This window comes from Idiotropiscis lumnitzeri, chromosome 8 (genome assembly GCF_059441095.1).
Source record: "Idiotropiscis lumnitzeri isolate Australia: NSW breed Sydney's pygmy pipehorse chromosome 8, RoL_Ilum_1.0, whole genome shotgun sequence".
NCBI classification, from domain to species: Eukaryota; Metazoa; Chordata; class Actinopteri; order Syngnathiformes; family Syngnathidae; genus Idiotropiscis; species Idiotropiscis lumnitzeri.
In genome coordinates, this window is record NC_142398.1 from 19,970,501 (window position 1) to 20,087,678 (window position 117,178).

General features: G+C 41.0%; 10 protein-coding genes and 1 long non-coding RNA gene across 14 annotated transcripts in view; 6 read left to right on the plus strand and 5 right to left on the minus strand.

Moving 5' to 3' along the window:
- slc2a15b (solute carrier family 2 member 15b) overlaps positions 1 to 4,577 on the minus strand; it is a 13,029-nt gene extending 8,452 nt beyond the window's left edge. Inside the window, exons 1-5 of the mRNA XM_088302602.1 lie at positions 4,077 to 4,577; positions 2,794 to 2,892; positions 987 to 1,147; positions 762 to 886; positions 27 to 172 (exon numbers count right to left, since the gene is read on the minus strand). Coding sequence (XP_088158728.1) covers positions 27 to 172; positions 762 to 886; positions 987 to 1,147; positions 2,794 to 2,892; positions 4,077 to 4,121 — 576 coding nt within the window. The 5' untranslated portion in view covers positions 4,122 to 4,577. The remainder of the gene's footprint in view (positions 1 to 26; positions 173 to 761; positions 887 to 986; positions 1,148 to 2,793; positions 2,893 to 4,076) is intronic.
- Positions 4,578 to 21,438: 16,861 nt separating this feature from the next.
- Positions 21,439 to 43,418, plus strand: lbx1b (ladybird homeobox 1b). Of its 3 annotated transcripts, XM_088303292.1 has the most exons (5): positions 21,457 to 21,517; positions 39,556 to 39,646; positions 39,835 to 39,971; positions 41,925 to 42,315; positions 42,931 to 43,418. In XM_088303292.1, the coding sequence occupies exons 4-5, from the start codon at positions 41,991 to 41,993 to the stop codon at positions 43,416 to 43,418; spliced, it is 813 nt and encodes a 270-aa protein (XP_088159418.1). In that variant the 5' UTR covers positions 21,457 to 21,517; positions 39,556 to 39,646; positions 39,835 to 39,971; positions 41,925 to 41,990. The 3 variants fall into 3 exon arrangements, 1 of the variants encoding a protein (XP_088159418.1); XR_015844670.1 differs by lacking the exons at positions 39,556 to 39,646; positions 39,835 to 39,971; positions 41,925 to 42,315; positions 42,931 to 43,418 and adding exons at positions 29,653 to 29,787; positions 35,878 to 36,012; positions 36,102 to 36,976 and having other exon boundaries at positions 21,455 to 21,517; XR_015844671.1 differs by lacking the exons at positions 39,556 to 39,646; positions 39,835 to 39,971; positions 41,925 to 42,315; positions 42,931 to 43,418 and adding exons at positions 35,878 to 36,012; positions 36,102 to 36,976 and having other exon boundaries at positions 21,439 to 21,517.
- Positions 43,419 to 48,196: 4,778 nt separating this feature from the next.
- Positions 48,197 to 51,299, plus strand: cenpk (centromere protein K). Its single transcript, XM_088303151.1, has 10 exons — positions 48,197 to 48,358; positions 48,630 to 48,731; positions 48,825 to 48,881; positions 49,091 to 49,154; positions 49,797 to 49,843; positions 49,928 to 50,010; positions 50,099 to 50,197; positions 50,348 to 50,477; positions 50,584 to 50,637; positions 50,898 to 51,299. Exons 1-10 carry the CDS (start codon positions 48,356 to 48,358, stop codon positions 51,051 to 51,053), a joined length of 795 nt encoding a protein of 264 aa, XP_088159277.1. The 5' UTR covers positions 48,197 to 48,355; the 3' UTR covers positions 51,054 to 51,299.
- A 1,290-nt stretch (positions 51,300 to 52,589) lies between these two features.
- smap1 (small ArfGAP 1) lies at positions 52,590 to 58,716 on the plus strand. Of its 2 annotated transcripts, none has more exons than XM_088303717.1 (10): positions 52,590 to 52,906; positions 53,307 to 53,440; positions 53,762 to 53,847; positions 54,611 to 54,686; positions 54,796 to 54,861; positions 54,947 to 55,025; positions 56,093 to 56,223; positions 56,513 to 56,732; positions 57,077 to 57,414; positions 58,038 to 58,716. In XM_088303717.1, the coding sequence occupies exons 1-10, from the start codon at positions 52,789 to 52,791 to the stop codon at positions 58,173 to 58,175; spliced, it is 1,386 nt and encodes a 461-aa protein (XP_088159843.1). In that variant the 5' UTR covers positions 52,590 to 52,788; the 3' UTR covers positions 58,176 to 58,716. The 2 variants fall into 2 exon arrangements, with proteins under 2 accessions (XP_088159843.1, XP_088159845.1); XM_088303719.1 differs by having other exon boundaries at positions 54,950 to 55,025.
- A 4,708-nt stretch (positions 58,717 to 63,424) lies between these two features.
- On the minus strand, positions 63,425 to 66,033 carry LOC148332655 (keratin, type I cytoskeletal 19-like). The gene is made up of 8 exons (XM_088303755.1): positions 65,559 to 66,033; positions 65,331 to 65,413; positions 65,089 to 65,245; positions 64,838 to 64,999; positions 64,628 to 64,753; positions 63,919 to 64,139; positions 63,814 to 63,827; positions 63,425 to 63,739 (listed from the first exon to the last, which is right to left on the minus strand). Exons 1-8 carry the CDS (start codon positions 65,976 to 65,978, stop codon positions 63,690 to 63,692), a joined length of 1,233 nt encoding a protein of 410 aa, XP_088159881.1. The 5' UTR covers positions 65,979 to 66,033; the 3' UTR covers positions 63,425 to 63,689.
- Positions 66,034 to 71,182: 5,149 nt separating this feature from the next.
- On the plus strand, positions 71,183 to 72,332 carry LOC148332656 (uncharacterized). The gene is made up of 3 exons (XR_015844699.1): positions 71,183 to 71,460; positions 71,563 to 71,605; positions 72,129 to 72,332. It is a non-coding gene; the product is annotated as an uncharacterized LOC148332656 (long non-coding RNA).
- Positions 72,333 to 75,857: 3,525 nt separating this feature from the next.
- krt98 (keratin 98) lies at positions 75,858 to 79,099 on the plus strand. The gene is made up of 8 exons (XM_088303756.1): positions 75,858 to 76,260; positions 77,169 to 77,251; positions 77,339 to 77,495; positions 77,968 to 78,129; positions 78,206 to 78,331; positions 78,413 to 78,633; positions 78,743 to 78,753; positions 78,841 to 79,099. Exons 1-8 carry the CDS (start codon positions 75,880 to 75,882, stop codon positions 78,936 to 78,938), a joined length of 1,239 nt encoding a protein of 412 aa, XP_088159882.1. The 5' UTR covers positions 75,858 to 75,879; the 3' UTR covers positions 78,939 to 79,099.
- Positions 79,100 to 80,003: 904 nt separating this feature from the next.
- Positions 80,004 to 82,012, minus strand: LOC148332658 (keratin, type I cytoskeletal 50 kDa-like). The gene is made up of 7 exons (XM_088303754.1): positions 81,523 to 82,012; positions 81,361 to 81,443; positions 81,116 to 81,272; positions 80,867 to 81,028; positions 80,660 to 80,785; positions 80,328 to 80,545; positions 80,004 to 80,210 (listed from the first exon to the last, which is right to left on the minus strand). The coding sequence occupies exons 1-7, from the start codon at positions 81,940 to 81,942 to the stop codon at positions 80,114 to 80,116; spliced, it is 1,263 nt and encodes a 420-aa protein (XP_088159880.1). The 5' UTR covers positions 81,943 to 82,012; the 3' UTR covers positions 80,004 to 80,113.
- Positions 82,013 to 87,744: 5,732 nt separating this feature from the next.
- On the minus strand, positions 87,745 to 92,125 carry LOC148332659 (keratin, type I cytoskeletal 20-like). Its single transcript, XM_088303752.1, has 9 exons — positions 91,765 to 92,125; positions 90,551 to 90,676; positions 89,644 to 89,726; positions 89,412 to 89,568; positions 89,147 to 89,308; positions 88,756 to 88,881; positions 88,451 to 88,680; positions 88,333 to 88,367; positions 87,745 to 88,238 (listed from the first exon to the last, which is right to left on the minus strand). The coding sequence occupies exons 1-9, from the start codon at positions 92,065 to 92,067 to the stop codon at positions 88,135 to 88,137; spliced, it is 1,326 nt and encodes a 441-aa protein (XP_088159878.1). The 5' UTR covers positions 92,068 to 92,125; the 3' UTR covers positions 87,745 to 88,134.
- A 3,320-nt stretch (positions 92,126 to 95,445) lies between these two features.
- On the plus strand, positions 95,446 to 95,942 carry LOC148332660 (uncharacterized). The gene is made up of 2 exons (XM_088303508.1): positions 95,446 to 95,696; positions 95,832 to 95,942. The coding sequence occupies exons 1-2, from the start codon at positions 95,468 to 95,470 to the stop codon at positions 95,906 to 95,908; spliced, it is 306 nt and encodes a 101-aa protein (XP_088159634.1). The 5' UTR covers positions 95,446 to 95,467; the 3' UTR covers positions 95,909 to 95,942.
- Positions 95,943 to 96,178: 236 nt separating this feature from the next.
- hap1 (huntingtin associated protein 1) lies at positions 96,179 to 110,496 on the minus strand. Its single transcript, XM_088303403.1, has 16 exons — positions 110,460 to 110,496; positions 109,913 to 110,164; positions 109,577 to 109,765; positions 104,062 to 104,138; positions 103,737 to 103,853; positions 103,559 to 103,653; positions 103,216 to 103,324; positions 102,963 to 103,041; positions 102,729 to 102,859; positions 102,519 to 102,593; positions 102,179 to 102,390; positions 101,187 to 101,402; positions 100,775 to 101,109; positions 98,683 to 98,871; positions 98,176 to 98,278; positions 96,179 to 97,212 (listed from the first exon to the last, which is right to left on the minus strand). The coding sequence occupies exons 1-16, from the start codon at positions 110,494 to 110,496 to the stop codon at positions 96,939 to 96,941; spliced, it is 2,490 nt and encodes an 829-aa protein (XP_088159529.1). The 3' UTR covers positions 96,179 to 96,938.
- Between the last annotated feature and the right edge of the window lie 6,682 nt (positions 110,497 to 117,178).

The window sequence follows — 117,178 nt, forward strand, 5'->3', positions numbered from 1 at the left end:
CGGTTGGAAAAACGCAATGGCGATACCTTTCCCATCAGCTCTTGGAGCCCCAGGACTTGAGCAATGAAGACCCCAAGACAAATATGGATGCTTGGAATAAGACCCAAGAAGCCTCGCAGATTCTTGGGTGCGATCTCACCCAGGTACATTGGCACCACACTGAGTGAGATACCTGTTCATTGAAGAGCGAGAACGTAACACAGGCCTTTAAAGGGGAAGTCAACAGCATTTTTTTTTTTTGGTGAGAAAATATTTGATACGCCTTTACAAGTCTAAACACAGCATTCTGATTAATATTGCCTTTGTGGGACATGCGTTAAGGAGCAAAAAACACCCGTTTTTTAGCCATCTCAGGAGGTGGAAATTTTTTTTTACTTTCTGCCGATTGAAAATGACATCACAGTTGCTCAGGTAACAATCAATCACTGCTCACCTGGTCTCCGAATCTTAGCCATGATTGGTTATGATCTGATCCCTGGGGTGTCATTTTTAGTCGACAAATGCAATAATAATCAGAATGCCGTGTTTAGACTAGTGGAGGCACATAGAAGAGATTCTTGTGAAAAAAAATTGGGTGGAGGACTTCCCCTTTAATTGAAATCCTTGTTCTTTTTCAATCAGCGGATTGAAGTTGTTTTCCCCCTAGGCATAAATTAAGCAACCCCGATAACACAGCGCAAGGAACATTTTCAAACCATTTTGGGAATTTTTGCCAATTTTTATTTATTTATTTTTTATATTCAGGTAATAGACAGGCCTACCGGAGTGTACTCCAACAATGAAGCGCCCAATGATGACCATGGATGGCTCCCTCCACGCTCTGCTGAGGCCCATAAGACCTCCTCCAATAAACACAAGCACAGTGGATCTCACCAAGGTCCCCTTCCTGTTGAGACGCACACATTTTAACCCCCAAATCGTAAGCATTTGATACTGCTTGCAGCCATGTTGGCTGAGTATGACACTCATGCAATTAACACACTAACCTTCCATACTTGGTTACAAGTCGTCCCACGAACAGTGCTCCAATCATCCCACCAATTGCAAAGATGGACACAGTGAGGGAATACAAAACTGTGAGGTGGCGCTCATCTGGAGTCCAGTCATAATTTTCTCGAAGCGTCTCATTGTAGAAGTCTTTGATGTACTAATGGAAAAAAAAAAAAAGAATCAGAGTCAATGCTACTGCTGTATTCCGTCCACCAAGCAAGCATCATAGAAAGGCAATATAAATGATGACAAACAAGCTCCCTCACGTGAATTCAGAACATATATGAAGATGGTGCTAAAAAAAAAAAAAAGTGATATTATTGTATTATTATATTATGGTCTCGGTTACCAGGCCAAACGTGTACCAGATTATTACATTATGGTTTCAAGACTTTTATTACGTTATTGGTCAGTTAAAACATGATATGATTATTAATATTATTTGTTTAAAGCGTAGATTTACTGCATGAAGGGTTGTCAATTTACAAGACTGGTATAACTAATGCATAATGACTCCTCCAAGTCACATGTCCTGTGGTTAAAGCTTTGTCTTAACCACATCACAAGCATGTCAATTTGTAATACTGCATGACGTGCAGGTCTCTGGGATCTTTTTCTAGACGTGGTGCGTAAAAATAAGAAGCTACTTCATTGTGTTAAGCTTTGACACCCAAAAAAAAGGCAAGTCATGAGATGTTATAGCAGAGGGTTGCTGTTTTGGGAAATATACAATTCAGGGTCATGACCTCAGAGAGAAAAAAAATCACTTCCAAACTATCCCAATTATGAAGGTGACATTATTTCATGAGCGGTTATTAAGTTTGCTTCACAGTCAAAGCTTCTGGGTTACAATCTCAGCTCTGAACTTTTAGTGTTGAAGTTACATGTTTCCCCCCTCTGCTGGCGTATGTTCTGTCCGGCTACTTGGGTTTCTTTCCACTCCAAACACCTGGATGATAGGTTTCCTGATGACTAGAAATCGATTTATCAATTATCGAGTACTTATACTGCCTCGAAAAGGAAAGAGGAATGAGTCTGTCGATGGAGAAAGCGGTGAAAAAGACATTTGGCAAATCAGTGCGCGTCAGCAAAGGAGGAGGAAGTGATCAAATTTCATTCTGCGAATGATTCAAGATTTACTGCAGCTCAAAAATGTATGATCTCTGTCATTTTGGAATAATCTGACACATTTAAGTGGCAACTATTTCCAAAAACCAATGGAAGATTAGACAGAATTTGAAGATGTTCATTGTTAAATATTACCGTACAATATCATTGAACAATGTTTTGCAGAAGATGTATGAAACAATAGATAATATAAACAAGAGCTACTATTCACAAATGCTGCTTATGCATAAATGTTCTGGGACGCAAATGCAGATTTTTGAATATTTCTTGTTGAATATTGTCCAATTATTGTTAGCAAATTTTGGGGGGAAAAAATAGCTCAAAAATGTTTTTTTAGCTCATATCGTCCGCCCCTATTGCTCCAGCATCTGAGTGACCCTAAACCGGATAATCAGTACATAATGACGATGGTTGTATTGCCCAGACTCAGTCAAATCCTGCATATCATCGTACAATATAACGTGCTTGATTTAGCACCGTACACCAACCATGAAGCACCCATGCCTCAGGATGGGGTGAAACGGGAATTTTTCTAAGATCAGCTCTGTATCAAATTCAGCATTGGTGGCTTGATCAAGACACATGACGGAAGTGCTCTTCAATTTAACACGCAAAGCCACATGACCCCACATGAAAATCCGAAACATCGTCCCGGCACGTATCAGCGATACAAACCTGCGCAGGCGAGTTGACCACAGCCAGGTTAAATCCATAGAGCATGGAGCTGCCGAACGACGCCAGAAAAGCCACTGCCAGCAGTGACTTTGTGAGGTTCTGAGAAGAGGATAGATTACAGACAGACATAGAATGATACTTTATTCCACAATTGCTTGTCGAGGGGAATTCTAAAGTGTGCGTGCCGAAGCTAAATCTTAAAAGCAAGTGGTTCAGTTACCAACTTAATAACTTTGCACCTTATGTGAACATGTGTTGGCATCACAGCTGAGCCAGGGATGTTTGAAAACCAGTATGCGACGAGTATAATGAGTTATCATTAAAAACTATAAATTCGGTGGGCGACTTATGAAAATGTGAGGGTCAGATTTTTTTTTATTTAAGTACAGAAATGGAATCAGAACTACTTCTATTTTTAATCAGCCTTTTTTTTTTGAAAACACAAGTAGCCAAATGCATCTGTACTTCTACATAAGTGCAGCGTGAGAACTTTTTCCACGCCTGGTTTTGTGTATGAATTGTGATTTGGTCCCAAAAGCTAGCAGGAAGAAAAGTGTGTTGTCGCTGTCAAAAACCATGAATGAAAAAAGATGGCTTTCAAATTCGTGGCTGAATGCCGCAATACAATTGGATACTTTTGCCAGTCCGTTCAATCAGACAACACTGGGATTAGTACGATGTAAACCCGATCTCCAGAGGGAACTAATGAAAATATGAAAGCTCAATGAAGAAATCAAAAGCCAAGCCGCTTTCCCATTACATTTTTACTGCCATGCTTAAAGTCCAGCACTAATTGGGGAAGTCACATTTTTTAGCTGTCGGCCTTAGAAAGATACAGTTTGGTGCAGAGACCTTCTCTGTTCATGCATAGACACTTTGAGAAAATTAATTTAGAAATTTAGAAACTGCAACACGTGCTAGCAAATAATGCTGCCCAGTCAGCATTTGATTTTGCCTCATTACCAGCAAGATGAGTACTTTTTATTTTTGGAAGTCGAAATTTGTTTGGAAAAAAAAAAATAATACAATTAAAGTGTGTTGCTTAATATATTGCTGTTTTAATTATGTCTTTTCCTCGAGTCCCTCATTGATGTTTCTTTCTAAACTCAACGGCATTCTTCTATTTTGAATTTTCCAGAGTATGTTCACATTAAGGGTTCGTTGAAACTCACGCAAGTGTTTAGCACACAAAATCACTCGGCTGAAAGTTGCAATGCGAAAGAAAAACACCACAATCGTGTTAAAACATTCAGTGAGAAAAGTGATATAATTCTAGAACTCACCGAGTTGAATTTAGCCTCGTTCAACACCAACAGTTCCTCCACCATTTCGTCAATGAAAAGCAAATCCCTCCGTATGAAATTAGGAGAATGCTCAAGTGAAACTCTTGCTCGACTTTGTTATGGCAAGCTTATTTGTACTTTCCCCGCCGTTGTGACACTGCTGGGGGTGTGTAGAGGGCGGAAGATAGTTCAACTCCAAATGGATGGGCACACGCTCACGTCACGTGACACAACAGTCCGTTTGAGAAGTGTAGAATGACACTCCTCAATGTCAAAATGTTCTAGGCACGATGGGCGACTTGCTTTAATTGAGGCAGCAAAAGACATGATTTGACGTTCGAAATTCTCCCGGCACCATCAAACGCAGCGCTATCTCCTAGTAGTTTTAAGTGGACTCATCGATTTTTCTTTTGGGAGGGCATTAAAATTCCTGGTTTGTAATGATTTTCGGAAGACTAATGAAAACTTATCCGTGTTTTTCCCACCAACTTTTACAGTTGACAGTTGCTGTGTCCAAATTCACAGGCCTCCTTTTTCGGCTATACTACGTCACTTCCGGTGGGGTTCGACCGCACGTTGTGCCGAAATCCATATCAATCTTGGACAAATTTACCACGGTTATGCGGTCTCGGGAGGCTACATGAATGTGTCGAAGAGCACATCTTGCAAATTATCTTTCTAGTAAAAATACCATTACATGTGCAAGTAAAAAAATATGTTCTTAGCATTGGGCGTGCTTTATATCAATACGTTTAAAAATGTAGTTTAAAAGTTCATTAGCAATTTTATGTTTTTGTTTTTATGTCTTCGGTACATGATTTCCATTTGGGATTATGGGGAAAAAATGCTGCGTTATCTTCATTGAGCCTACATTTTATGAATGCATTTGCAGACTTTGTAAATGCGTTCAAACATGTACTTACTGTAACCTGCAACTAACTGAAAGATTGACACACAGGGGGATATGAATTTTATTGGACTACAATGGCTATTTGTGAACTTTTTAATGTTTTTCAACTTGAGTAAATGAATAAATAAATTGCTGCTGGGGGTCGAACGGGACTAGACGGATTTCTAACACTCAAAGTGAATGCAGTTTTCGAATATTTTTGCCTGTTCTTTCCATACTTGTGTATATGTTTTCTCTGGATGATTAAGCTTTGTCTCACATTCCAAAAACATAAATTTTTATTTAATCGAACACTTAAAATTGTCCAGGCTTGAATATTCGTCTCAATAGTTTGTACGTAACCTGCGATTGACTGGGAACAATCCAGTCCGCTGGGACGGGCTCCACTTCACTTGTGACACAGATGAGGCCAACTGCTTTTGAAAATGAGTGGTTGGGCGCGTATCAGAACAAATCACAACTGCCAATTTCATGACTTTCTCCTTGGCAGTAATCATTCAACTAAAACCAATATTTTGTTAGACTAAGTTATGTGAAGTCTTGGATACTAATGAGTGTTAACAGAAGATCCCCCGGTGATCTAGAATTTAAAGCAGAAATCCCATTGTTAAAAAATAGTTAAGTATAGATTTACACTATTCTACATAAATGACGTCAAATTATTCCGCATAATCAAAGCATGGTTGCATCACGCCGTCAGTCATCGGCGATTGTCCAGTTTTATCTGGAGAAACTCACATTTAATTTCTGCACATGACTGTCTTGCGTGATGTGGCATGTGGAGGCCTCCTAATGGCCTCCTTTAGTTCTACTGCTCAGAACATACCATGTGACCCACCATCACCACTGCAGTCACTTCCTGATTATGTTTTACGTATTTCGAGTTAGTCGTATAGCACACATGACCTCTGCAGGAGACAGTATGTTCACACAATTACATTTTTTAGTGGCAATTTTGGAAAGCATGCTGTTTTTTTTTATTTATTCTACAAGGAGAGATATAACATAGTTGGTGGAGGGAATTAATTTTATACATGGCAACAATAGGCCCCAAGTGATGGATCTATAAATCAGAGGTAGTCCGAGGTCTTCACGGAATCGGCGAGCTAATTCCCTAAATCTTCTGAATTTCCTGTCTACTCATCCATCAGATTTTGCTGCTGCAGTCTGCCATCGTGAGCCTTCCAGATAAGTGAAATGCCTCGTGCCTTCTAACGTGTCTCTTCGTGAAATTGGAGTATCATGCTACTTCGGTGCGAAAAATCACATTTTCTGCAAACTCAGACGACAATCAACAAAGAGGATAATTTACACACGTACGATACGCGCATTGACATCAAATGACCTTTGAAAAGTGCAAAAGTCACTTTTTAGATCTGGTGGCTCTGATAGTGGCACATTTTGTCTACTTTTGTCCAGATGCAAGAGAAACAATCAGCACCACTTTGACATGAGAGAAAAAAAATCCATATTTTAGTTCCTAAGAGATACAACGTGAGTCTGTTTTCCTCCCTGACTTTCATCAGGAATGTCCCTGTGTTTTTGTCTTTTAGTTTATTATGACAACCAAAACTCAGATGAGGGTAATCGACAAGATTGCCATCAATGAGAGTAATTGGCGTAGTTGGTGACAATTATCTGAATTCTCTCAAATAATAAAATAAGGTCATATAGGGCTGTGCATCTCTCCCATAAAAGATGATTTGATACAGATCTCAATACACGATTCAAGCACGGTTGATTTTAAATTTGGATTAACTCATATAGTGGAACTGTCTATTTTTTATTTATTTATTTTTTTACAAAAACTTTATTTTTTAAATTTTTGTTTTTAGAGTATATGATGAAAACTATGAATAAACTAGACGGTAGGCTACTATAAAATGTGTCATTTCCTTCAAATAAAGACAATTTGATATGTTTCTTGATAGATTTTAAATCAATATAATGCACTTGAATCATTTAAATCAAAAGCGATTGCCCATTTTTGTTTATCTCATTCATATAGCTAATTGATTTTGCCTCTGTGATTGCATCATAAAAAATTGTTTGTCACTCAAACTGAAATAAATACTTTTAATAAATCTGACCTAAATACATTACGACCTTCTGTGTGTACTAAATAAACTCATATAAGTGATTCATTATTCATATGTATATATTTTTAATTAACTTCACAAAGGTGTTGACTCAAACATAATTCTGTCTGCATCAAGCCGGAGTTTAGGTCTTAAAAGCGTAAACAGAGTTTGAAGACTCCCGACTCAGCTAATGAATATCTCTAAATATCTTTTAATTGTCACCGTGAGATCGGCATTCAGCATTATGACTGTCAGACTATTTAAGGGAACTCTAGCAATAAGAAAATTTGACAGTGAGAACACACACCGAGTCAAAAGGCCATCGCTTATATTAATACGAAACATTTGGGGGGGGGGCTGTGCTGAGGAATGATTTTTTTTTGGGGGGGGGGAGAAATGCTTCATGTTCATAAAACCTACACATTTCTTGCAACCTGAATCCACGCGAGCATTGATGTGTGCGCCGGAGGGTGCAAATTAACAGCCCATTATTTCAATAAACCTCCACTTGAATACCACTGACAGATCATCTGCTCACAAAAGTAGATAGGGAAGCCTTTAATCAGCCAGCCCCCTCCGAACCACTCTTCTCTTGTGCAGTATTTAAATTCCTCATTTGCTCAGATAGGATGGGCCCGTCCCCCATTGTTCACTCGAACAATGTGGGGAGCTGATCATGTTAAGTGCACCCGTGATTGATGACTGCTGATGAAATCTAATATCGTCGCGACATGTCATCGTTTAGCAGAAACAGAATTAGAGACAAAGACTACGACGCTCGCTGATAAAAGTATGCAAATGTCCTTAATGTTGCCGAGTTGGATTTGCTGCATGAGAATTGTAAGGTATGAGCCGTGGCAAGACAGCTGATGCGTGAGTGAGCGTGTGACTTCCTGAGCAGATTTGTTACATTTAAAAAGAAAAAAAAAAGCATGAAATGGAGTGACTCGGCTCCAAAGTTCTCCTTCGGGTGATCGAGAGCTCAAAATGGAAAGGCAGGACTTGAAAGCTAAAGCTTTCCATGGCCAACCTACGATGTTGCACTGATGCTGAGAGAGAAAATAGCTCATTGAGTTGATGAATAATTGAAAGGTCTGCCGAGCTCAAAGCAAATGAGACTATAAAGACTCCATGATTGCTCGACGGCGCTCAACTACAAGGAGGGACTGTCTTTATGCATTTGTGACATGGCAATGTTCCCCTGTATCAACAGAGCAATAACAGGAGTAAACATCTTAAAAGAACCAAACCATTGGTTTTAACCAACAGAGTTTAAGCTTAAAAAAACACAGCAACTTTAAGTTTTCCATGAAAGTATCAAAAACTTAACTAAGTTTGAACTAAATAATTCAGTGGAAGTATGCAGAAGTACTTGACAACCAAACAACAATAACAGACTAAATGGATTGTGTTTATCTACGTCAGTGCTTCTCAATTATTTTCTGTTACGCCCCCCCTAGCAAGAAGAAAACAATAGCATTTAGCATTTTCGTTGCAAAACAAACCTACACCGTAGACTTAATACTCGCTGCGCACAACAGGCAATGACAGCGATACTGCCAGCTAGTGGAGTGGAGGTGCAATTACACTTTATTGTAGTACGACGGAAGAAAAGCATATTCCCCAAGAGTCACACACGCCCCCCTCAGCATCGCACCACGCCCCTCCCCCAGGGGGGCCCGCCCCTTTATTTGAGAAGCACTGCCCAAAACCCACACATGCAAAAAAAAAAAAAAAAAAGTGATTCAAAAGACAAGTTGCGATAACAAGAAGCAAACGCAGTGGGTGTGCATTTACATAAAGCTTCCTTCCAAAATCTCCAACTAACATTGCAAGCGTAACACTGAATAGTTTTTGCATATTCCATTTGAATGGAGAAAAGAGAAACTTCTCCCACCAAAAAACTTTTCTCGTATGTACTAGATTGTTGACGTGTAGATTTTGCGCCTTCTCAAAGCAGTCATAAGTCTCAGCGACATTCTGTCATCCTCTCTCCTCCCTTTCTTCCCCTGCTCGCGGTTTTATCCACTTCACAACTACATTAGCAGTTGATTTGGGTGTAATGGATCTCCCTCCTCCCATTCGAGCCCATTCCCATTGGCTGCGACTGGCCCCCAGCCCAGCCCACCTGCTCCGCGGCGCTCTGCTTAATGTGACTGGCCAAGGATGATGGATCACCTCCTGTCACTTCCACCTCCTCCTCCAATCAACAACCACCCATGGAAATTGATTGTTCTAATTTGCTCTCATTATTATTATGATATTAAGCACAATATACAGACACAGCTCACTGTCAGATCTGGGCAGTGGCGTCATTAGTTACAGAGGCTGGAGAATATGCCTCGGCGGGATTTCTCCTTGCAGACGATGAGATGTAAAGGAATCAGCGAGCACAAGAGAAACACATTGCTTTTCTTAATAAGATTTGCTGTGCAGACCCTCGCTGAGGTGATGTAGCATCTAATTAAGTTCAAACACGAGCATCTGGGAAAGAGACTAAGGAAGATATGATTAAGTTCCTCCATGTTAAGTGTCGCGAGCATGTGCGACTGCTGGATTGGAGGGGTTGGGAGGGGCAGAAAAAAAAAGTGAGAACTCTTGTTTTAACATCAGCAAATGATGCAAATACGATGGGGGATTTATATAAGGGACAAGTGGGGCAGTGCCCTACCAGCTCCAGCAGATGGTGCTTGGTCATTAAATTGGAAAATGATTGCCGTTCAAATAATGTCTCATAAAATTTGTTGTTTTTAATATATATATATATATATATATATATATACACAAGTATTGAAAAATACCACCGATACATTTATTTTTTTGTCATTATATAAAATAACCGTTCTGATAACTTGGCATACTGTAAAAAAAAAAAAAACTTCTCTGCACACCAAACTGTTTTCCTTTTTTATTAACTTGTATCGTGCTCATGCTCAGAAGAAGAGAAAAAAAACAGTTGACACAAATCCTTCCTGTAGCTGAAAACGCCCCAAAATTCTCTTAAATAAAGCCACGAATGGGGAATATCTTGCCTCTCTGTCATCACTGTTAATACGCTCTGGTTCACGTTCCTCCGTGTTGCTGTTGTCCTTGTCCCCCCCTTTTTTTTTTATTAATCAATCAATTTCTCATTTTTGGCCGACTCTACTTCTCTGTGCTTTTGTTTTTTTCCTGATCATCATCTCTTCTCTCGTCAATTCAGGGAGAGGAAAGTGCTGATATCTCTTTCCAAATGTACAGAACTAAAGTGATACGGAAAATAAATACTTTAAAACATGCAAATACCGTAAGTACATTAATAGCAACCAAAGACAAAAAGAGTTATTAATACAATTCGTAGAAAATCTTCACAGTGATTATTTGGTGTTTGTGTGATTTTGTACGATGCTTTTAAAAGAACAACTGAAGTGAAAAAAAAAAAGCAAGTGGAGAGTAGTTTTCCCCGTATGTGGCCTTTTTAAGCGGATGCTGCCCCATTCTCAATATAAAAATGCCACTGTGCAAATATTAAATGCTTAAGTGCAATTAAGCTCCCTCGGTTTACTTCACAGAGGGGGTGATGTTTTAAACATTTCAGATGGCTTGGATTCTGTACAAGAATAACAATCTACATGATGCTCTCCAATCATGTTCGGCCCAACCTGCACAGGTTTGCGCTTTGACTTTGCGCACAACCTGTCTTATTCCTCCTTGAAGATAACATTTGCCTTGGTCATCAGATCTGCAAAGGAACAACCAAGGTCAGCAGTATTATTATTCAGAGTGCTATTCCCCCCACCTTTACCCCCCGCTGAATTCACAAGCCTGGTTTGAGATGGTACAAATGAGACTCCAAAAGGCCAGAGCAAATACCATGGAAATCTGCTGATCCAGATATTACCGCAGCAGCGCCTCCAGCTGTATTCTACTTCGATGTTCCGTGGACCAAAGTGTATCCCCAGCCATGCTGTTACCAGTCCAGGGTATATTGGATGGTGCTTACATTAACACACAGTGTCTAACAAACCGCTTACGCTCCTTTAATTGGATTACAAGGAGAGCTGCATTCCCATTGGTGAGATTAGGAGGGTCCGGGCACCGAGCCGACACCGGCGTCCCCCGCCCTACCCTCGCAAGAGCGAGCCATCTGATTCGTTGTCCTCCTTAACGACCTGCAGATGCCAGATGTTTGATTGGTGGACTGGCGCTGGCCTGGGTGTTTATTGGGCCGTGACGGTGTAATAAGGGGGGGGGATGCCAAGTCAACTGCCAGAGTGTTTAAGTGACTGCTCTGATCGAGAGTTGATTAATGATGCTATCTATTTATTTACTGGTCTTAACTACACTTGCAAAATATGCAGGAGTTGTTTATATTAAATGCAGATGTCAGAAGAACATAAACCCGCTTCGTATATATTTTGGTTTGAAATTAAAACATGTTCATTTACTGGTTTGGCCAGTGAATGTGGTGTCATGTTTTTTTTTGTGTTTGTTTTGCTACTTGGGATTCGGAGCACTTTTGTTTTGTAGATGTAAAATATATGTTGTAAATGAATAAATGAATGTACAAAAAACAAAATTTGGCAATTATTGCAGTGTGTATTTTGTATTTAGGTGACAAAATAAAACACAATTCCAAAAAAGTCTAAATGTATCTTATTTCAACACATCTATGAACTCAACATGCATATTAAATCATGTCCTGTAAATAATCACATACTTTAATATGCCGATCGGATTTAAAATTTTCCTGTGGAAATTATGTTCTATTATATTGTTTTCCATTTTAACCAAACTAGATTCACGAATTGTTTGGGAGGGGGAACAATCCTGAGACAAATTTATAGCTGTTATTTTCCTGATATTCAGGAATAATTGGGTAGGGATGAAAACTCAAAATAGTTTTTATTTATCTGTTAATTTTATGCTATTATTATAGATATTAAAACTGGAGAAAAAAAATAATGAATCAAGTTTCATTTTAAGGCAGTTAAACACTGTGAATAATAATAATAATAATAATAATAATAATAATGCCATTTTAATATGTAAGAAAATACATCAATTTTGTGTAATTGTGTATAATTGTTGCTAAATTAAAACTGAGTAATTTTTAAAAGGTATTACTTTGGGGAGAAAATATTTTGAAAAGTCTAATTAATGATAGATAGATAGACAAAATAAAAAAATTAATGACATGTCAGCAACTGCGCTGGTCATTTTGAAAATGCAGATGTGCGTTTATATGCTTCTATTTTGATAAGTGTCTATAAGTGTGCGAGAGAAGATGCACTTTCTGACCTTGCACGCTTCGACCTCTCACCTTCGGCCTGCATTGTAAATCTTCCTCTTTTTTTTTTCTTTTTCTCCCTCCTTTTCTTTACACATTAGCCAAAGCTCTGACCACTAACTTATGTGATGGCCTCGGCGCAAGCTGCTGAAAAGCTGGCAGCTGCTGGCCTCCTGCAAAGGCAGACCCTCTCCATCACGGCACTGACACCTTAACTGTCGTGCTCTCGCTCAATGAGGAAGGCCCCCCGCCACCACACACCCACACACACACACACACACGCACTCTCTCTGAAATGTAAGTAAAAGGACGAGCACAATGACAAATACGAGATATTATTTTACACACCTGTGTATAATAATATGTTGGTGTTAGCATCCCACTTCACACAAAGAGTTCCTCATTCCTTTTTTTGGCAGTCAAATGTAGACACCCACACCAGCACACACACTGAAACCCGAACATTGTGTCTAAATGTCTCCTGGATGTTCCCTGCAGGTGACGTGACCTTTACTGTTCTGTCTGTGGCAGAGGCGGCCGCCAAGTAAGGCAGATGGCAGCAGAGGCCAAAAGGCTTTAACAACAGGCTGAGTTAATATGTAGCTTCAACAATTGTGTCCTCGTCACGACAATGGTGCGAGTTGGGAGGGAGGAGCACTCGCTTGGACTGCGGCTCAAGATGGACTCGGTGTGCATTCTTGGTGCAGTTCATAAAAATGAAGCTTAAACCCACTTGATTCATCACTGTCTCATTTGGGAGGAAAAAGGAAATGGACACGTAGCAAAGAAAAGAGGGCTGTGCGCAATGTGGTGAAAACAAATAATGATGAGCAGAAGAATAAATCAAATACAGAAAATTACGTTTTGTTTTTTTTTTAATTGTTTTTTGGGGCGGGAATTTTTGCATTTTTGCAGTTTGCGTCACGTTTTATTCAACCATTATCAAAGACACAACATTTTTCTCCTTTCGTGACTATTCAGCAACCGTCCAACCTTATGGCTCCTCTCAATAGGGGTTGATGGACACCATGCAGCAAATGATCAAAGACAAATTCCACATATTTTACATTAGGGCCAATTTGACAAGTTCACACACTCTAAAACAGGGGTGTCAAACTCCAGTCCTCGAGGGCCGGTGTCCTGCATGTTTTCCATCTCTCCCAGCTGCAACCCACCTGATTCAAATGAGCAGGATACTTATCAGGCTTCTTCAGAGCTTGCTGATGAGCTGATCATTTGAATCAGGTGGGTTGCAGCCGGGAGAGATTGAAAGCATGCAGGAAAGCGGCCCTCCAGGACTGGATCTTGACAACCCTGCTCTAAAAGGTTCAATCATGTCATTCACCGTTGTTCCCGCCCAAAACATCAGTTTGCCACCTGATAGACATCCTGGCCTTCTTGCGGCATCGGCAGTTGAGTCATGTGATGATATGGTTGTTACCTGATCCTTGAGTAACTGTGATGTCATTTTCAGTCAACAGCAAGTGCAAAATGGCCGCCCCTTGAAGTGGATAAAAATGGGTGGATTTTGCTGCTTTATCATTTTTCCACAAAAGTAATATTAATCAGAATATTGTGTTTAGACTAATGATACTGCATAGAACAAATTATATTAAGAGTTTTTTTCACCTGATCTCCTCTTTAAGTAAAACAACTTTTCTTTGAGTCAGAAAGTGCACAAAAAAAAGACGGCTTATTGTAAATAGGCCAACGTTGTTTTCAGGTTTGAAGTTAAACAGTGGAATGACCCTACAGTTTCTCTCCATGAGCTTCAATTTCAAAGTCTTTCAGTGAGTTGTCTCTCAACGGTTGTCTATAAATCCTGCGACATCAAATTGTTACACAATTCCAGTAAAACAAGTCGTTCACGTGCACTTGAGGGTAAATATTCAATGATAAATTCCAGTCATATTTTGTGATGACACTCCCACGGTCATCTAAAAGCAGAGATGGAGTCGTCCCTTTCATGAATAATACAACCGACAATATCGCAAACATCTTCATTGTGGGCCTCTAGTCCAAAACACAATCACTTTCCTTGAGATCAGGGTCATTTTCGATGCAAATGGCCCGCCTTCATTGTTCCCGCCTCGTTAATCTGGGCGTGGGCTCCTTTGACAAACCCCTCCGTGATTGATGAGGCCCTGACAGCTCCAATGTGTGCATGCATTTTCACAGATTGACATCATCATTAAGGAGCCGAGCAAGCAGAGCTTGAATCACTGCAGATTTACTCCCCCCGCCGGCTCATGCGCACACGCCACACGGGCAGCATCTCACTTTAACAACGACACACGGGTTCATGCTTGTGTGCATGAGTCTCTCTCTCTCTCTCTCTCTCTCTCTCTCGCTCTCTCTCTCGCCCTCTCTCTCTCTCGCTCTCTCTCTCTCTCTCTGTCTCTCTCTCTCTCTCACTCTCTCTCTCTCTCTCTCTCGCTCTCGCTCTCGCTCTCTCTCTCTCTCTCTCTCTCTCTCTCTCTCTCTCTCTCTCTCTCTCTCTCTCTCTCTCTCTCTCTCTCTCTCTCTCACTGTCACGCGCGCACAAAAGATCGAAGCAGTCCAACAGCTGAGCTCTCCCTTCTGTGCCCACAGTGCGGGGCAGGCGGCAGCACTGGCTGCTTGGATCCGTCATGTTGAAGTTAATTGGTGTAGGCTTTAAGCAAATTTCCAGCAGCACTCCCCATCACTGCGCCACTTGATGGGTGAGCCTCTGTCACATGGCACGTATTGATTCACCCAGGGGTGGAGATGCCTCCCAAGGTGCTCCCTATGTCAGTGTCACCCTGTCAGGGAGCTCCAGATAAGGTTCTCTCTCAAGAAAATGCTGCATCCCTTTTCAATAAGAGTACGAAAGATTGCTAAGGGTATCTGGTTTGCTTAGTACTGTATTTCTAAATCTTCAATCCGTCAGATGTTTGAAGCTTGCCTCATTTATGTTTTGCTTTACCTTATAAATGGTTTTACAGTTTCTCTTTATTAAATTTAGTCTTGGGCTTTATAACGAGGCTGTTTTTTTCAATTATGGTAGTTAAAAGTGAACGCAGACTAAAAATCAGTACGCGGGTAAGTAAAAAGCGGTATGTTGAACTATTCTAAGAGCAAAACCGCTATTGTTGATTTGTTTATAATGCTTGCACTATACCTAATAATAATAATAATAATAATAATAATAAATTAGATTGCTAGTCAAAGTATATTTGAGACAGTAGAACATAAGGATAGTAAAGAAAATATTCCAAATAATAAAAAAAATGTATTTATCTGTTAATACATGAATGTATGTATAGCCATGTAATGCTATCATAGTTATTCGACAAAGTAATTATTTTCAAAAATAACCAAAAGTTAGTTAAAGTTAAAGGCTGACTAAAGGTGATTGTAATGAATGAATGAATATTCCAAATAAATAAAATATGTTGATATGCAGTCGTAAAAGATTAAAATGGGAATGATTCTCATATTTCAATCATATACAAATATTCTAAGTAAATTTATATATATTTATATTAATTCATTTAAAGTATGTTGACCACTCAAGTCTCCTTTTAACGGTTATTTATTTTCAAAGAGTAACAAAATTGAATGACTGGTAGAAGTCACCAGTTCATCGCTAAATGTGCTAATGAGTTACAGATTTGAGCATTTCATTCATCTGAAGTCCAAGATGATTTGGAAAAGTGTCTTTTTTTTTTTTTTTTGCCCCCTAGCTAACACAAGAAACATGGCATGTGCTGGATGAGCAGGAACTGGAAAAGACAAAAACGCCGCCTGCGTGGAGGCAGCTGCAGATGAGCAAATAAAGCATTCAATATTTATGACTGAAATTAAAATCAGATAAAGATGTCGCATATTACTGCGTTGCCGCCCTCCTCTCCTCGCTCCCAGGCCTCTGGTCCTGACTCTCTGGTAGTCACAACTCTCGCCGCTCTCAGTGAAAGAGAAGCATTATTCTTTTGCAGGCCAATGTCTTCAAAGACAGTAATGAATGCAATGCAGTGACCCAGAAAATGGACTTTAGAGAAGGAGAGGGGGGCGGGGGGGAAGCAATCTTGCGTTAGTGGAGGAACATTATCACTTTACTCCCCTCCCCTCCCCTCCTGGGCTGGTGTGTGCGATTGTGCATGTGCGTATGGGTGTTTGTGTGTGTGCACCTGCTATTGTGTGCGCGTCTCAGAGGCCTTATGGGCCTGAGTTTATTCACGTGAGTTTGTATGCACACTTGCTTGTGATTGTGCGTGTGGGGGTCTGTGGGGGTGTGTGTGTGTGTGTGTGTGTGTGCGTGCAAACCAGTGGGTGTGCTGAAGTCTCAATCAAGAGAGAATGGGCGCAGCCTGACAGGCAGGCCCGTTGTGGGGTTAATTAAACACTTCAGGTTTAACACCCCATCCCTGTCGTTAACCCAAACACTGGCTCATCACTCATCCCTGCCACACTTCAGTTAGAGAGCAGCACGGGAGGCGGGCAAAGGAGGGTCACAATGGAGACGTCACTGTGGATGAACGTGTTGGGGTTGCTGGTTGTCACATGGCAAAGGCAGTGATATTTTTTTCTCGATGAGAATTAGGGGAACAAAATGACAGAAGTTTTAAAGTTGTTTTTTTTGGCGTCTATATCCGTCAATGGCAGTGAATGAGTTAAGTGTGTACTCAAGAAATATTAACATAAAGACTTTGGTATAATGAGACAAGACTATTGATCCATCACTTTTCATCATGTTGAGTTGGAACCTATCACTGAAAAAAAAAAAAAACATGGGATGAACTTGAAAATAAGTGACGTAATACAAGACATCTGAAAAAGGTTTTGGGATGATTTTTTTCAGCAAGGGTTTGCACAAAACAAAATCGTCTGGATCCTGATCCATTTTTGACGTATCGGCAGATGTATAGTCTGCTTAAAACATATCTGGAGCCAGATTATTTTATTTCATGCTCCCACTTGACGAAATAAAATTTAGTAAACACGTGCTAACCAGTCACCTACCAATCCAACATATTGTTGATAATATGAAGTAATGACAAATCACAAGTTTCTAATATGAAATTATTTCACTTTGAGTGGTGACAAACGTATTTTATTTTGCAAAAAAAAAATATATATATATTTTGGAGTAAGTGAATGACTAATGGTCAAGTTCTGGTCATTTGTGGGAGTGCACAACTGCAGTGTAATGGATCATTGAACCACTAGATAGCAGTAGTTTACACCACTGACATCTTAAGCAGTCCATTCTTCACTGGGTGGGTGGTTTGCAACAATTTCAGATCTCATTTTGGATCTATGGCTATAGATAGAGATAGAGATACAGCTGGTGCTCCATTCATTATACAACATCCAGTCCTGACGCATTCGACGCATTTCATGACATACGGCAAGTGTATGAAGGAGGTGGGAAAGTAGTAGTACTATTGTGCTCCTGAGCAGTTTTGGGGGTTCACTGCCTTGCTCAAGGGCTCAGGAAGTGAGTCCAAACATCCATGCTTTTTTCACGTGCAACTGTATTGAGCTTTGTATTGCACTGAAATATGACAGCCTCAGTGATGTGTAGATATGAGTGAAATATTCCGTTCCTAGCATTCTTCTATCAGTTTGAAATCAAAGGTTTGCCAGGAATAAAAAAAAATGCTGTTCATATTTAATTGAAGGACTTAAATTTGCTTCAGTATATTTTCAAATCATTATTAGTACACATAATTTCCTTTAGATTTATTTAAAATAGCAATATATCCATTGATGTAATAAAAGTTTATTTGAAAAGTCCCCCCATCCAAATCTTACAATTTAATAATGTCATAAAATTTGGATTTATTTGAGAAAAATGTGAAATTAGGGTTCAACTCAGACCAGTAAATTGATCAAATTTCTATCCTTTTAAAATGATTCATAGACTCAGTCTGAACATGATGAATATAAGTTGATAGCCGTTACACAAGGCATAGCATTTTTTTTTTGTATCTTGGCTTGCAAAATTGCTCTTCTTTTCTATGGAGAACTATTAGATTAGACAAAATAAAATAAACAAATACTAATTGAAATGTTTCACTAAACTTGTAATTAATTAAGTGCTTCATTCATTCATTAAATATGGAATTAAATGAATCAAATAAATAAATAAATAAATAAATAAATGTACCATTAAATAATTAAATAAACGTGTCATTAATTAAATGTTCCACAAATTAAATAAATTAGCAATGATAATAGGTACAAAATAAATAAATAAAAACAACCAAAGAAATGTGTGTATGTATTTAATTATTTAATCAATTATTTCATGGTTGCAGTGTTTATTTATTTATTTATTTAAATATCCCATCTGATTTAATCATCCAAATTTAGTAGGCAGGTCCTAACACCTGATTGGTTACGCTGTCAAGGCAAATCAATAATTAATATGAATACAAATCATGATAATCCATAAACGTATCTCTTCTCCCGCACAGGACGGGTGTTTATACAAGTTGTTCGTCCATCAATAGAGAGTAACAAAATCAGTGAGAGAGTGCCGACAAGAATATGACTGAAGCGTGCAGGATTACATTGCGTTTGAAGGACAAAAATAACTTTGCAGTGGTGAACTAAATTTGTATGTCTGCAGATTAAATGATGACCGCTCAGGTTGTGGTTCTGGGTCGTTGTGTTCCTGTTGTTCTCGCGTGTTATCGGCGAGACGTAGCTACGAAGCCGTCTTTTCATTAGCCATTAGCCCATTAGCCCGTTAGCACTCAGGCTGTTGGAACAGCTTGAACGTGTGATGCTAATGCTTCAGGGATGGAACCCAAAGTGGAGCCTTGGAAAAGGGCCAAATAGGAGCAGCAGTACCACAACGACCCACTTCCACTCCACCCCTCTCGTATTATCACCTCGCTCTCTCATTGTTTTTGCCTTTACTCTTAATTCCAGTAAGATCTTTAAGATACACAAGTAGATCTGTTCCATCCTGGCGCCATATGTTAGCAAGCAAGACTAATGAGCACGTCTTTTCGAATGCAGCTGGGCCATCTTTCTCCTTCAATTCTCTCGCTGTTGCCCACCGCAGTTTATCCCTGCTTTGTTTTCCAAACATTTCTCATAAAAGTGATTTATCAAAAACACTTAATAGCAAACTACCGATGTTTCATCCTGAATGATTCCAAAGCCTGCTGAAGCTGGTGGTTTTTATGGCTCTCGCTGAAAAGGGTACCTCTCGAGGCCATGTTGTGTTGGCTTCTTGTAAAGTACTAACGCACGCACAAACACACCCCCACACACACACACGCACACACGCACACACACACATTAGCCACTCTGGTGTTGACTGGGGATGGGCGGCGAGGAAATGTCAGGAGGGATAGAGGTCGTCGCGTTCCAAAGGGATAAACACACGCTCCACACGGCTCCTGACTGCGTTATCATTTTTCTACCCTATCGGACACGTCTCTGAATGTATTTATATGTATAAACATATTCTTTATTTATATTCTCCGAGGCCACTGCACCGAGGAAATGATATTGATATCTAACATTTGGAGCGCCATCCTGACTGCCAGGATGCAATTTGTGTTCCATCTCTGTGGAAAAAAGGGGGCCGTGATGCCCAGGGGCGGCCATTTCCTTCCCTGCAGTGACATTTTTAACAGGGTGCCTGCAGGACAGCGGGTCGCAGCCAGAGCCGCGCACTCCCCGTCATGGTAGACGGGCCGAGCAGCGCACCGTGGACGTTGTCTTTGCGTGGCTTCGAACGGCTCGCAGTGTGAGCCTGACTCCATTTGGGGTTGTGAATGCAGCCCAGAATTTTGATCATTTTACCGGTCACTTTGGGCAAAAAGTGAAGTGTAGACTTCATGAGCTTGGAAAGGTTGTTTGTTGACTACTTCTGACTATAAGGCACACCCATATAAAAGTCGCAGCAACTCTTTTTGGGGGGAAAAAAAAAAGTCGCTCCAAGCTATAAGCTGCCTTTTTCTATATTGAAACAAAATAATTCTTTACTGCATGTACAGAACGATTTTGGACTGTGAATGCACATAAAGGGACATAAACAGATTCTTAAAAAAGTTCCTTCTAACACGGCAACAACTTTGCTAATTAAAACAGAACAGAACTAAGAGAAAAAAAATCAAGATTTATTTAGCGTATTTTGTGAACTCTAGAGCACCCCTACTGGTGAAAGAGAAATCCACAGAAAAGCAGCATGGTTCAAAATCTAGGAAAAAAGTAAATCGTCAATTTCTACTCTTTCTACTTTTTACTCACATTAATCACCTTGTTTTCTATCCAGAAATTCAGAGGCAGTCTCCTCTAATAGAGCACGAGACTTCCCCTGCAACAGACACTTCTTTTCATTAACCGTAATATATACAGTTTCAGGTGCCTTCCCTCTTCCTGCCTGTATTTATCAAAGAAACATTAGTAGTCTATCAACATCAATTTGCCATCATGAAGCATGGCGCTGCATTCCACTCATGTGTGACCATTATACTAATGAGGTTAATGGTTCAGCTGTGCTTACCATAAGATGGATGCCCCTAGTGGAACCTGTCCCTTTTTTTTTGTAGACGTGTGCTTGGTACTTTTCTTTGCCAGTTCAACAGTATGTAACAATTTTAGCTTGAAATAAATCCTCTTCCATCCATCATTGTGATTGAGATGGTGCGCTCATTTGGAATGATGAGAAAACAATATTCTTGCCTTCTTGACCCTGGGTCACCTTCTATGGTAGTACCACATTTGAAGAGCAGCCAACTTCTCTTTTGTTTTAGTGCAAATGTTAAAACGTGTTTCAATGTTTGAAAGAAGTATACACACCACACACACTGTACATTATTGTTAATTTCATTAACGAAAATTAGATAAGAGTATTTTCGTCATCGCACATTTTTCACGGATGGAAACTAGACTATGTGGCATACATTCATATTCAATATTATTGTATTTGGAATTGTATTGTTTCCACAGATATTTTGTTTGGATTACTACTGCAAGCCATGTTAAGAGGGTGATAGTTTCATGTTATTGCGAGGGAAATTATTGAAAATTAGTTGCAATGACTAACTTTGACCGCTAGAGGACAGCGTTCGCTGCTTTGCGTGTGTGGCAAAATGGGACCCTCGCATTCTCGAGCGAAGAAGAGCTACACGTAAACTGGAAACAGCAGTACAGAGCGAACGTCGTTTATAAATGTTAATATTTTGTGTTTCAGGTAAGACCATCGAGATCGAATACCATATATTGATGTGTAAATGTGTTTAGTGATAGTAAGTGTGATATATTGAAAGTAAGTGTTTACTGACGCTTTTCGTTCGAGACGTAACTTTGTAATTAAAGTAGTCGAACAGGTTGCCGTTGAAATAGCGAGAGTGTCGTGTACAATGCTGTGAAGTTTGTTTGTATTGAATACATGTGTAAGTTTGAGGCGTTGTGTATATGATACATATGTGAAGTATTTTTGCATTGAATGCATGTGTAAGTTTATTGAGGCTTTGTATTGAGTGAAATATTGGTTAAATCATTTCTATTAGCCTGGCATTCTAGAGCGAAGAAGAGCTACACATAAGATATTAACAGCAGTACAAAGCAAACGTTGTTTATAAATGTTAATATTTTGTGTTTCAGCAACCCAAAATAAAAGCCTTCAAAATTTAATGTGTAGCGACAGATTGATAAAGACAAGTCATTCTGCACCAGGCTACAACTACACTAAAATCTTTATTAATAAACCATAACTGGGACATAATCAATGTGCATTTTCGTGGCCTAATGAAGACGAGACGAAAACGTAGTTCATTACGTAAAGACTCGGGTAACAATTAGGGATATTTTAGTTCACGAGCAAACACCAGGCGAAAATAGCTAATAATGTATAAAATATATAATATAATTTATATGGGTTTTTTTGGGCATTGATTACGACTCTATCGATCAAGTTCCTCGCGATTCACGGCAAAATGACCTCACGCCAGAATGTGGCGAGCTGTCGATCTCGGTAAAATGAATAAATAATAAAAGTAATAATGATAAATACTGTGTTAAACTGAAGCAAAAAAAACAACGTTTAATTTTAGTCCAAGGAAATTGTTTTTTGTTTTTTTTAAATATCTCATTGAAAGTAATCAGGTTAGATTACTTTAACCTTATAATAAAAAAATATTATGATACTAGCTGTATTTTTTTAATACAGGTAACTTTGTCACTGTATCAGAATACATTTGTAAATAACCCCCCCAGCACTTGATACAACAAATTAGAGGACACATTCCTGTACAGAAGAACAGAAAAACACACACCTATTAGTCGTTACTGGTAGCGTAATCGAATCTGAAACAAGCCAATCTAATTTATACTTTAGCAACACTTTCGGAAAAAAAAGAAAAGAAAAGAAAACAAGAGCTTGTCATTCAGAGTTATACGTTCCCAGCGTCGCATTGTCCAGAGTTATCTTTGAACTTCCCAAACTAATGTGATGAACTAATGACTTCTTGTAGGCTATTACGAGAGGGCAGATTACTGGTGTCTATTTTTTGCTAATTACAAATGGTAAAACCAGTGAAGCCTTTTATAAGCTAGGATACCGTTTATGCCCTGCCACATGCTATTCCGTCTAAAAGTGAAATAACCCTCAGGAATGAGATCGCACCATTTCTTTAACAGATGGGACACAACAGCCATCTGTATTGTTTTAGATGCATTTAGGTGGAAAAATTGTTTGTCTCTGTACCTGTTCAGCCACTTTAAAACAACACACAGAACGTTAAGAGATACGAGCCCCGCCGTTCGAACAAAGTGAGCGGCGAGCTAATAAACGTTCCTGTTATTGATTTTAACATCTTGACATAAAGCGTTACGAGGCCTCAGATTTGTTTGTTTTCTTCGGTTTTATTTCTAATTTCAATTTCAACATCCGCATTGTTACTGTGTGCCAATGCTTGTTTGCACACAAGCCCAAAACCACAGTATTGCTTCTTAATTAGATTTACAGGATATTAAAAACACAGTAGGTGCTCCTAAACGATGATCATTGGAGACGGTGCTGAAATAGCAGGCTATCATAAGTCTTTTTTATAACACGACTTGAACTGTAACAGTATCTGTTTTTGTTTTTATAAATGTATTCAATTACCCCCACCAATCTCGGAAAACATGACAAATGTCAAATTAGGAGTGCGCATTTGCAAACGCACGGCGGTGACTCTTATCAATTTTACCATCTTCAGAATGGCGCTTTAATGAACAAAACAAAGTTGGGCTCATTTGCGGTTAATGCAGTCAAATGCTTTTTCTCAGTGGGTGCTGCCCAATAATCTGAGGAGAGGAAGGGCACCGGGTCTCTGGAGGGTTACAACTTTAATTGGATGAGCTCAAACTCCTTTTTCCCAATTCCAAATGTAAACAAGGCGTGTCATGGCACATCTAATGACAAATGAACAAAGCTAATAAAAACGCTCTTTTCCCCATTTATTTCCTTTTTTGACTTCATCCCAGAAGGCACATCGTCACATATTGTGCTGCTTTGTCATACAGATGATATTAAGAAAGAGCATTTAACAGACTTGAGTGAAAGGCACAATCCCCCCGAAGGCCCATCTTCAGGAAATGACTAAAACTAAAGATGAATTGTTATTAATAAGAATTCGTTCGGCTCATTTTCACATTAGTCGCAAACAATTAAGTGGTTTTAACAAATGCAAAATATATATCAAAAATACATCCGCTAGTAAAATGTTGTTTGCATTTGCTGATTATGCTTTGTTGTTATTTTTTTTCATTTATTTATTTTTGGTACTAGTTATTCAGGGAATAAATAAGCATTTTATAAGAAATGATTTTATTTTATTTTATTTGATAGAAAATGGAGAGCATAATGTTTTTTTATTTCTGAATAATTTCTCTTTACTGTATGAATGCATGTCGTACAGTAATGTACATTTACGCATTGCAGTTTTCCAGTTGGCCTTGAACGCCTCGCGGTCTCCCAGTCTACATATGGGCGATTATATCGGGCCTTTAAATTTGTTTCCTTGTACCTCAGCGAATGTGTTGAGTAGCTGAGCTAGAGACTGCTGAGCTAGTCAGTTAGCTTAGCCGACCCTTGGGCCTTTAAAGCTGCTGAGCACAGCACAGCACACACGCACAAACACACTCACATGCACGTTGGGCCCTGAAAACACATAAAAAGTTTTCAACCCCCGGACACCCGTGTGTATGAAGGGCTCTATCTCAGCTGAGTAGTTTAACAAGACTTGTATCAACGTCTCAAGGCTGTGAAATACGCAACTGACACACAACCACTTGCTCGGAAATTGAAAAAAAAAACAAAAAAGGTGCTCCATAAAGTTCACGCTGGTGCTGAGTTTATTGGCTCGGGTAGGATCAGAAACGCGTGGCCAATGGGAGCACCAGCTCACAGACGGCATATTAATTCACCGCTCTTCGTTACAACCTCCGCATGCGCTAAAGACGGTAATCCTAAATCATTTCTTCGTGCTGCATCGGCACTTTGACTTTTTCTTAAGATACTTGACAACAATAGTCGCCCCTGGGCCGCTGCGGTCCTGGAAAAAAAAAATAACTAAATTAAAAAAATAAATGAAAAAAAAAAACTGAACATACACGGCTCCAATTTGCAATTCATACACATTTGGGGGAATGTTTAATTCCATGGCTGTTATTCAACTCAGTTCATTAATTAAAGAAAAAACATGAGCATTTTTTTATCTGCATTCCCGCCATCTTTTTGATGAGCTTTCTTCAGGAGTAATTGAGTCCGTTAATTAGACAGAATTAGGCTCTAATTATTCCAAAGGCACAATGCCTGGGGGGTGTAGCAATGGAACCAAATGTGCCATTTTTCACTGTCTTGCCACCCCAACAGCTTTCACTAAATCCCCTCTAACTCTCTTTGATGTCCTCTACACCGCCACTTTCACAGGAAATGGATTGGATATCAGGCCGGCTCATTCTGCCACTCTTTTGACATTTGCGCCGCCTGATTTCCAGACAGTAAATGCATTTCATTACAATGAGGTGTTTTATTTTCTCCTGCCTCGCTCTTTGTGTTATATTCAAGCGGATGGACATCTGTCTTGTTTATGTCCGCTCACTCAGTGGCAGTCCTCGGCTGTATCACGTTTTTATTACTTTAGTTTTAGGTGGTGCTTTGTCACGCTAGGACCTCTCGGATGTAAAAGATACCAGGGTTTTTTCTTTTTTCTTTATTGTAATATTTAAAAGATTACACGTTCATTCAGCAGTTTTAGAAATTGTTTGTAAATCAGTTATTAATGCGAATGTGATTTGTAAATCCCGAACAAGCTGTTGTCAATAAACAATAAGTGGAGGCTCATAAATTGGAAGATTCACTCGCACTTTATAATTCATCTCTCTAATCCTGTGGTCGCTGTGACCAGTTACTGAGCAGATGGGAACATTATTGCAAAATGTAAGAGAGTACAATGGTATATTAAAAAAGATGCCACTGCTACAAATGTACTTTACCGTATTTTCTGGGTTATAAGCCGCTACTTTTTTCCTCGATTTTGAACCATGCGACTAATACACCGGTGTGCCTTTTCTGTAGATTTTTCTCTCACCAGTAGGGGCCGCTCTATAGTTCAGAAAATACGCTAAATAAATCTCGATATTTTTTTTTCTCTCTTGGGTCTGTTCTGTTTTAATGAGCAAAGTTGTTGCCGTGTTAAAAGGCACAGTTTTAACAATCTGTTTATGTACCTTGATGTGCATTCACAGTGCAAAATCGTTCTGTACATGCAGTAAACAACACATTTTCTTCAACATAGAAATTGGATGCATACAAAATCTTTATTCCTTCATTTATGATTTTTTTTTCTGCAACAGTACAAACGACCATGAAGTATGCAATAGGTTTACGTGAGTGTAACTTAAGAAATTGTTTGCCAGTTGGTGCTGGATGTTAACATGATTCTGGAGCGAGCGGCCAGAACTCTTCAAATCCGTACAAGTGTTTGTGCTAATACACTCACACGCACACACGCACAATCAGCTGCTCCAGTCAAAGTCTCGCATGCAGATGTTGAATTGGACAGACCACCCTGAAGCAACGTGGCATTCAGAACCACAAGCCTCAGTGCCGCCAAACACGCCATGATGGATCGGCCCGCGCTCATGCCAGCTAAGACGATTGAGAGACTGATGGCTCCCATTGGTTGAGCTCCAAGTGTTAATGCTTGTTCCCAGATTGTAGCATGAAAAGGCCCTTTAGCTGCTCCTAATACGGTATGACGAGGGAAAACAGAGGACTGATCCCTCTCAAGTCACAAGACGCACGCTCGAAATATACTTACAAAAGTAAAACCAAACGCATCATTCTTTTTTAATTAACTCAAATATTAATATTTTGCAATTTAAAAAGGAAATGAGAGTCAACAAAAGAAGCTTTTTGTCCTCCTTTGGCGTTGTGATTCAAGCGTTCCCTCATGTTCAAGGGTAAAACTGTCGCCCTGTATGAAAAGCGCCATAAACAAAACGTTGTTCAGAGGTGTTTTCCTTTATTTTCCGATGCCAGCATGTTATATGAAATGCCCCCGTCATATTTTTCATGGTGACAGCGTCACGGCTTTCTCTGAGGGGGCACTGCGGTTAGTTTATCCTCAACCGCTGTATTACCCTTTGAATGTCTCTAAGTTAAACTGCGGCTGACAGCTTATCAGTCAATGTAATGCACAATGCCTCGATGTGCGCAAGCCGGGGAGTAATTCAATATCCCAATGATTCAAGGCAAAAAGAGCAAAACAGAGATTTATTCCGCTGAATGGCGGTGAGGAGGGACATTAACGTTGGTGGAGTCGGAGGAAAAATCTATTGCACGCATCAGGCTTCCATTTGGAATTTATACGAATGTTAAATTATGTTTACCAGCAGACAAATGGACAGCTCAAACAAAAAGATGTAAATCTGGAGGATGCCACTGACAGGCAGTAAATATGTCGATATATTTATTGTGTTCACTGCTGGATGCTTTATGGGTTTTGTTTTTTGTTTTTTTTCATACTATACAAAAACGCTTAACATAATACTTCTTAACAGTGTAATATCATTAATTTGTTCCATTTTCAATTGGCAATCGAAAACAAAAAAAAACTAGCAAGTGACTGACTAGGTTGTTACTTTTTTTTTACCCATTACAAAAGAAATGGAAAATATAAAGAATTTCATATTTCATTGGATAAAAAAAAAAAGACCATATTTTCTGGACTATAAGGACGCACCTAAATAAAGCTGCAGTTTTCTATATTGGAAAAAAAAAGAGTTGTTTATTGCATGTACAGAACAATTTTGTACTGTGAATGCACATAAACAGAAAACAGTGCCTTTTAACACGGCAACAATTTTACGAATTAAAACGGAACAGACCCAAGAGAAAAAAAAATTACGATTTATTTAGCGTATTTTCTGAACTATAGAGCGCCCCTAGTGGTGAAAGAAAATTCTACAGAAAAGCTGCATCGTTGTATTCGCCGCATGGTTCAAAATCTAGGGGGGAAAAGTAGCGGCTTATAGTCTGGAAAATACGGTAATTAATAAAACGGCCACAGGTCTGAATTGAAATCTGAATTTTATTTGGTGTACATTTGGTCAGAAAGAACAAAAAAGACATGTTAGCATGTTAGCTGCCACCAGCATTGAGAGGAAAACAAATGTGTGACTCTTAAACAGAGAGATATGACTTCTGTCCAATCACATTATTTTACAGCTGGGTTTGGGCCAAATTTACTTGAAGAAAATCATTTTCAATCTTCTTTCAACCATTGTGCAAGCAATTTTGTGAACAGGAATTAATGGTGGCAGCTAACAAGCTAACAAAGCTTTACTGATTCGCTTCACCAAACTGCCTGCTTACGTAAACATGACCAATTCAATAAGAAAATCCGTCTAAGTCGCTTTTTCATGAGAGATCTGTTTTTCTTTTTAAAATTTAAAAAATAATGAGTCACTTTTTGATTTAGATTTCCAAATTGCACATTGAAAAAGAACAAATGACATGGATTTTTTTTTTCCTTTCTCCATGTTGTGTTATTTGTTTGTCCAGTGTGAGGTTGCGTTTGGTTTGCACCTCTCCGAGGGCACGCTCTCTCACAAGTGGGCCGCTCTTTGAGGTAGCCATGAAATCCCAGTGCCGTAACCTCTGACCTGCGACTAAGCCCGCTCCCAAACAGGTCTGCATAATAAACAGAGAGTATCAGGAAGCATTATCGGTGTGGAGTTATGTTCATGAGACTGCACGCTTGCACCGCTTCACATTCCTCATCTTTTTCCTATCCGCTGCTGCAGCGTGTAATCCAATTCAAAACATTGCCTGCGCCATCGTTCCATGGTCAACCACTAAAAAGTGACAGTGGACCGAAATAGCACACAGAAGTCAATGACACCACATTCCAGACTTCTCCATCACTTCCACACGTGAATTTCTTACATTTTCCTTTTATCTGCGGCACCTTGGAGTTTACGAGCGGGATCAACATTTTCGTCCCGTTGGAACGACCTTGTCCCCTGTCACGATTTTGGACTCAGAGGGAGAATATATCAGAATCGGTTGCTCTCGCACCTGTTCTACCAGATGTATTCACTTCAAGGCCGAGTTATCTATTTTTACTTTTGTTTGACTTCCGAATGAGAGGACTGTCTGTTGGAAACCAATGTCAATAAGAATTGATGAAAAAAAAATGTGACTCTACACGATGGGGAAAAATATATAAATTGACTTGATACCTTGAAAATGTTTTTCGTTCATTGAGTTCCAAAAGGTATGTTTGGCGCAAACATAGCTTTGTAAATAACTAAGAAAACACCATACCTGTGGACAGTCATGCTTTGGGGCTGTTTTTTTTTTTTTTTTTTTCAGTGGGAACTCGGGCCTTAGTCAAGGTGGAGGAAATCATGAACATTCCCAAAGACCAGTCAGAATTTGCACAAAAACTTCAGGCTTCTGCCAGACAGCGAAATAAAAAAATGAAATAAAATAAACAAAATAATAAAAAACAAATAATAATAAATATTATTATTATCATCATCAAAATTATTATTATTATATTGATGTTGGGCGTGAAGAAAGCAAGCTGGTGTGTTCAAATTCTTAAATATACATGTCCATGCACGCTTTGCAGGTGTTTCTGAGCAGAGCAACAAGCTGTGTGGTTCCGGGGAGCAGCTGATGAAACACAGCCGAGCCCCAAAATTTAGTCAGTGATGAACTCCATATAATAAGATTAGCTCAATTCCCTTATCCAAACATCTACAAGTGTTACTGACCTAACCTAAGGCCACCTTTTAGGCTCATGTTCTTTTTTTCTCCACTTTCAGGTCACTTAAAATAATCACAGTTACTCCACCGTGTTTCCAGAGAACTTGCCGCAGAGCATGGTTGGAGGGAAAGCAGATACTCTCTTAATCCAGCTGCTGCCGAAGCATCATTAATTCCCTTGATGAACCTGTAATGTGAGAGCTGGTAACCTGTGAACTTGTCATCCAAAGCACACAATTTGCGATGAATCACCCAAAAAAAAAAAAACAGGCTTATCTCTTACGTGTAATGCACGAGTAGCGAAGTGTCTTTTTTTTTTTCTTGTGGTGGGATATGAGCGTAGTGCGGTCACGGCCGTTAGTGGCGGCATTAGCTGAGTGCTGGAGTCAGTCCGTTTCCTGCCACGCGGGGTTAAGGTGTCACGACTTGAGCTCTGATTGAGTTACGGTCATGCTGCCTCTCAACACGGCTGCCACTCACTTTTGCCAAATAGTCCTTGATGTGGCAATTACACACGCACACACACAAACACACACACTTTTCAAGAAAACCTGAGGTCTTTTACAACTAATGTGTTTTTAAATTGTTTCTTCAGGGCTGTTATACAGTTGGGACACGTTATGAGTGATTGTTCGGCCTGCATATCAAACCGCAGAACGCTACATCCTCTAAATTTAAACTCTAAACGCCTCATAATGAAATTAAAAATGTTCACATTCACTTCACGCTGTTCTTATTTGACAACCAAGAGAGAAACATTTATGCCACCTGTGAGGGATTATATGGAACAGTTGGGATGCCTAACTCTTTCTTGGAGACAATAATTTAAAAGTGGAAATCATTTGTAACTTTTAACTATGTGTGCCTTTTTCATTCTCTTTCCAGCCGTTCATTTCTTGTCAATATATGTTTTTTTTTTTTTTTTTGGTGTGTCTTTTTTGTAATACTTTTTTTGGAGAATACGGTACACTATTTGTTTAGGAGTGGTTCCCTGTGCTTTGGTCCACCTGTTGTTTTTGCTTCCACGTCACCACGCCATCTTCCCCTCGTGACAATGGTAATCCCTTCCAAATTTGTTGGTTAACCTCGGGACCACACCTGTACCTCTATTGGCAATGAATATGGTAACGTTACCTTGGAGCACAGTAATTTGGGTTCCACACTTTTTTTTTTTTTTTTCATATTCATGCGGACGTTGACTTTTTGGTACATAGTAAATTTCATAGAGTGAATTTTACTCTAAAATGACAAAAATTTGAGAGTAAAATATTCAGTGTAAAATTTACTCTTGACAATTTTGAAATCTTCCGCGTAAAATTAACTCTGAGAACAGTAAATTACAGCATATTCACAAAGCAACATTTTCTCGACCATACCACTCAGTTTCTGTGTTCCAAGCCATTTTGTCAGCAGCAAAGGTGGAAAATGTCTCAATGGTGCTACCGCTAAAGAAGTGGTGAGCGGTCAAGGCCTTCACTGCTGGCCTCACAAAATGATCATATTCTTCACATTGATGTCATATATTCTAGTCTTGATTTTTTTAGGTTAGAGTTTTTATCCAATCAGAATTTAGCAAGCTCATGTTGCCAGGTAGATTCCATAATACCAGTAGCACGCACTATTCTTTCCGAGGCCTTCAGATACAGTCTTGCGGGCGTCTGTTCTGTATGAGTGTGATCATGCACCCGCATGCAGTCGAATGATCGAGCGTTCTTCTTTTGATAAAACACCGAATCAGCATGAGTAGAACCATTGATTGGTGATTTAATTCCCAATTCAAATTATCATCCAGGGTCCACACCCAAGGTTGACGTGAGCCTTGAGCTTCGGTGCGACTAAATTATATTCTGCTTCCTATTAGCCTGCCTCAACCCTCTCTTTCTCTTTCACACACAAACACACACACACACACACACACACACTTCCCCCATCTTTCTTCACTGTATACTTCTCTCTCGATGCAGCTCAGGTGCTGATACAAGCAGAAATCTTGCACGCCCCATCGCTCCCAGTGCACATACACTCATACGCATTGAGCACACGAACACGCGCACACAAATACACCCCCTCATCCACCTTCATTCACCGCACCCCTTTGGAAAAGCCGAGGGGAGGCAGCGTAAGTCTCCGCGCTGTTTGCTGTGTTAGCACGGACTCAATATGAAGCACTGGGAACACTGTAGTTTGTTGAGGGACCGTGCAGCTGCAGCGCATATGCGGCGCGGGAAGTGGAAAATAAGAGATTATTACGTTGATGCATGGGCGGCTGTAGTTTTAAGTCAGCCAAGGTTGCGGCCCTTCTCGCCCAATGAGGATAGAGTGGCCAATAAGTACACTATGTCAGTGCAAAGACAGAGAGAGTTGAGGGAGAAGAAGAGTGAGAAGTAGTAAACAAGGACGAAAAGGCAAAGGGGGGAAGAGGAGGAGTGGATTGAGTCTGCTATTGTCTCTGCTTCATCAATATCCTCTTATATAAATGTCAACTGTACAATTTCCCTCATCACTGTTTCACCACCCCACTGGCTTTATCCTCTGGTACAAGGGGAGGGACATCACTCTCTCGCATCTCTTTTTATCGTTTTTCTCCATCCGCACTCCCTAAATCGCTTTCGTCTTTCTCCACCCCCCCACCCCCCTTCCACTCCTTTCTCTCGCATTCCTTCCTTCCTTCCCGCTCTCCGTCTGCTCTTTATCATTCTTTATCTCTCCTTCCCTCTCTCCCTCCTGCCTCTTTGCCTCTCATAGCAATGCGTCACTAGCCTGCCCCCATGAAACAAGTCAATTTTCTGCCAGCTCGGCGGAAGAATAAATCTCCCTGGCGCTGCTCAGAGCGATGGGGATATTTATCTAAGTGGAGTGTGTCCTCCTCGGCTCAACGCCACCGACTCCTCGTCTAAGGCGCTTTTCCAAAGGGGATGGTGGGAGAAATTGCTAAGGAGGGACGGGAACGGTAAAAGAGGTAAATGAAAGGAAAAGGGGGTCTAGCGGAAAACAAAAAAAAAAGCGAGAGAGGGGGAAGCGAAGGAAGAATGGGGAGAATAAGGAGGTGAAAATATGAAAAAGATGGATTGCGAGGGAAGTAAGGGAGGCGCCTGGAACAAAGCCTATAAAGCAGCGCGACAGAGGAGTGAGGAAGGGGCATTAGTCGAGCCTGCTCGGGCTTAAACGGCAGGAACAGGCACAGATGTGGATGAATGGCGGCCATCCTCCTCCGGGCCACACTCTTTTGCGGGAGAGAGGGAGACGCTTGGCTTATTGAGCTCGCTGTGAAAAACGGAGAGAGCTTAAAAAGAGGCGACGAGCAAGGATGAGACTGGAAATGATGACTGACTGATGAGGTGGCTCCTTTGATGGAGAAAAAAAAAAATACGACAGTGCATACAGAAGCATTGAAAAACAGACGCAGCGTTTTACTGATTAGTTGGATAATCAGCATGAGGTGAATATATTCGGACTAGAATTGCATCTCTTACATTTTTAATGCAGAGTGATATTTTGCAGTGTAACAAGTCAGGAGATTTAAAAGGCTTGGGGCAGCAGTGGGGTATTTGTAAAAAAAAGGGGGGGGCAGGGGGGGGGGGGCTCTTTTCTAGCTACCAGCATTAAAGCAAAGTAAATAGCTGTTGTGTCTCATTAGCATTCAATTTTAAAAGGGACTGTTAGTATAATGAATGGCTGTGTTGTTTTCTATGGACTTCGGCCTACCTCAATATTAAGAGGAATAATTCCATTTTTCATGCTAGATAAAGTCCAAGCGAGTAGATCCGTTCCAATTAAAATGGTCAATTTTGCTTATGCGCAACTGGCGCTGTGTAATAACACCATGTTTTGGTCTTAATTACCTACAATAATCATGTGATATAGTGGAAGAAGCTTCTTTGGGGGGAGAATATCAAACTGTATGTAACAAAACACATTAATAAAAAATGATATATATATCTTTTTTTTAAAACACGCCAGGCAGTACTGTACTGTATAAAGTGAGTCTGAGTGTAGTTTTTCACTTTTGGAGTTTCCACTTACATTCTTTTTCTTTTAAATGGAGCACAAAACAGCAATCCCCAAAAGCAAGTTAACGTAACATTAGCATGCCCGTGGATCAAAAAGCTTCGAGTCGTCTCTTCTGAGAAATGTGGAAATTGCTTTTCAATTACGTCAAGGTTAAAGGTTGAGAGCCCAACTCACCCTTCTCGCCTGAGGTTTTCTCTTGTTTATGTTACCACCAATGGTCATTGTTACAGACACGTTTATGGATGATGCCATCAAGTCCCTTTTTGAATTGGCTATAAAATGAATGCTGATTCTGTTGAGTCAGTCGTGCACTTTGCCGAATTGAGTTGTTATTTGAGCTAATATTGGACTGGATATTTCATTGAGTACACCTGCGCAATCGGCTCCAACGCAGAAAAAAAAAAGAATGTAAAGACATTGGTTACAAGCAATTTAAAAAAAGAAACTTGAAAAATCAAATTGATTAAAAATAAATTCAAATTAAATACATTTTTAAGATTTCTTTTGCGTGTGAATTACTAGAGTTGCATCAAAAAGGCTGCCTTTATAGAGAAAATTACAATGCCACACTTTTTAGTACAGACCTCCACTCAAGACTAAACTATCCCAATTTGGATGAGCAAAAAAATTGTACAAATTCAGAAATAGGCCTACCGATGCTTCTTGCAGATCGAGACTTTACATATACCGCATTTATTTGCATTTGTTTTGATGCAATGTTGACCCAGAAAAGGTGTAAAAATCTCAAAAAGATTTTGAGGGTTTTTCCTTGTTATAGCTTTATTTCCCAACAGTATTACAATTTTTGGCAGAAGAATAACACTCTCAAAATGTATTATTCAGTTCAACTTTATTTAAATTAAACGTATAATATCTGTAATATACATCGATTTGTTTTAGAATGCTTTATGCTTCATGTTTTGTTGTTTGACTATTTTATTTCCCACCACCTCCACTCAGTACGGTGCAGTGCATTTCTACACCACGACAAGCCCACAATAATCCACATCCATCCATTTTCGATATGATTTCTCCTTTTTAGGAGGCCATCTCACTAACTCTGGCCAAGAAGCGGGCGTCCACCCTACACAGGGCACATATAAACAACCGTTCACACTCACATTCACCCCAGTAGATCATTTGGAGTTTTCAGTTCAACCTGCATGATTTTGGGAAGATTAGAAGAGGAAAACCTGCGCACGAATGCACAAGGGGACAACGTGTAAAGTGCACTCAGGATTCAAACCCAGAACCTTGCTACAATAAGGAAGACACACTAACCACGACTTCACCATGGTCCCTTCACTCGTTCACTGCCAGCCGAGTAAAAAAAAAAAAAATGTTTTAAAAATTGATCTTGACGTCTTTAGCCGTCAATGGTAGTGAATGAATATTCTAACAAATTTTTAATCGTATAAAATCTCTGACCGTGTCAGGAAAGGCTTTTGCTTTAGACTTTTCACTTTACTTTCTTTCAGACTCTTATTATTATTATTTAATCTCATGGGTGAATACAGTTTTTTTAAATGGATCAAGTCAGAAATAAAATAGTCGAATATCTCACAGTTTCCACTTGACTCCATACATGCAATATTCGACCTGCTTCATATTTAAGGCGGCAATATTCATGTCACTAGATTAGCATGATGAATGCAAGCACTTCATTAAAGACAAATGAAAGCTGTCTTGACACGATTATGGCAAAAACAATAACGGCGCCGTGCAGTGATTGATAATACCGCATGGGGGCTCAATAGCGGTGGGCTTAACCAGGCTTTCCCCGAGGGGGTTTCCTTTGGTATTAGTCAGACAAATCCCTTTGTCAACCTCTCCCCTTGCCATTTTTATTCATAAGCATTTGGCCCTAAGAAAGACATCAAACCTAGAATACAACGAGAGGTCAACATCATCTTTGCGCAATGTTAACCTCTGCATTGATGAAGCTAATTCACATTTCCTCAGTCCAGCCTACGGGGGGTTTCACAGAGAGGGGGGGGGGGGGACCCGAGGGAGGCAGTGTTGTGTGGGGCTATGAATACATTGGTGTGTGTGTGTGTGTGTGTGTGTGTGTGCCTCCATGTGTGTCATCAGCCACTTTGTAGGAGAGCGTCCCTCTTGACCCAGGGCCCTCCACATGGGGTTTGTATTGATAGTGTTTAGTGAAAGGAGGGAGAAAGTGAATGTTGTCCAAAGTGATTGGAATGACAATGGGGGCATATGGTTGCGTGAGTGTTGCTGTATGGTCATGGCAGCCACCATATTCCTCCGCGCAGGGTTGCCAGGTGCTTCATAATCGGACCCACTGAGAGACGACAAATCATACACAAACGCGACAGTCTGGCTCGTGGCTCCTCTTCTTCCTACTGGGTGGGCGTATTACGTTTGCTCCTCACTACCGCTGTTTAGAGGTACAACTCACTATCGTACGCTATGCTGGACCTGATCGTCAGTGGGAATCATTCGTTAGTGTTTTTTTTTTTTTGTTTGTTTTTTTTAGAAGCGCCAAATCCAGATGTCAGCAGCAGCATCATCCCCTTCCACACAAAGGCCCTTCTCATGAATACTCAGCTCCACCCTAATGACTATTCAATACAGTCTTCAGGCTGCAGATGAACGGCCATTCCGCAGCAGCATCTGCTACGGGCCCAAATCGCCAGACGCCAGCCTTGTAAGAGGCTAATTGAAAGACAGAGGCCACCTCTCGGTGTTTGTTTGTATTTATGCGTGTGTGTGGCTGAAAGAAGCGAAACAAGGGGAACACAAGTGTCAAAGGGTGGAGAAAATGAGGAACAGCGAGGGATGGGGAGAAGGAGGACAAAAAAAAAAATTGTAGCCCCCACAGAAAGAACAGCTGACCTCTCAATGTTTGTTCCCAGGCGGCCATATTGGAAAAGCCCAAATGGGCTTTGAATGATCTCAAAGCAATCCTACTTCATGTATGTAATTAGAGTTGAGTCCCTTTTTTTTTAATTCGTGCTTGAATTAGAGAAGCTGCAATTTTGTACATAGAGGCACTTGACATATGTATTGTATAGCATGTGGGGGGAAAAAAGAAACCATAATTAATACAACAGGTGCTGCAGGTAACAATGGGTTGGCTGAACAATAACTTGCGAGGCGTCATATTTCTTTTGTGAAAAAAAAAAAAAAGATACCGCACTAATTTTCCTTCTATTAATACGCCAGACTTGTTTTCCCGCTTTCCACCTCAAGGCATCTTCATTCTACTTTGTAAGTCTTTGCATCAAACAAATAAAAAAAAAAATAGGCTGCGCACACGAAAACTGAAGGATTGCTGTCATAATTCTCTCCAGTTCTCCTCTGGCAGTTTTTACTAGCAAAGGCAGTGAATAATCTTTACCATGCAGGCCATCCCAAATAACACAATCCTTCAGCAATACGGCTTACTGTGTTTTATGTTGAAGTGCAGATGAGAACGAAAAAACATTGAAATGATGCACTGCCGCCGCCGCCGCCGCCGCCGCCGCTGCTGCAGGATAGCTTTCAAATATCGCAGAGAAGAGAATCGCAGGAAAACTGAACAATGTCATCTACATTTACTTGACAGATTATTATCTTATTACCTTAATTTTGTGAAATCCAGAGTAAGAGCCCGATCAAAACCTTGAAGGGTACCCCGAACTGATTTATTACAAAGTTATTGATGACATTGGAGCTGGATTTTAAATCATTAATAAATAAAGACGTTTAATCGTTAAGCATCATTATTTGCTGGCTCACTTGGTATAACTTAAGCAACTGACACAATTTATTATATTTTTTTTTTTCATCTATAATCCTGCCAACACTGTGAATAGCTCCATGCCATTAAGTGTACTATTAAATTACTGTAAATAGTGCGCATCTTTGTTTTAGGCAGAGCAAAATGCAAAATGTCACTCTTGGTGATTTTAGCTCATATATTTCTAATAATCCCTTAAGAACAGTGAGCAAGTCAGGCAGTTAAATCAGGGTGGCCTCATTGGAAAGTGGTGCATCAAATTTTACCTTTACAAGATAACACTTGAATTCATAAACATAATTAAATTAATATTTCTCTGTCAGTGTCTGTTCTATTATCTGCCACTGCTTTGTAAATGGAAAAGAAGCCAAAAAAACAATCATCTCTTGTGTGCAGTGTAGCTCTGCATCACTGCAAACTACAATTACAATAATAAAAATATCCTGATTTAATATCAAATTAGAAATTGCACTATTATCCATTAAGGTTTGATGTAGGACTGTTATGTCTCCTTAGATTATACTACTAAATGAAGGAATCACTCATCAGCAATCAGTGAGTGTACTGCATTGTCACACGTCCTTAATAATTCATTCTTAAAGGAGGTATGATGCTTTCGTTCATGCTTCGCTGACAACTAGAGGACATGCAAGCCCCAAACCACACCAGTATGGTCGGACATGCTGTAACGCCAAGCACGGCTGACGGAGAAAAGTCACCCTCCAGTGTGGGCTTCATGCTCGTTCTGTTCATCACGTCCAAACATTATTGTTAAATATCTATTGGCTGAAGCTATCGCGGCAAAATGCACAACGGTGACTTTGTCCTTCTTCCAGAGAGCCATGAAAAGGTTTCTTTAAAGAGGGAGTAACACTGCATTATGCACTCCCCATGGGGCAACGCCTGTGCTTCTTGTATTTCTTGGGAGTCTGTGCACCTGTTTGTGCTTTTCCTTACATTGGGGGGAAAATGTCCTGACTTGTAATTTATTGACTGTTGTGTTCAGCTGCATTTTTATGTCCCTGTTTATCCATTCAACCGCCTTTCAGGGGGTTTGAAAGATATCCGATCAATTTCATGTCAGATTACGGTGAATCCGCTTAGTGAAAGAATCTTTAAAAAGTAGACGCAGGATATATATCATTAGCCTAATAGCATAATTGTCTGTATTCATTTTTAACTTTGTGTCACAATATCGATAATAAAAAAAAATAAAAAATACTAATGTGCTCGGCAAAAAAATTATGTAGATTCTCCTCGTCATTGTAATCCACAAGGGTTGAATCAAGGCAACTTGGTTCATTTCATTTGTTGATTTTTTTTTAATTTTATATATATATATATATATATATATATATATTATTTTTATTTTTTGGGGGGGGGGGATTTTTGCTTGTTTCCACAAAAAAATGTGACAGAGGCAACTCTGCTATTAGGCTAATGATATTGTTTAGTTTTAGGCCTATACATAATAATTTAACTATTATCAATGATTTTTCCTATCCGACTGCATAAATTGCAATATATCAAAAAATGTTTTTTTTTATTCCAGGAAAAGCAAATATTTATTTTTTCATGAAGATTTTAAGAGATATGCCATGTAAAAATTGGGTTATTAATTTTTAGCCTTCATTTAGTATGGTATATCATATTTAATTGAAATTTTACTGAAAACAATAATATTGCTGTATGTAGCTAGATGACACTTGTAATAGTTGATTAATGTGCAATACTGTCAAAAAAATATTGTATATCCTATGAAGATATATTTGCTCAATATCATCTATTTATCACTAATATTCTTATATTCTGCTGTTTAGATACTCAAAAGTATTCAGTGTTGGAATTCATAAAGGGATTAGATACTTTGGTTGCTTGTAAGATTATGAAAAACAAAACAAAAGTGTTGCCACTGTGATCATGCTTGACAAAAAATGAGGTGAAAAATCCACACCTGAGTGTCTAGACACCACTATAGATTTGAGTGAATTGACCTTGGACAAGGCCGTCGTAAAGGTCACAGTAGCATCCAGTTAAGACAAAAGGTGTGCTGAGAGGCGCAGTGCTCTTACACTGATCGGACTGTTGTTGTGAGCTTCCAGCAGCACTGCCACTGTACTGCACGGCAGGAAAAGGCGGGCCGTCAGGGATTTGTTAGGGGCCTGTTATTACATCTCCAGTCACATAAAATATGGTTGCCTCTCCACAGAGCCGACTGCCAGATAAATCCACTCTCCTCCAATCACACTGGCCCTTGCGAAGAAAGCGCCCAATGGTGCGCCTCAGAGACTGACCCTCTGGTAATGACATGTGATTTATACAGTACATGTTTTATACAGAGAGACACAAGCCGAGTATCACTCTGTCTCTATTTCTTGCTATCTATATATGGTGTGGTGGGAGTTAAGGGGCCTTTGGGAGAGTGGAGATCTGACACCCAACTTTGGGGTCTCACAAAATGGCTACAACGTGGATTGTTCCCCTGCAGCTGTCAACTAACAGCCGCCTAAGCCTGCAGTGGGTGCTGCGTCTCCGTGCATGAGGTCACTAACGCGTTGCAGGATGGAGCTTGGAGCTAACAGACTGCAGTGTGGACGGCCTAAATCAACACCTGGTTGGGAAAAGGTGAAAGGGGAGAGGCTGTGCAGACTACAGAAGCACTGGGAAATGCTACAGACATATTCGATGGTAAACATCAGCTTGGACTGAAAACAAGTCAATTGAGATTACAGAACCAAAAGCATCGGACTGACAAAAAAGGAATTGCGAGAGAAATATATATATATATATATATATATATATATATATATATATATATATATATATATATATATATATATGCTTGGTAATTATGCAATGTATAATGACTTATTTCTTAATTAAAAACAATCACTCCTATAGATAAATATGTCATGGAGTAATACAGCAATAAGCCCAATGAGTTAGTATCAAATTCTCATTTAACATTATTTATAGGTTTTATAATGGAATTATTCTGAGACTTGCATCATGAAAAAAAAATAATCCAAATTTTAAATTTGGTTTGAATTATTGAACAGGGATTGAAATGTGTTGATATAAAACCTGTATTATTCGTTATATATGAACCCCCAAAAGACATTTGTGCATAAACACATTTTGTAAAGCGACAGAAAATAGATCGCCTCGCAACAAAGTATCACAAAAGCAGTTACCTCTGAAATTAAACCTCAAGCGCCTGCAGCAGCAAATAAATCTGACGGGATCTATTATTCTCAACCGAGCAGATTATTGTTATTCCCTTTTGTTTTCTTTTAATCTTCGTTTTAATATTTCCTGTGAAAATAAGAAAAACAACTATTAGCATTCAGACAACAAAATACGGTGTGCGATATTGGAATTAATGCAAACAACATACAATATTTCATTTATAATAATAATAATAATAACAATAATAATAATAATATCAAACCCCGATATAACAATAACGAATCTTTACACCAACACTGTTTTGTTTTGGCAAATAGAACATCATCAAAAAAAAAATGTACACACCAACAAAACACAAACAATGAAATTGAACAATTTGGTGGAAAATTAAAACAGCTCCATGCATATTGTTTTATGTCGAAAATTTACATTTATGATCCCGTTCGAATTGCATTTCGCAAACCTGCGATGCCAATCCTGCACGGCGACGGGACATTTGAGAGAAGATGAAGTATTTCTTGCAAGTAATAAAAACGAAAGCAAAGGGGGGAAAAAAAGAACCCATTGCCTGAATTATGAGCGGGCTTTGGTGATGCTGAGAGGGCCGCATGCTGCTCTCCTCGAGCGCCCCAGAGGAGGCATCATCAGAGCTGATATATGGCTCAGCTCGACTTTACCTTTTACAAAAGAAAGAATCATCCAGCTTTGGTCGAAGGGGTGAAAAAAATAACATCCTAGTGACTAACTGCGACAACTGAAACAAACCTGAGTCCACTCGTCGAATAATCCAACCTCTCTAGAATACAAAAATGAAAGAACGCAAAGTGACGCCATCTGAAAGTGAACTTTTATGCGTAAAAAGGCTTAAATAGGCTATACGGATTGTGATTTCTCTCCCTCTCTCCCGCATGCACCCCCCTCCCGCCTTCTCCACCCCCCCCCTCCCTCCCTCACCTCCCCCCTCATTGACTCCACAAAGCTATTCTCGTAAGTCACCACACGACTAAATTAGACCAAAGATGATATGAGTACAACGCATGATAATTCCGCCGGGCTCCTCCTCCTTCCAGCCATGCATCCTAATTAATGGGACAACCCCCCCCCCCCCCCCCCCCCCCCCAGTCGCAAAAAGCTCCGCGCTGGACTGCAACATAGTCAAAGAGTGAAAGGGAAGAAGGCGAAAGTGCCAGTGGAAATAATTGATTAGCTACCAGTCAATGATAACTTGTTAGTAATCGTCAAGTGTTTGAAGCTCGCCATTTTCACGGAGGCTTCTCGCTGCACCGGACTCAGGAGGAGCACTTTGAAGGCATCCCGTTTTGGAATAAGATTGTCTATCTCCAATCCACCTCTGTTATGTGACTTTTGCCACCTTTCTCCCTTGCATAGCCTCACTCGTTTTAAGAGCTGATTTCCCCCCCCCCCACTCCGACCGAGTCCAACTCACCACCAGTGATGACATCCAAAGAAGTGGCCAAATGTGATGCGGGGGAAAACAGGAGGCGAAGCCCGCTGGACCACTTGCCGCCCCCCGCCAACTCCAACAAGCCGCTGACTCCCTTCAGCATCGAGGACATCCTCAACAAGCCGTCCGTGAAGCGAAGTTACACTATTTGTGGCACGGCTCATCTCATCTCGACCAGCGAGAAGCATCGCGCCTCCAGCCTGCCTCTGGCCAGCCGGGCTCTGCTCACCCAAACCTCGCCGCTGTGCGCTCTGGAAGAGCTGGCCAGCAAAACCTTCAAGGGGCTGGAAGTCAGCGTGCTACAAGCAGCAGAAGGTACGCGCTTCAAATGTGTGATTTTATTTTAAAACAAATGAGCAGAATAAAAATGCAATTCTGGAAAAATATTAAGACATCTGCAAACGGATGCCAACAACCGCAAGTTCAAAACAGCCTCGTTGTTTTTGAAGTCATCCTATTTTTATTTTTTTGTCTGAATGCTAATATATTCTCGCTGAGCCTTGCACATTTGCTGTCGATTTAATATATACTCACTGGTCATAACATTAGGTACACCTGCATCACTACTGGCGTGTGATAAAAGAGAATGCCTCTGAAAGATTAGTACTGAGATTTATTAATCGCATAATTGTGGTTGCTGTTTGCAGTGCACCGCACCAAACTGGGAGAGGTTTGAATCATTTTGGTTACCTCAAGGAGTTGTAGTATTACGAGACGCGAGCTCCCAGTATCATATGAACGACTGCAACCACAATAATCGTTCATGCCAATCAAAATTGAGTTTGGTGACTGTGTAATTAGTCATGCTGCGCATTTAGTGTGGTAATTCCATACATATCCGTAAATTAGTATTTTCTTAAGGCAACAATTGTTTTTTTTTTCTTTGTATTGCTTTGTTTGTTTTTTTTAAATCGTTCCTTTCCTCTGCAGGCCGAGACGGCATGACCCTCTTTGGCCAGAGAACCACCCCGAAGAAGCGTCGAAAGTCCCGCACTGCCTTCACCAATCATCAAATCTACGAGCTGGAAAAGCGCTTCCTGTACCAGAAGTACTTGTCCCCGGCCGACCGGGACCAAATCGCACAGCAGCTCGGCTTGACCAACGCGCAGGTCATCACGTGGTTTCAGAACCGCAGGGCCAAGCTAAAGCGGGACCTGGAGGAGATGAAGGCCGACGTGGAGTCGGCGAAGGCCATCGGCCAAGTCCCCTTGGACAAGCTGGCCAAGCTGGCCGACTTGGAGAAATGCGCCAACGGCACGCTGGGCCATCCGCGAGTCGACTCCCCCACGCGGGGAGGCCAGCAGGAGCTCGATCTCGGCCAGAAAGTGACGAGGTCCCCGCTGTCGCCTTTCTCAGACCACACAACGAGCAAAGAGTGCTCGGAGGACGAGGACGTGGAGATTGACGTGGATGACTGATGGCGCCGCAGCGCGAGAGAGCCAAAAAAAAAAAAGAGAAAAAAAACAATTCATCAAGAAAAAAAAAGACGATGGACACACACCCCGTCGAGGACTTACTTGTATAACTTACTGCTTATATTGTGTACCACTTTTCTCAACATGTACCAAAATGTAATTATACTTTTGTATGGACAAACATCGTGGATAAGCATGGATACACAACATGAAGAAATATGCAGTGGTCATTCACGATGTAACAAACAGTCTTTGCAATCAAAGCAATATGGTCAAAAATGACACATGTAACTTATTATTATTATTATTATTAATTGTTGTTTTTTTTTCCAACGCCAAGCCACATTCACCTCACGGGCGCAGACACTCACACACTCACACACACGCACGCGAACACACGCACACGCTTGCACGCACGCGCGCGCTCACACCACGCGTACACACTTGTTCGTCCCATTACTTTTCAAAGGGCCTCACCGGCTTATGTTTTGCATGCAAATGCATGATTTGATTTTTGATTACGTTTCTATTTATTTGTTTCGTTGTTCCCTACCATTTGTTTATTTTTTATTTAAAAGGTTTGTGTTTCGCGAGCCAACCCCTCTTTTCACCTTGTGCCGCAGTGCATGAAAATTGGGGACTTTTTTTTTCAGGTGATGATGGGTTTTATTTGATGGCGAGACAACTACCTTATATTGCGGTGATTTTTAAGACGTTTTTTTTTATTATTATTATGAATTTGTTTGGATACCGTTTGTTATTATTTGAACACCTGTAAGTGCCTTTCTAAAAATCAGGATTTGAAAAACAATTAATGCACAGACTGCAATGTACATAGGCAACAATGGGAATAAAATGGCATTTTTTTCCTGAATATTTCCTTTACGTTGTAATTCTTAATCAACAATTGTTACTTTCTCGAATGCAGACAAATAAAAACCGTGCTATACGACACGCCACTCGGCGTGTAAAGCCATCAAACGTATTATACTGCACTATTTAATCCCTTTGTGTCCTTTTCTACGAGGATGCTCTAAACATATTGTGGCTCGGAATCTCCCGTGTCCTTTCACGTCTTAAATGCGTATCGTGGCTTCTTGACCCGCAGACGTGTTTCTCTATTCGGGCCAAAAATTTATGTGAGAAACACAAATCTGGCCCCGGCAAATAAAGCCGATGATGCCATGAAAACACAAAGTTTTGGCCCAGTTTCTGCCGTCCTTTAGGGGGCTTTTTTTGTTCTGCGGGTCCGGGCCGTAATTTCGAGCGTAAAGCATGAAAAGTGGGGACAAATGAGCTGCGTTCCCCGATGGGCCGAGCCACAAAGGCGCAGGGCCGCCCCCCCGCTGCCTGCCATACTGAGACAAGTGTGTCCCACCGCACAAAAAGGACGCAAACGTTTGGAGGCCATATGGTTTTTGAAATTTCCTCACAATTTGGGACAATTTGATGGATTGAGTTAACCCTTCTTTTAAACAGTTGAAGTGAGTGCGAACAAAGGCCATAATGCCTACATAGACTCTCCCTTCATGAGGGCATCTGCGGCAGTTAATGTCTGGCCCTTTTCTTTGCCTGCCGTTTTGAACAAGTCAATGAATTACAATGAAAGTGGCCTTTTTTTGTCGCTTGTCTTTCTCCGCTTTTAGCCGCGGAATAATATGTTTGACTTCTGTCCAAGAAGGGTTTCTAAACAAGAAATGGATTTTTTTGAAAGTGTTTTTAATGTTAAGTAGGGTGCTTATAAAGAGTTGAGGCCGTGGCATTGATGCCAAAGTCTGGTTAGGGAGCCTTTTGTTTGTTTTCTTCCTTTTGCCTCTTTATTCCTTTTGTCTTTAAGGGGTTTAATGAAGCTGAAAACATGGTGGTGTGAGAAAGAGAGAGTGTCACGAACAGCAACTGAAAAGGCTGCCTCCCGTTTAACCTCCTTTGTTCAAAGAAATGATAAGTAGACCTGTCTCTGATCGGGCTTGTTTTATGGTGTTTGCCTTTTTTTTTCGCCCATCTTAAAACTTCAATAAGTTTAGAGGACTGTATGGGTATTTTATATACTGCAAGTAGTCAACTTGATGTCCTCATTGAAAGCCAAATAATGATTGGGCCATAACATTAGGCACAGCTGGAAAAAACAAAACTACTTTCACCAGAGTATTTTGGTCTTTTCGTGCCACTAAATAATATCATCAAATGAATGTGTATGATGCATCTTAACAAAAATTGTTAAATGAAGATTATACTGTGCCTAAAATAGTGGCCAATGAGTTCTTTATATGTCATGAAGTGCTAAAAAAAATCAAAGGAGAGAGTGTTAAGGCAACCCAAGTTTATGGATTTCACTTGTTTATTTTATGAAGGCTTGTCAGGAGGCCCCATGATAAGTAATATTACAGTCTGTGGGACCACTTCATGGTAATTAATCTGGAGGTCTTAAGTGTATTTCAGTATTTCACTTCAAGATGGGGGGGAAAAATCACTACTTCAATCGTCCGGAAAATTGAAGTTTGATGCAAGAGTCCCTACTGAAACAATAGTACAGTCCTCCCCTTGGCCCCCCTTTCGTTTCTCTCCCCCCACTCCCTTTTATATTATTATTTGCACCTTGTGTGAACAGTCTCAGGTGCAAAGCTAAATTAATTTTTGAGCCACTGATGGCCGTATGACAGCATTGCAGTAATGCAATGGAATGGTTGAACTACTTTTTTTTCCAAGTGTGAATGATGAAATTAATTACCAAATAAAGACCTTAGATGTTAAAAAAAAACATTAAAGGTATTTTAATATGAGCAGCAACAATAATTATTTTAACAATCACAAACATTTTCTCACAATTAACATTGTCCTTGTTGTTAAAAAAAAAAAAAAAGAAAGAAAAGAAAAAAAATACAATAGACATGTAAACGACTTTATATTTGCCCGGAGTTGAATCACTCTATATATCTAAATGGAGTGGGATTGCAGAGTTTTAATCATAGCCTTCCTGCAGAGCCAGTTAATACTTCAAACTTCAATTTTACGGGCGATTGAGCTAAGCATGTTTCTGACAGAATTGATGTATGTATTAATTTCCTTTAACTGTTGATTAATTAGGCTGCGCTGAAGGCTCACACGGAACGGTTTGTTGGCAAATTTCCATATTAATCAAATTCTAGTTGATCATTCAAATAATATATAGTTGGACTTTTAAGGAAGCTTTAAAACAGCAGGAACACCGTATATTTTCTCCCAAACTGCAGCTGCTACATTTGAAACCTTGTATTTGAACCCAATAACACAGTGGAATAAACACCCTGGTAGATAAACATGATTAGATGGCAGCAAAATAAGCAAAATGTCTAAACATTCTTGTCATAAAGAGCTGCAGTCAATTGGTGTATTAACCCAACAGCACTTTGAATTAAAACATCTGTTTAAAAACACAAACAAAATAGCACAATCAGGACCAGTAAATGCAGTGACGCTGCATGTGTTATTTTAATAAAATAATAATAATAATAATAATAATAATAATAATATCATCATCATAATAATAATAATAATAATAATAAACTTTTTCTAATGTCATATATAAGAAGTGGCACAATTTTAGGGAAAGCAGCGGTAAGAGTAATTGTACATATAGTAGTTTGCCACATAGACTGTAACATAATTGGAATTTTCCACGTTAGTATATTTAACCAGGCAAGGGAATTGGGAATAGATTCACATTTGCAATGCTGACCTGGAATCAGACAGCAGAGTAAAACAAAGCAAAATAAAATCAAATAAATACACTCTGCAGAGAGATTCAATTTGCTCGGAACATTCTGTTGTAAAGATGATTAATGCATTTAACATTATCAAAGGACAGAAGCCCCCTATAGTTAAAATCAGAATGCATTTAATTAGGACATTGTAATTCTTTATAAATATTACGTATATTATTTCTTTACAATAAATTAAGTTATATCGCTTAAGATTAGGAGTTTATTTTAGTCTTATTAAAGATGTTTGGCGCACTATAGCAAAGTTTAACTTAAATATCCATATCTCGTTGCATGAGTAAATAACCTGAAGGCACGTTCGCTTGTTCTCTTAAGGATTTTTTTCGACATAATATTTGTGATTCATGGACATAGTTTGTTTTCAGCGAGCATGCATTATTCAGGGAGAGACAAGCGGCAAGGGGACGAGTAAACAGAGACACCTGCTGGCCAATTTCGAAAATGTACGCCCACTCCATTGACCAGCTCAAGACTCGTTTATATGGAATTCACAACAACGACAACAATAATAATAATAATAATAATAATAATAATAATAATAATAATAATAATAATAATAATAATAATAATAATAATAATAATAATAATAATAATAATAATAATAATAATAATAATAATAGTGACATTATGTGACAGGTCATTGCTTTGTAAACTTTGTTCACTTGTTTTACTAGCAGAGGAATGTGGTTTTAAAAACATTTTTAACCACGAGTACTAGTGAAAGAATAATAATTAGAAAATAGCAGTTAAAAGTGGCCACAGAGGCAGAACTTGAACAATACAAGACAATACAAGACAATGCAATACAACTTTATTAATATAGCGCATTTCACAACAGCTGGAGCTGCATAAATTGTCACGAATGCACTGATTTTTTTCAACGTGGTGAGTAGTTAAAAAGAACGCGAAGTGCATACAAACAGTTTATAGCTCAAACGTTTCTTATAGGTTATATTTTTATCCTTTATTTTTGATGGATCTTGCTAATTTATAGACACGTGCGCTGAAGAAAGGACGCACCTTACGCTTAAAAAAAACGAATGCGCAGAGGGACGCAGCAGTGGTGCTCCTCAATGCTTTGTAGTTACGCTGTCGCGTATATGACGTCATCATTGTTGGCGGCATTTTGAAAAAGAAGGGTTTGTTTCTTGTTGCCAATTCAGTCAATCAACTTCGTCAGATATGGTAAATGTTGAGTTCCTGTTTTATGTTAACTTGTATACTATACGTTTAATTGTATAATACGGGAACTATTCCGTAAATAGTTTAGCCTGGCTTGATGTTTAGAACCGTGGAATTGGGTAAATACGTTTTCAAGGCACTGCACAGCTTGAAAAAAATGCATAGGGGAACTCTTGGGCAGATAGTTCATGTTTGTTGAATAGTAAAAGTGGAAATATCACAGCATTGACTATTGACGTGACTTCACATTACGCTCGAAATTGCCTCTATACAGGATGGAGTTTCACAAGGCAAAGAGGATCTATTTGAACTGTCAGAAGCTGCCCAGATGGAGCTAGTGAACCAATGTGAGCAACAGTTTGCTCACCTTGATGAGGTGATTTTACATTGCATTTACACTGCATGTTGATTCTTGATTAATTAAACTACAATTCTGTAGAAATTAAACAAAATACTTACCCCGTTGCAGCTTCAAAACAAGATTTTACTATGTGAACCAGACCAGTGTGAAAATACTCAAGATCAGGTGAGATGACTGCGCATGTTGATTTTGTGGAATCGGTTCAGATGCTTTATAGTCTACCTCTGATGTTGAATGTGGGCGGAAATAATTGAGTTTCCTGACATTTCCTTTCAACTTCCTGCATCTCGCATTCCTGCATTTTATTTTTAAGATTAATCAATATGTTTCTATGTGGCTTCGTTCTTTTTAATGAATTCATGTAATGTTTTTAGTCTGTCAATCGGCTGTTAACAACAGAAGCGGAAATGGAGCAGTGGCTTACAGTGGAGCCGAGATGTAAGTAACCATTGTAACATTCAGATGTAAATATGACTGCATATTCATTGTAACATATTTTAGAAGTTATATGCCGAAGCAGTTTTAATAAGATCATTCATTGATGATCATAATAAATCAGAATACTTGAATAACACTTAATGCAGATGTCTGCCAAGGTCAGCACTAAAGGGATAGTTTACTAATTTAGCAATTTTCAGCAGTAAAAGGTTGATATTTTGCCTATAATGAATTTGATAACATCATTATTTTCCATATCGAATTAACACCTTTAAAAACAGATTTTGCCACTTTGCTATCGACTGAAAATGACATCACATGTCACGGCTCACCTAACGGTCTCAAGCTGAGATGATCATTTGTGGCGTACCGTACATGTAAACACTGGCAGTGATTTACTGAAATCAAGTGTTGCATATTGATAATTATTTGTTCCCTAATTATTGTGAGACATTATGAACACAATGGATGTGCTCATATAAATAAATATAATGAATTATGTAATATAACATTATATAATTACTATATAGTTAAAGTAGAGTATAGACTTCCTCACCAACAAACAAATAAATTCACGCATATGCCGGTCAGTTGTGGGAATTGTATCATTATGGCTTCCTATATTTGCTTTAATCCATGTAGTGTTGGCAGAAAACTCTGAAGTGTTACTTAAAGCTGGAAAAGAGGAGGTACGGTACAAGCACAAGAAAAGTACATAATCGAAAACGGATTCTGCTTCTGATTTGCCCACTCTTTTTTTTTTTTTTCCACAGATGCTCAAGCTATGCTCTGAACTTGAGATGGTTCTCTCTTGCTATGAAGCAAAGCGAGACAAACTGCGAGAAACTAAAGAACTGTGCGCAACCTTTTTAGCTTGCACGCATGCATTACTTTCTTATCGTGATGCGTTTTGCTGAGGTTTTTGTGTCAATTGTGTGTTTAAGTGAAGAGAAGTGGTTGGAGGAAAAAGGACAAGTGCTAAAGGCTGCCACTGATCATGCAAAGCGACTACAAGAACAAAGTCAGATATTATCAGAGCACAGGTGAGTGGTTTAGGTTTTCTGCCACTTAACATTCCAAAAATAAGATATTACTACACTAATCTAAAAGTATTTTAAAACGAATAAAAATGCCTGTTAGTCCAAAATTATTCTAATTATTGTGGTTTGTGTGTGTGTCCACATGGATTCCAGTGTTCTGCTGGAAACTAAGGAGAAGATCAAGAAAATGAAAGACTACAAGGAAAAGCTGATGGATTCTCTAGGAGACATCCTAGAAAAACACGTCCCTCCTCCTTGCGGCGACCTCAACACCAACAAGAAGGTGCGCTCACTTTTCTCCTGCTATCGACGATGTTGTTGCAGCTGAAACACAAACGTCTACGTTGTTTCTGATCTGCTGTCGCTCATCATGATCTCCATTTCCTCAGAATATTACAGATGATCTAAATGAAGACTCAGTTTCCCTGAATGAAATTCTGGAGGTGAGTTGCGTTGCAAAGGTACGAAATGCACAACGGTACATTCCCCCATGGTAGTACTTGCAACTCACCACACAGAGCAACTCATTCGTAGCTGCACAGTCAAGTAATCTAAAATGTCTCGAGGCATCAAGCTCAACTGCTTCTGTTCATGCTTTAGCAGAGCATAAATGAGATCAGAGTTTAAAAAGTGCTTTTTGCTTCTTTCTTTGTCGATGGAGAGGGTGTTGAACCATATTCACTGCTTCCCGTGTGTCTTACAGCTGCTCATGAACAAGGTCCTGAGCACGCCACATGACCCTTATGTGACAATAGATTCCACTTTCTGGCCACCGTATGTCGAGATGCTGCTCCGCCATGGTATCGCTGTAAGGCATCAGGAGAATAACTTCAAGATTCGCTTGGAAACTTTTTTCTGAAGCTGTGCTGTATTTGGCATTATACGAACTGGATCAATTGTGAACCTGTTTTTTCTTGTCATTCCTTTTTTATATTAGTGTTGCTTTCGTATATATTCTATACAGTACTTGTATGCTACAATGCCTTCAGTGATACTATATTGGTGTTCAATGAAAGTGTCTTTTCAAAAACAATACTTAACTAGTTTAAATTGACATTTTGAGCTGAATAAAAACACTGGCCAACAGAAATTTTTAAATCGGCGATGGCTTTATGTGTCACTAAATGCATCTTTGATGTTGATTTAAAAATGTCTGCTTTTTTTGTAACACATTTAGTTTTTGAGATATTTATTTAATATTTTTTTGTATTTGAAAATAAAAGCTTGCTCAATACGGATTTCACTGTGTTGTAATCAATGGGTCCGACATTTCAGGGGAAAAAACACTTAAATTATTATTATATTATTACTAAATTACATATGATGCATGGTACTTCTACACCACTGCAAATTACAGCCATTACCAACAGGTTTGTAACTCAATTAACTCTTAATTGAATCAGTTGTCCGCAATTTAAATGACTTGAAATGCCATTCATCAGTTGCAGCACATCCGAAAATGTTTTTTTTTAAATAACTAGTGACAGAATCAACTCGAACGCCAGCTTCTGTTGGCCATTTGCAATTAAGTAAGTTCTGTTGGCATCTTCTTGCCTGCTCCTTGTAAGTGTTTTCATTTTGTATTTGTGTGCTCGAGTTTCAGTAGCCATTCAGTTAATGGCTCTTAAGTGCATCTGCGACTGTTCTCCTTTTTATTGCTCACTTCACTTGAAGAGAGGCGTATCTAATGATCGCTCTCAATACAAACTGTGACTCGCAAGACAAAGCACAAAAATTGACCAAGTGATGGCTCATTAGTCAAAAAACTCATAAGTTGGGGCAAGGTATCACTTTAGTTGCAGCTCTGCTATTAGATTTTGCAGGTGTACCTAATGAAGCGTGTAACCCAACTGTTGGGGTTGTAGTGTACAATACAAGGTCTTGTTTTTTCACATTACACCATCCTCCACGTATAATATGGAGGACTGAAAGTGCCCAAATTAAATAAGTACACCATGAAATGTTCAATTAAAATTGTAATTAATTGTTTGATTCATTAAATATGGAATTAAATAAATCAGATGAATAAATATATGCACCATTAAATAATTAAATAGAAGTATCATGAATTAAATGTTAAATTATTAATGAAATATGGAATTGAATAAATCAATGTGTCATTCATTAATTAAATCACCAATGATTATATGTAAAAATATCTACATATTATTTCTGTATCTAATTAATTATTTCATGGTATCGCATGAATGAATGAAACAATTAATTAATTAATGACAATTTTAATTTAACATATCACGGTGTATTTATTTAATCAATTTTGGAACTTTCAGTCCTCCATTGTCTAATGGTTGTCATGATTTGTAATTGTATTGTGTAAAAGTTACTTGATTAAATTGAACATTCTGCAGCCGTGCGTAATCTTTCCTCTGATCCGAAACGTGAAGAAACTTCGTGCGTCACGTGACGTCATCGCGCCCATCCAAGAGGAGGAGCGATTCCGGTTCCGGGTGTCTTCATACCAGTCGGAGGCGTTCGCCTTTCTGATTATGATCTTTTATCGGAAACTTTTCTTGACTATCGACGGATTTTTGTAGTTCCTATTTTATTCGATAGGTTAAACGGAAGAAGCGAACATGACGACCCGCTCAGAGAGAGAGAAGGCCCAGAAACTGAACGAGCAGCACCAGGCCATCCTGTCCAAAATGCTCAGAGAGGAAGACAACAAGTATTGTGCCGACTGCGAGGCGAAAGGTGCGACATTCACCACGTTTAGTATTTGTTACTTTTTACCACACAAACATTCGCCGTCCGCGGTATGAACAATTGTAGCATCTGTTAGCCGACACAAGGCGACTCCGAGGTACGGAAGCGGCTCCGGTAGTCAGCTGACTCCGCGTCCCTTGAAGCTAAACTAAGCGCCTAGCTAGCATGCTAACATTTTTTACCTCGTAAGAACATGAACTATGTCCTTTCTCAACGAATCCGTGTCTACTTATATAAAACTCACTCAGCATGTCTATCATGTTCTAAATCAGACAATTCTAAAGCCTCATTGTCACGTCACAGAGGGATCTGTAGCGTTTCTACCGTTTGGTGTTAGGTCTTCTCTTACTGGTCTGGTCCACCATGGGGTCCCTCTTTACTTTGTCAGGTCCTCGATGGGCGTCTTGGAACCTGGGAGTATTTATCTGCATTCGGTGTGCGGGCATTCACAGGAATCTCGGTGTCCACATATCCCGAGTAAAATCAGTCAACTTGGACCAATGGACCACAGATCAAATCCAGGTATGGTTGTGTTAATGTTTCTGTAATAGTTTTGAATAATGTACGCTGTAATAGTGACTACTGAGTGGTATTTTGACGGACCTTCACAGTAAGCAGCACGAGGAATGTCGTGTTACTATGGATTTTTCCGTTCACAAATAATACATTTTATTATTTTTATATTTTTAAAGTGTCAGTGGCTTTGAGCATTTACAAATCCATATTATTGCTCATGGCTAATTTTCATCTGTGGTCCGTTGTCAGTTCAAGATTAAATTTGCCAATGAAGGAGTGCATTGTTTCAGTGCGTTTACCCCTCTCTGCCCTCTTCTTTTTTTTCAGCGCATACAGGATATGGGAAACACCAAGGCCAGGCAGCTTTATGAGGCCGACCTTCCAGCAAACTTCAGACGACCTCAAACGGACCAGTATCTTTTCACTGTCTGCACTTCCCCGAAAATCTCACTTGATGAATGTTAACCCACGGGCCACATTTTAGTTTGTAAATAATCCCAAAGTGTACAAAAAAACGGCACTCGGTACTCGACGTGCCACTGGGGACCCCGTATGCCAGTGCTGGCTGCGCTCGGAAATTAATGAGATCAAATGCACTCTACCGAACACACCCACACTCAAGAGTAGTGCACGGGTGTCGGCGTGGAGTACCGAACACACCTTAGGTTACAGTTTGTTAGCTTGCTGTCCGTCTCAGCAATGGATCGCTTTGTAAAAACAAAAAATCCCTAATTTTATAGAGTAAAAAAAGAAGAGCGCGGAAAATGAGCCCAAACAAACTGAAGGAGCTCCGGAAGCAGCTCGTGAGGCTTGGAAACAGTGTGAAACAAGTATTCACAATAAATGTAGCTGTACAATTCGGGCATTTCTGTCACACTGAGCAGTGCACACGGAAGAAGATTCAAAGACATAATCAATTGCCTGTAAGGTCCAAATCTCTACCTTCGGGCAAATTCATACCTTGCATTGAATACATGTCTCTACCGCACACTATTGGTGTGTATCATGCTTTTATTTAAAAAAAAAAAGAGAACCACTGAAGTAAGGGAAGTCTTGAAAATCTTTTTTTTTTTGAAGTGCAAAGCTACACCACGACAAACCAATGTCAAAGTCGAATGTGTACCTCAAACTGTGGCCAGTGTGTAAAGCTATTTTTTTCCTTGACTCTTGCCTCAGAGCAGTTGAATTCTTCATCAGGGATAAATATGAGAAGAAGAAATACTACAACATGAATGTGACCAATGGCGGAAGTGTACGTTCCTTTTTTATTTGGGGGATGTTACTATTTGACCACTCTGCACTTCATGTTTTTTTTCTAGGCTCAAACTGATTCATTTATTTTTTTAATGTTTTATTTTCAGCCTAAGGATTGTATCAAGAAAGAGAAGGAAACAGAGCGAGGGAGCAAGGTGTCATCTTACACCAAGGTGAGTTCTCGTGTACGCATTCGCACAGCCTTCTCAGCTTTCACCAGTTTATCCTCTTAAATGACTTTTAACTTCTTATTTTAAGAAGAATGATGAGTCCAGGCCTGTCCCTAAAATCAGCCCAGTTAAGACATCAGAACCTTCAGTGAACCTACTAGCACTTGGTGAGTCCGTTGCTCTTTTTTATCAACCTTGCATCGATTAAAGTGTACAAAGGAATGTCGTGTGAGGAGGCTCGTGCCTATCTGACATAATTTGTACTGGCGTGGGATTTGCGCAGCATCAGCATACCAAGTTAAACTGCCTTTGACGGAGAAAATAATTCAAATCCTCTCCGGTTTGCCATTTTCTACCTGCGCGTTTCAATTGAGCTTGCTAAGTAGTGCGGAAACTAAACCCTGATGGCGATGTCTGTGTGAGCTACGTAAATAGTATGACGTAATTTCGTACTTCAACCTGTTAATTAATTCAACAAAAGTGAGAAGAAAGACTAAACAAACACCAACAGTGGATGACATCCAGCATTTTTTTGTTCCTCCTTTTTATTTATTCAGTACAACAAAAATAATGTGGCAACGACATTTTTTTTTGTCCTTCCCATTCATGTTTTTGCACACAAGTGAAGATTGTTGACTAATCAACAAACTACAGCTTGTCTAGCTCCACCCTGTAGGAACAGTATTTGAGAATTTTTGTACCCTTCACAACATTTGACAATGTAAGTTCAATAGCCGTGTCTATATAGATTAAAGATAGTAGATAAAACTGCAGAAAACGCTGCTTAGTCGTGCAGAAATGTTGAAGCAGAGAAGCACTGTAAGTTTGGTCTGGCAGGAAGTTGAAGTTGCTGATTCAACCACGGACGCTTGTTGCTGACTTAAGACTTTTTTATGTGTCAACATGGCAAATTGGAAATGGTCGCTTTAGAGTCACATCAGTGGAGGACCTCATTTCCTTAATTCTTGATAAATTGCATGAGTTAAAGAGTCGACAAGTTCCTGCCGTTGTCTTGTGGTCAATGAGCGCAAGTTGGACTGAGTCTGTGTTAGTGGAGAAACATTTCGTAGGAGGTTATAGTTATTTATTATCATTGTGTGACTGAGTGAGTGAATGTTCCATTAGTTTTGGGAGAATTCTAGTTTGTAGTTTGTGTCCGTGCCTGACGCCGCTTTCTTTCCGAGTGTGATTATTTTCCACCTGTATAACCAGTCTTTTCACTTTTCTGTGGTAGACGCACCAGCAGCTGCACCGAGCAACAATGGGATCACGAGCACAAGCCAGAACAACAATGACCTGGACATATTTGGTCCTATGGTATCCAACCCCCTGCCATCATCCGCGTCAACTTCTCAGTTTCCTCAGGTACAACCTGCCAAATTGCTGGCATAAGGGTGGGGGATCCTCACATCTCCAAAAGCATCACTTTTGTGGAGACCAAAAAAAGAAACAAACAAACACGTTTGTTAAGCCATTATTATTGCATTGACCATGAGAGCATGAGCGAATTCTCAATTTAGTCGTACCTTTTGAACTTTCCCAAAAAATGCCATAGCCCAACAGATGAAAATCCAATTTTGTATTTCATCTACACCAAACAGTGGCTGCCCAAATCGTTCGACACCACTTCTTCTGTCTTTTTTCCTCCATCTAGGTGAGCTCCAGCAGCGTTGCAGGCACTCCCACACAAGCCCCAGCAGCGGCGGCAGCAGCAGTGGGCGGAGCCACGTCAGGCTCAGGACAAGGCGATCTTGACCTGTTCAGTGACAGCAACAGCGCAACTAAGACGGAAGATCATGCGAAGAAGCCCTTGTCCAAGGACTCCATCTTGTCACTTTATGGAACCAACAATATGTCGCCTCAGGCTCCAGCTGGTAAGAGGACAGCAAGTTTTGTTATGCACCCAAAATCACTACTGTTGATAGTTTAGCCTTCATTCAGTGTTCATGCAAAGTAAGCGTAGTCAACTAATACTCACTTGCACTGCATTAATTAGCGTTGATCAACTGACATTAGTTTAGCTAGTATTATATGTGTAGACACTTGCTTGGTTTTATAAGCAGCATCTCTCATGCAGAAGCCGGAAGGAGAACGTACCGGTGACACCTTGCGCGTGCTTCCCTACTGGCTCGTGTACAATCTAAACATGAGCAAACCTGTATGTCACGGCACGTTAACATTCTTATTTGCGCAATGCTCTTTGTCCTCTTTCTGTCAGCGGGCATGTTCATGGGACCCTCTCAGATGCAGTTTCCTGTCCAGACCTCCGCTGGTTATCAGGCCTTCCCTGGCATGGGCACCGGCATGCCGCCTACGACCGTCATGGGTGCCATGATGGCACAGAGTGGAGCAGCCATGATGGGGCCCAGTCCAGGAATGATGGTTGGGATGACCATGCCCAATGGCTTCATGGGAAATGCCCCTGCTAGCGGCGTCATGGGCATGGCCCCAAGAATTATGGCGCCACATGGCGCTGCCATGCCTGCAGGCATGGTGCCCGCCCAAGGCATGTATGCCATCCAGCCTGGGCAACAAGCTCAGTGGAACATGGCTCAGGTATCAATGTGTAACGCTTTCGCTCTGTTAAATCACTGCCCCTCACCCCCACCGTTTACAGGATTGAAAAATGCTGCCAGCTACCTGCACCTCTGAGACAAATTTGATATCTGATTGGTTTAAAGAAACAGTCCCATTGCTAATGTTTTGTCACTTCGGCGAGCACTACTGATTCTGAAGCCCCATGGGCAAATTAGATGGACATTGCAGCAAATAAATCTTATAGGACAAAAAAAAAAATCTTCCATAGACTTACGTTTGGTGTGGTATTAAAAACTACACCAGATAAATGTCCCTGCCGAACTCTTTAAGTGTTTCGCCCAACAGGGAAAGACGATGTAAAAGCTTTGACAGATTCCTGATATTGTTTAGAGCTGCTGTAGTAATTCTGACCATTAGAGGGCGGGCACACGCTGACAAAAGTTCAGAGGAAAAGCCAAAAGAAAAAGAGTTGTGCACAAAAGTCCATTTTAAGCACGAGGACTACCTTCATCTCATTTATTCTTCAATGAAATTTTTTTTATCAGGTCTGTGCTGCATATTGGCTCGTTGATTGTGGACTAATGGTTTAGGTAATGTTTTCCTTCTCGAGTGTTGATTTGTAACGTGTATTCCACCCTCAGGTGAGCCATCAGATGTCAGGCTTGCATCTGAACGGCGCACCCGCCGGACACATGGCCTTCACTCAGCCTCCAGCTGCTATGGGTGGTTGGGCGGCGCCGGGATCCGGCCAAACTCTGAGCACACAGCTATGGAAGTGAGCTTTACGGTGAGACCGCGGACGGACAAAGGAAGAGTGGTGGTTGCAGAAGGTGCAAAAGATCTTTTGTGTTTCTCTGCACGTCACTATGAACTGATGTCGATTTTCCACCATGGACCAGCCTTCAAGAACATGGATGATACTATCTCTACTTGCCCCCTCTCCTCAGCACTCTGTCTCTCTTTCTCTCTATTGTGTGAGTGAATTGGGAGTCTTACAACGTGGCAGATTCTGCCTGTCGTATGGTTTTTGATCATTGCTTTTATTTTCCTTTTTTGGAAAACAAATAGAAGGAAATAACAGTCCCAACAAAAATTGTATTGACATATCAGAAAAGCTGCAGGACCAGTTACACAAGCTTTTATTGTATCATTGTATCAGGATAAGATTATAGAACATTTAAATAAATAGTATTTAACGGGAGATGATAAGACTAATCCAGTCTCTGTACTGCTCCCAAGTGTACAGCGCTGTATAACCTTCTTTTAAAGTACTTGTGGTTCCCCTATATAAAAAAATGAATAAATAAAAGTCATGATGAATGGCGTGTGTCATCTCACCTTTTAATTCATTCACTACCAGCTGAGTTTAAAAAAAGGATCTTTCTGCTTTTGCTTTTCATCAAGTAGTACGGTGTCATTCATTGGAAAAGAGTATTTTAAATTACTTGAAAAGTCTTAATTGTTCATTGGTGTGAATGTTAATAGTTGAACATCTGTGCCTGGGCATTCACCTGGAAGACTCTTTAGCTTCCCCCAATAACTCCGGTAAAATGTAGGTCTTTCCCTGAAATACAAAGACTTTCATCTCTTGATTGAGTTCTTGACGCCAATTACCGATTTGCTATTGGCCAGGGCTCTGGTGCATTTAAGGTATTACAGAAAGCACAAAAATACTCTGAATGTCAACACTTTCTGAACCAAACAAAACACGCACTACTGAAAATAAGCACTAGGTGGCAGTATTGCATTAACTTGTAGTTAATGGAGTTGCCCGCTCATTCACGAGACTGGCTAAATGCTGCATAAATCTATAATCTGGGTTTATGATGGGAATTTTACGGATAATTTAATTTAAAGTGTAATTTCCTGAGTATCACGAGCTATAAATCATGCAATTATTTGAAATGCAATAGCGATTTTGATTATTGCACTCAATGATTACAAAATTGGCATAATAGTTATTATATACATATTATATATATATATATAAAACATTGATAAAAAATTATGTCTAATATTATACTTTGTATACTGTACTTGAGTTCAAAAATTGAGCACCTTTATTTACTTTAAAAAAGTTTTTATAAACAATCCAATCCAATAAGTATTTAAATAGTGTTTCCAAGAATTGAATTTGTCTTAAAATTGTTTACATTAAAAGAATAGTCTCCTTCACCCCCCCCCAAAAAAATAATCGTTTTATTAATCGTGATTTAAATTCTTACTAAAATAATTGCGATTAAAAAAAAAAATTCAGAATCGAACAGCCCTATATCGAATTATAGTATATTGTATTAGTAAATGAGTACGATGTAGACAGTCCCACACTAATAATGATAAATATGTTTTCAAATGAATGCCTTCTGACAGTGTCAATCAAAACGGCATTATTCCCATTTAAAAGGCTTGGCTCTTGATTAACTTTATTCATGGCTTTACAAGAAAAAAAAACACTATTACTATTGTAAAAGAAAAATGCTTTACAGGCCATTCCAATTGTGTTGCTTTGCTTTAAAAAAAAAACAACACATTCTTTTGAGCTGAGCTTGTCTGTTTTTCAACCGGCTAGCTTTCCAAGTGCACTGGAGCCGGCTCAATGAATGCCTTTTTTGTTGTACGCGTAATAGACAGGCACATCCACGCAGAGCTTTTGGAAAATTAGACTCATGATGCAACATATTCAAACCCAGTTGCCGTTTGACAGGCAGGGAAAATGTGCCTCTTGTTGCCTCTCTGGAGCACAGCTTCTTTCTTTCACGCAGCCATGGCAGTCGGAACAAAAATCTGTCAATACATACTACGACTGTTCCTCCGCCCAGCTCAAACTGGGATGTGTTCCAGAATAAATAAACCCAGCCCAGTGAAGGTTTTTACAAGTGGATGTGGCATGCCGCGTGATCTAAGCCTTTCTTTGCGTAAACCCTGTTCTAGTGACACGAGGAATTGTGTATAAAATCTTGTCGAACGATCCCAAGCACTATACGAGCCCTGCCCAATTACCCGACGTCTGTCCTAGTCGGATTAAAAGTGGGTGTGGTCTCTCCAGCCAGCTCTACCTGTTTAATTCCCGCCCACCGGCCGTCCTGCACTGCTCAGTCACCCTTGCATGTTTTGTTGAGGCTGACACCAATGTACTTTTCTCTAATGATGGCGAGGGACAAACGAGGCTAGTTCCAACTTGCAGAGGAGGCCCACATATGCAAAAAAGAGCGACCTCGTGCTTGGCAAAACCTGAAAGCATTTGAAGTGTTTTTTTTTTTTTTTGTGGGGGTTATATTCAATTCTGACAGGACTATGTTGAAAGGTTTCACGGTGACGTTTGATCGCAAGAGCATTTGCAGTTAGGCATTCCTTTTAGCTCACATGTGTCAAACTCAAGGCCCGCGGGCCAGATCTGGGCCGCAACCTCATTTTATGTGGCCCGCAAAGGGCAAATCATCTGCATCAATGTCCTGTTTCAAGCATTTTTTTCTTCACTTTTAACAACACTGAGATATGAGATATTGCCATTTATTTGTTACCAATCCTCCCCTTTTAAAATAAATTGAAAAATTGTTGAACAATTACTTACTAGCTTCTGATTTCAAAACTGGCTTTCCAATCAATTTATATGGGTTCACAGTCATACCGGCCCTCTGAGGGAAACCACAACTACGATGTGTCCCGTCCACAAAAATGAGTTTGACACCCCTGTTTTAGCTGGTGCGTCAAAGCTAACTCAGATCCAAAATAGCCACATGAAGAACGCTCTTACTTTGCATCACTCCAGGACCTTGAGACATTCCTTCTCGGTCGTGCCGTCTCGTCTTTGGTTAAACTTTGGCAGGTGCATTAAATATGTCACTGATATGAGAGATCAATTTGAATTTGTGAACATTCCATGATGACATTTCGCAGGCGGGTGTTGGAGTCACTTTTCTGCTTACACATCTTACATGCGGCAGATGTACACCGAAGGAAAAAAAAAAAGGTTATAACATAGCGGGAATGTTCTAGAAGCATTTGGCAAAAAATCTAAAGTGCCCGGGTTTGAATTTTATTACAGCTCGTGCTTTATAATATCCAATTATCAATGTCTTTGTGCCTACGCTCCCATCCCAAGCGACTCTGATTTCCTCAGCAAACGGCCGTGACAAGGGAGAGGGCAATCAAGACGGCTTCCTGTCTTTATTCTTTGATGGAATTTATGCGGACTTCACTCACTACAGGCAACCTTTCAAACTATAGTTTGTCCAGTACAATTCAACATTCTTGGCTTTGTTGTAAAGTCATCAGGATTAGGAAGAACCTGTTCATTGGCTTTTGCGGGCCTGCACTGGATTCTTATTTTCTGAATCAGCTTTGCAGCATGTGGCATACATTACATCGACGTAGATTCTTTTAGCAGCGGGTTAAACGCCTTTGCAGTCACACGCTGGAAATATAACTTTTATAACTTTTATAACTATCTTCCTCGTGGATATTTAATTAGAAATGTTTGAGGGAAACTGGGTCAAAACGGCAATCTTCTGATTATTAGATTACCCTTTATCCGTGGCACCCTTAAGCCTCCTTGTAAAAAAAGTTGCAACATTGTTCTATAAAAGTTTTGGTACGAATAATACAGCATTATGATTTTTTCCATCTTACAATAAAATTATACTCTGCAGAAAATGTGACATTTACTGCCATTGACGGCTATAGACATCAAAGATCCTTTTTTTTTTTTTTTTTTTTTTACTCGGCTGGTAGTGAATGAGTTTTAATGCAAAAGCAGTGTAGTGCATTATTATGCAAGAACTGCGTCGTGTTTGGTGGAAAAAGGTGAAATTGGCTCGGTGCCAGATCAAGATAAAATTACTTTATAATGACAAAAAGAGGCTCTAAAAATAGTGGTATGTGATAATCAAAACATGCTCAGGCTTAAGCGCTGAGCTGTATTTAATATATTTCTTGCTTTTATTATTATTCCTAAATAATCATAAAGGCACATAAAAGAAGTTGACTGTTTAGCTCAGAATAAAAAAAGTTCAACTCAGAACCATGACCTTAAAACTTGTATTGACTCTCCACTTACCACTGCACTCCTGACTAGTCACTAACGCGACTGCTGCATGTCTTAATGTTTATATGAAGCAAATATTTTGACATTATTATCGCATCTGAAGAGCATCGTTGGACGGCCTTTTCCATAAACAGTGTCATAATGTAACACGGTGCTGCAAATGGATCCAAATATGGGCCCGTAAAGCTTCACGGTGGGGGTTGGGTTCCGCACACCCACCTCCTGCGTAATCGCTGTGTGTCCAAAGCAAACATGACACCATTGTTGGAGAAATGTGAACTCCTCGTTGGGATTTTGAAGCTTTTACTGTGCACGATATGTCACGTCTATACTGTGCCTTATTTTATGCTCCTTATTCGTGTCAAAAGATGAGATTATGTCATTAAGTACCAAGCAGTGATCAAAAGGCGAGGCCCCCCCCTCGCTGCCCCGTAGTTTTACACACTACATCATAAACGGGTACAAAGTGCAGCACCGATGCCACATTTGAACAATGCTTGTCTTTGTTCACTTTGTCACTATTTGCATTCCCAGTCGGTGTGTACGTTCAAGTGCGGTACGTGTTCTCGTTACTCAGGTCACAGGAGTTAATGTAAAAGTGTTGACAGCCTCGCGGGCAAAGATTAGTCAGCCCTTAGGGTGTGTCGTCCGAGTAAGTCCACGGGTTATTTGCTCTGTTTAGTTTTCATTTCCCTCAAAAGTTTTTTTTTTTGCTCATTAACTCGTTTACTGCCATTGACGGATAAAGACGTCAAAGATTCATTTGATTTTCTTTTTTACTCTGCTGGTAGTAAATGAGTTAAGGTCATCAAGTTTAAGATCAGTCACCATTGTTCACCCTTTTCCTGACCACATCGCCCTTTTTACGTAACGCGCATTTCCACCGCCCCGTTTCCCTCCTCCCACCATGTCGCTCCGTTGCTATGACAACCGCATAAACAGAGATGTCATCACATTAAGATTTAGTCTAAAAAATGACACAGCTTGTCTTCACCAGCAGGTTTATTTTTTTTTTTTTAGGCAGCACGTGCAAACACACACATACAGACATTTTTTTTTGGTTTCCGTTTCTTGAACTTTAATAGTAGCCTTCCGTCTCCTCTCGGTCTCTAGCGTGGCCTTCAACTTTCATCGTCTGTCCGTTCTTTTTTTTTTTCCACATAATTTCACTTATCAGGTGTAACAGTGTGTATGTGTGTGAGTGCGCGTGCATGTGTTTGTTGTCCTGCCCGCTGGTCCGTTTGGCCTTTTAGCTGGAAGTGCGCACAGTGGTGGTTGTGACTGTGGTCTTGGAGCTCCCTGTGAAGAAAACAAATTTCAACTTTCCATGCGCTTATGTAATCGATCCTTGCGTGGCATGAAGCATCACTTACCTGAACCAATGGGCCTTAGTTGAGAAAAGGAAAGAGAAAAATAAAAAATGAACGGCGTGTTCGGAAAAGTACGTTCTCTCCAAATATATCCCCGTTTTTATCTACCTGGATTCCTCTGAGTCCAGGAGGCTCCTGTATGTCGCAATCTCCTGCTCCAACCTGGTCTTGATGTCCAGCAGCATCCTGTAGTCCTGACCCTGCTGCTCGATGCTGGCGCGCACGCTGGCGAGTTCGGCCTCCAGCATGTTGATTGAGTTCTGGAAGCCGGCCAGCATGGCGCTGTAACGAGCTTCCGTCTCTGCCACTGTGTTCTCCAGCGCTCCTTTCTAGAGATGGTTCCAACAAACAAGCTCATGGGGAGTCGCACCGCTGTCGCACTGGATGTTAAATTCAAGCAGACAAGCCACGCCCCCTTATTGTGTCTGACTCTGCGACTACGTTGTTAAGACTTTGTCTTTTTATTTAAAATCCTTTTTGGGCTCGTCGTGAAAGCCACAAAAGGGGGGAGGGAGGGGGGCTTCCTGAACTCTCATGACCTGTGGGCTTACGAGAGCGTCATGTTCTGCATTCCTTCCCTTTTCTCTTTGAGCACTTTATATCTACCAGAATCTGACCAGACTGTGAAATGTTTTCCTCTCCCTGCACACCCCCAACCTCACTCCCTCCCCTCCCCTCCCCCAAACGAATTCTTCAGTAAAGCCCTCCTTCTGCACCCTTTATCACTGTCTGCTTTTCCCATGCCGAGAGAGGCATCTGGGAATTTTGCTCATATAAGGCGAGCTTGCGAGAAGGCCGCCTGGCTTTCGTCTCTCACCATGCTGAGTTGGGACTGCAGCTCGATCTCCAGGCCCTGCAGCGTACGTCTTAGGTCTCCGATTTCTGTCTTGGACGTCTGGATGGTTTCTGTGCTGATGGTCACCTCCTTAGTCAGGGCGGTCGACTAGTGAGAGAAAAGGATGAAAGGAACATCTCAGTCTGATTCAAAGTTGTTGTTTAGTTTTTTTTTAGCAATGAATTGGGTTACCTTCTCATTAAACCAGGCTTCCTGGTCGCGACGATGTTTATCTGTGATGGACTCATACTGGGCGCGGATCTCCTCCAGGACTTTGTTGAGGTCCTGTTGGGGTGCGGCGTCAACCTCCACATTGACTGTGCCGGACAGCTGTGATCGCATCGCTGCCAGCTCCTGAAAAGCAAAAAAAAAAAAAAAGTGAGCATTTTAAATCTTCAGTGAGGGCGATCTCACCAGAATTGCACATGTGACGATTGTAGTACCTCTGCGTGGTTCTTCTTGAGGTAGGCCAGCTCATCTTGCAGACCCTCGATCTGCATCTCCAGGTCGGCCTTCGTCAGAGTGGTCTGGTCGAGCAGGCGGCGCAGGTTGGCGATGTCGGCCTCAACAGACTGTCGCATCATCAGCTCGTGCTCAAACCTGTTGGATTTCGTCCCCGAAAAATTGAACTTGGAATTCTGGAATTGGAGTGCCCATTAAACATGCTCGTCCAGGTCTTGCTTACTTGGTTCTGAAGTCATCAGCGGCCAGTTTGGAGTTGTCAATCTGGAGGAGGATGTTGGCATTGCCGATGGTGGCGGCCATGATCTGAATTGGAACGCAATTTGACAATTTGGATTTTTTATTTTTTTATTTGACACAACCATACGTATGAACCAAGTTGACATTTCTAAAACCTGTTTCCGTTCAACATGGTAATGATTAACATCTTGCTGGCGTTAACCGATCCTACCTTGTCCTTCAGGTCATTGATAATGGCCCAGTAGTTGCTGTAGTCCCTGTCGGCTGCAGGCCCCTTCTGCTCGTAGTACTCTCGGATCTGCTTCTCCAGCTTGGCGTTGGCGGCCTCCAGCGAGCGCACCTTCTCCAGGTAGCTGGCCAGACGGTCATTCAGGTTCTGCATGGTGGCCTTCTCGTTCAGCTGAATGGTGTTCTGGTCCAAGGCGCCGGACAGGTCGAAGGAACCCGCCCCGGCGCCGTAGCCGCCGCCGAACCCGGATGACACGCTGCGCATGGAGGAAGAGGAGATGCGAGGACCTCTCAGGCTCAGGCCGGACAAGCTCTGAGCCCGGGGCGCGCCTCTGGATGAGTAGCTGTAGCTCTGCCGGCTCATCATGACGGGCCCGCCGGTGATGCTGTAGCTGGACTGCATGGCTGAGAGTCGTTCGAGAGAGGAGACGAGAGGAGTTTGAGCCGCTTGAACCAGGAGTGGAGTTGGGTAGCGGCAAGCCGGCTCCTGATATAGTGCTGGACTTGGGGCGGGTCTGCTCGGGAGGAGGGAGGGGGTGGGGGGAGAGAAGGTGGGAGTTTTGCTCTGCGATCAGCACTGGCTTGACACAACCACCATTTGTTTTCCTTTAAGGACCAATGTGTTTTTTTTTCCCTTTCCCCCCTATGAGGGCACTCTCATGGAATGTGTGAGTGTGTGTGTGTTGCTGCTTTTGTGCTCATGTTTGAGGGAGCTCGAGTTCTGCACAAATGTGTGTGTGAATGTCACTTAAAAATTCTGAATGCTTATCTAAATACCTGCTCGTCTAGTCTCATTCATACCAGTTTGAATATTCACATGCAAATATGAAGTCACTTGCTGCTTTACTTTTCTGACGTTAGCGACTTTCTTATCAGCCACTTAAGCGAGCAACTTGTCGCTATCAAAAACTTACCCTTGCACTCTGTCGGAGGAATGGGAGTTTCGTAACGATACTTGTGCCAATGACCTTGTGGCCAACATTGAATTTAAAAAATATATTTTTTTTAAACAAGCCCATGAAAAAGGAATCTGCGCCCCCCATTGTTCGGCATATCACGCTCGACATCCCCTCTCAGTTCCTGTGTGTGCGCTCACATGAATGTGTGTGTCCATGTTCTTGAGTGTGTTGATTTTGGCCCCTGTTACGACCTGTTTTGCGGAGGAAATGGTGCGTAGAAAGGGACTGTGTGTCATTCTTGTGTGCGCGTGTGGGGGTGTGCGTGCGGGTGTGTGTGTGTGTGTGTGTGTGTGCAGGCCGTTTGGAGTGCAAGCGTGTGTGCGCAACTCCTTATCTCCATTTTGGGCTCCGGGCCAACTTTTCTCTGCCGGTGGAGATGGGAGAGGCTTGTGGGGTCGTCACCCTTCAGCCAAAGGGAGAAGTGACTCATGCCTCTTATTGGTTGCAGAAGCAGGGTTTGCTCTCACTCTACAGTATTGTGAGAGATCTTTCACTGCTGTGTTTCATGAAACCCTGTTCAGTCGTTTCGTGAGTAAAGTCCGTGGGGTAAAGTTCACTTTTTCCATGTTCTTTTCAAATTGCAGTGCTGCAAAGAGGATTTTACCGTAGATGGGGACTTGCCAGTCCCCGAAATGGGCACCCTTCCGTCATGACCCCTCTGTCCTTATTTATAAAAAATAATCATTCTCTGTGCATGTCCGTCTTCATCCTTTGAAAGCGCTTCTTTGGCTCTCAATTGCTTCTTCACACAGCTGCATCCATGAGCCCGAATTCCCGTCTCTGGATTTTAACATTCTTTTCTGAACTCCCAAAAACTTGATTATGTTTTTACAACTTAAATTTTCATCAATATGAGGTACAAAATGTATTTGAAATTGTAATATTTTTTTTCCAATGTGACCAAAGCTTCCAGGTTTGCCTCACAATTGTAACAAGAAATACTTCATCCTAATTAGTAAAATAGAGTGAGACCTACAATTGTGGAGTGACCATTCCAGGGTGCACGCCGCCTTTTCAAAAGGTCACCTTCATTTTCAGGTCCTCTTTGGTTATGGCCAAATTCCACGTTGCCGCCACACTATTTTCCTGCAATGTGGAAAGTGGGCGTTTTCACCCAAACCAAAGACGACTCATGCTTACGTTGATTTAGAAACTGAAATCTTATTTTTACTGCTATCGTAATTCGGATTGCGTTAATTCTGTTGTGTCAGGCCTCCGTTCATTGTCTTCGTGCGCAGGGATTTTGCAACAGTGCTGATTTTCTTGGGAACTTCAAAACTTCCTACGACATCAGTATGAGTTCAACAACATTTGGAGCAAAGTCTGTATATGTCGTAATGATTGCGTAGAATTAAGCCGCAAAGATTGCAATCCTTTAAGCAATCGCAAAACTAAATATTATCAACACATTGTCTTGAAAATTTATTGTATCACCCAAAAATCTATAAAAAAAAAAACATTCCTGCTAACTTTATCAAAATCCTTGTGTACTTTCTGGGAGTGTTCAGTTGTCATAAACTGCCGGACTCTGTGAAAAATCTCCTGCCCGCTCCCTTTTTCTAATGCCAGTGCTCAAACAAAGAAGTCAAGAGAAGCCGACATTAATTTAATGCAAACACATTTTGACCTGAGCGGATTTGGAGTTGGCTTACTTTTCTTGTCTCATTTTCTTCCTGAAAATTTAATGCCTTAATGCCTCATTCCTATCCTATCGTTGACATTAGACTGCAAGATCATAAGCAAGTTGTCAGGGAGAGAAGACAAATGAATCCAGTGGAACTTCCAAGGCTGAAGACAAGCCCTTCTGGAATGCTGGTGGACCTCTGATTTGTTCACATTTCAGGGATGTTTATTTTTTTTATGAAAAATAAAATGTGTGATACCAGCACAGACAATCAACTTGGGGGTTTAAGTACCGTATTTTCCGGACTATAAGCTGTTACTTTTTTCTTCTACTTTGAACCATGCGACTAATACAGCGGTGCAGCTTTTCTGTGGATTTTTCTTTCACCACTAGGGGCGCTCTATAGTTCAGAAAATATGCTAAATAAATCTTGATTTTTTTTTTTCACTTGGGTCTGTTCTGTTTTAATGAGCAAAGTTGTTGCCATGTTAAAAGGCACTGTTTTAACAATCTGTTTGTGTACCTTAATGTGCATTCACAGTACAAAAAATGTTTTCAACATAGAAAACTGCAGCTTATAGCCTGGTGCGGCTTGTGTGTGTGTTTTTTTTTTTTTTTTTTTTCAAAAAGAGTTTCTGCGGCTTATATGCATGTGCACCTTATAGTCTGGAAAATACTGTATTAGCGTAATGCGACTGAGACAATTCGCATCTTGACATGCTTCAAGAGTCCATCATAGATGGATGTTACGGAGAGAAGTCGATCACTTCAAAATAAAATGTGTTTCAGTCTAAAAAAAAAATAAAAATAACGGAAATACTGAACTTTTTCTTTCTAAAAACAAACTCATAGAGATTCTGCTGCATGTTTTTGAAGTATGGCTAATGACTCAATATGAATTTGTCACAAATGAAACATTCCGTCCATTGTCTACTGATTTTTTTTTCACAGCCCGGTGAATGAAAGAGAAAATCAAAACAGGAAGTCTATTGTCTGCATCGGTATTACACCTTCAAGTGAACATAAGCTCAAAACAGTATCTGTTATTTTGTTGTATCCCGGCAACAAGTCGAGCGTGTCACTCACAAGTCATGCTTGAATGGCACCAATTGTCGTCAGGTCTGGTTGCATTCACTTGAGCAAACATGAACATTGTTCCTTTCATATCATTGTTGTGTCATGTTCTCTCTCAGACACATCCAGATCAGCACATGAGCCTTTTGCAGGTTAGATCAATTGGATATTCTTGAGACAAAATATATTCACAAATTAAGAGTACTTTGCAGACTTTCCCCATGCACCATTTGTGGCAGACGTCTTTTTAAACACATGTTTCCCATCGAGCAGAGTTAGCAGCTCTCTGTGGGATCAACAGTGAATCATAGCATGCTCTGCTGTACACTCCTCATAGCCTCCTGTCAGTGGACCGCACCCCACTGCAGGCATTATCACATCCTCTTTCAACTATTCGGACTGCGCTGCGCAATAACTTCCCGGCATGCAACATCTATGCCAAAAGTCCAGCACACACAGTTATTGACATGCACAATCCGCGTGTGTGTGTGTGTGTGTGTGTTATGTTAAACATTGACCAGCATGTGAATCAAAGTACTCACAGCCACCATCTGTTTTATTTTAGTTAAGCACAGTTGTGTGCTTGAGTCAATCGAGATAAAAACTAGGATTGTTAATCATAATTGAATAATGATTCTGGTTGTATCTACAACTTGCTCTGAAGAAGCTGATATTTACTTTAGATTCCTAAGATCTTCTTCCTGCTGCTGTTGACGATGTAATGTAGCGTAGCGAGATAAGAAATATATTATATTGAAATCAAGGTAAAAAAGAAAAGTCAGCGTATTTTCTCCAGATACTTTTATTTGACTTGACAAACACATCAGTGAGTCCCAGTGCCACACCCTTCATGTGATCAGAGGCTTGAAAACTGGAGGTGACTTTTACTGTGACACAGCTTCCTCTAGTGGCAGTTCATAAAATGCAGGCGGGCCAAGAAAAATGAATCAGAGAAGCTTGTGGATGCCTCAAGCCACTAGACTTGCTTTATTTTATGTTGAGGGTTCAATCTCACGTTCCCAAATGTATTCAACACAGGGGGAGGGACACATATTCCCCACGTCATGCACGATACAATACACAATAGAAGACCATTCCACTTAGCAATATTTTTGTATTCTAAGTATATCTTTACGCCGCCGCGCACCACCATTGTGTGGCATACACGTAGTACCAAGATTGACCTGTGAGAGGCAGCATGGAGCCCCAGTCATAGCAGTTGTACGTTTGTAGTAGTAGTAGTTGTAATTACTGTGGTGAAGATGCAGTTATGCTAACAGTAAACACAACCAGTTGCGCCTCCTTTTGAGTCTGGCAACAATACAAGCTTCAGGTCGCTTACTAAATTTATGTCGTTCCATTTCATGTCACACTAAGTGTTTTCTTCATGCTGGGGAGGGGGGGGCGTAACAGAAAATAATTGAGAAGCACTGCTTTATAGGGAGGGGAAAGCTCAAATTTGCTCTGAGTGGCAAATTACAAGTGCGATCTTTAACTTCACCCTCAGAACGAACCCATTGTGGAGCAAGTAAAGACATAGAAGTGATTAATCCACAAATGACAGTATGGACGAGCTTCTCTCTCTCTTCCTGCGATACACACAACCACACTCAAAGTATGCTTTAGAAAACCTCCACAGTGTGCACGCCTGCGTGTGCGCAGCAAGGAGCTGCAGAATGTGTCGGAGGGAGATGTAAGTTCAGAGCTGAGAAGAGAGAGGCCCATCTCGCCTTTTGTTCTGTTTGAAATGCACATTAATTCTGTCGGTTGTTTTGTCAAGAGGAGGAAGAGTGGGCGTGGAGTCCTGCTGGGGGGCGTTGACGCATACGATGCCAGGATTGGTCACTGTGCCATTATTCTTTAAACTCGCCTGACTCCCTAACACTGCTCGCCCTTTGAACGAGAGTCATGTGTGAATTGAGGCCAGTGTGTACTGTATGTTGGCCCAAATGGAATTTCAAGAAGAATTGTTTGAGTCTACCCTGACCAGAATTTGAACCCTGTTCACCAAGTCAGCACTGTTTCACAATGTTGTCAAAGAATACTAGCTGCAGCTCGACAGCTCTACAGCTCTCCCAAATTTATCTGCTGGGTCAAAATTGCGGAAAAAATAACCCAATGCTGTTAGGAACTTTTAGATTTATCATTGCGTCTTCATGGATCCTCAGAGGGACGTTTGCATGTATCCATCCTCTGTTTGGTTCAGCTGTATTTGTACTTCTTATTGGGTGCGCTTAAAAAATCCTTTCCAAGACACACTTTTCAAGAAAACCTGTTTTGCCTTTTTTGATTTTATTTAAGCTAGATCTTTTTCTTTTGTGCATTTTTAGAGCAGCACGTATGAGTGGAACAATAACCTTACGTACATCTCTGGTGTGTATGATGTATTTTATTTAAAGTTTTATATTTATAAATATTGTGAACTGCTGTATTGTCGTGTATAGGTTTGGAATTGTGTGGAAGTAATGTATTGGAAGCTAAAGGTCATTGTGTTTCTTGCTTTAGTAATCAAGACATTCATCCTCATTTATTGTTTCTTCTTTGACAGGACTGTGTATTGCGTTATTCAAATAGTTTTTCTATATTATGTGAAAATAGGCGCTAAGGAATATTTTGTGTGCTTTAATACATTAAATTGTGTAGGAGGAGCATACGTATAAAAAAGTCTTCACCTATCACGTGGTTGTGGGAATCTCCCGCGGTAAACGGTGGATCTTTGTAAACAATTATAAGTCTTAAGTTCTGGCTTTTTAAAGCCGTACAAATCTGAGTGGATGAATCATACGAGTAAGTCTCGTGTTTCAATAACACTGTTGCAGATTAACGTGTTAGGCCACACCTGCGTTTAAAAAGTTTTCACATGTCCACTTCAATAGTATTACTTTGTCACACTCAGATGTGCAGCTGTGAGAACCGACAACATGAGGTCATGGCACTTCGGAGGCAAGGAACAAGAAGCGCAGTGTCCCACCACACGCGGCCAGCAGATGGCGCTAGAGTAGAAAAAGTCTTGACTCTGGATCATTGTTTTATCTAGTATTGAATGCAGAGAAATGGTCAAATAGTGAAAAGCGTCTTTGAATAAACATGTCTCACAGATCTTATAGTGCTGTTTTTATATTTTAATATTTTTTGTTTGCGTCCCTGAGATGCGAATCCCTGTGCATGGGTCGAGTTTTGATGACGAGTCGATGACGAAAATGACAAAGCGCCCGTTTTTGCGTCAAGCACGGACTACAACAAATTTTCAGGTGAGTCGGGGACGAGGCTGCTTCCTTTAACGGGCACACCCAGACAGGCGCACCGCAGACTGGGCTTGCGCTGGCATGAAAATGAAGTTACACCCGTTTTTACAAATAGCGCAATAGGACCCATCGGCTACTCTTAAAATGGTACACTCTTGCTGCGTCATTGGGTGTTGTGGTTATGGAACAATGCCAAGAGAACAAGGGATAATGTTTCTTATGAATTCCTAAAATAATTATACACCAGGGCCCGGAGACAAAAGAAATGTCTAAAAAATAGCAAATGAAGTGGCTGAGTAAAATCTCCCATGCAGACCAATGCATGTCCAATCCATAGTTTGAGCTCATGCCTGCAACGAGCACTTTGTAAGCAATAGGTTTGCTTACCTTTGAAGTCATAATATTTAATGATATAAGAGATATTTTAGTTAGACCACGATAAAGAAAAAAAACTTGACTGCAAGCCGCTTATGTTTGGGATTCATGCGCACGCTAGCTAGCTAGCTGAAAGCTAACATCTTGCCACTTGCCAAAATGTCCTACCCAATAGAATACTATCATGAAAAACGAACTGATGGCTACACTAAAGGGTGTTGGTGTGTGTCTCTGGCATTAGCAGGCAAGCAGGGCAACATATTTGTTGTGAGTATCTCACAGGACAAAAGATTTCCATAATGAGCCCCTGAAAGAAAAGCCTAGGATTAAAAAAGTTATTTTACAGGTCAGCCAAGCCGATCGGGTTTCTGCATCAGTGGAGAGGATCGAAGCCTGCACACATCCAGATTACAACTGTGGTGGAGATGAGGCTAGTCTGCACAATAAAAGTTAAAGTACGGACAATAACAAACTCTTGTTAACTAGCACATTTTCTTGTGTTGTTTCATGTTCATGGAATTCATTTCACAAGTTCCGCAACAAGCTGCAGAAACATGTGACGAGCTCGGGGGAGAACATGCAAACTCCACACAGGAAGACCGGAGCCAGAATCAAACTCTGCACCTCCGAGCTGTGAGGCCATTGTGCGAACCAGTTTTGTTAGATCATTTACAATATTTATCACATGTAAATCAACTAAATCTAAAAAAAAAAAAAAACATTTGCCAAAAACAAAAAGCATATTTGCTCCATTTAAATGTTTGATGCCTCAGCGGCCTTTTTTGTTGTACTTGCTGAGCTGGTGTAACGACTTCTCGGCAGACAATAAACAATGCTTCCGCACAACAAAGCTAGTAAAGTCTCTTGAATTCTGATCAGATCTAGTGCAAGATCTGCATAAAGAAAAAAAAAATCAAAATCCAGATAAGAAATACAACTGTGGTTGGAGATAGCATTAGTGTAGAACTACAGTGCTGCTTACTCGGTTATTTAGCCACAATTAGCCAAATATAATATAAAAAAAAGCAAAAACCAAAGCTTGCAATATGATCCAGAGCATTTCTTCAGAAAAAATATCACACCATCCAAAAACTCAGTTTTAATGTCATTTTTGTGGTATAATTTATTCTCCGTTTTATTGGATTTGGTTTGGCTTTATAAAATAATGAACATATTTAAAAAAAAAAAAAAAATCAATATCCTTGAAATAAATAACCATCACAGAAGTGTTGATACGTTTTGCTAACCATGTTAGCCCTTAAGAGTACTTTAAAGTGTGTGTTTGCTGTTGAGAGTTTTCCTCAATCTGCTTGTCATGTCAGTCGAACATTCTTAGCGCAACATTCCCAAAAAGTCTTTGTATGAAGAAAAGCGATGACTGCGCCTGCACATGAATTCTCCTCAATATTTATGATAGTCGGCACCCTCTGTCATCTCGCGAGGTGTCACCTCGTTTTGTGGGCTGACAGACGACGAGAGAAGTTGTCAATGATGACAGCGAACAGCAGTCAAGCAGCGCGGCGATGTTGCTCAACAAGACGAGACGTTCAAGACGCAAATATCAAAGTGATCATTTTCCAACGGAGAGACAGTGAGATTTTTGTCTGCCCATTTGATAATCAGCATCTCTGGTGAAAAAAATTATATTGAAATATTTTCGTGTTTATTATTCATATTTATGTGACAAAATGGCCGCCCCTTGAGATGGCTAAAAACGGAGGAATTTTGTGGATTTTCCCGCTAAATTCATATTCCACAAACGCAATATTAATCAGAATGCCAAGTTTAGACTACTGAACGCACATATAACATTTTATTGTAAATAATTTTTTGGGGTTGACTTCCCCTTTAAGACAGGAAGGTTGTGTTTTGTATAAAGAAGTAGAGCACAGATTTTTGGTTTCTTTTATTTTGAAATAAACCCTATAAAAGAATTGGACAATCAAGACAAACCAATCTAGCAGCTTCATGCAAACATTTGAATGGTGCACATCATTTATTTTCCCCCCTTTAAGACGTCATCCCGTGGGAATTCAATGATGATGCAGTGAGCATTTCAATCATTGCTCATAAACAATCATTCATCACGGAAGTGCAAGTTATGTTTGAGCGCACTGACCGGACCTCATGACTGAGTCATCACTCCAGACATGTTGCTGCTTAGCGAAACATCTTTTTTTGATTCAAAATAAAATGCAGTTCTGAATCTCCCCTGTTGGTTAAAAAAATGAAGAGAAAAGGATCCTGCCAAGAAAATAGTTGAAACATTTTAATGTTCCCTTTTTCTACAATAAGTGTCACTCAGTTTGACTTGTCAAATATATGTCAAAGAACGGTATTTGTAAACATAACCCAGATGGCCTCTCAACGTATGACAGGAATGCAGACTTTGACTCACTCAAACATGCGTGATGTATTTTCTCGCCGATGAGTCTCGTATGTGCAGTCCACCCTGCCTCTGTGTCCGATGCAGGTGTGTTATACTTGCACGTGAAAGAACTTAAACGTTGATGAGAAACGATTCCACGAGCATCAGTAAATGCAATCTTGCACATTTCCGCACTGATATATTTGACTTAAATGACCCCCGCAGTCTCAACCTTTGGCCCTTGTTTGGCTGATGTGAAATTGCCACCGCTGTGTTTAATTTGCGTCACAGTGGCGAGCAAACATTTTCCGTCAACGTTTTACGGCATTTCTCCGATAGGTGTGTATGATAGCTCGCACTGTTTGTTTTGTCTGGGAATAAACATGGAAGGTGGCAGTTATGCATTCCTAAAGGGGTATGGGGTATGCAAGAGAACTATTTCAAGAATGGTCATTCATTGAGAAATGATAAAATGTGGAATCACAAGTTTGACCTGTCATGAGGGCGGATGAACCCCTCACCCACTCGGCACCACCCCGTGTGGTGATGGAGTGATTGCACGGAGTACTGGCAGACACATTCTTCCCTTTCAACTTAAACCCCTCCCCTTTTACACTATATATAAAACACAAGGAGCAAAGTGATGCTCACCACTGCAGATGATCTCCAGTTTTCCAACCTGGTCCACATCCAGATCGTCCATCATGTCTCTGAGCACGAAATCCTACGGACACAAAACGCTGAGCGTCTACGGGGGAGCCGGCGGCTACGGCACCAGAATCTCCTCCGCCCAGTCGTGTTACGCATCCGCACCTGGCTTCAACCTCGCCGACGGCCTGGACCTCCACGTCGGCGCCAACGAGAAGACCACCATGCAGAACCTCAACGACCGTCTGGCTTCTTACCTGGAGAAAGTTCGCACCCTGGAGATGGAGAACGAGCGCCTGGACAAGCAGATCAGAGACTGGTACCAGAGCAGAACCGTCATCAGCCACGACTACACCAGTTACTTTGCCATCATTGATGACCTGAAGGATAAGGTGAGAGGCGTGGTATTCCAGGATGAGATGCCAAATGGAGTGTGGGGGTTGGACGTAGCTGAGATATGGTGACATGCACGACTGCCACCCACTCTGGTTAGAAAACAGAAAGTAAAGTTACATTCCAAAGTGCGACACTTCATCACGTCAATATCAATTACACAGCAACGTGTACACTCCATGCATGCGTACATAAACAGATTGTTAAAACAGTGCCTTTTAACACGCCAACAGCTTTGCTAATTAAAACAGAACAGACCCAAGAAAAAAAAAAATTCAAGATTTAGTTAGCGTATTTTCTGAACTATAAAGCGCCCCCCCTACTGGTGAAAGAAAAAATCCACAGAAAAGCCGCACCGTTGTATTTGTCGCATGGTACAAAATCTGGGAAAAAAGTAGCGGTTTATAGTCCGGAAAATACGGTAATTTAATTTACTCGATTCCAGGAAAACTACACAGTACTGTGTCTTACGGTATTAATGCGATGGATCACGAATGAATTTAGAAGGTGCTGTAGATGACTCGTTGTTTTTTCGAGGTCATGTCATACATTTGCAGCCATTTTTTTTTATTTGAAGCATAGTTCATTGGGATCAATCAGAAATATAAGATTCTAAGGCACTCAGAAGGAAACATACATGGCAAATGAATCCAAAAACGCCATAATAAGGTGCAAGGGTCGCTCATGAGGGCGACTGCAATACAAGATGGATGGTTAATTCTTTACTGTTGTGCAAAATAAAATAAAATAGAATAAAAGCAACACTAGTACTACATCGCTAAAAAAAAAAAAAAAGAAAGAACTGTCCCTGAGGAAAGAAATCTTCCCTGACCGCTACCTTCAAATGAATTCATTAATTGTACCGTTTGACTAATCAGCTCTTTTATTTCGTTTGCTTCCTTGTCAGATCCGTGTCGCTGCGAGGCTCAATGCCAAGACGATTCTCAATATTGACAATGCCAAACTGGCTGCCGAGGACTTCAAAATGAAGTGAGTGTGAAGCGTGTGTTCACTTTCACATCGTTGACATCTGCCAAGTGAACGCCTAAAACTCACCGAGCTCTGCGACGCTCTCAGGTACGACAATGAGTTGGCCATGAGGATGACCGTGGAGGCTGACATCGCCGGGCTGAAGAAGGTGCTGGAAGAGATGAATTTACTCAGAGTGGATCTGGAGTGCCAGGTGGACGGTCTGAAGGATGAGGTCATCATGCTGAAGAAAAACCACGAAGAGGTGAGGGTGTCCTGCCACTTTCCACCGCAACTATGAATAAAAGCATTTTCCTTTGCGAAACAAACCTACACCGTCGAGTTAATACTTGCTGCGCACAATTGGTAAGGCGAGCGGCACTGCCAACTACTGGTGTGGAGGTGGAATTACACTTTATTGTCATACGGTGGGAAAAAAATCATGTTCCGCAGGTTCACACGCACTCCTCTCAGCATTTTGTCTCTTGTTTTCGATTAAAAAATGACATCACAGTTGCTCAGGGCGCAGCTAATGACCGATCATTGCTCAACTTCAGAAAACAAGTGAGCCGTGATTGGTCGTTACCTGAACACTGAGCAACTGTGATGTCATTTTCAGTCGACAGATAATTACAAAATGGCCGCCCACTGAGACGGATTTTGCTGCTTAATTCATATTCCACAGACGCATTATCAATCTTTAATTGATGACAGATTTCTTTTTTGACTCCTTGTAGGAATTGGCTCTGCTCAGGAGTCAAATGGGTGGTCAAGTTAACGTGGCCGTGGACGCATCGCCCTCTCCAGACCTGAACCAGATTATGACAGAGATCAGAGACCAATATGAGGCTATGATTGCTAAAAACCGCAAGGAACTTGAGTCCTGGTACCAGAACAAGGTGAGGGGCATAACTAATGCTAACTTTTAAAAAATGATTTCCTTAACATGTCGCATTGTGTCTGTGATGTGCCAAGATGGCAGCAGTCGAGCGGGAAGTGATGACCCAGACAGAGTCTCTTGTGACATCCCGCTCGGAAATCAAGGACCTGAAGAGTACGCTCCAGAGGCTTCAGATTGAACTGCAGTCCCATTTTAGCATGGTATGTGCCACCTCGCGTTTTCAAACAAACACGTTGCCTTGCAGGCTGCTTGCTCATGTCTTCTCTTTGTGACCCCGCCAGAAAGCATCCCTGGAGGGAACGCTGGCCGAGACACAATCCCGCTATGCTGCACAGCTAGCAGGACTGCAGAACATGGTCGTAAGTTTAGAGGCCCAGCTTTCGCAGCTCCTCGCCAACATCACCAGCAATAAGCACGAGTACGACATGCTGTTGGACCTTAAAACGCGACTGGAGATGGAGATTGCCGAGTATAGACGGCTGCTGGATGGCGAGGATGAAAGGTGAGAATGAGACTGAACTCTGTATAATATCCGGGGTACCACGACACCAGAACCAGAACATCAGAAATACCCTGAACTAACATGTTCTGTTTTTCTTCTTCTTCACCAGCTCAAAGCAAGGTGAGCATCCTCAAAAGCATCGTTAACATTCAACAATGGTGGTGATAGAGGAACAACATTTGCTCACGTTTCTTCTCTTTTGTCCAGTGGTCACCAAGGTCATCACGGTGGTGGAGACGGTCGTGGACGGGAGGGTGATTGGCAGCAGCAAGACTGTCGATGTCGATGTGGATCAGATTGAGTGAAACGTTGGCAGGGAGACGCTAACCCAGGTGTGTCCAAATCTGGTCTCCGAGGGCCGTTATCACGCATGTTTTGGATGTTTCTCAGCTGGAGGAGGGAAACATGTAAAACGAGCCGATTTGGGCATTCCTTACGTCCGACCCAATAAAGATCATTCAGTTCATTCGTGTGTGCTTTCATTAAAAATTGATTGAGAGATGTTATTTGACAGTTTAAAGCTGCTGACACAAATAATCAGAAAAATCACTTGCCGTTTTCTTGTCTTTATCAAGACCAGAAGTTCTAATGAATAAAGTGCCGATTGCATATTCATGCCCCCCCCCCTCGAGTGACAGATAGCCGTAAGTGAGAGCATAGGAAGACACATTCTTCATTCATGCACATAGATGGGCACTTTACCGTATTTTGCCAGTCCACCAGAGTTGAAGGTGATGCCGTTGTTGCATCTCACTTTAGTTGGGTGCACCAGTGCAACCAGTGCAAGAGGTTAGTCCAGTGCAGGAGTCCTCAGTCCTGTTCCTCGAGGGCCGGTGCCGAGCCTGTTTTCCATCTCTCCCTGCTGCAGCACACCTGATTCGAATGATTAGATAATCAGCACGGTCTGCAGAAGCTAGATGACGATCCTGATCATTTGAATCAGGTGTGTTGCAGCATGGAGAGACAGGCACTCGAGGGACCGGATTGAAGACCCCTGGTCTAGCGTCTGGAGAGTGTCTCGAATGTACCGTATATGTGCCCCATGATTGACTGAAGACCAGTCCAGAGTGGAGTCTTCTGTCTTTTGCCGGATTTTAGCCAGCATAGCAACAAATATGTCCTATTCATAGACTGGAATACATACCAGCATGCACTAGGTGAAATGAAAGCTTTCTCAATCAGGGCGAGAAGGAACTGGGGATGTGTTGGGACAAAAACCACTGAAGAGAAACGATATCACCATTTTAATACACCCTGAAGACTTTGTGTTTTATTCCATGTTACATTTTGATGTCATATCGATCATATATTGGAGCAAATCTCTTGTACATTCAAACAAGTCAAACAAATGATTCAGCCGAAACAAGGAGTAGGTTGGCAGACAAGGAGCCTTTTATTTCATCATTGCATTTGTTAGAGATGAAAAGGTAGTCTTCAGGTGTCACACTCCTTTGTGCTGTTGTTTGCTGTGTGAGGCAGCTTAGGCGGAGGTGGTTTTGGAGGACACGACCTTGCCATCTATCAACTCCTCTGTGACCATTATCACCCTGGCAGAGGTGTTTTTGCTGGTACCAATACTAGGGAAGGACAATTAAAATGCATGCGTTAAACACCAGTCACAACGCATGTGGTTCCGATCTGATGCCTGCACTTTTTATCTGGTCAAACACACCCTTAAGTCAATTCTGTCTTACCTTCCCTCTCCGTCCATCAGTCTCCTGTACTCTGCAATTTCCTGCTCAAGTCTGGTCTTAATGTCGAGGAGCATGCGGTATTCGTTGCTCTGGTTTTCAATATCGGCACGGAGTTGCTGCAGTTGCTCTTCAAGGCAAACCACCTGGTTCTGAAGTCCTTGGAGAATCATGGCATATCGGGTTTCGGTTTCGCGTAATGTGGCTTCCAGGGATGCTTTCTGGAGGAGCGTGTACAAGTGAGACTTTAGTATTCACGAATAAGCAAATGGGGACATTGGATCCAGTGGACATTTTCTTGGGCGTGTACAGCTAGAAGGCTCTGCTTTATTTACCATGCTAAGTTGCGACTGTAGTTCAATTTCTAAGCCTTGTAGGGTGCGACGGATCTCGGAGATCTCCGACCTGGAGGTCTGGAGAGTTTCTGTGCTGACAGCCATTTCCTTGTTCAGTGCATCGATCTGCAATGGACATGATAGAGTGTTGGTGCCATGCTCCAGCACATGCTTTGGAACGATCAACAACGTTTCCGTGGGAATTACCTTGCTCTGGAACCAGCTTTCCAGTTCTCTCTGGTTCTTTGCGGCCACGCTCTCGTACTGATCTCGGATCTCACTGATGATTTTGGTCAGGTCGACCTGTGGTTTGGCGTCGACCTCTACGTTGATCTGTCCAGTCATCTGTAACCTCATAGCTGCCATTTCCTGTCACATAAAAATGTTGGTAAGACATTGGAGGGAAATGACTTTTTTGTAACTCAGACACACCGTATGTAAATGTTTGCTACTCACTTCCTCGTGGTTGCGTTTGAGGTGGACAAGCTCATCCTTGAGGCCTTCAATCTGCATCTCCAGGTCTGAGCGGACCAGTGTCAGCTCATCCAACATTCTCTTCAGACCGGCAATATCTGACTCCACTGATTGACGCATAGCCAGCTCATTGTCATACCTGGAAGAGATCAGCAAGCGATCAGAAAAATCACGCTACACCAAGCATAATATGTACTTTAAGTTTGAATGGTCGTCTTCAAGCTTACTTAGTTTTGAAATCATCGGCTGCCAGCTTAGCGTTGTCAATGGAAAGATAGATCCCGCCGTTGATGCGTGTGGCATCCTGGATCTGCGTGATTACGAAATGGAGAATGTCAGTGGCTTTTCATGACCACGGATTACGTCTCGAATAAGACATATACTCTTACCTTTTTCTGCAAGTCGTTGATGGTGACTTGATAAGCAGAGTAGTCACGGGCGAGGGGGGAGGTCTTGCTCTCCAAGAACTGACGGATCTTCAGCTCGAGCTCGGCATTGGCTTTCTCAAGGCTGCGCACCTTGTCAAGGTAGGAGGCCAGACGGTCGTTCAGGTTCTGCATAGTGGCCTTCTCATTTGCTCCAACATGGAGATCCAAGCCATCGCCAAAGCCGTAGCCTGCTGAGCCCCCTCCCATGGAAAAACCATAACTGCTACCACTACCTCCCATGCCATAACTGGTGGAGATTCTTGAGCCGGATCCACCTGCGCCTCCATAAACACTCAAAGCCTGGCCCTTGCGAATACTGCCGGCCAAGTTTCCGCCTCCGTAAGAGCGGCCAGAGAAAGAGGTCCTGCTGATGGTTGTCATTATGACTGGTCGGTAGTGTCTGCCTGCCTTAGAGAGGAGATGATGGAGTGAGATACACAGCTCCTCCTGCTTCCCCCTTTTATGCTACACAAGGTGGCCTCTGGTGCAAGTGGAGGCGTGTAGATGGGAGTAGCATTACCTAAGATCTCCAGCCCCACCCTTCACACTTATCCCTTGGGTTAATTTACCCGGCAGTAGATGAAGGAGAAAGTGGGACGTGGATCTCGAAACCCTTTCTTTTCTTTGTTTGATTTTTAACATTTAGAGCACATACAAAACTTGTTGTTGCTCTCGCACTGTATTGTCTTCAACTCCAGATGAGAGAAAAAGCGATTTTTCATTTAAAACAACGATAGTTTATCGCTTAAAAGTATGAATAGTGAAAGGGCCGCACCCTGCCGTGTTAGCCTGAGGCTGCTTAGTCAGATCCAACCAGTTTGAAGTGTCAAGCTCTGACAGATGATCTATCTTTGCTGAATTTCTGCCATGCTTAAGCGAGGCAGCCGTACCCTGTGGGCGGATGGCAAAAACATGTTATATAAGAAACAAGGACTGCAAATTCCTTAACATAGAGTCGAGCAGTTTCGCGCGACTTTTACTCGTACTTTTACACCTTTCACCACCCGAGGCGTTGGTGAATTCCGATGTCTAAATTTTAGTTTCTTGAGGGCTTTTTATCGAAATTGAACACAGCTGTTAAGAACGGAGGCTGGTCAATCAGATGCATAAATATTGTACTGTATTGAATCAGTAAAATCTTAGGTATGACACGACTTTTTAAAAGGAACCATATCACATAAAGAGTAAAATTAGTCATTTTTACAGACTCCCCCCCCTTTTAATTCAGTTGTATTCAAACATTTCGGAGCACAATATCCTCCCGCGGGCACTAGAGCGGGACTAAATGTAAGAATGGATCAAAATCTCTTCACTCTGTGTACATGAGGCCCCGCCCCCTTCTCTTATTAGTGTAAATTGTGAATAAGTATCATTTGTTCTCATGAAATGAAAGTTTTTTTTTTAATCATTTGGTGCACAAATAATCCATTGCTTTGGGTACAATTTAAATACTTTAAATTGTAAATTTTACTCTGTTTGGACTGAGACTTTATTTAGAGTACAATTTTCATCGATTTCAGTAAAATGTACTCTACGAAATTTATGAGGCTGCAATGTTCCCAGTTGTAAAAAGTAGTTCTGCGCTGCACTGCGAGTCATGACTTTACGATTGCATAAGAGCCGTAATAGGACACCGTTTGTGTGACTGGTGGGTGTGGCAAAAGGGCTATAGGCTGATCCGAACATGTTGCGCTGGTCGAGTTGGTTTCAGCAACATGAGATGTTAATTAAAACAACAAGCCGGCAAGTTGCTACCTGAGGATTTCACAATTTGCGACGCTGTGCAGCTTGTTCTCATGAGAATGAAATGCGTTGGCATGAAAAATTGGAAAAGATTTAAAAATTTCAGTTTCTATAATCAATTATATATGAGTTAAATTTGATCGTATTTTTGCAGGGCTTGTTTGTCATTGGTTGGTGATTTTTGGTGACACTGCAAATGCACAACAAACTCAAATAGTCTCAGTATCCATCTATTTTTTTTTCTACTATAGAATAATAAAAGACATGAATATACCTTTCAAAAACAACGCTAAAAAACAAAACAACATAAAAATTTCATTAAAATTGCACTGACAAGTGACTGGAAAATTTCACAAATTAGCCCGAACAACAAAGATAACGTAGCTCATTTTATCAGACCGTTTGCAACGTCAAGAAGTGTCAGCATTCCTTGATTGCGAAATAAAATCAAGCTAAGGTGGTTGCACGATGTAATTAACACGTACTATTGGGCAATCATCACCATGTCATAAAGCTTTATTAGCAAACCTTTTAAAAGGCAGCGTCACATACAATTGGGCCCTTGGGCTGTCGGGAAAAAAATGGATGAAATAGAAATTTAGTCCTTGCAGAGATTTTGGAAGGAGGTGCTGCAGGACATATAGCAGGAAATGTTCAGGAGAAATACACCAGATTTTTTCATTTTATATTTTTTTTGTGTGTATGCTCCACTGTGTTTTGTCCTGAGCTTCAAACTGAGCTTGTGTTCATTTTTTTTTTTTTTTTTGAAGCCTCACGACTATTCGCACACGCTCTTGCTTGAACGCACCAGGTTTGCACCAAAGTGAGCAGCCATGTTGGAATGCGAGGCATTAGTGCAAGGTGTGGCTGGAATCTCTTGAGTGAAGCGAACTAGCAATTTGGTTTGAGGTTTTTAACATTTCCTTCAACACATTTCCTTCAATTCGTTGCGGACAACTCTAATTGAGTTGATGCGTAAATGTGCGCGCATGTGAAAGAAAGGTTTGGCAGTAAATAGAGGGCATTTGGAGAAATAAACGCTAGTATTACCATGCTTACGTGCGAATTGGGGTTCAGAAATTTGGGGGGGGGGACGCCTACAAGAATTCACTGTAACCTGTGTTTATATTGCAAAAAAAAAAAAAAAAAGAGGAGCGGTACAAACAATGCGTAATGTTTGACACCTTCACTACATGAATGCGATGTTTCTACAATGTAAATTTGTAAAAATCTTCAACCCTGAGGACTTTAAAATGGTACAATTCAAACTCATTTAATCCCAGAAATTTCACGAGAAGAAACCCCTCAATTCCAGCGTTTTTCTGTATTTTGACTGATTTTGCGAGGCCAACAGAATATTGTGTTCTAATGCTAAAAAAAGTCGGAGAAAAGAAAAAAAAATGCTAAGACGTACAAATACGTCTTTGGGAGGCAGGGACTACGTTTTTGAAAACGTATATGTATGTCTTATGGATTGAATGAGTTCATGTATAAAACATTTTCAGCAAATATCTTCAAATGTCACTTTACAGGGTCTGCAAAATGGATTAATCCGGGATCACTTTTTATATTGCATCTAAACGGGGTTGCATGCTGCACATTCGCCGTCTTGTTCAGAGTCCGTTCCAATTCACTCAGTAGACAAAAAAAAATAATCGCAGCTTCAGGGGAAAGCAGTTGGAGCTTGTCGGAAATGTGGTTTGTGCTCTGACCTGCAAGTCAGAGGGAGCCTGAGGCGCTTTTAGCTGGGTGTGGAACTTTCATGTTGGAGCCAAAATGGAACATAAGACATGAAAGTGCAAAATATTTCTTTTTTCCCCCATCCGAGTAAAATAGACCAATTGCTCTGAGCACTCACAAGAAGTTGTAAAGTCAGTGCAACATCTTTTGCGAGCTTTACAGTTTGTTTGTTTTTTCATTCTAAGTCCTTCACATGACAGAGATACAAATAGCAATGAAACAATATTTCATCTTCTGCCTACTTTTGGGGGAGGGGGGCATGTCAAGCCTGCAATGAGGGAATGAAGCAACAGGAACTGCTTTCTTTGTGGCCTTTTGAAAGGTACCGTACGCTTGAAATCAGGTTCAGACAGGTTTGTGTGGTACGGTGACATAGCCCGCAGGTGTTGGCTCCACCCTTAACTACTCTCAATGATTTCTGCAGCACTCTTCGCATGCTCTCAGAGGTCTGGAAATTTCCAGCAGAGAGAGTTAAAGACGTGAGCAAATCTATTGTCGACTCACTTGCAACAATTATACAAATAAAAACTAAATCATAACTTCTTGTTTGTACAAGCTGTCACGGTTCATAATATTGCTGATGTTTATTGCAGCTGGCATTTTGTAATAGATGCACAATTGCAATTGTTGTTTACCGCATGTTGGGGCTGCTGGCTATTTTTGCTTCTTTTCATCCATGTTCACTTCTGCACATGTAAACCATTTGTTTCATCGTGCAGTTCTCACATGTATATATATATATATATATATATATATATATATATAATTGAGAGTAAATGAGCATTGGTTTTGAGGTGTCATGCAACATGCTGCTTCTTGTGCCGAAGACAGGCTGAAGTGCATTCTTTACGAGGAACGCCTCCGGGTTTCGTGCCTGAGAGCAGCCTTGTCTTGTCGAAGCAGGTTCCGTAGATGTACGGAAAGCCGTTATGAGCAGTTATTGAATATCCTATATCTTGTATGCTCTTTGCCCTCACTGGTAAAGTAATTCAGTAAACTAGTAGAATGACTGGGATACATTGGTAAAATGGCTAGTAATATTATATATTTTTATCAATAATATTGCAGGAGTATGTGACAAAGTGCTTCTCTAGTAGCATATAATGAAGGCGTGGGTGTAAATCATCCTACGAATGTATTCACAGTAGAACAAAAAAATTTAGTCATTCAAGCCCTAGGTTTTTCTTTTAAAAAAAAAACAAAAAAAAAAAAACAGGTGGCCAAAAGTGCCACTAGTAGTGGGGAGAACATTAAACACATTCTCCTGTGCTAGATTATTTTACAAGTGAGCACAAAGACTAATAATAATCAAATAATTTCTCAAGCAGCTTTCCATATTAATGTGAATGTGATAGCTGTCATGCACACTTCTTTGGCTTAAACCTTTGGTTGTCGTCGATCGCTCATGCAAAGATCACATTGCTCAATTTAAAAATATGACGCTTGAACTTTTTAACAATACCAATGAAGAACACATTTTACAGTGTTTCTTTTCTTGAAAATAATCATAATAACTTGTACAGACATATAATTTCTGGGATATGCGACCCAAAAATATTAGCTTTACTATTTCAATTTCTCACATTTTAACAATGATGTGGGGAAAAAAATACTTAAAAAAATACAATTCTAGGAGTCTTAATAATCCAGGCGGGGCGCATATAGTACATTTGTGCAATCAGTTATAAAATCTATATCGGTTTGAATATGCTATTGAAATTAAGTTTCCCATCTCGGATATTCATATTGCATTTTATGACTAAGTCGGTTTACTATAGTCGCAGCCGCCCCACCCCGCTGCCCCCCAGAAAGGGGTGTGGCTATAAGGTCCGGTTTTGGCTTGGAAAGACAATACTGCCACCTGGTGGCCAAGTGGTCTTACTATTAAAGTCACTGTACAGAATAGAATTCGGCTTCAAAATGGGGCGCAAATTCCCCATACACTTGACAGAGATTGACAGCTCATTCTTTTACGCAGTAGAGAATTGTACTGAACCCAAAAATGTTCTTTACAAGAATATAGTTCCAGGCTTAGCGTGGGACAGCAATGTGGCGTGTGACGTGTGTTGGTGATCGAGGAAGGTAACAATATGTTTTATGCAGTCCCACTAGTCTAAACATGGGATCCCCATTCATAGTTGGTTTTTAATATTGTTTTGAGTTTTGTTTCGTATTTTTTGTTGTAATTAGTTTTCAGAGTGACATTGTTAGTTTTGGAAAAAAAAAAAAAACACTTAGTTTTAGTTTAATCTTAGTTGTAGGTTTGTTCGGGGGTTTTTTAATAACGTTTTACTTGCCCTAATTAAATAAAGCGATTATGCCTTTTTTGTCAATTAACTTGCCAACTTCTAAAATGGATTCGTGGCTTCTCTTGTTGAGAGATACTAAAACCACTTGTTCAAAGTACATTTTTGGGAGATACTCTATAGATTTTGTTCATATAACAAATGAAAAAAAGGAAATCACTTTTTACCTAACGTCGCGTTTCGGGCTGAATGAAATGACAAAAGCAGGGGGAGCCATTCCAGCTAAAACCACACGCAAACAAACTCATCTCCTCGGCGTGACGTCATCTGGTGGCTCCTTTTTCATTGGCGGCTGCTTGATGATGTCACTTTTAACACTGTCAAAATTGTCTTGTCAATGTCATTGTTCCCAGAAGATGCATCAAGATGATAATACAAAAGACACACCATAAACTTGCAGCAAGACACTTTTAATTCGCATGGTTGTTGTTTTTGTGTCAAAAACGCTAATTTTCCATCGCACAAATTCAAATATCGATTTGTCCATGTTTTGTTCAAAACAATACTTTGAAAAACAAACTTTTTGAACACCTATCAAAGATTCCCATTGTGGTGTGCTTGTGTGATGTATTTGAATCCATTTGATTTCATTAATTCATTTATATTTTTTTTTCAAATACTGCGAAAGTTGCGGATCATTTTCCTTTCAACTGCTGCATTAATGTATTTAAACGAAAAAGGAGATCGTCGGAAAGTAAACACAGCGCTATTTCATTTTGTGTTTCACAGGTGGGAGAGTATACCAAGAGGAGCTAATGGTTGATTTCGGAGCATTAGTAACCATTTAAATATCTTGTCTCTGAGTATCCACGCTGGTGGACACCACCTTTCCGTCGATGATTTGCTCCACAATGGTCTTCACTCTCCTCTCTATATGGGGCTTGTGCTCTGCAGAAGTGGAGGGAAAAGTGTTTACGAAAACATTGGCCACAACATGTGCCGTCATTTCTAAGGGAAGGATGGAGGAGTGAGAGTCGCTTACCTTCCAGCTGCACCACCTTGCTGATGACCAAAGGCCTTTAAAAAATTAGAGAGAGCACGGTGTAACATGAGTAAAGTCATACACGTCATACGTCCACTCTGACTGGATTGTCTCTCACTTTTTCTGCTCGTAAGATTCTCCTTCCAGCAGACGGCGGTACTCGGCGATCTCCTTCTCCAGCCTCATCTTGATGTCCAGCAGCAGGTTGTACTCGGTCTTCTGTTGTTCGATGCTCACTTTGAGGTTCTGTAGCTCCACTTCCAGGCTGTTGATGGTCAGTTGCAGTTGGCTGAGTTGATTACCGTACCGCAATTTGGTATCGGCGAGGTTCTGACGGAGGCATTCTATCTGCATGGCGGAGGAGGAATGCCTGAGTGGAACGGCTGTGCGTCGGCTCATGCGGCGAAAGGGAAGTCGGCTTACCTCTGCAAGGATGCTCTGGTATGTGATCTCTAAAGACTGGTATGTCCGCTTCAGCTCAGAAAGTTGGGAAGAAAAGGTCTTTACCTCTGTGCTGAAACCTTTAATTTCGGATTGGAGGGATTCCATCTATAACACACGTAAACAAACCCATTCCATTCCGCGTCTGCACACTTTACATCCATTTTCTTCGGCTTGTGTTGTCGTAAAAAAATAATAAATACATTTTGAATAAACTGCTTTAGGGAAAAACATCTTGGACAAATGTTGCAGGAATACTATTGATGGTAATGCTTGATGGGCAAGAAACAGGTGATCCATATGTGGCCAAACTTTGCTGACCCTGCTTCAGGATAGTCATCATTTGGTGCATTTTATTCGACTCCCATCTTACCTTAGTTTGATACCATCTTTCCAGTTCCTGCTTGTTCTTCAATGCCAGATTTTCATACTGATCCCTGACTTCCTGAAGGATCTTGGAAAGATCCACAGACGACGCGCTGTCCACTTCTACGTTCACGTTACCAGTATATTGGAGCCTTGCTGCATTCATCTCCTGCATCATAGAAAGAAAAAAAATACGCACATTTTCTACTACCGCGAAACAACCAGCAGAGGGCAGCATTTCATTAGAAGCGCATGAGCTGAGATGAGCTGACCTCCTCGTGGATCCTCTTGAGTTGTGCCAGTTGATCCTTCAGATTCTCTATCTGCATTTTCAGGTCACCGATGGCAACAACCATGTTGTCGCGGACGCCTCGAAGACGAGCCAAATCAGACTCCACTAGTGCACGCGTGTTCGCCTCCACCTCAAATCTTGCAGAGAAAAACGCTTGCTTTTTTTATGCATCTTGTCAACCAAGAATGCCACCACTTCATCTAGCAATTTACTTCATTTTGAAGTCGTCCGCCGCCAGTTGAGCATTGTCAATCTGCAGGATGATGCTCTGATTCTCCGCATACCTCCTTGCAATCTAAAATGGAAGAATTAAATTTTTACCGGAAGCACGGAGCTGGAATAACTCCTAAAACAATGGACCCAAAGCACTATGGACCGGTCCGTAGCGGGCCGCACAGATAGAAAAAGAGCCATGCCCGCTGCCAGCCGCCATCTTGTCTCCTTCGACTTGACACGACTTTCGCGCACGAATTGTCCGAAACATTCATGCTCTTGTCCGTCACGGTAATTTTGATTTTGTGGAGGTGATCACGTGAGCTCACGTTTGATGCCAATAAATCCAAATTATTGTGCCGTTTTAGAAGCCAGAACTGAGAAAGCGAGCAATATGACATCGCGAACAAGCCGAGCTTCAAAAGGGGGCGTGTCAATATGTCGTAAATCTCCTAATCCAAAAAAATTGGAACTCACTACAGTCTTTTTTTTTGGGGGGGGGGTATTTTAGTACTGATGTCATTTTTACATGCAAACCTATTATATAAGTGCCAATGTTAAGCTTAGCAACGTGTCCTTTTAATTTATTGAGGGTCGGAATATCAATCGGCACTCCAATAAAGCTGAGGCAGTAAGTAAGTGTACTGTACTCTTCCAGATGTTGGCCCCGCAGCTTTTTGTGTCTAGCGCTCGTGTGCTGCTCTCAAATAACCATTTGTCTGACACACACAAACAGACAACTGTAAATTGTGTAAATATGTAAATGAAAAAAAAATCCTGTCTGAGAAGCTTGTTCCTCGCAACCACCTAAACCGGTTCCTCATTAAGTCTATTGTTGGATGATGAGTCTAGACTTGGTCTTTGATCCTTGTTTTTTTTTTTTTTTTGCATCTCTTGAATAGTCACCTGGGCTCGCAGTTCATTGATGGTGACGAAGTAGGCGGTGAAGTCCCTGGAAATGGGCGACCTCTTCTCATAGAACTCTCTGATCTGCATCTCCAACTTCCTGTTGGCAGCTTCCAGAGAGCGCACCTGCACACAAGCGGCAATTACAGACAATCAACAAGTCATTAAGTCCTCCGTTGTATTAATCACTTCCCTGAGAACATTTCAGTAGAAATGAACATAAGAATAAACCGAGCATTAGCGAGGCATTATGAATGTTGGTTTTAAACTTACTTTATTTTCTGCCGTTAATATATCACTAATTTAAACACAATGTGCATTTCCACATACAAATTCATACACATTAGTTACTTTTTTTTTCTTTTTTGAATATTAATTCTTATAACTGTCCAGTCTCATTTTAAGGTCAACTGTGTGTTTTTTTTACGACTAATCAGATCCTGTTACATAAGACATTATGCCTTTGCAAAGATAACATTGTATTATTTGAATCAATAAAACATGTTTATTATTTAGTGTTGCGGTGACACCTTATCAGACATCAGTAATCCTGTTTTTAAAACAAACTCTTTGATAGCATGCAGAGTTGTCATTGCAAAGACAATATTTTGATGCTTCACTCCTATTGCGGCTCAGCATTGCCCAAACTTAATTGCACCAAGGCACATGTTTTATATTGGAAAAAGGTTTCAAAGCACGCTACCAATTAAAATGTCACAAAAGATTATAAACATTTTAATGGCCATCTAATTGAAGAGGATTTAATTGTTGCGCCTGTCTCTATGCGTCGCTGGTAAATATTAAAAAGTCTTGGAAAATATTATGAGACGACTTTGTTTTCTTAATTGTTCACTTAATTACTTTGCACCACTAGAAACATATCAAGTGAATGACAGACAGAAAAGAATCCACGGATTGGAGTTATTGATGTAAGAACGTTTGGTTATTATCAAGAAAAAAACAAGCTAATTTTGTTGTCAACATTAAATTGTCCCCCGAACAAATACTTTAAAACAATGAAACTTTTTTCAACGACGGTACATGAAACAATTGAATGATTTTCACACGAACTAAATGAAATTTCACACTGAATGGCAACAACTGCACTTGATTTTGCGGATGTCCCGAGTGTTGTGGCAGGTGTGCACATATGTGGATGAAGAGGGGCAGTTGCAGCCTGCTCTTGCCCCGCCGCCCCCCCTCCGATGTCTTACCTTATCCAGGTAGGTGGCAAGACGATCGTTGAGGTTCTGCATGGTGCTCTTCTCGCTGACCCCCACGGCATCAAACCCGAACGAGCTGACCCCGCCATAGGGGAGCATGATGCTGGCTTGCGAGATGCGGGTATCGTAGCCCCCTGCGCCCGCATACACGCTGGGTGCGCGGCCCTTATAGATACCGGAGATGGACATCTGGCTCCCCCCACCCAGCGGCATTCGGCCCCCGCTGATGCTCATGGAGCTGGCAGAGGAGATGCTGCGGGCGCTGGTGCCTGGGCGGCCTACGATGAGAGACATGGTGAAGAGGTGCAGGTGGAGACTGAAGCTGCAGTCGACGAGGAGTGACTGCGGACGGCGCGAGTGGACATTTTATAGAGAGTCCCTGCAGACGCCGCAACTATGTTCGGTATGCTGATAATAGTTTTCTGCGCTCAAGGTGTGAACAATTGCGTGTGACAGCTCGACAATCAAGTTCAGCAGCTTGATGTCTGCTGCCGATAAGCCAAGCCAAATAAGACATTTAAGGAGTAAATGTTTTAAATGGAACCGAACTGGTTGGACAACAATTTGATCGGCGAGCTTTACTGACTCCCTTTTAAAATTTTTCTTTTTTTGATGGCTTTTTATTTGAACATAAATGTACTGACTATAAAGGTATAGCGTATGTAATGAAATAAAGAGGACCATGTCGATTGGAAGAGGTCGACGAAGGTCTTGCACTTGGAATGACGCCGCACTGTGGGTCTTAAAAGTAACTTTAGGCATTACTAAAAAGGTACTGAGGCTCCACAGACAATAAAATAGGGTCTGCTATATTAAGAGGGGCCAAGACTATGAAGAGTTTTAGAAATGAATAACATTTGGCAACACGTACAAATAAAAAAAATGTAGGACCTAAAATTGAACCTTGCGGAACACCACAATCCAGCCTGGGACCTCCTGACAGGGAGTCTTCACCGATGGTGATAAAAAAATTCTCTGCCAGTGAAGTCAGGTTCAGACCAGTTGAAACCAGTACCCAAGAGCCAGACCGTATTGTGCAGCCAGTTTAATTTCGCCTGCTGTATCAAAGGCTGCACTCAGATCCAGTAAGACCAGGACTGAGTTTTCTCATATTCTTGTGATTTCTAATATTATTCAAAACTGTGAACACTGCTGTCTCGGTGCTGTAATTTGTCCAAAACCGCTAAAATAATTTTTTCTTTTGACAGCATACCCTTCGTTTTCTGTGTAGACTCGGATTGGGACGCACCCTGCCAATCGTGTAAATTACCACCAATAGCATTGAAATGCTCAAAAACGGCTAATTTACATTCATGGTCGCGGGCCGTTGATGGGTGCAGTCGGGGTGTGTCACGTTAAAACAACCAACCGGGTTGAAATTGACCCTAGCAACACAAAGATGGTAATTTTCATCAGAGCATTTTATGATTTGGTAAAAAAAAAAAAATTAAAAACCTTAAAAAGCCTTTGCCAATTTGACACACTGAATTAGTGTCATGATGTACATTTCGGCATCACTAATTTGTGTGGTTCCAAAATCAATGCACAGCAAAGAGAAGGCGGTTTCAGTGGCCTCTTGTAACCTTTTCAACAAACACTCCACTTTGGCTCACGCCCTTCATTGCTGCCAAGCCACATTCAACTGCCCATGCCACATGACATTTGATCACCGCCTCAGATGGGCAGGTTCGGCGACGTAGTATTCACTTCTTGCATCTGCAATCGCGCTCCTCGTCGATATTGTGCATTGTGCACCGGAGCAAGAACTTTGCTAAAGAGGCATTTTTAACGGCCACAAATGGCTTTGGATTGATTTTTTTTCGAATGGCTCAAAAGTCAGTCTGTGTTGTTTTTTTTTTTTGGTACAGAGTTAAAACAAACTGTCGCACCTGTCACACTGGAAACACGATTAAACACATTTCAAAGAGGCATTTAGTGAATCGAGCATTTGAAAAGTATGTCTGCGGTGTGGCACACCCTGCAAGGGAAAGCTTGGCGTGTCAAAATGCAGCCACGGCGACTTATTCCGCGTCCATGTACATTTTTCAGTATCGACGTTGAGATTATTGTTCAGACGTGTAAGGGAAGAAGAAGGAAAAAAAACATGGGCCTTAAAGATTAAATTACAATTAAATACACAGATGTGTGGTATTCTTTTCCATCGGTATCATGACATTTGAAATTCGACGTTCGCGCTCTTGCAATGCAATTCAGGCCGCTTCACCAAATTTTCAGATGCTTGGAGTAAATTTATGATTATGCTCATTTTCTCTTAAGGAGAACAAAATCATTTTCATGATTTGTTGTGACTGTCATCTGCAATGCTGTGAATTTCTGTTGAAACAAGCACAGATGCATTTTTTTAGCCCCAGATATTTACAAAAAATGCATTTCAATCATGCGCTATGTAAAGACAATTAACATAACAGAACATTGATCAAGTTGTCACGGAGCTGAGTACTGATGCAATGCAAGTGGAATTTTCTGACAGTGTGTGCGTGTGCTGTAACGCCAAGCTGGCAACAAGGTGAAGGGGAAAAAAAAAAAAACTTTCTCTGGTTGTTGACGCATACATGAGATTTTACTGATGGGTTTGTACACCTGATTGTAATTATTTAATTCGATAAAGTTCACATGGAGCGTTCATAGGTTCAAACTCGAATGACTTCAAAATCTCATTTGTCAAAGCAGAGTTCTGAGGTTCTTCAGCAAGGGTGGGCAAACTTTTTGGTTGGTGGGCCACAATGGGGTCTAAAATTTGACGGAGGGGCCGGACCAGGAGCGGATGGATGGAGTGTTTTGGTAACCTCACCTCATTGGAGAAAAAAAAAAAATTTTTTTTTTTTAAAAGAAAATGGACAAAAGCATTACAACAAAATATGTGCGTGTCTTTGACACACCTCAGTATTTAGAAAATAAAACATTAACGAGGTTTATTCATTTAATTTTTTTTCCAAGTTCGGTGGGCCTGATTAAAACGTTCATGGGCTGCATGTGGCCCCCGGGCCGTAGTTTGCCCACACCTGTGCTACAGTATCTGCTGTTTCACATAATGCACATTTTTTTTTCTGTGTGTGTGCATTTATTTCTGAGTTATAAGCCATCTTTTTTTCATTTGTTTTCCCGGAATCTGGAAAAACTTTAGAATTTGAAATAACCGGCAATTGTTGATCATTTATATGCAACAATAAGTTGCTTACACAATACCGTGTTTCTAATTACAATGTCACCAAGACATTCATTTGGAGCAGCCCAGGCATTATCAAAATAAATGCAAAGATGAGTCACACGTGTCATATTATATTTCTTTGTCTGCTTTTGCGTCAAATGTGTAAACATTTGAAGAGAAAAAAAAAAGTGTTCACGCTTGTAGTCAAGCTTCCAAGAGATGAGTGATTGTAAAAATTCTCCACCTACAACAAAGCCTGCGTTTTGGTTCAAATGTACCAAGGAACTATTGGATTGCAAGTGTAAATAGATTGACTTGTTTTATTGTTATTGCAGCGCAAAAAGCTTTCAAGCAGGTAACTGAGAAGCATAATAATGGATTTGTGGATGTAGCAATGCATCATTTCCTTGAGAACACCTGTGGCCCAATCAATTGAAAGCTCTGGCAGGGGCACTTATTGATATTGGTCTTTGCCTAACCAGTGTTATAAAAGGATAGCTGTGAGTAGCAGGTTGTTCAGTGGTCATGTCAGGGAACAGGATGGCAGTGTTTGCACTGGTGTTTGTTTTGCTCGCATGTGCCACGGTTGCTGCAAGTGGGAGCAAAATAGTGGAGCAGCTCCCAGCCGGGAGGGAGGCCGCAAGGAGCGCTGCAGCCAGAGAGGAGCCTCTTCCCTCACGTACGGTGAGACGGGCACACCTTTCGGAGGACGAGCGTGTGATTATGACCAAGCAAATCATGCAAGCAATCTCAGGTATGCTGTTGGTTTGGGGTGTGTGGAAAAAAAAAAAAAAGGTTCCAGGTGAGAGCAGCCTCCCAAGAGATGCTCCCATGTGTGCGTTTGTACGAAACGGGTCATACGCTTCATATAGGGATGTTTTGTTCACAGAGATGGTCAACTCGGACTGCATGATGAACCGTGACTATCAAGGCTGGGTGGATTTCGGACGGCGGGACGCAGAATGAAAGAGAGGAGGCCGCGGCTGCTGCAGTGTTCAGCTAATGTTTTGTGTTGATTTACTACACTTGTAACTTCAGGAATAAAGTTTTTTGCAAAGTTAGAAAACTCATTGGTGACGGCTGAAATATAAGATTTTATTCACAAGCGGGATGGTGTACACACACACACACACACACACACACACACACACACACACACACACACACACACACACAGCACATTCAAAGTGCAGACCAAAGTGTTTGTGTTAACTTGAAGCACATGAGACGATAACCTGTGTTTTTCATTTTATTCCCTTTAAAAAACGACAGTATCCGATGCCGTTTTTTTGCTACAGACAACTCTGTCAATTACTCTACTTCTAATGATTGCATATGGCTTTCAAAATCATGCCAAACGCCATTAATTAGTCAGTAGGATGAAATTCTGTCTGATGCAATGAGGAATATTGTGTTTTCTTACATGGCGTTCATTCAGTTGATTTAAAACGAGTGTTTTGGAACCACGTGTGCAAAGTGAATAACAATAACATTTAGTGCAGTCCTATCAGTGCATCGTCATCTAGCTCCGTTAATTTAATGAAATATTATGTTATATACGTGTCTTTTCACAATACAGCAAGTAATATACAGGAAGACCAGAATGTGTTTCAGTGCAATTTGAAATTTCATCAGTGAGACAGTAATAAATTATTGCATGAAATTGACATCAACCACAGAACAGAAAAACAAAAGTTGAAATAACTTCTACAACATATGGTATAAAAAAAAGCTTGCTTGGCGTTCCTTATTTGTGTGTAAAAAGAAGCGATTGCCGCAATCAAGTAGCATGAGATTGGATGATTGTCCTGAGATGAACATGTTGGAGAAATGCATGTTGCCACGACAACAGAAAATGCGACACACGCACCAAAACAAGTGTGCAGTGTAAGATGCTGGTCAAAAGATCAGGTGGACGTCCCACAGATTCCTTCTACTGTGCCCTCTCGTTTTCCACACTGAGCCGCATCAGACACCGAAGCTTCTCCAACAAGGGTCAAGCTGAAAATGTTCCGTGTCCCACAAGGGTCCGTGCATGAGCCTCCGCGTTTGTCGACGGCGCCGGAGAGCTGAGGATGTGGTGTACGTGTTGGCGGGGCGAATAGCAGGCGGAGATACCTCGTTCTTCCAGAATCTGCAGGAGTCCTGGCGATGACCGGCTTATGTTCGGGTTGGGGCGGTCTGTGAGGCCAAAGTGCTGCTGGCCTGACACAAGCGAAGCTCTCACGTGCTCACAGTTCGGACATAATGGCAGGCTGATAAGGTGATGGCTGCGGGGGGAAAAAAAAAAAAAAAAAACGAGAATGAAAATGAGTATAAAATGGTGCAAACAATTTCATTCGGTTGGATTGCAGTTGGGGTGAAATGTGGAAAAACAAACAAAAAAAAAAACCCCAAACAAACAGGTTGATGAGGCAACGCGATCATGCGGTTAACTGTTATGAAAGAGTCGTTAAAAATATTCATTAGCCACACGAATATGAGGTGCACAAACAAGTTAGAGCGGATGGAACAGCTCAACGAGCTTTCAGCACAGATGTGAACTTGAGCTGAAGATATGTAACAAAACAAAAGAGAACACAACCGCGGAAAGCCCAATGAGCATCTATTCCATATCCTTGACATTCAGCAAGTCCACGTATTACGACACTCTTTGCCCGGCTACTAGTGCCACTCGTGACATACAATTCAACGAGTAGCGCACATGTCAGTTAGTTTGATTCACAAGTAATTGTTTTACTCGTGTGCAGAAATGTCAAGCAAAAGTGTGGGGTGTGTTCAGACAGGGATGTTCTGCAAGCGCACTCAATTGTCTTTGTAGACAGGACCAAGAGTGTACTAGTACAAGAACCTGCAGGAGTGACTGAACAAGCTCATGGTTAATTTGTGACATTCAACCTCAAAACCCCTCAATGAGAAGATGTTATTTTGATGACACGAGACAACAGGCAGACATGGTTTTGTGCCGCGCTTGTTGTTAATTCAAAACAGCAACGGAGAATGCAAGCGGGAGCCACCGGCTCTTACTTTGCTCCTTCTACAGTTGGAGAAAGAGTCTGGACAGACGTTTCTTGACACTATGGGGAGGGGAGAGAAAAGGTTGGTCAAAGGAGCAAAATAGATAGTGATTTAAGAAGAGAACTGTCTGCCTGGAAAAAAAGAAATCAAATCATTCACGAGCCGTGAAAGGAACGCTGGTGTCAAAGTTGTAAGAGTACTACACGGGTTCTTACCTAAAGGGGAGTGAGGGGCTGAGGAGGGATGGTTGGGGGTCTTGCCAGTTGGTGATGGTGGGAGTGGGAACGATCTGAGGGTAGCTGGGATCTGATGGAGACACTGTGAGTGGCCGGAAGGAAAATGTCAACTTCTAACAATGACTGCATTCATCTTAAAAAAAATTGGTTATAGTTGTAGAAATGGTGCACTGTATACTCAAATAGTTTCTGCCGGTGTACCACAGCAAGTGTATGAAGTAGGAGGAACTTTACAGTGCGTAAGATACATAGCGGACTCGCCCGTGATAGATGAAAAGCTGCGACTATATTAACTCATTTAATCCCAGTGTGGTCGGAGACGTACTCCATTTGTAAAGTGCCTTGGGAAAACTCCTGCTGTGATCTGGCGCTATATAAATTGAATTGAAATTAAATTCGGATTGGCCTGCCCTGTATGCCTCATGAAAAAATGCTGACTTTAAAGCTGGAGTGCAAAAGATGAAGCATGATTCACACGTGTCCTACCCATGCTGTGAGCTCCCGAGAGCAGCGACAGGTCAGGTTCATCCTCCTCCAGGTCGTTCAGACTGTACACGTGCTGTATGTCCACTTCAAGCTCCCTGAAGTCCTTGGTCACGACTCCGGGACGAGGGTGTAGGATACCCCCCAGGTTGGGTTGGGCCAGCTGCTGCCACTGGTGCAGAGTCACCGAGCCTGAGGAGGCGAACCAGAGGCAAGGATGCATGAAAATACATTTGGTGTCAAAATGGCCTGAAACGTTAACGTTTGTCGTGGCTGTTGATGTATACAGACATTAAAACAAAAAAAAATAAATAAATAAAAATCGAACGCTTAATTCCTACATTTTCTATAGCGCATGTTGTCACTTGTTTTGTGGGTGAGCTGAAGTCGGAATTGTTTTTGCAAGAGGTTGGGGTACACACTCAACAGCCGATGGCAGAAAAACAGCCGTTCACCCTCACATTACCACATGTAAAATTTTGAGTCTTAAATGAAGCTAACAAATGCTTTTGGAATGTGGGAGGATGCCAGCACACCCGCAGAAAACCCACACAAGTACGGTAAAATGTAAACTCCACACACAGATACCAAAGTCAAGATTTGAACCCAAAACCTCTCGACTGTGAGGTAGACTAGTCATCCATCCGTGCGGCAGGTACACCCTAAAGTCAATCAAAAGGGCACATAAATAATAAAATAATAAATAATTATATTATGATCTGCAATAAGCAAATTTGGGGGTTGGGGCGGGGGGTATGCAATCTGTAAGAGTGAGCATTCAAACCCAGAACCTGAACCACAAAACCGACCTCTATTTCAATTTGCTGGCTTTTCATTCGATTTTACTATCGTAACGAAACAAACTGGGACGTTACCATGCAGTAAAATACCGGATCACACTCTCTCTTGGTTAAACTCTCTCAGTTTAGCATTTTGGAACGATAATTGCAATTGATGAAAATGCAGTAAACAGCTGCAATGACAATGTTTAACTGTACCAGCACGCCGCACTTAGCCCAGGAGGCCGTTGACCAAGCCATTCATCGTGTGCTGCGAAAAACCATGTTCTGTAGGCCTCTGTGTTTCAGCTGGGTCATCACGTGCCATACTGGGACTTGTCATCGTGTCAATGATGCACAGACAACCGGTTATTAGGTCACTAATTAAAGTTGACTGCTGCGAGTGTGAGCGGTTAGCATATTGACAACACTTTGTCAGGTTGTGTAAATTTAAGCTCTTGATAGTGCAGAGACTGCGTTTATTAACCAGCGTAAATAAGTTTTGCACGTCATCACTACACCCACCTCTCCAGCCAAGCCCAATCCAATCATGCATAATCCAATTGCTACACATCTTACAATGTTTTGTCATACTTGGTGAGTGAGGTATAATGATGATCTGATAAGTAGGCCACTGTTGTTTTGTATCCATCTTGGATGCTACATTACTGTCGCCCACACATTAAAAAAATATTAAAAAAAAAAAAAAAAAAAAGGGGTAATTATCATGATGTCGACATTTTTATCAAGCTCTATCATATACACTGTAATATTGCACAGCACTACTTCCTTGAAACAGTTACTACTTTCCTATTAGTGAAAGCTTTGGCAAAATCTTGTCGCGTCTTAGGGCATGTCAGAAAAAACACAAAAGTACAAAGAGATCGGTGAAGTTTTTCAGCGGATAGCGGAGAAAAAAAAAATGCAAAGAGTTGAGTCTGTAAATGTGAATGAGGGTGGTCACTGTATTAAAAATGAAAACGATGACAATACGGGAAAAAAAAGGCTATCAATAGAGGTAACTTACCAATTGTAATTTGGCGGTGTAGGAAAATTGGTTTTACTTGGCTCTCTAAGCACCAATAAATACAACAATTAAGCTGTCAAACGGTTATTGTTCTTTAAAACATTCATCTTAGGAGACAGCGAAACCCCTTTGATATAAGAACAATGTCAGCTTTGAAGAGACTTAAGCGTGGGATGATTAGTGTTCGACAGTCATGCCAAGAATGATTAACATTCTCGTTGCGACGCTGCTCACAACAGACGCTTGTCTGAATGTATACACGCTCGGAAATGATCAGTCAAGCAACTACCTTCCAAAGGTTTGACGATCTGCAAACGGTCGGGCAGGTAGGACCTGGATCCTGAGGAGTCACAGGAGTGGCGGGAGCTTCCATTGGAGTAGTTGGTGTCGGTTGACGCCACCGGGCTGGAGCCCAGGCTGTCATTTGGCGTCAAGAAGCCACTCGAACCCTCATCCCCGTCGCTGTTTGCTGCTAAGGCACGCAGTTTCCGCTCGCGCTCCACATCGAAGAAAGGTCGCTCGGAAGAATGGTTCTGCTGGCGAGCTGACAAGCTGCGCAAGGCGGCTTCAAGGTCCTGGCCTCCCGGGGTGCCTGGCTGGCCCAGTCGCTTTGGCCCAATGATGCTACAGAAAAAAAACAAGACAACGTTAAGAATGACTAGCAGGAACACACAAGAGTGTGTTCTGGTTCTCTGACGCACATTTCCTCTTTCTGGGCTGGATCGCAGCTGGGCTTGTCCTCCAGCGTAAGGCTGGCGTTGTCAGAGCCGTAGTAACTGGTCCGGGGGGTGCTGGTACAGGTGGAGCGCAGGGACGCCGGGCTGGAACCTGGAAACGCCGGAGAGTGACACAGAGAGCGCAGCCTCACCGATCTGTTCACCACGCGAACGGTTTCAAACACACGTCTCGGGTGGGTTCTGCAAGAAAGAAAACGGACATCATAAATGCGATCGAAAAAAATATATCATACTTCAATGATTGGTCAGAACCACGTTGATTATTTCAAACTCTCAGCGTGCTTTGAATAATGACTCAGCTGCACCAAAGAAAATGCTTCAAAAAATTGGATTATGCTAAAGACTCTTGAATTAGGCCTGCTGACATTGTGCAGGTGTGCTCGTTTTTCAAACGATGCTGGGATATCAAAACCCAGCTCTGCCAACAAATAGAAAAAATCTGCGCCTATCTTACCAATTGTCCCAAAAAGGTTTATGTTGGAAATAAATACATTACAAATTCACCAACAGTCATATTTATGAATACGCACAAGTTTATATATGCTGGGAGCAGATTTGGGAATTTAGATGCATAGAGATCAGTCTAATCACCAGAGGTACAAAAGGGATAAGGAGCGGGCAAAAACCCACACGTGAGATGGCCGTTGAAATGCATTGTGAAAAAAAATAGATTTTTTTTTTTTAATTCCAAAAATTCTTGATAAAAAAAAAAAATAAAATAAAATAAAAAAGAACCTACCTATACAAGAAAGGCTTGGTTCGACTAAGCAGCATCTAATATATTTTATTATTCCTTCTAGCAAACTATTCCACCTGTTAGCTTTTTGTTGAGAAAGAATTGGGAATACATTTAGACATTCACTCTGCATCCGAGAAAGAACGCATCCGTCCACACACACACACACACACACGCACGCACGCCAATGGCTTCGGTGAGGATCACACTTTACACTTACTTGTATTCAGACGATGCAGGCGTGTCCAAGCCTTTCCGGAAGGTGCCCTCTATCTCCGCTGCCAGGCTGTCCATGGGGAGGACAGACGCCAGAGCGGTGTAGCGCTGCACCGTGCTGTTGGGCAGACTCTTATTTCGCAGATTTTTTATGTCCTCTCGAGCCTCGTGGAGCATGTCCTCACACTGGGAGTACTTGTCCAGCAGGTCCTTGATCTGCAGATAGGAGACAGAAATGTCAAGTATAAATCTTTTACGGTAGACAATGTCATATATTTGCTCAATTCCCATCATTTTAAAATACAAAAAGGCAGAAGAATCAAAAGTGAGTTTGAATTTCTTGCCTCCGATTGGATTTTCAAGTTATTCTCTCGGGAGGCACTCAGATGTTGATTCAGCTCCTCGTTCTCATTGGAAAGCTGGAGAGACCAAAAAAAAAAAAAAGTACAATACTTGAACGTTTGCAACTAGGCAGTACCATTTGTGGAAGCAGGGAATTTTGTGTCATTCATGATACAGGCGTTCTTTTATTGACTTTCAAAATTTGTACTCACACGTTTGCAGCGGGCCTGTAAGTCAACAATCTGGGCAAGAAGCAAACTGATTTCCTCCTGTTGGCGAAAAGAGTCTTCCACTTTGCGTGCTAGCTCGTCTGATAGGTCCACTACTTGCTTGTTGACAGAGGCTTAAAAAAAAAAACAACAGGTGCCATTATTGCAGTTGAATAAAAGAGTGTTTAGTGCAATCACAATGTTGCAATTGCAATCTTGGTTAATGAGACGACTTACAAAGCTCCTCCACACACACCATCATCAGCTCCTGCTCTTGTTCCTCATAGTTGCTTGTCTCCGTGCAGAGCTCACTGGCCTGCGCAAACATGTTTGGGCTCATGAGTTTTTTGTTTTTTTTGTCACTCAATGGACTTCTGCGGTATAGTATATAAAAGCTACATTTTAATTGTTGTCACCATGGATGAAAAAAATGAAAGCAAAAATGTCTCTTTTGTTCATACGTTAGAAGTGCACACTACAATCCGGTTACCTCCAGTCGGAGTTTGCGATTCTCGTCCTCTAAACATTTCAGTTTCTGCTGCATGAAGTCATAGTGGACAAGGTTGGTGAGAGAACTGCTCGATTCATTTCTTTCTATTCTGTAAAAAACATTTTTTTTCACATGATGAATACACGTACAAAAGTTATATGTGGTCTAAACGTGGCGATCGTTGAATAAGGAAAAATAATGTGTCGTTCCTAATTTGAATCAAGTTTGCAAAAAGTTGAATTCAGATCAGCTAAAACCGGGGGGTGGGCAATTCTGGTCCTTGAGGGCCGTTATCGTGGATGTTTTATATGTATACATCTCTCTCTGTGCACGTTGTACTCACGGTGAGTGTGATTCTGCGTTTTCTATCTCGTCAGTGCTTGCGTAGAACTGAAGGAGGTCATCTCGCATTGAAAGCTCATGCCGCAGTTGAGCAATCTGGGAAATAGGCCGCAATAACTTGAGTTTGTCTCTGCAATTGAAGTGAGTTTTATTCAAATGCATATCGATTTTGGTTGTACCTCCTCCTTTGCACTCTCGAGCTGCTCATCTAGTACTCCGTTTCGAGTTGTCAGTTCTTGGTTCTGTTTCAGGAGCGACTGACCGATCCGTGCTGCTAACTCAAGATCCCGCTCTTTCTGAAAGAAAAAAAAAAAAAAAGGATTGCATTCATACAAAGTGTGACAATGTAGCACAACACGGGAGGTGCGCTTTCTTGACCCAAATGCAATTTACTCATTTATTGACAGGAAGAAGTGTGCTAAACTTAATCCTCTTTAAAGTGCTGCACATCCAGTTGTGCGAGTGCGATTGTGTGTGTGTGCGTGCGCATCTGGGGCCTCTTACCTCCTCCAGTAGGTGTGTGACTGCCTTAATGTCATGATAGGTCTTGGTGACCTGGCCAACTCTGTCGGAGCACAGCACTGCGAGAGTGAGGGAGGCAAAGAGATTTCATGAATGAAGAACAGAATCTCCATCTGCGAGCGTCACACATTTTACATTTTACGCATGGACACCAGTTGTCGGGACGTTGGCTGTCCGATTTAGATTATGTGACACGGAATGTCATCTTTCTAGCAGAGAAGGAGCCCGAGCTGGTGTCAAGGTATAGAAGTACCTTCTGAGGAAGGTGTAAAGATGCCGGTCCGACCTGGCCAACCCAAACGTATTGTGAGGGTTTGCTGGGAACATCTGGCAGAACTCTGTCAGAAAAAGTTTCAACTCGCATCTCTGGTAGAACTTTTCTCATGTTCCAGGAGAGGCGGGGGACATGGAGGGAGTTACAGGTACCAGCCGGCCAAGCGGGACGCAGCTTGAGCGGTTGCCGAGGCAAAAACTCGGGCGTGGGAGGAGTTTGCTGAGGCCATGGAAAAGCGGGGAGAGGGACGTCTGAGCCTCCCTGCTTAAGCTGCCGCCCCCACAACTCGACCCCGGATAAGCACTGTGAGCACACAGTGACATGCAATCATATAATGTCAAACTGCAAATGTATGTTCTCTTTACTTTTATTTGTATTAATGCTTCAGAAAAAAATATTCCTTGACCTCATCATTGATTGAAATTGGGCAACTCTGGACGTCTGAGAGGACTGAGTTGATGTTGAAAAAAATTAAATAAATACCCTTTTTTTTTTTAAATGAACTACAACATCAATTAACTGACTCTTTAACGTGGAGCCCCTTTCGACAGACCATAACAACTCCATGTGGTCAGTCAGGTAGCAATCCTCTTAGCTTGATCCTTTTTAGCCGAGCTAAGACACCTCTAAAGACCTGTTTCGCCTGGATACTGATATAGCTCAATGGGAGAGTCTGCCAAGAATAAACTGGACAGCGGCTGGCGTTTGACTTTGGCGTTTCCAGTTCACTATTGTCTGATCAGATCTGTGACCTATTCGGTAATTTGATGTACAAGATTAATTGGTGGTGCGCTCACCCTAAATATATATTTTTTTAGACCCCTTTTTTGGATTTGACATGCAAACACTTTGGCCACGGTGTCAAAGTGATTCTTTGGACATGCTCATAAGTTAGAATAACCGTAACGAGGTGTGGTCTCTCTTAGCAACACTTTGTCAAACAACACAGTAATTAGATTGGGCTCCTTGGATGCAACTGCCCAACACTTTACTAGTGTAGCTGTCGCAGTAACTAAAAAGGCTCATGCGGAAAATCTAAACTTTTGGCTGACTGGAATCCATTTTTGCACATGAGTTCTGGAACACAAATGACATCTGTGTGTGCTGATTTACTGCAGGGTACAGCAGCTTCAAAAAAAAAAAAAAAAAAAAAAAGCAGACGTAGACAATGACATAAACACGCTGCAGATAGGATAACAAAAGGATGGACATGGTGTTTTCAAAGCACACCAACTAGCATGAAGTTTTAAAAGAGTTGGCAGCAGATGTAGCGGCTATGTAAGAGTTTGGCTGACAGGACACCCTGTTCCTCTCAAGCGCAGGAGCAGGAGCAGGTCAAAAAGGACTCGGAGAGATTAGCTCAATTAAATTTCAGGTACTCTAATTGTGTACAGACAAAACTATACTTTTAAACACTGCAGTTATAAACAATAGTCAAAGATTGGACCACAACCTGATAGTTTTTTTTTTTTTTACGAAGTGTCATGGAGAGAAAAAAAAGGAAAAAAAGGGACGTCAATTCAAAAATTGCCTTTACAATAACATGTTCTATGTGGCCTCATTAGTCAAAACGCAGCATTCTGATTACTTTTGCATTTCTGGAATATGAATTAAGCAACAAAATTCACCCGCTTTTATATTCATCTCAGGGTTGGCCATTTTTCCACTTGCTGTGAACTGAAAATGCAGAGGTGGGTGCAGAAGTACATTTTGCCGGTCGGTCATTCCTCATTGGTCTACCGTCCATCATCATCGGCGGAATATTTTGCATTCAGCATGAACACACCATAAACTTCCTGTTGACCTGCCAACCGCGCAGTGCAGGGAGATCAACATAAGAGATTTGACAGCTAAAGGTTGTCGGGTTTTGCGGGTGCTAATTCTAAGGAGCTACATAAACCAATAGCCTGACTGTTCTCCTAAGGATGAGCATAGCTGACTTAGGCATACTTATGACGTCTGTTAGAGTGCGGGGGATCAGACAGGCGAGAATAAACTCAGACGCTGACATTCACATTGTTCCTCCATCTACTGTTGTCATGTGAAGTCTTGGCATTATTATGCAGCTTTTTGAATTTGTTGCAGGATTTTAAAATGACATCAATACGATGCTTATAGTGATGTTTTTAAAACAGAAATGCAACATCACCGTCCAGTTATTTCGGAGGGGTGCCCGTGTCGCAGTGCTGGGGTTGACGCCAGCAATATGGCAATTTAGGGAAGCAGCCACATGGAGGATGAATAAAGGAAATGCTCCACTCATGGAAGCTATTAAATTAATAGATGAAATTTTGTACTAATATAAATTGCGCAACAGTGCTATAATAAACGATTCAACATTCAAGTGCTTCGAACTTTACATGAACATGGATGACTTTGAGGTGAGAATGTAGGGCAGCAGTACACATAATGTCGGCCTACTAAATGAGCCACCCCTCATCCCCCTCCAAAAATAAATCCCCTTCACACATAGACAAACCTCAGCAGTTCAAATTCCTTAAAAAAAAAAGGGCCACAGTTTGAGCATTTTATTTAGTCCAATTAATTTGCGGTAAACTTCCTTTCACACCATCTAGGTTAACCTCATACGTCTATGAAATACTAAATATTAAGTATTATTAGAAAACCAAGCATTAGAATTATTTCATATTTCTACAGAACCATAAGAATTACACATCAAATGCACCACAATAAAGTATTACGTGTAAAGTATACACACGCTTAATGACCTTCACCGCAATATTTGATTTTCAGAATAGACCTGAAAACAACTGTCAATTATTGCATGACCCTCACCGAGATGACTCGACAGCATGCACGCTGCAGTACATGCTGCACATAGTTAAGTATTAAAGCTCTTAGATAATACAAACCTCAGCGTACGAGCCAGCGAACTAGATCTACTGAACAGGCTACGAACCTCAAAGCGTCTCCTCCAGGGATCCCTAAAAATCATTCTCATCATCATCATCATCTTCATCTCACCTTGCTTCACCTCCCTGCAAAGGTTGTTGTTGTTGTTATTGTTGTTGTTGTTGTTGTTGCTGTTGCAGCATGTTTCGTCCTCCGGCGCAATACTGACAGAGCTCCTCTCTTCCTCCTCCTCCTCGGATGCAGAGGAGCTCCACACCTCCATGGTAACCACAGAAAAACTGCCCTCAGTCTTGCCATCCATCAGTTAAATCCTCTTGGTTCTACCGTTAGTTCCCTGCGCACACTCGTTTCTCCAGCATCATGCCGCGGGCTCGTGTGTACGGTTAAAAACGAGATCCTCTTGCCTCTCAGTACACACCTGCGTTTGTTTGCGGCAAAGACTCTGAGCTTCTTGGTGCTAATGCATAATCCGTCAGCCGGTAAGGCCAATCTGTCGTCACTCCTGCCTACGTTCACCTGGCCACGTTGGACTACCGGGCAAGGACAGAGGGGGAGGAAGAGGGGTCATGGATAAAGGAAGGTCTAATTCACAAGCCAGAAGAGTTCAGGTCGAGCCCACTGGCCTCAGGAACTTGTTAAAAAAAAACGTCATATCTCCTGGAATGGGACAAAATTCTAAAAATAGGAGCACTGGTGTTGTGATAATGATGTGGTAGTAAGCCCGCCCACCCCTGAAACATCAGATGGTAGCTTCCAAGCATGTCAATGGCCGCTCGGATTCACCACACAGACGTAATGCCAGCACCAGAGAGAGAGAGAGAGAGGGGGGCACTGCGTAAGATTGGTGCAGACAAAGCCACACCCACTGACTTGGTGTCAGGCTGATGGCTGGAGGGGGAATACATTGAGATGTCAGACGTTTGATTCTGGTGGAAAGATATGTTTTGAGTTTTCTTTTTCAGATTGAAATCAGACAAAAAAAATACCTTGTAAAAATTGTAGAATTTTCTTTCAAACTGGAAAGGCTTTTAAAGCACATTGCGTTGCCTTGTGTATGAAATGTGCTTTATATGCGTCTTGTTAACCAAGTTCTACTAGGCTCAGCAGTCAACTTTTTAACGTCTGGGTGTGGATGTCGTGAACTGAAGTAGGGGGGGAAAACGGAGGCGTCTATTTGATGAAATACGGTAATCTGATTTCAGATGTCATCCCAAATGTTGGCAGCATTGAAGATGTAACAGAGGGGTTCACAGAAAGTAAACAACACCATATGTCGGCTGAGTCTGCAGGTTAGTCTGTCCTGCTCAAGTACATCCTCACTAGCATTATGAGGATGCAACACCATAAGCTCCTGAATTCCCGTCCCTCCAAAGGGTCATCAAGAGTTTCAAGATGGTGGCACTCAGTGCTTTTTGTTTTTTCTGAAGAAATATCAAAGTCACCTACACAATTTTGTACGTCAATATTTTTTTTTTCTCTTTGCAAAGCCAACAACAGCCAAAAGAAGCAGCCCATGAAAGCCCAAGTCATAGTTATCAAGTGAAGCTGGCCAAATAATCTTTGCACGTGTTTGTAAGATGCATGCCATTTGAAAAAGCATCTCAATGACTTTGCTGATTACTTGATTACAGATTACAAGTTACTTGATTTGTTCCATAGGGGACATTAACCACCTTTTCTGCTCGAAGCAACGCCCTTATAGTTGCGCGGCGGACAAAAGCAAGCGAGACATGCAATGCTCCCTGATACTTCCTGTCTGGTTGGATTTGTGTTGCAGGTGTATTTTACTTTCATTTAACTCGGGGTGCGTTTCATGTCATGAAATCCCGGTCTCTAGACAACTTATCAACTAAGAGGGATGCGAATGTGCCTTTCGGCCGAATGCTCATTTAAAGCATCATGTGTCAGCAAACTGAAATACTTTGACTTTTCTTCAGAAACTAATCCACACCACAATACACTCATAAGTCATGGTTGGGTCACTCCAAGACATATAATTGCAAAATACCAAAAGTCAAACGACAACAGAAAATCCTACCAGTATATTTCACACATTATTTCTTCTTTCCATGAAAGAATCAATGCACACGTATTTCTAGCATGTCCAGCATGCCATCAACATGGCCACTTGGCCATTCTGTCTGCAGAGCTATAGTTGAAACGGTTTCGGAAGCCAAATGACAGACGGTTAATCAGCTTGGTGACATTGCTGACCCATGTGGCACACTGAAGTGGCAGTGTGAGCAAGAGACCCAGTCAAGTCCAGCGTAATCTTCGGGCAGTTTGGGTCAATGCAGACAAGGTGGCGTCGGTAAGACTGTACATCAAGAAAGAAAGGAAAAAACTCACAGAAGTACTTGAAGGTCTCTTCAATTTGCTGGTGTGTGAGACCCAGGACCACCTCCGGCTGCAGCAGAGGGGTGTGCAGCCAGTCGTCATTGGCGTAGCCGAATACACAGTCTGCTCGAAGAGTGTAGTTGGGCTGACCCTCTGACAGGAGGCTCACTATCTCCAACTCTGGCAGATCTGCGCAGAGGTCTGAACAAAGGAAGTCCATAAATTAGCTTAGCACATCTTATTGATTTGAAACAAATGAACAGTAAGCTGATATCCACGAATTGGAATTTATTTAAATCAACAAAGGAAATCATTTTCAAACAAGGTAACCATTTGTATCGGACCTACCCGTGAGAGTGGATGCATCAAGGCAAGATGCTTGTCCCAGTTCTGCCTGAGCGGAGCAGAACTGAATAGGGTCGGGGTCCACATCCAGGGCCCCCGGCACCTCCCCCCAACCTCCATGGAGGGAGAGGGCTGACTGGGAGTCCAGGTGGACCTCTATGAGCCAGCGGGGAGGAGAAAGAGAAGAAGGAGAAGAGTAGTTTTGGACACTTTGACAGAAGCTGGAAAGTAAAGGCCAACTCTGTCCCCTGGTGGCTCACGGAGAGAGAGCACAGGACACTAGAGTCAGATGAGGGAAGAAAGCAACAACTAAAGGAGAAAAGAAAGTGGGAGGGAAAGAGAAGAGGGGGGGGAAACATTCAAACATGGGCGCAAAGCATTTGAGTATACACATATACAGGTGATTGCAGTCATATCATGGATTTATTGCGTTGTTCAAAGGAGTCAACAGCAAACTCAAAATACAACCTTTTAATTGAATCAAAAGAGCCTTTCACTAGGTGTGCAGGAGGGCTGGGCCTCCTCATGTGTGTCACTCATATAGAGTTACCACCGCCTGAAGCCACACAGATCAGGTTCCTCAGCATGACTGCACCACACCCATGGACATGCGATGCACTATGCGCTACATGCGCAATTCAGAGCCAACAAGTGTTTTGTCCCATATACTTTAAGACTATTTTCTGGAAGTGATGGCTCCTGTTTAACATACTGCTTGACACAAACATTAAGTGATTGCATAACAACCCTGAAATTATTTTGACACTAGACTGAAATAAACCAGGTACAAAAGTATAAACAAGGCAGCTAATGTTGATTGTTGGGCGCCTTATCGAAGTAATTATCAGAATAATGAGTTCTTTGTAAAGATTGTGCTTCCTTTGATAATTTTCTGACATCCAAACAGCTGTGCTTTCGTATGGGGTTAAATTACTTCAAGTACGTGTGCTGTATTTATTTATATACTATTTCTGTCAGCAGAGGCCACTGGGCCCAGTCCAAAAAAACTAAAGTAATATTCAATTCATTAAATTTGGTACAGAATAATAAATAAATAAATAAATATGACATGGCATCACCACTCTGCTTTGTGGCAACAACACGACATCCGATACCTCAAGTCAATTACACATGCTTCCAGGGGGCAACGGGTTAGGCTACACTCCAAGGCTGAGAAGAATGCAGACACTGGTGCACACACACCACTCACCTAATTAGACATAAATAACCTGACCCCCCCCCCCCCCCCCCCCCCCAACCTCCCTTGTCAGCACACATACTGATTCACTATCACAAGCCCTTCACTTCCCTTTTTCCTGGTTGGTCTGTCTGGTTCTCTCCCCGTACTGTTGGTTTGTGGCCAAGATGTATTCATTATTTGCAGCCCATGAGTCTTCATAACAGTGTGTGCATGGGAATATTCAAGCTTCACACAAAAAGCTGTTGGATTACGACACCTGTGGTCAAGTCTGACTTTGTTGTCTACTCTGGAGCGACACAGCGAACACGATTTTTGCGTAACCAATCCTTTTTAGTATACGGCATGGGATTGCACAATAATGGCCAACATAATTGAGTCAATTCCAGGATGTTCTCTGTGGCTGAATTGTAAAAAAAGAAATACAAATGATTTTAATCATTAATTAATTAATGGTAATTAATAATTAATCATGCCATAATAATGCTTGCACCTTACCATTAGGTAGTGCAAACAGCCTACGACCTTGAAGCGTGGACTGGACTAAACTCAACAAGATCGTCAATGGCACTTGGTGCAAAGAATGCTATGACCTTCCAGGAGGGTGTGTACGTGAGTGAAAGCACACAGCATTGCAAGGGGGGGAGTGACGGGGTGGCACTTGGCAAGGACAGAAGAATAAAATATTGATTAACAGCCTGCAAAAAAAAAAAATGCATGGGAGACTTTGCTGAGATCTCCTTTAATAAGGAAAAATTACACAACTTTCAGAACTCGGGACCAAAGGACATGCAAATTGCCAGCAGCAAATAAACGTAAATACATTTTCCAAAGCTGTGCTTGATGTTTTACATTTGTCGAAATATAGGACGTCAAGTAAAATGTCAATCAGAGATATACGGGGGCGTAGATATAATAATTATACACACCAAAGTTTTAGTGATGTACTAAAATGACACTAAGAAAAATTATCCCAGAAAGATATCAATTTCTAATGTGAAATTATATTTTTGTGCATAATATTTTTAATTAATCATCTGATTACGATGTAATCTGTATTTTCTTTTCTGCCAAAAATCTGCATCAGCCACAAAAAAATGCAGATCAGCTATTCGTATCACAACAACCTAGCATTTGACCACGGGTGTGTAGACTTTTTATACCCATTGAACAACAACAACAGGGAAACAAAAGATGAGAATAATTTTCTGCTTTTCACTTTCAAACACAAATAGTAAATCTTGAGTTGTGGAGATTTACTAAATTATACATCGCAATTCAAAGTCATTTATGTAAAAAACTGTAGCATTGGTTTAAATTATTGTGTAGTGTGTTATCAGAGGTCATATTGATATAAAAAAAAAGGTCAAAGCAAGTTTGAATTGGTCACATGATATCAATTATTTATGACTGCTTGTAAAATGTCAAAAGAAGCCAAATAATTAGGACTTTGAGACAAACTACAAAAGGGCAAATTCTCATTAGATTAATTTGGCAACTATTTTAGAAGCCAAAGCCACAAACTATTTTTCGAGCAAAGTTGATATAAATGTGGGAAAAAAATATTCTGATTAAAGGCCAATTCTAAAGATAAGACCATAACTGGCACGTTATATCTCGTCGCCATGTATACACAATGATTTATTTTCTTTTCTGAAGACAACACGTTTTGTATTTACCTTTGTCTTTAGTAAAACAAGTCTGTAACTTTTCAGGGCGAGCATTTTCTCAATCACTCGATATTGGTCTCATTTGCCCACAAGTCTCAATTGGCTAGAGCACAATTATGTTTCTCAAGCAAACATTTGCTTTAATGAGGTTAATAAATGACAACACAATCAAAATATAAAACCTAAATGTTAGCAAACAAACAGAAGCGAATATCAGGACAACATGAACATCTAAATAAAGAAACAAAGAACAAAGATAACAAAAACAAATTTTTTAGACTTTAGTAGCTTTTTTAAAAGAGTTGAAATATTTAAACAGAAAGTCAAAGGGCGAGGGGCACAACAGGAGGGGGCATAGAAGGATTAACATTAACAAGAATGTCACCCTAACAACTGTGAGAGCTATATGTGGACAGAAAGTTCACATGAAAACAAAGCGTGTGACTAAATATCCCCTCGGACCATTTTACTCGTCCTATAAAAGTCAATCTGCTCGGCACTCACCAAAGTAACATTGACTAGAAAGCAAGAAAACAAAGACCGGAACGTTTTTACAAACAAAAATAGTTTTTAACTGATATGAGTGGGTATGAATGTATCTGATAATTTGTCAAATTACTGAACTAGAATCTCAACAGAAATTTCAAATGGTGGAGTTGTTAAATTACTGTAAAAATCTGCCATAAACACATTTAATAAACACGTGACTCCATTTTCATCCCGATAGATAACAGATCAAATTACAACCCAAAGAAGTGAAAAATCACCTGCTGATTATCTCCCACACTGTGTCACGTGTCTTCATAAAAAGAATATTTGAATTGAAACAGAACAGAACTTGTGATGGTTGTCGAAATAAACAGCTTGTCGCTTGGTTGACGGGCGGTTCATAACGTGGCACAGTTGGAAAGACACCACATTTGAATTCACTTACGCTGACAGGATGAAAAGAGCAAGATGACGAAACAACAGAGTTGTGTGCTGCATCGCAACTCCTTACCAAATTGAGCGTCACAATGAAACAGTTTGCTATTATACTTCAAAAAAAAGAAAACACTACTCACAACAACCTTCCACCGTATTATTTTCTCAACATGAAAACATTTAAGAGGACTTACTGTGCTCTTATAAGAAGTCTGTGCAGTTTGGACACAATCTTGTTGAATGTGAGCCCATCAATTCAACATTCCTTGCTCCTGAAGCGATTTTCCCGGCCTACTGGTGTGGGTGCCAAATGTGTGTCCTGTAAGAGGAGAGTGAAACAGTGAGGAAAGACGGAGGTGGGGCCAAAGGCGGACTGAGATCGGAGGGACGTGCAGGGATACATGCAAGGTCCTTTATCATGGCGAATGTCATCCTATGTACACCTGATCGACATAAAACAACAGCGTAAACATTTGAAGGGAGGCGTTCACTTCCTAATCCATCCTAACACAAATTACAGTACACTGTAAATATTTTACACTAATACACTATGTTGGTTTTGTGCTTTACAAAAGAAATCCTAAAACTAGTGGAGCAATCGAAAGAACACAGTCCAAAAGGCAACCGAGAATTGAGAACAACTGGTCAACGGGTTTGAATTCCAACATCTGCATCCATAAATGTTCTTCTGGAAATCAAACTTGTAATGTGAATGTTGCCGTGTTTGGCTATCGCTGCTTTAGAAGTCCAGATAATGAGACACTTGTTTTGGCATTTGACAACCATGGATGATTTTTATTTTATGTTTATTCTCTCCCAAATTCTATTCCATTACATTTTGAGAATTAGCTACATCCCATTGCAATCTAATTATTTAATTACTTCGTCTATGCAGTTATAGCTCTCCTCTTAATTAGTTTTGGAAAGAACACATACTAAAAATTGCAGATATTGAGAATAAGAATAATAAATGGAAATACTTCCAGTACAATTGTTTGATTATTATTTATATTTTATGTAAGTTGTGAAATGTGAGTGTTTGTAAATAGTGGTTCAAAACATGAGTATTGGCCGTATACATTCTAGAAATAAAAATACAAGTTTCGGTTATGAAACTGCTTCGATGAAAATGCTTTAGCTTGTCAAATGATAGCATCCAGGTGAATCCAGGTACTCTGAAAAACAAGACAAGTTGCAACCGAACTAGCTAACACCTATACAGTCGCTAGCCTTTCAATTTCCCCACCATAAAATCCGCACGACGTACGACCGACATGTTTGTAATTCACTTTGATTAACATTATTAGAAAGAAGACCGTTTTGGGCGCCAGTGCGCACCGTGTCTTTCACACCCACCCAACACTCCGGATGGAAAATTACCCTCATAAAGTTTGGTCACTCGAGAATAACAAACTATGTTGAAGCGAGTCTAAACGTGCTCAGTCCGCACAATGTCACGAAAAAGAAGGATGTCATACTTACATGTTTCTTTGGCATGTGTTGTCAGCGTTGAAGTTTCTCTCAGTAAAACTCAAACTCAACTGTCACTGCGACTTAATCGCTATTTTGTGTCTTATTTGGTCACTCTTGAAGGGCATTATGGGTATTGTAGTTTTTTAACTGCACTCAAACTATGCAAACTGGACCGACGGACAAAAAGGACGGACAAATAGATAGATAGATAGATAGATAGATAGATAGATAGATAGATAGATAGATAGATAGATAGATAGATAGATAGATAGATAGATAGATAGATAGATAGATAGATAGATAGATAGATAGATAGATAGATAGATGCATGTATGAATACATAATTACCTACACACAGACATAGAACAACAAGAAATTCTTTCTTCTTTCTCCGGTTTCATCCCACATTCCAAACACATGCATGGTAGGTTGAGTGAATTCTCAAAATTGTCCCTATCGATATGATTTGTGACCCACGACCCATGTGAGGATACACTGTTTGGAGAATGGATGGGTGGAAAGGGATTCTTTCTTTTTTTGGCTCCCTCTAGTGTTTCTAATCGGTATAACAAAGTATATTTGTCATTACATTACAATACAATACATTATTTAGTCTATGTTCATAGAATGTTGATATTTATCAATAATTTTAAATGAACATTAATGTTTATGTATATGCACACAGTATTTTATTTTTTATTCTAATATAAACACAAGCGTGTATGTAGGACAAATAAAAAAAACACTTTTTTTTAAATTGCAATGCATTTTTGTTATTTGTGTCTGCATATGAGTCTGCAATGAATTGTGGTTCGAAGTATCCAACCTTGTTTGGGGGAATGATTTTGTTTGATTTAAAATGTTGTATTTGTCAATCAACAATCAAGTTGAGTCAATCAACACTACAAATATCAATGAACTATGGGAGTGTCTCCAGAGGTCTGCAGTTTAAATAGTTCACAGTGAGCAGGCAACACAAGCCTTCTTTGTGTGTGGTCACTTTGTAAGCAATGATTAATAATTCACCACAGTCTCCATAGATCTAGCTAGTGGCTTCAGGCCACTTCCTCTCCCAAGGACAATGGGACCATTTCCTGCGGGTGTGAGGCAGAAGAGTCAAAGGGGCAAAACAAGCCACTTTTATACATGGGTGTCCAGTGAGACAAACATGACTGAACGAGTATGTTTGTAGTCAGTTTGTTGGGCCACAAGCACAGTTGACTGATTTATATATTTTTTTAAATTTACAGTTAATACACTGAACCAAACACGTGCCTTTTAAAGCACTACATTATCAAATGCTTGGCACATTTAAGGGTGATTGGAAGTTGGGTCTCCGCTCGCCGCAGAGAGCTATCCCTCACAGCAGGCCAATAATCTGAGAGTGAAAAGTGGAGATGGAGGGATATGGAGATGAATCAAGAAACATGACACAAGAAACAACTTTATATATTTTTTATTTGTGGGGGCAAGCAAAACATTGAGAAAGTAAAACATGGAGCAGAGGAGAGAGGCATGAGATAATAAAAATATGTTAAATAAATTTTTAGGGGATTTAGTTGGGGGGGGCATATTTATTTGAGGGGGCCAGGCCCCCTCTTGCCTGCGCCTAGACCCGACCTTGGCTCCAGCTCCTTGCAACTCGCAACAGGATAAGTGCATCATAGTTTTATCACTAAAGATAAAGATGTCCTTTATTAGTCCCACAATGGGGAAATTTGAAATAATAATTTGCCCTTTATTAGTCCCACAATGGGGAAATTCGAGATTCGAACCCAGGCTTCCTGGGGAGACTGGGTCCTGAACGCGGCGCCTTAGACCACTCGGCCATCCTGGCAGCCTAAGACAATTTAATTGACATTAACAATGATTTCGCCTTTTTTTTCTTGCTTTAATCTAATCTACGAATGGCCTGGTCCATCTGTCTGTTTAGAACCAAATGTGTATTCCTTAAACCCAAATGTTTGACGCCCCCCACCACAGCCACACACTGTGAAGCGCACT

Bases quoted from the DNA above. Each gene is read 5' to 3' on its own strand.
- LOC148332659 (XM_088303752.1), bottom strand. From the start codon at position 92,067: ATGTCTCTCATCGTAGGCCGCCCAGGCACCAGCGCCCGCAGCATCTCC. The intron at 89,727-90,550 runs GTGACTATTCAA...CTTCCATTTTAG, and splicing joins TCAATGAACTGCGAGCCCAG to ATTGCAAGGAGGTATGCGGA. The intron at 89,309-89,411 runs GTCAGCTCATCT...TCTATGATGCAG, and splicing joins TCAAGAGGATCCACGAGGAG to GAGATGAATGCAGCAAGGCT.
- krt98 (XM_088303756.1), top strand. From the start codon at position 75,880: ATGATCTCCAGTTTTCCAACCTGGTCCACATCCAGATCGTCCATCATG. The intron at 77,252-77,338 runs GTGAGTGTGAAG...CGACGCTCTCAG, and splicing joins GCCGAGGACTTCAAAATGAA to GTACGACAATGAGTTGGCCA. The intron at 77,496-77,967 runs GTGAGGGTGTCC...GACTCCTTGTAG, and splicing joins TGAAGAAAAACCACGAAGAG to GAATTGGCTCTGCTCAGGAG.
- LOC148332658 (XM_088303754.1), bottom strand. From the start codon at position 81,942: ATGACAACCATCAGCAGGACCTCTTTCTCTGGCCGCTCTTACGGAGGC. The intron at 81,029-81,115 runs GTGAGTAGCAAA...TTTATGTGACAG, and splicing joins TCAAACGCAACCACGAGGAA to GAAATGGCAGCTATGAGGTT. The intron at 80,546-80,659 runs GTAAATAAAGCA...ACGCTCCTCCAG, and splicing joins TACAGTCGCAACTTAGCATG to AAAGCATCCCTGGAAGCCAC.
- cenpk (XM_088303151.1), top strand. The intron at 48,882-49,090 runs GTGAGATGACTG...TAATGTTTTTAG, and splicing joins GTGAAAATACTCAAGATCAG to TCTGTCAATCGGCTGTTAAC. The intron at 49,844-49,927 runs GTACGGTACAAG...TTTTTTCCACAG, and splicing joins TTAAAGCTGGAAAAGAGGAG to ATGCTCAAGCTATGCTCTGA.
- lbx1b (XM_088303292.1), top strand. From the start codon at position 41,991: ATGACATCCAAAGAAGTGGCCAAATGTGATGCGGGGGAAAACAGGAGG. The intron at 42,316-42,930 runs GTACGCGCTTCA...TTTCCTCTGCAG, and splicing joins CGTGCTACAAGCAGCAGAAG to GCCGAGACGGCATGACCCTC.
- LOC148332660 (XM_088303508.1), top strand. From the start codon at position 95,468: ATGTCAGGGAACAGGATGGCAGTGTTTGCACTGGTGTTTGTTTTGCTC. The intron at 95,697-95,831 runs GTATGCTGTTGG...TTTTGTTCACAG, and splicing joins AATCATGCAAGCAATCTCAG to AGATGGTCAACTCGGACTGC.
- hap1 (XM_088303403.1), bottom strand. From the start codon at position 110,496: ATGCTGAGGAACCTGATCTGTGTGGCTTCAGGCGGTG. The intron at 103,325-103,558 runs GTGAGTACAACG...TGTTTTTTACAG, and splicing joins AACGCAGAATCACACTCACC to AATAGAAAGAAATGAATCGA. The intron at 97,213-98,175 runs GTAAGAACCCGT...TTCCCCCCGCAG, and splicing joins AGCCCCTCACTCCCCTTTAG to CCATCACCTTATCAGCCTGC.
- smap1 (XM_088303717.1), top strand. From the start codon at position 52,789: ATGACGACCCGCTCAGAGAGAGAGAAGGCCCAGAAACTGAACGAGCAG. The intron at 56,733-57,076 runs GTAAGAGGACAG...TCTTTCTGTCAG, and splicing joins GTCGCCTCAGGCTCCAGCTG to CGGGCATGTTCATGGGACCC. The intron at 57,415-58,037 runs GTATCAATGTGT...TTCCACCCTCAG, and splicing joins CTCAGTGGAACATGGCTCAG to GTGAGCCATCAGATGTCAGG.
- LOC148332655 (XM_088303755.1), bottom strand. From the start codon at position 65,978: ATGCAGTCCAGCTACAGCATCACCGGCGGGCCCGTCATGATGAGCCGG. The intron at 65,246-65,330 runs GTAAGCAAGACC...GAAATCCAACAG, and splicing joins GCTGATGACTTCAGAACCAA to GTTTGAGCACGAGCTGATGA. The intron at 65,000-65,088 runs GTACTACAATCG...TTTGCTTTTCAG, and splicing joins TCAAGAAGAACCACGCAGAG to GAGCTGGCAGCGATGCGATC.